The sequence below is a fragment of the Caenorhabditis remanei genome, chromosome II (assembly GCF_010183535.1).
Source record: "Caenorhabditis remanei strain PX506 chromosome II, whole genome shotgun sequence".
Classification (NCBI taxonomy): domain Eukaryota; kingdom Metazoa; phylum Nematoda; class Chromadorea; order Rhabditida; family Rhabditidae; genus Caenorhabditis; species Caenorhabditis remanei.
The window spans coordinates 9,677,253-9,787,280 of NC_071329.1; the positions used below are offsets into that span (position 1 = coordinate 9,677,253).

Below are 110,028 nucleotides of genomic sequence, written 5' to 3' on the forward strand. Positions count from 1 at the left end.
GACATCTTCGTGGGCTTTCAAAGTAGAATATTTCAACAACAGTTTGAACAATGCCGTCACAGTGTTGTCTCTGTCTTTTTTGTAGCTCATCCAGATCAGCAGTATGTCCATCATGAAGTGGCAGCGCCATGAACATTTCAATTAACATCTTTAAGGTGACGGTCGTAATTTCATAACTATCTTTTCCAATTTTCACTATGTTCTCTTGAACGTATTTGCGATAAGCTTCTTGTTGAGAATTCACGAGAACATCTTGGTAGAATTGCACCCAACTTTTTTCCAAAAATATTGTTTCAAGAAGAGGTAAACATTTTTCTCGGTGATTTGAAACCCAGACGCGTACCATGTGACGAACGAGTGAAAATGCTTTCTTCACAATAATCAGACGACATTCATCACCCCCTGTAAAAAAATAATGCTCAAAAAATTATTGGTAAGCGTTTTACATCTTTCTCCTTTAATAACTGCTCTGATCATTTCACTGGCTGTTTGCTTCACAGGATCAGTTTCATAGGCGCCGTCTCTGTACGGTTCAACTTCCTTTGAGATGAGACCTTCTGTTGCTACATGAATCCACTGCCAATTGCGAATGCTCTCGAAGAAAGGCATAAGTTCCGAATGTTTCCAATTATTGAGTGAAAGATTAACTCTTCGCATATATTCGGTGTAAGCGCTAAATTTAAAAATACGATCTTCAGTCGAAACATATCCACTTACTTCCTTATTTCACTTAATGATGTTATATCGGCATTGGCTGGACTGGTACGAATATTTATGTATGCTTGGGGCGTGACCTGCTGTTTAGTCAATGCGTAGTCCATAGGAGGATCCAATGGTCGAGGAGTTTGTCGGCTTTGTAACATTCTTTGGCAAGTCTTTTCCATTTCTTCACGCACTCGAAATTCGTTGTTGATCATTTTGACAATGGTGTTACGACCAGTGTACACACTTCTGATAATTTGCAGGATTCGTTCAAAAATTGAATGGCGATCTCCCGGAGAACATTTATTTATCGGTATGACATGAGGCTTTGTAAGAACATCGTCGATCAACATCTTGATAACATTCAAATCAAGAATAGCATTGGTCAGCTCGGTCGCATCCGTAACAGACGCTTGTATCAAACGAGTTGGAGCCACAATAGAACTCATGGCTTCAAGTGCGTAAAGCATCCGACCTGGTTCTGAGGGAGTCATATACTCTTCGCACATCTGTTTTATTTTCACAGTCAGAGAACGCTCAGTCAGAGAGGGTTCATCATCTTCGCCTGTCGTCTCCTTTAAACGCGGGAAACATTAATTGTTGATAATTGAAATGAAAACTTACGGTAGTGAGCTGCTTAAGAAGAGATGGCTGAGTTGGAAGAAGAAGTAACAATCTTCGCACAGATGCTCGGATATGCTTGTCGCCATTAGAAGCAAGTTCATGCAACAGATCATAGAAGTTACACTTCGAGATCACTGACATTGGAAGATAATCTTCTCTTAGTGCTTTTTTCTGATTATACTGTTGATTCTGTTGATCTGATCTTCGATTGGATGATTTCCTAAAACTAAATTACTTTGACTGAAACGAATATCATCAAAGTTGTCTTACTTTTGTTTCACCAAGATACGCAATTTTTCTGACAGGAAAATGGAATCTGTTTCGGATGCGAGTTTCACACTTTGCAGTGTCAGAAAATCATATCGAAGATTGGCCTCACCCATCGTAAGTTCATCTTCTCTTTTGTGAACGGTAAATTCAGTCATTCCTTCGTGGAACAAAAGTCGTTTCGCAAGGCGAACTTTGAACTCTCCGACAGTTGTGCTCGAATCGCAAACAAATGTTTTCCAGTAATTCAGACCACACTGGAAATACTGAAACACATTAGTCACGTTCTTTGGACAATGTTCAAACTTACGTCAATATCATCATCGTCGTTTTTGAGTTCGATATTGAAAGTAACTGGATGTCCCGAAATTGAGGATCCATGGCTCGGATTTTCTCGAATCATCTGGAAATAAATAACTCAATATTATACAAAGTTGGGAGTCCCTTACGTGATTCTTCTCGTTGCCCAGTTCAACGAACCGAGTCATGAAACGAACAAGTCTGTTCAAAGCTCGGGAAATCGTTTCAGTAAGCATACCATCAAGCGGAACATCATGTTGTGCAATCTCGTGATTATTCAGAGTCAACTCCGATGTATCGTACTTGATTTCTGTGTTCGGTTTACCACTTCTTTTGTACAGCTCACTGAAAATGATAACACGGTTGGGATATACAAGTTTATTGGAGTACCTCTTCAATTTTTCCACGTAGAAACTGAACACCGACAGAAAACTATACGTGTGATGACGAACAGATTCGGGCGACTCGACCAACACTAAATCTGCACGAAATTAATTGCTAAACATCACAACATTATGCTCACCTCTCTCACAAAATGTCTCCATGCACTTCTCAACAACGTCGTCATACTGATTGAAAAGAATGAGTTTCCATACAAACAGTTTGCAATCGTTATCTTTCTGTAAGTCAAGCCATGTTAAACAATCCTAATACAAAAGAAAAAAAACGAACGGCAACAATGAAAGCTTCAACCGGCCGTGTTTCTTCGTTACTCAAAATTGGCAGTTCTTCCCAATATTTGCAGAAACAACGAAGTCCAGTGATTTGCAGTGTGAACATATCCATTCCACATAAATGGGTTATAATTGCTCGAGATGTGTCTGGCCTCATAATTGTCATTTTGATTTCGAATAAGAACCCAAAAATTTCAGTTTTCTCTTGTGATGTTGAGTCGAAACATTGGATGAAAATGTTGAACAATCTATCCACGTATTCAACGTCTACAACAGATGCATCCATGTCATGAAGCCATTTCATAAGACGTAAAGCGTTTTGGAGAATGAATGAATAATCGGTACATCCATATATAACTGTAGACAGAATGTTGTCCGCATGATATCCTCCAAAAATATCACTAGTCGCTGTAAAAATTTAAATTATCGTTATTTTTAGGACTCATCTCCAAAACTCACATTCAAATACAGCATTCGATTGAGAATCTTGACTGACTTGTTGCAGGGAATCGAATTGTTCATGTGCAATATGACGAATGTATTCCAAACGGTTGAGAATGTGTTCCGCCAATTGCCGTTCTCGCAAATGACTTCTCAATTCGTTGATCCGAGTGACATTATCTTCTGAAAAATAAGATTAACGGAAACACTGATACCATTGAGTACCTGTCGAGAAAGACCTTTTCGGAGTGAACATCCGTCTCAACTTTTCAAACATTATGAACAGATATACAATGATAACCTCATTGAATCCATCATCCGAATGACAAGCATCCATAACGTTGTCCAAAAAGGCATCTCTTTCAGATTTGTCAAACATCATGTTTAACAAGTCACAATGTTTCTTCATTCCATGCTCGATTGCTTTGAAAGAATTACATCTCGGTGGACCACGTGCAATGTGAATCAACTCCCATATTATGTTACAGATTTTCAATTTACACTCATCATCTCGGTCTTTCTGGATAGCTATTGTATATGAGAAGTTGAAAATCGGCTCATATAAACGAGTTTCACGGCTGCGGAAGCTTTTCTTGAAGAGCTCGATAAGCCACTCAATTTGTTCGTTATTCACAGATTTCGAAATGAATTCCATAATTTTGTTGAAGTTCTCAACGCTGACACCCATCCTTCCTTTTCTCAGAGACCACACAAACTCTGTAAAATTCAAGATTCTTAGAAAACTATAAACGATGTACTTACTCATATCATCAAGTGTTAATTCAGGAGTCATATACTGCAGAATGGGTTGAATTCTTTCCACGTACACAACATGATCCATGTTTCCAGTCAATACAATCTGAAGCACCTTGTTCTCTTCTAGCCACTTTTTGAAGAATTCTTCGTTGACTTGAGACTTTGGGCGCGTGATCGTCATTCCTCCTGACCGGTGGAAGCGATCAGCAATGGTACCAAGTTCTTCGAGAGCATGCAATATGCTTTCCATCTGTGGGCATTTTATCCATTTCCGAAGATAATCAAGTCTAGCGGACTGTGTTGTCGTAGCTACATCAAGACCGAAACGATCACAGAGAAGGACAATCTCTTGGAGAAGATCGAGACCTTGTCTGCGTATGAGGGCATCTCGGATTTCTTTGTCGTTAACGATTCGGAAGCGATCAAGAGCTTTTGACACCCATGTTTCAAGTTTGCAGAGAAACAGATCGTTTCCTCGGTGCATCCAATTACTAAATATGTTGAGCGTCCTGAGAAGACACTGAAGATCTAATAGAGTGACATCGAAGAACTCTTCGTCCGGGTGGACATCGATCTTTTGATCAATCATTGGAATAAGAGCATCAACAAATACATCACAGAGATAAGCATAAATACGCTTGTATTCAAGTCTCTCAAGTCTTTCAATATCAATATGTTTTAGTGGAGGATATTCACGTTCTCTGGAATGTTATTCATATGATCTGAAATGGAGAAACACACACGCCACTTACAGTAGATCAATATATTGCACCCCTTGCACGAAAAACTTGTTGCGGTAGTTGAACATTTCGTCGATAGCTAAAACTGTTTTGACACTGTTTGGTGTTACTGTGAGACGGGCGCAAAGAAGTGGAGTAATGGCGAGGTAGAACTGCTCGATGGCGTGTGCTTCTGGTTCACCAATGTACGGAGGCTGCAATTCGAGGAGCTGGCGAAGCAATTCAAATCCTGGTCTCACGTCGCTGCAGTTTACATGGCGTCCGATGATGAAGGAGAGGAACTCGTCGACGAAGTTGAGGACATCTGGCATTTTTTCATGCTTCCCACAGCGGATGATATTTGTCGCTACCTTAAAGCTTCGGATATGAGATTATTAATGTTCAGTGAACATTGTCCACTAAAAGAACATGTAAATTCCTATCGCTAGATTCAAGAGCTTACAATTATTCTTCTATGTAGAGTGCCATTTTGATGGAAAATCACGTAGCGATGGTTGTTCTCGATTATTACGCGAATTCTTGCCATTGACTCTTCGTCCCAAACCGTCTTCATGTCTTCAGCAAGTTCTTCTTCGTCGCTTTCAACGAACTGACTGCGGAGCATATCGGTTATTGGATAGTTAGACTTTGGTTTTTCAGCCGATGACATTGGCTTCGAAACAGCGTCCAAACCAATAATTTCTCGAGTCAAGTACTGTACAGCTTTTTCTACCTCGTTATTCGACATTCTCAAAGCTGTATCAATTTCGTCCGAATTGAAGCTGAAAAACACACCTAGGCAGACTCAGACTACTGTAAACGTACCCCATTGATATCAGCATATCATGATTTTCCTGATATGTTTGTGAGACATCTGGAGGCGCTGCTTCACTTGTTGATTGAACCCACAGATCGATACCTTCCGTGCAAATTTTCTTAAAGAAATCATTTATTGTCAAAACAAAATTTCTTGACATTCGGTGTTTGCGGACCTAAGTTCCCGAGCTTAAAATAAGCCACGCCCTCCTTCCGTTGTCTCGGCTATGACATTAGTCGAACTCCCCGATCTTTTCTAAGTATATAGCCGAAATAACGGACAGAGGGCGTGGCTTATTTTAAGCTCGGGAACTTAGGTCCGCAAACACCAAATGTCAAGAAAGTTTGATTTGACAACACGAATCTCGAAATTGAAAAAAAATAAAAAATGTCGGGTTATTACTTGATGGATCATTGAATTAATATAATTTTTTCCTATACGTATCAGGATAAATAAACCGAATTGTCTCGATGAGAGCTATTAAGAATTAAAAGTCTCAGCCTGAAGTTCATCACAAAGGTTAGTTCCAGATAAATGGTTATGATATATACAAAATTTTACACGGCAGAGTTTACTTTAAGAAAACACAATGTGACCGAATACATTTTCAGATGTAAAACAGAAAATTCGGGAGTCCCAGTTATGACATCGGGTACAAATTGCCAAAAGAGATTAAATCTTGGTTCAATTCACAAAAGAGTATGCATTGGAATGCTTTCGCCTCGTTCATTCTCTTTCTCGCCTGTGGCAACTGCTCTTCTATGAAAAGAGCGCGTCTCTATGACAACCAACCTTAGCCGGATTATCTCCCCATTGCGATTGATTTGGTGTAGAAGGGCTTGCCGATCTCTTTCGCGGTCCTTCGTCCCCAGACTCGTTGTTCGAGACGTTGAGAGGAGCTGTATCACCATCAATAGGTGAACTAGCTGATTCACCGACAGGCATATCGAGATCTACAGATTCAGCTTCTGAAGCTAGAGGAGGAAATTAAACGAAATCATTATTATAATTTTAGTTACCTGGCGACATCGGACTGTGGGCAACGTCGCCCCTATCCGGTTCCAACCCGTCTTTATCCAGAATGATTGCAGCTTGGCGGCAACCAATATCACAATGGTGCCACTCTGTTCTACCTGGAACATCAAAATTCTTTCAAAAATAAGATATTGCGCAAAGAAAGGGAGCAGAGAAGACATTTTAGTGCCGCCAAAGTTAGCAGTTGCTCATTATTCTAGTGTGATTCGGCTTGTTTGCTTGTGGAATAAAAAAAAACTGCCGAAATGAAAGAATATTGGATTCAAAGGAAAGTGTGACAAAATTTATACCAAGGAAAAATTCAAGAAAAGGGAAAATATGAGAAACACGTGAGCATTTTATTTGTATCCTGTTGGCTTAATAATTATGGGTTACCCTTCCCTCTCATTAAAAGAATTCGATAGAACTCCTCTCCTAAGTAGTTATGAAAAAGGCTTTTCAATAAGTTTTGGGGGTTCAGTAGTCTCTATAACAGAAGCCGTTTCAAGAAATACCGCCTAATTTAAAATTTGAAGTCTTAAAATAATTTTTGAATCAGATTTTTTGACTGAAATAAAAACAAAATCCTCGAACTGATCCATCAGTTGAAGATCTCCATCGAACCTCTGTCATAAGTACACCCAGCAGCGGAACGTTTAAATGAGTTTGCGTTTCAAACGTTATGACTTCAAGTTCAGATGATTTTAACCATATATATTACAAAAATGAATTGTTTCGGGTGTTGTGAACAGAATTCACTTTTTAATTGATAAACCGATAAGGACCCGATTGGATGAAGCGGATGACAATCCCATTGGTCGACGTCGATAGAAACCAGCGAAAAATTTTTGGACGCAAACACCTTGACGCGCAACTGCACAGCTTTTTTTTGAATGTGCACAGGCATCGTCAGAGCTCTGCAGAGCACTTAATTCGAAGACTTGCTTACGAGAAAAAGATTAGCCTAATAAAATCCTTTGAGTTGTCATATTCAATGAGTTCGGAAAGGAAGAGTAATCTTCTTCCCATTATTTTTGTTTCCGTTGTTTCGAATTATTTCAGTAAACCTTTCGAATTCAAATAACATTAGCTTTTTTTTCATGTTTTTTAACTATTTTATCTATTTATTTTATCGATAAAATACTTTTTTTTCAATTTCAGAATGGTATCGTATTTTCCAGAAGAATGGGACGACGATATAAAAATGAACGGGCTAATGTCAGCGATAAAGGTAAAAATATTCTAAATATTGCAATGCAAAGAAAAAGTTTTAAAATTTCAGGAGAGAATGGTAAACAAAGTAGATTATGACAGAAAAATTAAATTCTGGACAAACATGATAAACGCAAGTTGCATTGGAGAAAAGAATGCAGTATTTGACCTGCTCACATTGAAACGAAGATTCAAACGGAAAGATAGAATCCCAGCTAGTCTGGCTGTTGTCCTGGAAAAAATGAAACGGTGAGAGAAAAATTTGGAGCTTCCCATATTTCATCGAATTTATTGCAGGGACGGAGATGTGATCACTGTTGGTGAGTGGCGTGATCGCCATTCTGGATGGGTTGGATGGGGGATCTCGAAAACGAAGTCCTGGATGTTCGGAGGGTCCTCCGATTCTGAAGAGCTTCTTCATTTACCAACTGTCAAAGAACTGGGGAAGAAGCTTATAGAAATTTACAACGAAGAGCTGCGTTCAGAGGTTGATTGCACAGGAGAAGTTGTAACTTATAAAGAAATGTTTGAACGTGCAAAGCATATTATCTCGACTGTGGAGACTTTCGACATCGTTTTAGAACATTTAACCGACGTTGGAGAATTGACTGTTGGCAACACAAAACATGGAGAAAAAATTCTAAAATTCAAAGATCACGGAAGTGAAGATCCTGTCAAGTTCACAGAAGCTGACGCCAGCGTTGTTGACATTCGCAAAGCCATGACAAAGCTTGATCGAGAAATTCAGCAACTTGAGCTCAAAGTCAAGAAATACGACGAACAATGTCGAGCCTGTTTGCGCTCAGGGGATAAAGGTAGAGCTCAAAATTTTCTACGACAGCGCAAACGTGCCGAGAAGGACGTTGCTGACAAGGATATGCAGTATCAGAAGCTTCTCACAATGTTACACCAAATTTCTGCCGCCAAAAACAACAAGGATGTTCTGAAAGCATACCAATCAGGAACCGCTGCTTTCAAAGCAACACTCGCTAGGCAAGGATTGTCCCCAGACAAAATACATGAGACAATGGACGACGTGGCCAATTCTATGGATGAGTACAGAGAAATTGAAGAAGCTATTTCGTCACCGTTCGCTGGCGCCAGCGGTCTCAACGATACTGAATTGGAACAGGAACTAGAAGACTTGCTAACTGATAGCAAAGTAAGATTTTTGAATGCAGTTTGGATGATCTAAAATATATTTTCAGAAAAACGATTCAATCCATCTGCCAGAGGCTCCGACAAATCGTTTCGGATTGTTCGACAGAGAAATCACGCCCGAGGAAGATCAGTTAGAGCAACGCCTTGCAAGACTAAGACAAGCAGTTTAAAATTCTATTGATCACATTCCGTTATCCTGAACTTTCAAAAAATAAATACTTTTGGTCAGACCTGAATGATTATACTTTCCACATGTCAGGATCCTTTTTTCTCAATCTTGTTTTTTGAGTTTTAAAATAATTTTCAGTGTCAGATTCCGTACAACTATAATCGTTGCAAAAATGAATCACTGTAGCTGTTCTCAATACAAATTTGTGAGAAGTTGAGCGAGAATCTATTAAAAAATAACTGATTTTTTTTTGAGAAACACTGACGTTTGGCGCTTCCTCGCGTGCCAGTCACCCGAGATAATTCATAAACATTTTGGAAAAGTATATTATCACAATGCTGCCGTCTCCAATGGAAAGGCGCCTTCAGAATTTCGACCGTGTCTCCAATTAATTCAGGGGTAAATAACTGTTTCTAATCATAATTCAGTTAGCGGTGTTCACTTGCTTGGCTTTCAAAGTATTAACAGTTTTTCAGAACAAGTTTATAACAAAATCAACAATTTTACTCGGACTCTTCAGTACGGAGACGAGCGTTTCCGTTCGTCAACTTGATGTTAAGTTGGGCTGCGCGCTCGACGATTCCTTTGCGGCTCTTGGCGGAGACTTTGTGTGCGATCTCTCCGATGTACTTGTAGGATTGCATGAGGAGCATGTCCAAGTCCTATAAAGATTATTACATTCTCGTAAATCCTTCAAATTTTATTACCTTGACGTTTTGGACAACAACCTTCTTGTATCCGTTTGGAAGCACGAAGCGGGTTCTTCTGTCAGATCCGAATCCGATGGTTGGCATAGCGCGCATACCACGGAAGCGTCTGCGGACACGGTTGTCAATTCCCTTTGGCTTGCGCCAGCTTGGGGCTACGCGACGGTATCTGAAAAATTCTGATTAATATTTGAAAAAGCAGAAATTATAATAGTTTACCTGTCGGACTCATGTCTCTTGAACTTGGTGAGCTTCTTCTTGACAACCTTGATGTTGGTTCCGGAAACGTGCACCATTTTACCCGAAAATAACAATGATTAGTTTAGAGTATGGAGAAGAAATCCGAGAAACACGGAGATGTGGAAAACACACATGAACCAAACTTTTCAGAATAAAAAACTTTTGCGGAAGTAAAAAATTGTCTATTCAGTGTATAGAGCTGATAGTTTGCCGACTCTAGTAATTTGATAGTGATAAACTACAAAACGGAAAAAAAATACGAGAATCTCATTGATATTTCGGGCTGTACAGGAAAAAAATGAGGAACAAATATCGTTTTTACTTATTCCACTGCATTTTGAAAAAAAATAAAGAAAAAACGGAAAAAACTCGAGTAAAAGCAAGAAAAACGCTTAAAATCCCAAAAAAGAAGGCTAAAACTGGTCAATTTCGCTGCCTAGACGGCTGTTGGCTGAGTATTCAACGTTTGTATGGTATGTTAGGGCACGATTGCCCACCCGGCCTAGTTTTTTCCTCGGTCGCGTTCATTGAGTCGTCGCTTCCTCTTCTCAATACTTCGTCTTTCTCATCTTCGTCGCGATCGTCGTCACTCGTGAAATTGAAGCTCGAAGCTCTTCAGAAACTCTTTGATTGCGAATGAAAACAATTACTATAACATTGTCGTGCAGAACATTTTTGATTACTAGAAGTCAATGAGTAATGTAAAAAACGTTTACGATATTTTCTTTTCCAGTGAAGAACTTCGAAATGCTATTATCGGAATAAAAAAGTTCCGACATTTTTTACCGACGCGCAAGAGTCGCGGTACTGGTAGATCAGAAACGCCCACTCATCATATATATTTCTTCTGCAAGATCAGGGCACGGTTTCATTGAATTCGCGGGTGAAGTTTTGTTTAAAAATACCACTTTTAAAATAAAATTTGACCCATTTCCTTTAAAATTTGATTTTTTTTTCCTCAAACTTCATGGTGGAAATGAAATTTTAACGGAAATAGGTCAAATTTTATTTAAAAAGTGGTATTTTTAAACAAAACTTCACCCGCGAATTCAATGAAACCGTGCCCTGATCTTGCAGAAGAAATATATATGATGAGTGGGCGTTTCTGATCTACCAGTACCGCGACTCTTGCGCGTCGGTAAAAAATGTCGGAACTTTTTTATTCCGATAATAATTATGGATGCTTTCTTTGAAGTCCAAAAAACCTTGTCAAACCAAGTTATTCAAATGGAGGAAATAAAACAATAATGAAAAATCGAATGATATTCTACAATCTTGGAAGTACGACAAAATGTTCTCATTCAATTCATATTTTCTGACAAATTTCTATACACTGTCAAAATCTGAAAAAGAATAATCGTAGAAATTTTTATAGAAACCCTATTTAGAAACAAGGCTTACAATTAGAGATGCCGGTTTATTGGAGAAAATACAGTAAAATTTGATGGGCGGCAATTTCATTAAAAATAGACTTCGCAGACTTCTAATTCAGAAATTCCTTGAGACTGCGATTGATATAATCCAAAAGCGTACTTTCTAACAGTTCGGTTCGTCATGTAATACTGCCTTGCCGGAAAACACGATCGCGGGGTTACTCTACTTACAGAAAGTTGTGATGTCCTTCGATCATCGAATTATAAGTTATTCTAGAAAACTAATTTTAAATTAGGAGCGATTAACTAGAACACGCTTGAAAGTAACGAGGTTTATGAAAATTACATTCTAAAAAAGAAATTCCAGAAAAGTTTCAATCTGAAGTTCAAGGGTTTTTAACGGCACAACTAAAGAAGCATATTCATATTGATGCTTTTGACAAATTTCGATAAAATTTTTGTAATTTATCGTTCGTAACGTCTCAGAAATTTAACTTTCTATTATTTAGAAATGTTTAAAAATTGATTGAATTGTTAGCTTCGATCACAATATGTCCTTTGTTGGTCGCCACTACAAATTTTGGAGAGGTTATGAGTACATTAAAGCGCTGAAAACTAACTAGCAACAGTGTACATCTATTTAGTGGTTTCTGTTTCTCCTGCTTTCCTCTTTCATATATTTAAATATGATGAGTTGACTGATTATTCTCAGTTACTGACATTAAAAGAACTTTTCCTCGGATCTTCACCGTAAGTTATGATCTTCTATCACTAAATGCCTTTTAAGTTAGCTGAAAATAGTCTGTAAAACGAGGAATTTTCAAAAATATTTATTTGATAAGACTTGAAAGGATAAAATAGTCAAATCGAGTGATCGAAATGACAGCATACCAAAGTTGAAGGCGAAATAACTTAGGATATTCACTGACGATCTCTTCCGAAAACAATAGAACGTCGTGAGGATCAAAAAAGGTGCAATAAGAGAGGAATTAGGGTGATGGACACCAGAAGAATAGGGAGTGGACAAACAATTTCTTTCACGAAACAGGTACATAAGATGTTCAACAATTTTAAAAGAGTTTTTAGGGAGTTACTTGATTTTGTGACAGGTTTGGGAAAAGAAGTGGGTCAACATCGAACAATTTAAGAGGTTGGGATAAATTTTGGTGAATTACTGAGGAGTTGAGATCTATCCCCAAAAATAAAATTTTAGAGATTTGAATTTAAAGAATTGTTGCGTTTGTGATGTGGGATTCGATATTCATGAAGACTCTTCTTCCCCACTCGTAAACACAGTTTAGTCGCTCTCTTCGCCTCCTTCAGCATCATCTCCGTCCTCGTCATCTCCAGATCCTTCTTCCTCTTCTCCGTCTCCACCGTCAGATCCCTCGCCTTCTCCTTCTGAAGACTCCTCGTCGTTCACTTCGTCTTCCTCATCGTCAGCGTCTTCGTCGTCTCCCTCCTCTTCTCCTTCCGCGTCTTCTACAAAACAACAATTCAAACTCTAAATATCGCGATAAGAGATTACGGAGTTTAACACTTTCTTAATCACTTCCTAAATTATGTTTTCTATTGAGTATTTCTATAGACTTATGTGTGCGTAATCTGGCGTATGCTCTGCCATTCCCACTAGAATCTCGTCACGTCGTCGGCGTAGCTGGTCTTCTATTTTTCTTATTCCTCTGTCTCGCATCACACAGCGCAAATCAATCCGCAGCTGCGGGAAGAGGCCGTCATTCGCAAAAGACGACGATGTCGCGTCGCAGCCAGCACTCACACAAAACGCACAGCCCATACAAATTTGCGAGTCAGCAGCAGCCAGCAGCCTCTCTTCCTTCTTCACAGAGCGCTCTCTTCTTCACTGATCGACCTCCTCTTGTTCATTCAAAAGACGCGCACACTTTCGCTCACTCGCTCACTGAGACGCACACACACACAACAGCCAGCCAGCCAGCCAGGCAGGCCAGCCAACCAACCAAGCACGGCTGTTATCTTGCTGCGTCGCGGTTGAAGCGATGCGTGCGCTCGACTCCTCGCCTCGTCGTCACTCCGAATGTCTCACGAACGCTATCTCGGCCGAGGTCGGTCGTCGGTTGACGGCCTCGCAGCACCTCCACCACCACCGTCAAACACATACACGCGTCTACTAACACACTATCGGAGGATGAGAAAGGATTGAACTGGATGGAATTGACGGATGAGTCTGCTCATTCCGAACTTCGTATTTGAACTCAGTCAAAGTTGGATCTGATTCTCACCTTTGACGACCTTCTCCTTTGGTTCCTCCTGTAAAAACATAAGATTGAAAAATTAAACTTCAAGGACAGCTGACGAAATACCGACAGCAATCTACTTGGCACGTTGCCAGGGTTGTCTCCGATCTTTATACTAACCTCGGTTTTTCCGTTTTCGATTTTGGCCTCCTTGGTTGGCACGACATCATCGTTCTCGTCTCCCTTGTCGAGGGCTCGTTTCTCTGTTTGTCTCTCTTCAACAGCCGACATTTTGATAGTTTTTGAGGTAGATACTCTGAAAAAAGCTAAATGTTACAGTTATTAAACAGTGCCAATGTAATTATAAAATATCAAAAGATGACGAGAACAGGATGAAAGAGAGGAGGGAGATAGATAGAGTGCATCATGTTGACTTGGCAGCGGGCCAAGAAGGGGAGAGATAGAGAGAGTGTCACAATTCGCCCGCTAAATTCAAACATGGGATTCTGGGCGAGATGCTACCATACCAGTTGTTTGTATTCAGTGAAACGACTTGAAGCCTATTCCCGACGCGATCATAGATCTTATAGGAGAGTCCGGTGACTTAGTGTATATCACAAGAGAGGATGAGATTTCAGACACTTTCGAAAAACACAGAGCTAACTATGTTACACATGAAGAGGGAAAAGTCTAGATAAACTTACTAGTCTACACTAAGAAACCTAGATCTCAGTAAGATCAAAAGATTGATTGAAATATGAAAACTAAGGTCCTCTTCTCAACTGCTGGCCTGGTGTAGAACTAAGCGAGAAGGGGTTGCCGAGCTCCCCATTTCGGCGCGCGTGGAGGCGGAGTCTCAGTGTGGCCGGCGATTACTCTGTGTGCCTGCCCACCCGGCGGCCGCCTCCTTTCTCTATGTCTCTTCTTCTTATATGCTCTCTTCTCAAAAAAGCGATGTTTACCGTACCCGTTGGTCAGATACAGATTCAAACACATCCTAGGGGTAATTAACGTAAACAAAAACGTTTCCACGGACTAGAGGTGCGGCGATACTGTTTGAAAGCAGAAAAAAATCAGACTTGGCACGGTGCCAAGAGAGCAGAGAAAAACTCTGGCCCACCCAATACACGCACACTCACACAACTGATGTTACTCGAGGCGGCAAAGAAGACGACCAGGCCACGACAGCACGCTTGGGGTGTGTGTGAGTGTATTTGTTAGTGAGTGTGCTAGTGAGTGACTTCAAAAATCGCTCACTGAAGAAATACTTCTCGATGAGCGCTTAAAGCCAGAAATGGAGAAGGAACATACTTACGAATGAGGTGGATTATGAACCAAATTCATAAAGAGACTTTTTGAGCAAGCATACGTTTATGCTTTTTGTGAACGATACGACTGAATCGCTAAATTGAAAAATAGGGATTTATGAGACTGTGTATGAGGAGTTATACGACAGTTTTCACAATTCCGAGGAATCGTATTAAAATATACACAATTCAGAAAATCTGTAATTGTCTCACTATCCTGTGGGGAGGCGGGACCGCCCACTGGCCCAAGGCCGATGCGCACTCGTTTAAATATTGGCTGCGTGCCAAATAGTGCGACTGTTCGTTGGTTGGACTGCGCGTTTTTGTGTTGTTCTGTTGTGTTTTCAATCTGGACATATAATGAAGACAGAACTGGATAATCGATTTAAAAAACGAAACTGCATTGATCGAACAGAAAACAAGAGAGCCAGAAACTAGCATCTAAACATAGAACTTGGACGGTTTATGATGAACATGTTAATTTGGAATTCAAAATAATATGTTGAGACCAATAACTCTTATTGGTGAACACTGAATTTTGGATGAGCCTTACTCAAAAATTCTAACTTTTACAGTGAAGATGTACCAGAAATAGCGGTGAAAAACAATATTGGAGTACACGGTCTCCCATACTGCGAAAAAGAACTGCAAGGAACGTGAAGGCGATTTTTTCACGTTTTAATTCAATTCTTTTATTTTTTGCACTGAAAATTCAGTTTTTTCAGGTTTTTAGACGGCACAATGGATGAAAAAAGGTCCCGTCCTACAGAATTGTAGAAAATAAAACTCTCTATCTTATGAGCCAGAAAACGTGAAATTTGGTCTGAAATTCACTTTTTCTATACAGAAAAACTGATTTTCAGAAAATTGAGATTTTCTGCCATTTCATCCAATATTTTTTTTCAAAAAAATTGTAACAGTTTTGGAGCATCCTCAAAAACATTATGTGCAATTTTTATTAGAAAGTGTTTTCTACCAAAAAAGTTATACTCAATTTTCTGAAAATCAGTTTTTCTGTATAGAAAAAGTGAATTTCAGACCAAATTTCACGTTTTCTGGCTCATAAGATAGAGAATTTTATTTTCTACAATTCTGTAGGACGGGACCTTTTTTCATCCATTGTGCCGTCTAAAAACCTGAAAAAACTGAATTTTCAGTGCAAAAAATAAAAGAATTGAATTAAAACGTGAAAAAATCGCCTTCACGTTCCTTGCAGTTCTTTTTCGCAGTATGGGAGACCGTGGAGTATTAATTAAATTAATAATTTTAAGTTTTCGAAAATTTATATTGGCGCAAACACTGTCACGGACTTTAGCACAATGCGCGTAAAATGTTATGTTAACGTTAACAGTAATGCTACAGTATATTTCCTTGAACCAATATTTATAACCAATTACCAAATAGGTGACAGAATCTCCCGTTTTCATCAGTTTCATCAGTTTGAGTAGAGTTTAAACGAATTAATTGAGTGAAGTTACAAAATATCTGACCTGCTTCTCCTATGAAATATCAAAATGCACAACTTAGACTACATGTTCTGTTCTTCGACAGCATGGTCACAACACTCCAAAATTATTCTGCTGGGTTTTTTTCTTCTATGACAATCAGGCCTCCTCAGAATTTTTGCTCTATTCACATTGTGTACAACAGTAATCCCCCGTCTGATCTGACGTCATCTGGCATTCTTTCTTCGCAACCTATTCGTCATACACCTGCTAATAAAAAATAGTTGCACCATCCACCCTCACCATTCTTTCTCAGCAATAGTGACGTATTTGCTCGCCAACTGCTGTATTCTCTTAGTGGGTGAGCAGATGCTTGTTTGATGACGGATTACGGTACGTATTAGCGATTCTTTATGAGAAGAAAAAAACGTTGAAAGAGAAGAACAACTAGTATAAAATTGTTTCTCAAAAATACATAAATCTACGCAAAAACGAATAAAATATGAAAAAATAAAAAAGAATGATGCGACTAGTAAACGGGTTGTGGAGAGAGACAGAGAAGATGGGGATGTTCTGAGAAATGGGTGAATTGAAAGCATTCGACTGAAAATACATAAAAGGCACGAAAAAAGGAAAGAATAGTTGAAGCACCGAAAGCAAATCACGAAGTGTGGTTGGAGCGGATTTCGGCGGTCCTGCACCGAAAGCTTGGGCAAAAGTACTCCGAAAAAAGGAGTATTTTGAAACAAGAGAAACATCGAAACAGTTAAAATGGAGACGGGAACCCGAGCTTATTTACAAACAGAGATGTAGGAGAAAATAGAAGTAAAATAAACTAATAGCACAATTAAAACACAAGTTGGCGACGACTAGCGACGAGAAATGTAGAGTGGCATATCATGAGACAAGTCAATATTGAAATGGAGATGGTCGCGCATTTGTGATGGATGAGGTACCGTGTATTCGTCGAACGAGATCTGGAAATTGAAACTATAAGAAGAAATATTAGATTTAGTTATAAAGTCTGGAAATGATCAATGATAAGTTCATGGAGATTGTCTTACTCGAAAATGATACTCTTAATGGAACGAATAATACAGAAGATGTTCTAGATTCCAAGAATAACTTTCTCCATGGCTTTTTTGATGATTTCCAAACTCTTTACATTCCACTCTCAAGCTTTTAATAAATCAATCTCAAGTTATCATTCAAAGTAAACCGTAAAACATTCGCATGCCAACAGTTTCCAACTGTCAACGTTCGTACCGACAAAAGGATTTTGTTTTGATAGAAAGAAAAAGAGAGACAAATAAAACGATACCCGATACGAGTTGGGAGAATATTTGGACGTATTCGATAGACGGGGTACGGAGGTTTGAATGGACGGCGGCTCGGAGTTGACAATCGGATCACGTGAATACCATGGTGCACTGATCGGAACATTTATCACATGTTGACTGGGATGACGTGAAGAAGAAGCGGAGAAAAGTTGCTCTCGAGCGGAGAGTGAAGAAGTCGGTGGAGATGAAGAGGACATGAAGGGATGCTGAATACGTACGTTAGGAAAAAAGGAACACTCGGGACATAGGGTTTCTGAAATGTTGTCTCTTGTCTTATTTAGTTTCATTCTTTCTCCAAAGCGTTCCATTTCATACGGAACACAAATCCTGCATATTAGACACTGACACCCAGTAAATAATAAGCACACACGCACACATAAGGACGTTGAACAGGTGCATTTAATGTTAGGACACGAAGGAAAATTATGGTAGAAAGAGGAAGAATGAGAACAGTAGCCACCCGCATTCTAGGTACCTTTATCCCGGGGATGATGCGACGGTTGGTACGTGGATCAGTAGTTCTTAGTATCTCCCTTCTAAATGAACATAAAGTGTTTTGAGTGGTGGTGAAGGATGATAAAGCATGTTCTACAAAGGTGGATGGACATTTCTTTCTCGTTTGTTCTATACGCCAACCCAACAATTGTATACATCTGTCCATCAACCTTTGAGTGGGTTTTCTGGGTGAAGAGGTAAGGAAAGAAGGTTTAGATGACGTGGTAATGGTCTACTGGTCATTTTTACTGAAATGACGTCATATGGTGCTATGACTCCTTGAAATACCTACCAACTGAGATATAAGGACATCTGAACCTTCTGGCCTTCCCCACAATAGATATTTACCTGCCACGGTTTCTTTCCTTTATCTTCATCGGCTTGTAATTGTTGTTTGAATCGACTGGCACGATCAGCAACTGTTCCCGTTGTTGGCTGTCCATATGGCGTTTTCTTCTTAACATCAGTAGTACCGATACTATCTCTTTTTTGAGATGGCGTTGCATTCGGGGATGGGGAGTGCTCAGTGGATGAGGAATTTGGTTTGGTAGAGGAAGTGCTAGTAGGTTTGTTAGTTGCTGTGGTTGTGGAAGTAGTGATGGGTGTGGGAACAGAAGGGGTTGTTGTCGTTGTCTTCAGTGACTTCTTTCGACCCTTTTCTTTCGCAACCGCCGCCGCGCCCTTTGCTTCGGCAGCGGTCACCGCGAAGCACGGTGGGCTCTTCTCTTTTTCCTTTGTTTTGTTCAATGCAGAAGATGTTGAAGTCACCTTTTTGCTCTTCGGTTCCTCTGTCTTCACTGGAGTCTTTTCTCGAACGGGAGTCGTTTCTTCGCGTGTCGGTGTTTTACTCTCACGCATCAAATATCCACGAGATAGAGGTGGTGAGTCGTCCGCTTTTGGAACGGCACCCCATTTCTCCTTTGCCTGAAAACAGAGGATGTTGAAAACTGGCTAGTCAACTAATTTTGTAAGCGTAGAGGAGTCGGTAGTGATCATGAAACGTATTTCAGAAGTTAGCTGGACATTAGAGTCACATCAAAGCTATGAGGTTGTCATGAAATTGTTACCAAAAAAACACTTACCTTCTCGAAATTTGGATTCGCTCCGATTCTCTTCTTTGGCGTTGAATCTGGGGAAACAGAGCCAGCTGAGAGGGATGATGGAGACGGAGCTGAGGCTGAAGACATGGATGAAATTGGAGACATTCCTCCAGATTGTTCCACAGCTGATGGACTTGTAGATCTGGAAAATGGAAATGTGAATGAAAATAGACCAGCCATGAAGAGATTGAAATCACAAAAATGAAAGAAAACTAGGTCGATTCGGGACGTTTTTTTAAGTGTTTTGTTCTCGAAATTTTCGAAAAACAGGATGGCTTAACAATTTTCCGACAATCTTCGAAATTCGAGAATGTTTCAGTCAAAGAGAAAAATCAAGTCAAAGAGAAAAATCAAAACAAATTAAAATCTTACCTCCAAGTATTAGTTCCTTTTGAATTATTAGTTGGTACTGTAGTTGTTGATGCATATCCATATGTTTTCTTTTGTGCAGGTGTTGGTGGTGTCTCTTGAATTTGTGGAGTTGTTGATGGTCTTCTGGCTCCCGTTGTACAGAAATCAGTCGTCACACTAATTGGTTCCGGTAGTTGTTTTGATTTCTTTTTCGCCGTTGTTGTTGTTTTTTTCTTTTCAAGAGATGGCGGCTTCTCAGTAGCCATACCACGAGCTGCTTTCGCTGCTTCTTGAGCTACCACTTCATCAACGAGCTAATATAATCATTATTTGGAAACGGAAAACAAAGAAACATCTGAATACCTGGTCAAAGTCCATATCATCTAATTCTAATCGTTCACACAATGGAATTGGCGATTGAGTTCTCGCCCTTTCCACTGTCGCTGGCCTCGTTAAATCCAACCAAGAGGAGCTTCGATCTCTCATTACAGATGATGCACGTTCTTCTTTTTCAATTGGTACATTTGCTGAAAAATCTAAATAACATCTGAAACAATAATATCAAAATCTTACATCTCGACGCAGACTTTAATCCATAATTGGTGTCAACGTGCCACTTTGATACAGGTTTTGGTTTTGGAGTATCGTTGTCATGATTGTTATTTACTTCTGAAGATGATGACATCATTGAACTTCTCAACGGACTTCTTCTGAATGCTGCTCGTGGCAGAGTTCCAGTTCCAATCTGTTCGCATTTCTCTGAAACAAGACCATAAAAATTCAGATGTTATTAAAGCCGGGATAGTTTTAAAAACTGAATGCTCACCAGCTGAATATCCCATATTTCCCATCAACGCAGCCATTTTCGATGCCACCGATCCTTTTTTGATTTCTTTTTCGATGTCTTCGGAGGTTACTTTCTGCTTTTCCGAATCGAAACCAAACTCAGGTGGTGGTGGGGGCGGAGCTCCTTTCTGTCTCATTACAATCGGCCGTCTTTGTCCAAGACGCTGTTCAGGTGAATCGTCTCGTGGTTCGGGAGTCCTAAATCGATTATCTTCTGAACCAAAACCGAGAGATGAATGCGGGCGTGCGGGGCTTCGTTCCGGTGCTATATATCTGCAAAGGAATTCAATAAATATTAGGTTGTCCCAAAAGTTTTCGAACATTGTTTTGTTATTTTGCTATAAGACAGAGAGCAAGAATTAAACCAAATAGTGCATGTTTTCCATTATATAAGACGTCGGGTGTATTGACAGTAACATTCATTTCTTCTGGCTGCCTCCTCTCAATGAACGCGGCACCAATCTTTGTCCCCGACCGACTTCAAATTCGTCATGTCATTTTATTTTTGTTTCTATCTAACTCCAAAATCACTGAGATTGAAGAACGTATGGTTGAAGTTTAAAATGATAATACCCCTCAACGGCAGACAATTAGCCGTTGGGTCCATCGTTTCAAAAATAATGATTTTTCTTTGGGCGAAGAAGCACGTTCTGGAAGACCAGTGGAGTTCGACATTGACAAGTTACGGGTGGTAGTGGAAAGTGACCCATTTCAATCCATTCGTGAACTGGGAACAGTAATGGGCTCTACTCACTCTGCGGTAGAAAGAGGACTGGGAGCTCTTGTCAAGTTAAAAAAATGGGAAGATGGATACCACACAAATTGTCTTACTTTGACCTTGAGAGCCAAGTGGACATGTCACTGCAACTTCTAACCCTCCATCTTAATTTCAACTGACTGAATCATTTGGTTACGTCGGACGAGAAACGGGTCTTATACGAAAACCACCACAGGAGAGCCCAGTGGGTTGATGCTGATAAACAGCCAGAGGATGTCGTCAAACAGGAGTTACACCCTAAGAAAATAGTGCTCTTCGTTTGGTGATCTGTTCATGGAGTGCTTTATTGGGAACTGCTTCCGGAGGGAAAAACTATCACCGCCGACTACTATTCTTCTCAATTACAAAAGGTGAAGTCCAAACTGAAAACCTCCCTTCTACACGGTCACAGAGTCCACTACCTCCGGGACAACGCAAGATCACACACCACAAAGACGATCAAGTCTCTCCTGGCTACATTCCACTAGACAGTCCTTGCTCACCCTCCGTACAGCCCAGACCTCGCTCCTTCGGATTACCATCTGTTCAGCGACATGCATCGATCCCTTGAAGGCCAGGACTTCAAAACAAAGTCAGAGGTCAAGAAATGGTTGAAGAAGTATTTTGACTCGAAGCAGCCCGAGTTTTGGCGGAAAGGTATTGAATCTCTACCTAGTAAATGGCAAACAGTCGTGGATAAAGGTGGTCACTATGTTTGATTTTTGTAATATACTGGCTTTGAATAAATTTGATTTCAATAATGTTCGAAAACTTATGGGACAACCTAATAGAAGATCAGGAAGACTGATCTGATTCTTTTTTCTTCAAATATTGTTATCTCCTACAATAACCATTTCATTCCACGGAAATTCGTGTGCATTTTCAAAAGAAAAAAACTTACGAAGAAGGCGCAGCCTCAACAATAGTCACACTCTTTTCTCTCATTTCTTCATCAACAATCAGTCCCGATTTATCATTTGTAACAGCTTTCTTCAATTTGAATCCTCCTTGAATTCCTTTTAAAAACTCTCCTCGATCCACAGTTCCTGGCGTTTTTCCTCCCAATTTAGATAATGCTGGGTTGACAGGAGTCTTTGGTCTTGGTGGTTGTGGAGCAACACCTAATCCAGATGGTGGTGGAGGTGGTGGAGGAGCTCCAAACATCGGAGGAGGTGGTGGAATTCCGCCCATCATAGGTGGTGGCGGGGGGATTCCTCCAGAAAACATTGGAGGTGGGGGTGGAATTCCACCTTCAAATGATGGAGGGATGAAACCATTTGGAATCGGAGGAGGGATGAAAGATGGTTTTGGAATCGCTTGTCCTGGTGGAAGAATCCCGGATGCAGGTGCCCTTTTCGTGACAGCAACCTCATTTTCATCCTCTCCTTCCGCATAAATAATCGGTTTTGATTTGTCGACTGTTTTGGTTGGCCGAAGTTTGAACCCCTTCTTGATTTCCTGAAAAATTATAATCATTGGCTATAAATCATGAAGAAGTATTGAAATTCGGGACACAGATGATCTATATTCTGTATAATCATAGGCAATTTTACTACTAAGCAATTTTTCATCCAGTAGAATTAACCAAAAAATTCAGAAATCAAGATAAAACTTCACCAGGAAACTTTTTTTCATCTTTCGTTTTTTTTAAAGGTTTATGAACTGTAGAATCTCTTATTACTGAATTCTTCATTAAAGGGCATCGTTTCTTTTCGAACTTTATTTCAAAACTTCCAAACAACTTACATCAAGAATGGGGTGTCCTGAAAACATGATTCTCTAATCGATTTCTTGGCTCGTCGGCTCCCGGCCAATCGATCGAAGCTCCTGGAAAAAGAGAAAAAATTATGATGGATCATGAAAGCAAAACAGAATTGATTTTCATTTTGAAACGAGAAAATATCGAGAGGAAAGTGGAGACCCAGATATTTCGAATATTACAACGTGAAGCTTCAAGAGAAAAACACATATCATGCTCAGCTAATTGGATAACCAGATTTCAGAAAATCGAGGGAAAACAGACAACTTATTTGGATGAATTACCACCCAATAAACCTGTTCATTTATGTCTTAACCTCATGTTTCCCTCTTCAATCGGGAGGTTGATAAGACCTTCGTTCGCTGATAATGAATCAAAGTTGATGGTGTAACATACATAGAAAAGCTTGCGTACACTTTGACTATCATATCATGATCAACGAAAAAAACTACTAGATGAAGCAAAAAGAAATGAAACAAACGAGTTGCGCAATGAAGGAATTTCTGTGATGCGAAGGAGGGGAGGAATGGAAGTTGATTGTGTCTGTTGTCACTGCTGGAATACAGAAGCATTCCACAATTGTTGATATCGAATCAGATAGTTTTCTAGGTCAGTTTGATTGAAACAAGATACCAGATAAAGATCTGACAAGAAGTGTTTGGAAAAAAACGTGTGGATGATATCGGAACGAAGACACAATAGGGGAGGGATGGACCGTTTAATCACTGGTCGGGGGTGTTTATTTCAGATTGATTGAGATTGATAATGTTTTCAAAATTATAAAAATTCGGGAATAGGAACATTCTGTTTGTCCGAGTTAAGCACAAATATCCAGATATGTTCCATCAGGAGTACTGTAGTAGGTTTTATATTGAAAAAGTAAATTGATAGCATATAACTAGGTTAAAAGATAATTTGTTATTTTGTTATTCGAATTTTTCAGATTCATGTGTCGTTATATTTATAAGTTTCAAAAAAACTAGTTTAGGAGATACATGACTGGCATCAGAAAACGTAAAGTGTCTGTGAAATATATCAACCTGAAGAAGTTTCAGGAAAGGTTAAATTCTGAAATGTTTAACTAAAGAACATGAAGCTTCATTCTTGTAACAGAAGTCTCTTTGTCTCCTTCCGTTTTGAGTGACTCAATTTGAGTGGGGCGGCCTTTTCATAAACGTTGCGAATGGTATTTATTCGTAAAAGGGCGAGAAAGAAAACGAAGTTTCTTGTAGCAAAAAGGTGTTGTATTCATATTATTATGTGTTTGCTTTAGTTCCTTCGGGAGGTTGAAATTAGGAATAAAATGTACACAATGTGTGAATGGAATTAGATCAAAAATGGAGTGTAGTTTAATAAAAGAATGGATATAATATCAAAAGTGATGAGCCTTTTCTTTCCCTCCTCAATTCGATAGATTTACTCACGGGAGCTGATCTTTTTCTTTTTCATCTTGTTGCTCTTCTTCTCTCTTCTTGAGCACTCATAGACACTCGTGGCGCCGAGTGAAAAGAGAAAAGAGAGTCAACGAATCAGAAAGAAGACGAGAACAGTGTAAAGTGAAAAATTGAAGAAACAGAAGAGAAAATCCAGAGAGGACCCCGGAAAGTTGTGACCGGAAAGGCAGGTCACAAAGAAGAAGAAATAACTATGATCGATCTGGTCATAAACGTTTCCCATTTCGGAGAAAAAGGGAATAGGAGGTGTCTAATGAAAAAAAGGACGGTGGAAAAGGGGAGTGCTTTGATAATTGGTATAGGCAACGGTCGGCTGGCAGTGGAGTGAAAGTGATATACCGCTGATTTATAGATTGGCTTTTGCCTCCTTTTCACAACTTCTACTTCTTCGACACATGTTTTTTGGAGAGAGAAATGTGAGAAAAAGAAAAAAAGAAGACCTAGATAGATTTAGATAGGATTCAATCAATTCTCGGCTACTCCGAAGAATTCGATGATTCCGGATGAATTAGATGAAATAAAAGTAATAAAGGTTATGAAGAAATCTCTACGAACTGTTCAGTTGTGATAAGTTTTCTCTTGTTTACGGAGTGACTATCGACTGTGTTCGTTGTATGTTTGTACCGCCCGTCAACTGGTAGATCCATGAGTTGAACCTAACCACACACAAATGATAGAGAGTGGAAAATCTAGATTTTGCATGACTGGAGCACCGATTTAGATACAAAAGAAAATAGTGGGTCAGAGTAAATATGAGTTTGATTGAAGACGAAAAAGTCGCATGTGTCTTTTAAGAATATAGATTTAGGAGTGAAGGTGGTCTGGGAGTTTAACTTATTTTGCACAATAGTTCGAAATGAACAATGATAGTATTATAGTGGTAAAATATGTTCTTAAAAGTGTTACATTTACAAATCGGTGATTTTTGATCAACCGGCTCTTTCTAGAAATAAAAACGAGTGTTTTTTCTCAAAGCAATTCCATTCTTCTATTTATTAAAACTTTCTGAAAACTTGCCACAAAAAGCAATCCAATAAAAATGATTATATCAGAACAGTTAACAAAAGGTTTTTCAGGAATTGAATGAAACAAAAAGAATTCCAAAAGAAGGTGTCAAACACTGTATTCTTTCCTTCCTTATTCTCCTTTTCTGACGTGAGAAAAGAGGAAAAGAAGAACAAAGTAATTTAAATGAAGTGTCTCCCGGAAGGAATCTATCCAAGTGGCACGACCCTTTTTCTCTCTTTCAGAGGCGGTGTTCGGAGAACAAACATGTACTCCTGTACGGGTGGTTGGGGTGGGTGAGTATACTGTTTGCCAGCTGAATTGAGACTCTCCACCCCATTTTCTCCAACAAAAACTAGACAAGTCAGTCATCAAATCGCTTCCTTTTTTTTCGTTGTTGCAGTTCGTTTCGGTAAATGATTTGTTTGAAATGTTTCTACTTGTTGCACCATCTGGCCGCATTACGAACAGCTTATGAAGAAAAATGTCAGGTTGAGAAAAAGGAAAAAAAGAAAAAAGGAAAAAAGGAATAGGAATTTAGAAATTTTTTCTACTACTTCGAATAACGATTATTCAGAAAAGTGCAGTGAATTTTCTCCTGGAATTTCTAATTTCCTACGAACCTAGAATGCTCGAATAGCTCAAAAACTGGTTGAACATGTACTACTGAATCCAATGAATTCACAAAGAAAGATTTAGAAATCATATGAATTTTGAATGCGTTCATTGTAGAAATGGCTTCACCAACAAAAGCTTTTCTGAATCCAAGTCTTTTAGTGTCGTAATTTGTATTTAAAATCGTAAATTTCCCGTTCCCAGTATACAACAGGTGGTGTTTGTCGCCCCGAAAAAGTCTATAATTTCTACTGTCCAGTCCTCCGGAAAAGTACAGAATGGGCAGTCTGTGTCTTCAGCTTCTTCCTTATTTCGACGTCTCCATTTGAATGGCAAATGAGAAAAAGGGAAGAGAATACAGTGCCTTTCCGAAGACACCACTCGACTGTATATGCGCGTTTGCATACATTGGGCGCTCACTCATTTCCTTCATTTCCTCACTAAATCTCTCTTATTATTAAAGAACATTGCGAAATTGGCTTCGCAGTCCTCCTCCTCCTTGCCTATGGTGTCCTTGTGGAGAGATGAAAAGCAGGTTGGAGGAATAGAAGTATGAAGAGGTACAGGAAGAAGAGGCAATAATTCCGAAGAAAGAAGAAGAAGGAAGAGTAATTACGGAATTCCGACGAGGTCGCCGACCTATGAATCCACCTGGCACGTGTCAAAGTTAGGTAATTGAGGAGGTAGATATGGCAATTAGAATGAAATCCAGGAGAAACATTTTAACAGAGCGGGAAAACAGTGTCAACAGTTTACCAAGTAAGGTACAGTAGGAAATGAGTTTCTATTTTTCAACGAACTTGTCAGAAGTGTGAGACAATGATTGGAGAAGAGACACAGATTCAAATTATTCAGGATTACATCGAGAAGAGCAAACAACTAGAATTGAGAGTGAGAAAGAGAACTAGAATACCAGAGGAGGCATTTTCAGAAACTGTATATCGAAATAGTTTCGAAAAAATCATGAATTGAAAAGAAAACAATGACCGCATCAGAAATAAACGGAAGACGCTTTTTGTTATCAGAATGGAAATTGACTCATTGAAATGTGGGCGGAGTTATTGTTATGTCATATTGAAAAGAAACAAAGAAATCAACGAAAAATGATGATGTAATGAATTGCTAAGAGAAAAGAGAGCTGGAGTATTTTCAGATAAAACTACAAGAGTTCGAAAAAACAGAAATTCAAACCGCATTTCTAAATTTAAGAATAACGAAAATTGAGAACATTCAAGAACTATTTCCAGGTGCATCGTAAAGCTGATCCTCTCTTTTCATCTTATCTACACCAGATGCTTTCATCTTTTCAATCGTATCCGAATGTCACATTCTTTTGATTCCACAATGTTTTTTCGTGTCTTTCTCACAGCTGTTTGATGGTTTAAAAGTTATCAGAAAGAGAGGAAAAGAATGGAAAAAAAACAAATAAGAAGAGGGAAAACTGAGTTGCCATATCAGTTCGATGGTGAAATATTCTAACATTTCTTTTTGCGAAGAGTTTCTTTTTTTGTGCACAAGAAAAAAACTCACCGTTTCTTTTCTCGACGTCTTGAGCAAACAAAATGGATCAGTAATGTATGAAAGAGGAGATTCGTTCAAAAAACACGAAGAGGAACGATCTGAAATAAGAAGTTACGTAATAGGAACACATGAACATGGAAAAGAGATAAATACGGGATTGTACAAGAAACATGATAATGATAGAAAGTAGAGAGGGCCTCCTCTTTCGAAGAAGACACCAAGTCGCCCCGTTATCAGCAGGCGACCCGCCAGCCGCGCCGGCAACATGTGTTCATGAAGGAGGGATCAAGAAGAAGGAGAGAAGAGGCACGGATTGAAAAGAAGAAAAAGAAAACAACATTATTAGATCATCACAATGAGTAGACGATTTACTGGAAGATCCCTCTGTAACCAACTGGTTGTGCCAGAGAAGAAAGAGCATGAAAGGGCACTTGAGTTGAAGAGAAGAGAAAGGATCACATTACTTCTCTTTACCGTAATCTTCTCTATTTCTCTTTTAAAGTGACCAGTCTCTGATTCAATGAAATGATCTATTTGGAAACAAAACCCTCAAAAAAGCGAACAGATTATCATAAATGTCGATGGGCGCCACCGACTCTTTTCGGAATTCGACCGGTTCCTCTGACTGCTTTCAATTGTTTTTACCGAAAATAGGGAACCAAATGAAAATATATACAAAAAAGAGAAGAAATATTACATGATGATGCTGAGTGAAAAGGGGGCGAAAAAATGATGAATCAGTCAACAGGTATGTATGAATGACACCTCGTCCTGGCCCGATATGTGTACGTATCAGGGTGAAAAAGAGTGTGGAAAAGGGGAGTGAAGTGACTCATTTTGACAGTATGTTGGGGGAATACCCAAGAAAAGATTAGGTCGCTATTTTCGAGAAATGAGAAAGTTTTAGAGCTTAAATAGGTTGGTCTTCTCGGGAGAAGGTGCAGTTGTGTTCCGTTTTTCAGTCGGTTCGCAAAACTGTTCATTTTCATCTCTTGGGCTGGAAACTGGGCAATTCATCTTGATTTCTCTGAACTACTCGGAAAATGCGAATTTTCTCAAATTTATAAGATATCTTAGTTACCGAGGTTATATACTAAAGATTGTTTTAGGTTTACCCTTCAGTATTGCTCAACTTACGAGTTAGACTGATAAGAACGTAGAACACAATTGTAACAACTGAGCCAAAAACGTTATACTTTATTTCGTATTTTCATTCCAGTTTTCCTAGAGGGAGTTCAAAACGAGCTGTGAAAAACTAGTCGTTTGAGATCTGCTCATTTTCGAAATAATAGTTTATGTTAATTCCAAACAGCCACAATACCAAGTTTTTGTAAACTTGTGTCTGATGACTTCAAGGGATTTTAAAACGAATTCCAGTAAATTCAATCAATTGAAATGCTAAAGTATCTGATTTCAACGTGATTTGACCTATTGTCAACATAGTGAAATGAACTAGAAATAGGATCAACTCAAAATGAAAACAGATAAATAGATGCGTGAGCTTGTCACAAAACCTCTCTCTCCCTATCAGAGACAACAATATCTTCCTCCGTCATCGGACTTCTCTTCTGAAATCAAAAACCAAAACGCCTGACCTGAACAGGTGTTCTAGAGAAATTTCATTGAAGAAGAAGATCCTCCCACACCTTTTCCACTGCTCAGCAATGATCACCACGCGTCTTTTTTCTTTTTCTTATCAAAAATGAAAGAAAAAAACAAAGGAAGAGATAGATAGTTGAAAAAATTTGAGGCAAAATGCAAAAAGTCATTTTTTCTGTTTCTCGAGGCGCAAATAACGCAACCGGTAATTGCGAAAAGGGGAGGGAGAAGAAAAAGAAGCATCTGAAGAAGCATATTTACATATGTACGGGATGAGAGATTCACTCCTCCGCACTGTTTACACCGCACTTTTTTAAAGAAGACATATTAATGATCTGACTTGTCAGAGGTGGTCAGTTTCAGACAAAATGATAAGCAACGCTTACTTCAATCTACAGAATATAATCAAGACTGGAAAGCATTCTTCTATAAAAAGCTCATCTCTGTTTCAGTGATCAGCCGAAAAAATAAATAATTTCTATTATATTTGAATAAATTCGTTGAAGATGATTAGATTGAATTCTCTTGATGGGTCAAAAGCAAACAAAAAAAATCTGAAATCGATTCGATGTTTTAAAGTTTTGTTATAAGAAAAGACAATAGATGAAGCATCATTTTTTGTTCGTCATCAGAACATGGAGAGGACGGAAACAGAAACAATCCGGGAATCAGAAACAAAACATTTTCAGAAAAATGAGAAAAAAAAACATTGAAAAAAGGAGAAGAAGGGAACAACTACAGTGAGAAGAGAAAATAGAAGAAGAATAAGAAAAAAAGAGCCGTGACCCAAATAGTTTTGCGGCCTTGCCTATTCTTCACCAGGAGGTATAATGTGAGGTTTCGAATTCAATTGAATATGAGGAAAGAAAAAAGATAAATGTGAGTTAAAAGGTAACTGTCGACGCGTCGTATGAACGAAAATTAGAGTGGAAAAAGAGAAATTAATCAAAATGGAAAGTAGAGTAGAGAAAGGTCAAAACCTGAAAAAAAGAAGAAGAATATGAAGATGAAGAAGCGGTTGCAAAAAGCTGTGAAGCTGGCGTACGTCGAATTCCGATGTGGACCGAGATAACCGGGCAGATGAATTTCGGAAGAGAGACATCACAATTCAGTTGTCGGAAATGAAAAAAGATGACTATCTGCACTTCAGGTATCATTGACAGGAAGGGAAACGTGTTGAAAAGCGACTAGACGTTTGTTTTTCTCAAACACTTTATCGCTTATTTTTTCGCATGATTTCTTACTAATAAGCGAATGAAATTTGAGGAAACAAATAGGAAATTAGAGAGGGGAATTTTAAGAAAGATTTTCTATTCGGTAGGCATTGGTATGTAGTAATCAAAAATAAGTTCAATCGAACAGATATCCGAAAATCCAAATTTTACATTCCAAAGAAATCTTCCAAGTTAAAAATCCGACCTGTCATCATGGCTCCCACTGTTTCAAAATGATCTATCTCAATTGTTCGAAACCAGATTCGTGTTGCAAAATGCTCTTTCGAAAAACTATTTTATTGTATCCTTTCTTCATAGTTTTTTCTGTGAATTCTGTGAACACGTATTGTGATCGAAACACATTTTATCCATCACAGAGACGTTTATTTTTAGAAATTTCTATTTGGAAGCATTTCAGATTGTTCAGTCTCAGTAACTACAATTTCTGCATCTACGTATCATGTCATCAACCGGAAACAAGAGAAATCAGCTGTTCTTCTGAAGATTTTCATAAAAACACGATGGAACCAGCCGAATGATCAATTCCTGCTCTTCCCTATCTTTTTTCTTTTTCTCTCCTCATTCTTTCCACACAACTCATCAAATAGTTCAGTTAATTCATCAAAAATAATCGGGAACGCAAACACAGAACACGGGGCGAAAAGAGGTCGAAGAGCAAGAAAAATGTACAACGAAACGGAAGAAAAATCGGAGGGAATGAATCTGAAAAATATGAAGAAGAAGAAGAGAAAAAAGGTGTTCCCTCTAAATGAGAACGTCCAATTAAGTGAAAACTATTGGCCAAATCTTCACTTTCATTCTGCCATACAGTTGACTTATTCTCAAGTTTTGAACAAGTGCATGACGACGGATTAGACGCAGTTTGGAATGACATGAGAAGAGCGGAAAAGGACGGCGACAAGTGTTCTTGTCGACTAGATTTACCCTTGATTTTTTTTCCATTTCATCACTGAAGACTACAACATTTTAATAACCGCGTCTCCTCCTGACGGTGCAAATATGTGGTCGTTTGAGTATGTCTGTTTGCTTGTTATTATTGAAGAATGAGGTGGCTCCTGGAGCATTTCTTTTGTAAATGCTCGCATGAGCACAGTTTATGGACGGTGGGAAAGCCGCAACCTCTGGATGAGAGTGAGGTACTTGACGAGACGGAGGGGCTTCCGCGTCGCTTGATTCAAGAAATTTCGAAAGGCAGATTTGCCGTGTTGAGAGGAGAAAAGTTTGATGAGAGGGAATAGGATGATTGAAGTGATAGGTAAAACAGAAAAGTAGACTGACCGATTGAAAGAAAAAGGGACTGAGGGTGATGAGGAGAGCGAAATATCCGGTTAGGAATAAGCAAAACTCAAGAAAATGTTAGATTTGGAAACATCGGTAACTGAGGAAACTTCAAGGTAATATGACAAAAAGAAACACGGTTTCTTGCGTCCGTAGCTATCACATCTCCAGAATCATTTTACGGTTTCAGAACTATTTTTCAAAAAAAGAAACACTCGATTTGTATTCGAAGTGCAGAACAGTTCTGAGAACAAATAATTATGTTGCAGGTATTTTCTGAGTTAGAATAACTGCGATGAATACTTTACGCCGTTTGAAAACTAAGCCAAAAGCTCGTGTCAAATGGTTTTAGGAAAAGGTTGCAACCAGTAACGTTCAAGACAAAAACTGGAACTGGAGATGACGCCGTTCATTCTCGATCTTTTTGCTGATTTGTATGAGATTGCTCGAAAGAGAATGTGATTAAAATCTGATGAAATAATATTACACACAATGTCTTGAATGTTTGGTTACAATTTCGCTCATAAAATAAGAAAAAACAAGATGAAAAGAATGAAAAAGAGTTTAAGGTACAGCATAATGTGGTGGGAAGGTGCATGGCGGAGAAGAAAGTCGGGGATAGTACAAATACTTCCAAACATGGCCCCGATTTGTTTGTCCATTGTCTTCGACCTTCTCCGTCCGTTCGATTCACTGAGCCACTTAGGTCACACTTGGCGGCAAATCTGCAAGTCTCGTAGATGAACACCTTTTGCGGCGTGACATGAAATCATTTTACACTTGTTTCAGGCATGTAAATGAACAGAGTCAAGGAAACTTGCGTTATGAGCAGTTCACAAAAAAGACATTGCTACATGATTCATCGTGTGAAGGATACAACTGTATCGGTCTGTACAGGATGTTTTTATTTCTTTACTTTTCAAATGACCTCTTCACATTACTGTAACTGGCTACGATATGATACTCAAAACTTCCAAGTGACCTTCTTTATGAGTTGGTCATTCTTACTGCTCTACCTACATAAATTGAATAATTCTTCCTGAAAAAACAAGAAAGACTGAACTTTTATGGAGAGGGTGCTCTTATATTGAAGAATTTTTCCTTGTGTCTACTTTCTGGTTCCTTATCGATTAAATACAAGACCTTCTCTGATCTTTGAAATATTTCTATAAATGTTTGGAATCAAACTTTCACCGACATGAAATCACTTAGTTTATCAACACGTTGATAGTCAGTGACATTAACAGATTGCACCGAAACTGTCCATGAAATATAGTGATATCATATATAAACTCCCCCATAAACCTTCCAAATTAGATGTTGGTTATTTGATCTTTTCAGATTCACTGATAATGATTCCGTTTATAAACTTTCCTAAAAAGTTTAAGAACAGATAGGAAGATGCGTTACCTTGTTGTGTTTTCGTTGGTGTTGGTGGCGTATGTTGCATCAGAGTCTTGTCAAGATACGAGACCAACTTGTCCATCATTGAAGAACTTTTGTAACGAAGGTGATGTCAAAAGGTTAGTTTAAACAGCACAGTTTGATATTCTCATTCTAATCAATGTTTTTTTTATTTTAGTAGTTGTCAAAAGACTTGTGGTGTCTGTGTGACTGATACTCCGTTTCAATGCGTGGACAAACTACAATTCTGTCCAAACTATTTCCAACAATGCCATGATGAGAACATTGCAGAGTAAGGGAAAACGTACCACTCCAGTTACAAAAGCTATGAATTTTCAGACAATGCCCCAAAACCTGCAACGTTTGTGGAACTACTACAAAGCCATTGTGATCAGTCCGATGGTTTAACTTCTGAATTGTCTTAAAATAAACGATTATTCCTCAAGAGTTAAATCCCTTCATTTTTCTGTTCCGGTTGATATTCGAATGTGATGGCATGCGTTGGACATCAGTAGTTTTCTTTATTTGCATAGAAGAAGTCAAGTATAAGGTTAGGTCAACTTTGCGGGACTTCCAATTGTTAGTTTATCATCAATCACATAATTAGGCACTAATCCCCACATTATTTGACATATTTTGGTTTGAAAATGTTTGGAAAAGTTGAATCTGAACAGGTTGAACAAAGCCAGCTGGGAGTTTCAGAACCAGTTGGGAATTTCAAAACCAGTTGAGAATTATCTTTCTTTAAAAGCTTTCTTCAGCTCGCGAGTCTTATAAAAATTCAGACCAATGCACTCAATTCAGTTGACTCTCTTCTCGATGGATCGGCTCAAACACTAAGAAGCACCTATTCGGAACCTTCTTTCTTTTTTCCTTTGTCTCCTTTTTTGGATAATCTCCATCTCGTTAGCGTGTTATCCTCTCTCGTTTCTTTAGATTGGACATGTCAATCGGCACGCTTTGATCTATCAGAACTCGCTACATATCCATGTAATTATTCATATATTTCTAATTATAACTATATACCAGAGAGCATGATTTATGCTTTTTCTTCTGCATTCGAGAAGAAAAGGTTTTATGATCTCCCTTTCTCTCCCTCTCTCTGCTTCTAATCCCTAGATGACCTTATTCCGCGAGAGAGAACAGAAAAAGACCACCAATGAAATGGTAATAATGCTCTCTCCCTATCTGCTAGTAGTGTCGTTTTTCTATCCGAAAAAACTTTGTTCATAGACAACCATTACATTCTCTCTTTTTTGTATCTCTTTTCATACTCACACCTGCAAACGGAAAGTGCGACGATTTGAAACTAGCAATTAGAGAAAGAGAGAAACAATGGATAATGAACTTATTGTGAGGAAGAGGGTGATCACTTGAGGTTTTGGAAATACAACAATTAGAAAAGAAGACGCATTGTTTCGATGTGTCGAGTTTTGTGATTGTGATGAGTCGAGTGGGTTCTGTAATTATAGATGTGGATTCATGCAACGTTGTTTGAGGTCAAGATGGTGAGAAGTCAATATAGACAATATTGGTTAACGGACACATCAAAAAAAAAAAGTCATTCTGGCACTGTCACCTTTGGCAACTATGACACTTTTGGATGAGACGAGGTTACGTTGCTCAGGAAATTGTGAGTCCCACGAAGTTTTTCATCTAGAAAATGACCAGTTTTCAGAAATGTCTCTTAACTTTATATAAATTAATTGCAGATAGGGAAGCTTCTTATATAAAAGGGGTGACCCTCCGGTCATTCAGATCTTACGGTAGTCTTCCCATGCACCTTGGCTGTCTCTAAAGTTGTTTTTTTTTTCAATGAGTAAATCGAAAACATTACGGAACCCCAATACACTAACGACCTTGCTGTTTTCTTCTAAAAACATTTTTTAATCCAAACATACCTCCCATTCTCGTGTCTGTGTCCCTCTTGGTCTCCTACTTAATCTCAACAATTCCCTCCGCTTTCCCGTTTCTCTCCCGTACATTTTCTACATTTCCCTATCAAAATTACACCCTTCGCTGAGCCCTCATTTCCTCTCCGGTAAATCCCGAAATCCGCATAGAGCAGTGGTCCCGTAATTAGTATTGTGTAACTCGTTTCTCTCTCCATGGGCCGTGTTTCTAATGTATGGTAGAGTAGCCAGGGGAGGGGACACCTTTTCCTGCTCAAAATCATACGGTCTCTGAAGCTCAGTGCCCACGTGTGTACATGCACATACAATACGGTCCACACCTGCTATTTGATTAATTTATGCGAGAGTGAGATTCCGAGAGAAAAATGGGAGGAAGGAGATGTAGCAAATGAACAGAAGAAGAAGAAGAAAAGGGAGGAGGTGAAATGATTTGAAAATTGCTCTACACTTATGTATTCAATAGACTTGTTTCTTATGTTCACAGATGGCACACAATGAATTTAGGAATCATTTATCTCTGCCGAATCTAAGCTCACTTTCCCTTCTTAGCCTGGCCGGATCTGATATCAGAATATGTATAATTGGATTATCATTAGAGCGTATATAGTGATCTGTTCTCAGCTTCCAGGTCATTTCTTAAGAATAACATGGTTTATAATCCCGTTCACATTACGATACAGCACAAATGATGCAACGTGGATTACATGTTACGGTATCAATTCGTGGTGATTCATTCGATTTCCACTTCACTTGACACCTGTAGAAGTACATGCATATCCAGAGCCCTCTTCAACTGTTTTTTGTCCACTATGCAATTCGTCAACGTCTTCATTCTCTCCTCTTTCTGAATACTATTCTCACTCGCCGCTGCTTGACTAATGAGCACGTTCGAGTGTGCCCTTTTGCGGGTGTCAATTAGAATTCGCAAAGACGCGGACTACCAAAAAACACGACCAGTCAACATGAAAAACGAAGCAAAAAAAAGAGAAAGAATAGGAAAGATTGACGAGTTGAGAGCCTTCTTTCGATTTGCATTTGATCGAACGTTCACTCCATTTCTCTCTTTTTTCCTCTTTCTTCCCCTACTGACCCACATTTTGGAGCACTTCTTTTTTGGGTGTAAATGGGGAAAATATGGATGAGGTCAAGTTGTTTAGAAGGGGTGTAAATGGAGACTATACAGTTTCTTGTCAATGCCGAAAAGAAGAAGACACACAAGGATTAGGTTACGAGAGTGATGCCGCCGATAAGTGCGAAGAGTTCTTCCTGGAAGCATAAATGGAAACAAACATATCTATTATTAATGTTTATTCAATAATATTTTACAAGAAAGGGAAATATGAGATCGAAATTAATTTGAATTAACTTAAAAACGAAAATGATTTCTGAAAATCTTTTGGGAAACGGTAAAGAGTTCGGTGGACCCGCGTATAGCTAAAAAATAAAAAGAAAGAATGACCAACTTTAGAAATTTTCTCCTTGAGAGTAGTAAGAGCTATGATCTCCAGAGTTAGAAGCAGTCGAAGATGCAGATGAAGAGCTCTCCTGACTGGAATAGTATTGTGAAGTTATTTCATATTTGAGAGAAGTCATTTGAGGTGCTGGATAGTATGGAGAGATGTAAGTTGGAGATGGTGTATGTGCCATCATCATTGGTTGTGGATAAATTGGAGATTGCTCAGGAGTTGGGAAATCAACAGCCATCGGCATCATTCCAAGTGTCTCCTGGAGTTGTTGAATGTAACGGGCGGCTTCTTTCAATGTTTCAACCTTTAAATAAGGAATAATTAATGATAAAAAATTACGTTTGCTGACTGAAGTTTTTTGACTTACTTTTGACATTTTTGCTTTTGTTCCTGGAGATTTTTGAATTCTCTTCTGGAGATCTTGGAATCCTTGGTTGACCTGAACAACAGGAAATAGATTGAAGTTGAAGAGAAGAATGAAGAACTTACCATGTCAACTCTTTTTCGTTCTCTCGCATTTCTTTTCTGCTTGTTCTTTATGTCATATTTGCTTGAAGACGGAATTTTGGTAAGAGAAGAAGACGTTGAGGAAGACGGTTCAGAAGTAGATGCAGTCATTCTGAGAATATACATTATTTTCAGAAGAAAAGTGCAGATAGAGGGCAAGATAATAGAATGATAAATTGAACTATTGAACGATGTGTAATGAAATAGAGTGATCCGTTACCCTAAAACGGGAAGACAATACGCAAACGCGCGCGCGGGAAAGTAGGCGTGGTCGAGAAGGACACAGCGACGGAGTAAGGGAAAGGGGGAGGGAACCACATGAGAAATAAGGAGGGTGGCATGGAATATGGGAATTTTGGGAAGAGGAAGAAAAGTTTTATTGGATATGTGATAATTGAAGAAAGTAGAAGGGAGATTAAAGACAAAACGGGCAATAAGCAAGTCTGAATGACTGATGAACTTCGATTATTGGGATTATTCAGACAGTAAAACATCTTTCAAATGGATAATCACAAGAACACTTGGGAACTCTCAATGCATCAGAAACAAGATTTACAGTTTTATTCGAATTCCTCTGAATTGTTGTTTCTTGTTTGCCCAGTTTCAATATTGTTCTCAAAACGGAATTCAATTTAATTGAAATATAAACATGATTGTAATCCATAAAATGCGACCTAATGAGATGAAATGGGTGGTAACCGTCGATCACAGTTTATGGTTATGAGCCTATTCGTCTCTCTTCTTATTTCGACATTCAAATGTGTTCAGCTATAAATAAAAGGGAAAAACACTCGAAAAACGAAAAGAATAGATGCTTGCGAGCTGTCAATTATACGCACTAATGATACTGTAATTGACTATACCTCTTTTCGTGTCGGCTCATGCTCACTTGAGCTCTTTTTAATGGTAACCGACAAACGGAAGGAAGGCAATGAGCGAGAAGCTGAATGAACAAAAAGAGAACAATCGAAAGAGTGCAAATTCCCATCTTTTATATATTCCTTTTATAGTACCGATTGAGGTTTTAACGACGAGAGTATAAACAAATAACACCCAAAAACAATGGTATAAGGTGTTAAAGGAAACGAGATGACACTGGGAAATGACCCACTGGCCTTGGTACCAGTTAGTATCTTCTTCTTTTTCGAATTGTGTGTTTTACGTATTTAAAAATTGATTATCTCTGACACCTCCTCCATCTTTTTGCGGCATCGGTGCCAATATCCCGCTGAGTTCGAATACTAATAGAAAGTATGTGGTATGGGGAGAATCAGACAATTCCGATATACTCAAACGACCTCTCTATCATTATTTGAAATTCAATTCAATTCAAAAACCTACCGGCGAAAAATTGAAAACCCCTTATTGTACCGTGGGAAACAAACGAAGACTAATTAACAATGAAGGTATCATCACATTGCTCTTGTTTGTGTTATTTCTTTTTGTAAAAAAACTGACAGAATACACAATAATGAGATCATTTGAGTAACATATCCTGAAAATGTGAGAATGGGAGAATGGGAACGGTTCACAAGAGGTCGATGGGAAGACAGAACCAATAACTGTCAGGCTACTATTCCCGCGGGAAAAAAATGGAGAATTTAATCGGTATGACGGACGGCCCATACTCCAAAGTATAATTTAAAGAAGAGTCAATTGGGTTCAAGAGTTTTATTTGAAACACGAAGAATGGCTGAATTGGTTGTCGGTACTTATGGGTTGTACTCAATTGGAAGATTCTTACGACGGACCATACCGTCTCCTTGGAACCATTCACGACGGAATTGCTTGGCGGCACCATCCGGGGTGTTGGTCCACTCGACGGTGATACGGTCGTTGTTTGTGTCCTTAAATAGAGAAGAGAGATCTCAGCTACAACTCGATATAAATAAATACCTCTTGTCCGAAAGCGAAGGCATCGCAGGAAACGGCAAGAAGGACAGCCTCCTTTGGGTCGAGGACTCCACATGGTGGATCAACTCCGAGACGCTTCATGTTGGTGGTCTTGATACCGTATCCGATACGACGAGCAGATGAGTTGATCACCTTGATGTGATAGGTGTGCTTGTCGTCGTACGGGGCATTGAAGACGATCTTGGCGTTGGGCTGGGTTTGGATGTCTCCTGGTGGGACTGATTGAGCCATTGCGATTTGATTGAGTGATACTCGATGGAGAGACGGGTGAAGCTTCCATCCTTTATACGGAATTCTTATCTCTGCTCCATATCTTTGTTCCAGATTCCTTGAAAGGTGAGAAGAGAGAAGGGTCACGGAGAAATCCTTTTTTTATAATTGAATGGGTCAATAAAAGGAAATCTTCAATCTGTTTTGGGAAAGTTCACGCAAATAACTGCGTTTAGAAATTATTTGCGTTATTCTAATCTCTTGTGATAGGGATTTCCAGAATAGAAACTATCGATCCATTTTTCCAACTAGTAGACAAATACCTGCGTCTCTCCAATTTTCATCAAAAAACTAGTTTATCAAAGATTTATTTTTATTATTACTTCAAACGAGAGTGATAACAACGTTGACGTGTCATGAGACATTTGATAAGATAACTTGATCAAATTTCATTTCAAATTGATTTATTTCAAACTCAAATTCCTACTGATAAACCCGTAATATATGTACACCAAAAAACGAAAAGTTAGAAGTCATTATCATTTCCATATCCTTGCAATGCTCTCAAAAGTTTCCAGTATCTGTAGATGATGACTGTGGCAAATCCACGTGCAACAAACCAAACGAGAAGAATCGAACCCATTATGATTCCAAATAATCTTGCATTCCATTCACTTCCCTTGTATTGAAGAATGTCATTAGTATATGCATACGGAACAACTGATAAACAGAAGAAACCGATTGCCAGAACAACATCCCAAAGGAAAGTGAGAGTCTGAAATTTGTAGAAATTGAAATTTAAAAAAAGTTCATTTTGTTGTCAAGAATCTGATATTGTAGTGAAACTAACCAGGAAAATCAGATGAGTTTGAAGGAATTTATGAGCCTCATTAACAACTCCATACCACAGAATAATCACTTGTGCTGTTAACATGATAAGGTTAACACCTGTGAAGACGACACTCCCTGAAAACATTATTTGGTGAAGAAAGAGAAAGTACAAAACTTGCATGCTTTCTGATGATGAACAATTGCAAAAAGAAGGAGAATACCGTAGTAAGCCCAGTAAAAAACTTCCATAACTCCAATTAGAATACACGCATTCTGAAAGCATTCTGAATATGAGAATCTTGGAATTATCAAATATATAATTAAGGACTTTTTCAAATAGTTCAATTCCTTTCTCACCTTGTAAGTAAGTTTTCCACAACAAACTTTCTTCTCTTCTTCATAATAAACATCCCTCATCGGAGTCATCTTATAGGTCATCGGTGCGTTGTTCATTCTGAAAAATGCTATGAGAACAATTTCAATTAGAAATAGGACATAATTCAAATGGAGAGAGAAAAAAGAAATAATTTTTTTTTGAAAATTTTTCAATGGAAGTTCAAGTAGCTTTACCGTAATCCTTTAAGTACATAATTACCAATTTTCACATTATTGTCTACTTTCTCAGCCTAGTTTCAGCACTTACCAATTTCATAATCTTAAACCTTTCGGAAATAATTGACTAGTATAATGGAGCAGTTGTATACTAAATGACCAATGAATACTGAACTCCCTCACTATATACTTGTTTTCTGTTTTCCTTATCACCAACAGGCTCATGATATCATTGTGAAAAGGTAAAGAGTTTTAGAGGAACATAATTTAAAAGTCGAGTATATATGACTCAAAACGAAGAAAAAACAAACAAAAGAGTGAGTCCGAAAGTGCAAAAAGCAAACAAATAATAGTTTCTCTCTCTCCGAGAAATTCAATTATTTCTCACTTTCTGATCCACTAATATTGTTTGGAAACCTTTTACTGTTGTAATATCATCAGATGTGTCTTCTGAAGGGTGAAAAATGATGGGTTGTTGAGAAGAAGAGAGAGATAAAAGGCATAGAAACAGGACAGTTCTATCAATGATTATTACTTCTTTGCGTCTCTTTTCTCTTCTTTTTAATTCTGAACTTCGAGCGAAGATCGGAAAAAAGAAGAAAAAGAAGAAGATGGTGATGTTGATGAAGACAAAGATTGTTTTTTTTATCGAGAGAATGAATTCATCTAGTTTTCAGAACAACTAGAATTGCTAATTGTTTCAAATATGTTTCGAATTAGAAATGGGTTGTTATCCATATGGATTCAATGAATTCTATGAGAGATTAAAAAAGAATTGAGAAGAGAAAAAAGGAGAGTTTTGAAGGTTTGAATACGTGTGAGCGAACTAGAGTATTCATTGAAAAAAGAAGGTCAGAATAAACAGAAAATAAGGAAAATATATTTTAAAACTAGATGGGACTGAAAAACCATTGAACTTTAAAGATCTTCATTCAATTTTTGACTTTTAATCTCAAAAACTACAGTAACTTCCTTTTCTAAATAATACTGTATCTCTCAGTTTTCCCAGAGTAAAATCTCCCCATTCCTGATTGAAAGAACAAATAAAAACTCACTTGGATTTCATTTTTCCTTCAAAAGTTCTCCAACGAAGACCAGTGATTAATCTGAAAATAATCGAAAAACAATTCAAGTCATAGAATATATCTTGTTTCTTCAAAAAAAGAAAGAAGTTCAACTCAAAAAAGTTGAGAGAATGTTGACAATTTTGGAGCAACAGAGACCCCCATTTGACTCGTTTTTCTCTAGAATTCCCACCAGACAAAACGTTGTTTATAGTCTGGTTCCAGCTGTTTCAATTCAATAGGAAATTAGTTGAAACAGAGAAAAAGAATCGCTTTCGAATCGGAAAAAGCGAAAAGCGTCGGATAAAAAGATTCTGGTGTTTGGATTTCATCAACACGACAATTATTACAACAAGTGGTTGTCAAACAGACAAAAAGTCGACGGAAACTCTTTCATTTCTCATCAAATGAATGCACATTTTGTTATCAGTTCTGAGGAGGTGGCAATATGTGAATACACATGGAAATGACTCAATTCTGAATCATTTCTCGCACATAACTCCTTTCTTGGTCGAACGGTGGAGACCACCAAGTTCCCTTCCTAATCTTTTATTCAAATTTGTTGTTCTTTTTTGAATAAAAAAAAGTTTCCATAGGCATGAGTAAGTGTATAATATTTTATGACAAATCTCTGTAATAAATAAATTAATTTTTCGGTGAAGAATGAACTCACAAAATGATATAAATCTATTAAGAAAAGCATTTACAGTATTGTTTTGGCTGGAAAAAGTGAAAAACTAATATAATGACAAAATGACTGGAAATGGGAAAAAGAAATGAGCAAGGGGGAAAGAATGGTCGCAGACTAGTAAAGAAAGTTATGCAAAATGTACAACATGAAAAAGATATTGACCAGATGGCCAGGAAAAATAAAGAAAATGACTATTGTGAGTTTTTGTTACGCATAAACTGAAGAATATCCTTTTTAGTGATTATTCCAAGTACTTTTCCGTTTTTGGTGACAAGTACGTGGCGAAGTCCAAGCTTTCTGAACATGTCAATGACAGTTTCCATCGGTGTCTGATCTGTTACTGTCATTGGAGCCTGTAATAAATCAGTGTTTGATGCATAAAGGTTAGAAAGAAATTTTTTAAAAACTCACCATATCTAAAATTTTACGAAGTCTTAATGGTGCTGGTGCTCCAGGCACTGAATCTGGTACTGCATCAGAGAAATAAGCAATTGAGTTTGTTACAACATATGGTTGAGTTTTACGAGCAGTGTGTAGAGCAAGAAGAATATCTCGTCTACAATGATTAAAATTAATGGAAATCATTTAGATGAAGCTATACCTGGTAATAAAACCAACAAGATGCATACTGTTATGTGACACGACGACTGGGAATCCATTAAAATCTGTTTGTCGGAGTAAACCTTCCAGATCTCCAAGTGTCATTCCACTTTCAGTAATCACACTCAGCTCATTTTTGAGCTCCCTCAAATCACTCATGGACAATTCATCAGCAACTTGACGATGGATTGAGGGACGCATAACTTGGCTGGCCACTGTGGAATAAGGATATTCTCCTTTTGAATCAAGGAATGGGTATCCGTTTAGTTCAATATGTGCTTCGTAGATTCCCTGAAAAATAAATTATTAGTTAAAAAAAAAAGGAAAATGGCAAACCATTTTTGAGATTCCGTCTCCAATCCATTTAGAGAACATTGTTGCAACCATAGTTGGCACAATGAATTCTAAACTTCCAGTTAATTCAAACATGATGACGACAAGAGATACGGTCATTCGTGTGACTCCTCCTAATACAGCAGCCGCACCAACCATTGCATACAGTCCGGGCATGACACAATCCTTACCAATCTGACAAGTAAAGTATTCAGAATGACCAGGTGTTGCTTGTACGGAACGAAAGATTTGGTCAACTGTGATTCCAAGAATCCGACCAGCAATGGCACCCATTCCGATAGAAGGTACGAATAAACCACATGGAACTTTGATACCGAAAGTGAAAATCGTAATAATGAACTTGAAAATAAGAGCCCAGAGAAGCTGTCCAAACGCAATGCTCAATGCCTTATTTTGATCACACAGTGAATCTTCATCAGTCTGATCTTCACATCGATCGAATAACTGCTGGATCATTGAGAGAGCCGATTTGCGAGTGAATGGATTGAAATAGGAAATTGCAGCAGTAATAAGAGTGATAATCATAACTTCGTAAATTGGGTTTCCACCGAGTGTTTTTGAATTCTTCCGGAAACGAGACCATCTGGAAGATAGGTGTGGAATTTTTTCAATGGATCGTTGAAAACTACCTGATGTTTGCAAAAATAAACAGACTACCGATAATTCCTCCGAAAAGTCCAAGAAGTGCGAATGGTACAAGCTCGATGAAAGTCCATTTCATCATGTAATCTACGTGGAATAGAGAAGTCTGAAAACAAATAAAAATTAAAGTTTTAGCTGACAAACTACTTACCTGGTTACTGCCGAAAGGATTTACAAATCTCAAAATGATTCCAGCGACAAGAGCACAGAAGAAAGACCTCCACATTGTCTTCAACGGAAAATAATATGATGCCTCTTCTAAACTGAACAGAACTCCTCCAATCGGTGCTCCGAAAGCAACACTAACTCCTGCGGCAGCAGAAGCAGAAAGAATTTCACGTTTCTTTGCTTCATTCAGTCCGTATTTGGGGAAAAGGTACGAAAATATGTTTCCAATACAGCAGGCAAGATGAACCATCGGACCTTCTTTTCCGAGTGATAACCCAGATGCTGAAGAAAGAATCAAGCCAACGGATTTGATGATGAATGTCCATTTTCCGAGATATCCCCTGATCACAAATCCAGATAGGATACATTTAATCTCGGGTATTCCAGAACCACAAGCATACGGCGCAAAGATTTTCACAAAAAGTACCGCAAGAGTTGACATTGCAACTGCCCATCCGATATAGAATATCCATTCGAGGAATAAAAATAGAAAACTGCTTGAATTATAGTAGTTGAGCATCCAAGGCCATTTTGTCCATGCTTTACATTCGTCGTCTTTATAAAATGTGTCGTTTGATGACCAACAACAATGTTCTCGATCTAACCAGAAACGATCTGCACAAACTCCTGTCTGTAAAAACGTATTCGGTTTTCTACGCAACTCTTATTTTCGAACCTTCAAATCGCTCATCCATCTCGCTCCAATATCAATAATTCCGGCAGTCGCTCCAGCAGCGAGACCAACAAATAAAACACATATCCAACCTGCACCGGCATCCCATCCTGACTGTAATAATCCCAACGGAAAATCTACTCTGAAATTATTACATAATAATTACAGTGCAATCAAATCAGTGCTCACTTTTTTTTCGAAATCATTTTATGTCGTAACCGATCTCGTGCCAAATCTCGTTGCCAGTCGATTGTATGAAAATCTCCATATTTACTTTAAAAATGAAACGATCAGAGTCTTCATGTCTGCTGAGCCTTACCTAAAAAATGGAGGAGCCAGTGCATCCGGTAGGTCTTCATCTGTTTTAAACCTGACATCATCTATGGCACCGAACGGGTTGAAGTCACTAGAAGAGCTGCCACCACCTGAAAGTTCTACTTTTGAAATCAATTTTTAAGAAAAAATGTATTCTCAAATACCTGTAGTCATATCAAGATGTATCGTAGCAGATGTTCCACTAGGCTCCAATTCAACTTCATCTGTAGATCCCAAGGTTGACGACCTTCCTGCTCGTTCCATTTTGGACTGCAAACGATTAAATTGCAGTGAGAAGAAAAAAGATCGATAGAGTGGAAGGGATGTTTTTTTGAAGAGAAATGCAACCGAGGAAAGAAGCATGGTAAACAGTATTTCGCAATACGAGCACAAAAACTCAACTTTTTCAATACGTTCATAGGAACGGAATGAAAGAAATATTTTAGAAACTTTCATTAAAAACTGTCACCTAGTGCGAAACATGGCATAACTACAATACCAAAGTTTTCTAATTTTGACGAAAATTCATGGCAAAAGATGTTATTCTAAATAGACTGGAACGAAAAAGAAATATATAGGTCGTTAAGAAGAATGTGAGAATGTAATCTTCAAAGAACGGGCAAAAGGAACGAATAAGAACATAAATGTTTGGTTTGGTGAGAGAGGGTTTTAGCAGATTAGAACTGGAACAAATTTTTCAGCACTAAAAAGATAATACTCTCTGTCCATATATGAAAAGCTGAATCCAGTACGATATCAGGTGATAATTTATCTGAATCCAGTCCAGCTTTGTTGGCCGGGCACGAGAAGTACGCTAGCACTCTTACTGGCACATTGGCGGATGCTCTGCGTATTTCTCGTGATTTTTTTTCATTTTCGTTAATATTCACCTTGTCATATTCACAAAAAACCAAATCAATATCTTTGAATTCGTTTAAAAAATTCGTTTTTTTTAAATAAAATTCTTCCTCCGAATTTCAGCGAAGATGGCAGGCCTCGAAAGTGCGCAGGCTCTATGTAAGCGCGTCGATGACATTTGCAAGAACGGAATGGGATCGAAGGACGAGTGCATCAAGCTACTGGACGATTTGGCTAAATTCCAGATGACCGTGGAAATAATTCAGGTAAATGACAAAAGTAGATTTACTAGTCATAATTTCGTTAACTTTGCAGCAAACGAGCATTGGAATTAAAGTCAACATGATGCGGAAAAAAGTTCCAGACGAGTCCCTTGCTAAAAGAACCAAGAATATTATAAAAGTAGATTTATTGCGAAGTTAAGACTTTAATTTGATTTATTATAGGAGTGGAAGAACATAGTTGATTCAAAGAGCAAGTCACAGGACGACAGTGATGCCCCAGCACCTAAAAAACAGAGAAAGGAAAGTGTTGAAGAGCCGAAGGTTGAAAAGAAGAAAATTGAAGCTCCATACAAAAGACAAGAATCAAATAATCGTCCAGAAATTGTTGCACAGTTCGCAAGTGCTTCATTCCCACCAAAGCATCTGGAGAATGACGAGACTCGTCTAAAATCGGCACAGCTTTTACTGTCTGCTCTTCGATTCGGAGAGATGCCCCAGGGAACTCTGGATCCAGAAGAATTGGCCGTTCAAATAGAGGAAAAGTTGTATTCGGTAAGTTATTAAGATAGGACGTATCCCATGTGTCATCTTTTTAGGTTCATCGTGACACGAACAAAAACTACTCAGCAGCCGTTCGTAGTCGTATTTTCAATCTTCGTGACAAGAAGAATCTTGCTCTTCGTGAGAATGTCCTAACTGGTGTTGTTCGCGCAGAGAAATTCGCGACAATGACAAGTGAAGAAATGGCATCACCAGAAATTCGCAACATGCGTGATAAGTTCACCAAGGAGGCAATTTTGGAGCATCAAATGAGTGTCCAACAAGGAACACCATCTGACATGTTCAAATGCGGAAAATGTGGAAAGAAGAACTGCACCTACACTCAACTTCAAACACGCTCATCTGACGAACCGATGACTACATTTGTCTTCTGTCTCGAGTGCGGAAACCGCTGGAAGTTCTGTTAATTATCGTGTTTCTTATAACTTATTATATTCATCACATATACCTTTCCCTAATTTACTCTTTGTCTGATACTCAGTTTTTTTTTCGTAAAAGGGCCCCGGAAAAGTTCGACTTGTGTAATATTATCTGTTAACTTATTGGTTTATTTTTCTACCCTTCCCCTTTATCATCCACTGTCTTGTGTCTCAAAGTGAAAACAGTTATTGCATATGAACGATTCGTTTAAAAATTGATATACAAATCAAAATAGCACAAGCCGGATAATTTAATATAATGCATCTTCTTAAATTTTGGTCGACATTTCAGGAAAGGTCCTTGATAACCATGATGACGTGGTCCTTGTCGGGAGCGATCATGATCTCGTTTTTCTTTGTCCGAAGCCTCAGAAATGTGAGATCATTGCTCGAATCGAGCTCACGAATCGACGTCTTTGTTTTCTCACACAGTTGTTGGAGAAAAGCTGTATGGGATTGTGTGGCGTCACTGTCGATTGTTGAATGAATAACTCGTCCTGAAACAATGAGTATGATTTATAATAGATTATCTTAAAACACGAACTGTTTAGGTCAAATTTGTGTTTTCTATTTTGAAACAAGTCGTTTCGAAAAGAAAGCGATTCAGTTCGGTATAGTATTGCTAACAATATAAAATCTCGATTTTTATAACTAACCAGCTGAATCGACGACAATGATTCCAACCACTCCTTTCTCGGATTGAAGACGACGAATGGTTTCCTCGAAGTCCGACATCTGAAAAATGAAAAAATGTGTGGAAGAATTCGAATTTTGTTGAAAAGGAAAGCGCTGAAAAGAGCACACAACCGAATTTCTCTATTTTCCACTTGAGGAGATATAAATTCAATTTCCTCTGGCCGGATGCTGAGAGACCAACAACGACAAGAAGATATTCGAAAGTTGTGGACAACTTTTGGTATAAAACAGAGTAAGATAAAGAAGAGAACGATATTTCTTTGAAAAATAGTCAACCAGAAAGTTAATGGACATGTATAAAAGTACAAAACATGAGAATGGGAGCGAGAGTTAGAGATCCTTTTACAGATGTTCTTAAGAAATCATATGAGGAATAGTGACCAGTTGGACAGAAAATTTATAAGAAAAGAATAAGAAGATAGTGAGCGGGATAGAAGATGTGACGACAGCATGGGCAAATCCTGATTCAATTACTGCCGCTTTGCCTTTTTGGAGGAAGAAGGTGCATATTTAGCTGCCAGCGCGTCGAGGAACGAATCTGATTTTTCTTCCCGTTCTTTTTGGCGACCTTTGATCAGAGCCATGAGGTCCGCGTCGCTCTGAAAAATGAAACATAAGCGGCTGAATGCGTGTTTGAAGTTTAGACATATTTATAGCAATATATGAATTGTGATCGAGTTTTCACAGACACATGGGTACTGATTACGTCAAAATTAACAAACCTGAGTAAGATTCTCGGCTTCTGTTGCTTCCTTCTCAGCTTTGCGCTTATATGCGATCATCTTTTTCTGAAACCAGGAGAATAGATTACGTTAAATTTTTTTCTTCACCTCGGTGGTGCTCGTTTCATATTTCTTCGTTGTTTCAATCTCGCCTGCTTCGATGAGTGAATCGAGAGCTTTCTTCAAGTCGTCTATAGTATCGTATCCAATCGCATACTCCTGGATTTTCGAAATATCGCCTTTGCACTTGTTATAGTGACCGATCAATTCGTCTTTTTGTTCTCTGGATCCTTGATACGTACTCATGAAATTGTCTATGTCCTCCTTCGTTACTTTTTTGAAAATTTTTCTCCAGGCTTTCAAGACGTCTTCGTTCATCTCTTCATCGTCGACAGAACCTGTTTCATCGTAAATTTTTCTTCTTTCATCGTGAGATAGGATCTGATAGGCCTTATTGAGCAATTGGAACTTTGCTGTGTATGTTTCCTTCTCATCTTCTCCGAGGTTCGATTTATCCGGATGCCAGCGCATCGATTGACGGTAGTAGCCTTTTTTAACTTAATTGCATAAGTTAACACTTCAGGCAAAATTGTTCAAATTACTTACGTTCTTTGCTGTCGCAATCTTTCTTGACTCCGAGAAGCTCATAAAGACATTCTGTCTCGAAATGTGTTTTACACTCCTCCAAGAACATGAAGAATGATGGATTGACTGATTTCAGCTGGAAAAATGATCGATTTTCAGTGAAACTGTTGCGAAACGGTGGGAATAAGCAGAGATATTTAGCACGAAATCGGAAAATGACATTTCGCTCCATTGTACGAAAAAAGAGGCGCGCCGTTCAAACGAGTGTGAGAATGATGGAAATGGGTTTACTTGAATCATAATTTGGAAGGAAAGGGAGCAATTATCTGTTACCATATATGAGAATTAGAAGTTGAGGATCACCAAGAGTAGTCGATGAACGATAGAAAACTTTAAATTCTTGAAAAATACGAAGTGCTTGAAAGCGAATGAGTTTATCTGATTTCCATGACAACGGCAACACATTTGGTTCGGAAAATTCGGAATGAAAATGTAAATATTGAATTATTGAATTGAATTTTTCATTCGACAGTACCTTTCTGTTCGGGACATCTCAACGATTTATCTTATGCGCCTTGAAAGTACTGTATCACCATCATGATTCATGAACATTTTCGATGTAAATTTCGCAACCCAAGTTAGAATTTCAACATTTAAAAAACTTGAAGTGACACACCTAAAGTGCATAGAAGTCACAAAACGAGCAGACTATATTGTAGCCTATGTGATGCCTGTTTGCGGGAAGCAAAAAGAGGAAAAACGAGGGCGAGGCCGTCCGTTTTCCTAGCAAGACCATTATTCTACGTACATTCTCCTCTCTAGCTATCTTGCCGTCTCCTTTTCTCTTTCTATCTCATCGGCGTTTCTTTCCTTGAGCTCTTGTGGAGCACTCCCATTTCTGGCGCCTACTTTTCTTCCAATGATTTCTTTATCTTTCTAGAATCGGTGTTGTGTTGTGCTCGTGAATCCCTCTCTTCTGAAATGTTCATCGAAGCCGTTGCCGGTCTTGCTTCGGCTTTCGTTGTAACTTATATCGGGTTAGTTTTCTGTTTTGACAGCTTATGTTATTTCGAAAGAAGGTTCCACTGGTTTTGGTATGGGCGTTTCATATGACATGCATCTAAGTTGTGAATCACACTCTTCACAATTCTGTGAGCGTACTCTCCACTGTGTTATTCTCTTTTTATTTCAGAATGACGTTAGTGGCTCCATCAGAAATAACCGATAAAGAAGCTGAAGATATTACGACAAATAAAGGTGCGATATCCTTTGATGAGAAGATTTTCTGATTTTTAATTTTTGTAGAAGAATCGAAGAAAACAGGCAACGAAGCAGCTATCAAGAATCTCGTTCCTGAATCGAAAACTCTTGTGGTTCTTTTTGGATGGGCTGGATGCAGAGACAGATATCTTTCAAAATATGCGCAATATTATCAGGATGCAGGGTAAGATCTATTCTCATATTCATTATGGTAACTGCAAAAGTTCCATAGGAAAAGTCAGATCCGCTACTGAAGATTCTATGTCTGCAATTTAGAATACATATTTTAAAATGTTACCTCAAAACTTGAATTAGAACTTGAATTATGTATATTGGGCAAGTTCATTGAAAACTTATAGAGTTAAACTTGTTTTTCAGAATTTCAACAGTTCGTTTCACTGCCCCTATCGCCAAAATCAGAAGTTTCTCGTCTTACCGCCCATTTGCTCGATGTTTCCACCGAATACTCAACGAGATTCTCGAAGAGAAATCCGACATCACCACAATTTATTTCCATGTTTTCTCAATGAATGGATGTTCTTTGCTTGCCGCTTACTGGGATCAACTCAATGAACTCGAAAATGGAAAAGATATTCAATCGAAAGCAAGAGGACTCATATTTGATAGTTGCCCTGCCTTCACAACTCCATCCCAGAGTGCTCACGCAATCTCATTTGCCACGTTGCCACCAAGTCACTATCATGGAGCTTTGAGAGGTTCTTACCGAGCAGTACTCTACACATTTTTCTCGTTCCACAGAGGAGTTCTTTGGTTGAGATCATTTTTAGACAAGGATATTTATGAAAAGCATTATGCATACTTCAAAATGATTACTTTCGAAAATTTGCCAACCAAACAACTTTATATTTATGGACCAGCAGACTTGGTAGGTTAAACTTTCGTGATAATCTATTCGCATAATTTAAATTTCAGGTTTGTTCCGAAGAATCAATTGAAGATTACGCCAAACTAATGGAGCAGCGTGGAATATCAATCTCGAAGCTCCGCCTCCTCGATTCTCTTCATTGTCAACACCTTCGATCTCATCCAGTGACTTACACTCAAGAATGTCTAGACTTTGTAAAATCCGGGCATTTACCAGCCAACCGGAGTCGTGTGCCCCTCGAAAATACTGAAGGAATCGAACAAAATGACGTTCCAGAGGAGCTTGCCTATTAAATTGAGTTTAATCATTTTCATTGCTCTAATAATACAATTTTAAACTCATTAGATCGCATAATAACTTAGTTATTGACCGGTTCTTTCATCTCCTTTCCCTGCTTGAACTCTATGTTTTAATTAAAATGATCCCGTATTTTTGTTTACGATGAGCTTTAAAAGTTTCTATATACTGTTTGTTAGTTAAAATAAAATAGTTTTTTTTTAGTCCCTTTTCAGAAAATTCTTTTAAAAAGCAACAGAACATTGGCTGTAAATATTATCTCGAAGAGAGATCATTCGTATGCAGATGCACTTTTGTTTTCTTTTTCGATGCTTTTCAAATTATTTTATTTTGAGCTACGTTTTGCTCCCCACTGTTCCATAATTTGTTCTCAAAATCACCTGAAAAAGAATGGGTGGGCAAAAGAAGAAGAAGAATAGAAACCAAATTGATTCCGATGTGATGTCATTTCCACTAATCTGTCTTTTTTTCTATTTCTCTCCCCAGTTTTTGGTGCGATTTTCGAATTGCTGACTGACGGAGAATTTCGTTCCGATGTGATTTCGATGACCGTTGAAAAGTGAGGAGCAGACAATCAAGGAATTATAGATAGTATTGATAAATGAGAGAGAAAAAGAACAAATATGGAGGGAGAGAAAACAAGAAATTATCAATGATGAGTGATACTACTGTAGTGATTGATACTGAAAGAGAAACGAGAGTGGAAAAGAGACAACAGTTTGTATCAGTTGGATGGAAGGATAGTTAATGGTTAGGAAAAAATAAAACGATGACAATTTCATTTGTGATCAACGGAAAATGTCATATTTTGGAAATTACTAATGAAAAACTGAAAAACAATGATTGATAATCCTGGAAAAGGTTATTCGTTCGGAATGACTAGAGTGAAAGCTTATCAGCCTGTCACATAAACTGTTGAAACATTATCAGATCTTTTCAAGATGCTTTATTTGCAGCTTTCAGAAAGAAATATACTACAGTACCTATGGTTGGAAAAACTTCAATAAAGTTCTGTAAACGAAAATTGACCGAGTTTCGGGGTCACCCCTTTCTTAAAACTTTAAACGTTTCAGAGAAATATAAACCAATTTCCTTTTAGGTGATGTGAGTGAGAGAAGAAAATAAGTGTTTTCGAAAGAAGGTCCGTGCCTCTAATGAGGACTTTTTTCCAGGATCTACACGGAAAACAAGCCAGGAGGGCCAACTAGAATTAGTCTACGTCTCTTTCTGGTTAAGTGGGTGGAAAGACAAATACAAAAGTCAGAGAGGGAGAGCGAGTGAGAGCAAAAGAGAGGACGGAAGCACACATTATTTACGGTAACTATTTCCACGAACTTTATCTTTGTCTCTTTCTCTCTCTGTTAACCTTTCGAAATGTCATCGGGAAAGAAAAGAAATATAAAGAGAAAATGAGAGAGATATCCTCTGGATTCTCTCCATTTTCAATGTTTTCTTTTGACGTTCGTTTGTCTTTCTGCGTCTCCAGAAGATGCCATGGATCACTAGATTCTGAAAAAGAGAAGTAGGAGGAGAAGAGACAGAAATATAGAACAACATGAGAGAAAGAGAAAAAGAGAAAGAGTGAGTGTGCGTGTGACTCATTCTCGGCCCGCCAACAACTAACCCCCCATCGTCGTCGTCAACCCGATTCGTCATCAACTTCTCCTTCTTCATCTTTATCGTTTTCCTTCATTTTCTTCTATTTATCAACTCGAAAAACAATAATCAGAAACCATGGAAGACGACGAACCTCCATCTACATCCTCAACGTCTTCCGAGTCTCCAGAAGTCATTCTGAAAGCGCCAACATCGACAGCAAGGAGACGAAAAACTACCAGACGGGGTGAGATTGTTTGTTTTGATACAAAAAGAAAACGTGTTTTGATTCTTGCAATCGAGAAGCCAAACAGTCCATGTTTCTTCTCTTCCAAGACTTCCGGGTGGCATCTTGGTGTTCGTGTACATGAATATACAAAAACCCAAAAAGAGACAGAGAAATGTAAACGAACAGTATAATCTACTCTTTTCTGATGCTCCGCCCATTTATGAAAGTTCTCTAAATACAACATTATGATCATAAAAACTACGGAACAAGTGAGAAAACGAAACAGAGAGACACAGAAACAAAGAGAAAACTATCGCAAAATGACACGTGATTTCCGATTCTATCGCTACTGTAGACCACAGCTTTTCCCTTTTTCCATTTTCCCGTTCTGTCTCTGCGTCTCTTCGTCTCCTATGGTCTCTCACCGCTCTGCTACAGTTAAGAAAGAACGAATGTTCGTCGTTTAGGAATGGTTAAAACCGAGACTGTTTGCTTTGAAGTATTAAATCAGATAACGACTCCTCCCAGTTCTCACCTGAAATCTCATTTCTCAAAAGTACCTCCAATAAATCAAAATGTCGTCCTCCTTCTTCTCCTTCCTCCCATTTTCCACTTTCCCATCGTCCGTGGCTCCGCCAATATTTCATTTCTTCTCCGCGAACTCATTGTGCCGAAACACCGGAGTTTTATATGTCAAACAATTCAATGAGTTTCTGACCTACAATGAAAACTTGTAGTCTAGTTGAAGATCAATCTGGAACCACTGTAGTTTGCTTTGTTTTCTTGTTTTTCGTATTGACATGATTTAGAAAAATAAGGTATACGATATACAAAAAGTTGGCTTAAAATCTTTGTTTTTCTAATTACTTCAAATGAAAGAAACCTACAGTATACCATTCTAAAATTTCCATGTTCTTCTTGAACTTCCTCTCCTCCTAACTCCTTCCTCTTTTCTAAACTACATTCGGTTTTCTATCACCAGGGAATGAGTCATTCCTGTGGTTTCGTCAGTGTTTTGACACTCTAAACTCCTCCTTCTTTGCTATGATTTCTGTTTCAAAATCATTTCGTAAATGAGACTTTTTCGAATGATCATTCTTGCGAAACCATCGCATGCATGTGAATATTTTTTTGTTGCACTGATCTGAAACTGAGCTGTGACGTATTTCAGCTCTATCATAACTCAAATCTTCCACTTTCCCTCCTTCTATTTCTCATCTTTTTCTACATCTCTGTTTTTCTTTTCCTTCAGTTTTTCCTTTTCACCCGAACGAAGACGACATCTGAAAATCTCAATCTTTTCCCGTTCACTCAGCGGTTTTCACTCTTTTTCTCACACCATAAACAAGTATTAGGAACAGAACGAAGCATACGTACAGAAAACTAGAATCTCATTTTACCAGTTATTCAGAACTTTTCATACTGATTTTTCTTGTACTTCGAGAATCGAAAATCATTTCATTCTGAAAATTAAACACCTTTATTCTTCATTATTGCCTCACTTTAACAAGTGCTCCTAATCAAATCTCAATGACACAATTTTCCAAGAAAATAATCTGTTTTTTCTATTTTTCTATAGGCTCTTTTCAATAAATCTTGATGTTTTGATGAATCCGAAACATATTTCATTCAGTGAACAAAGAAAATCTCTTCTTTATTTCTCGTCAGTGACACATCATCAATAAATTTTATTGGTAACTTTTTTGATGAAAACAAGTACGTCTTCTGATATGTTTTCATCCGTTTTAAATAATAGTTTTGAAAAAAAAGAAAACAAATAATCTGGAACAACTATAATTTCGAAAATTGATACAAAGATACAGTCAATTATAGCCAGATTGGGAGCAAGAGTAGAGGTAGAAAGATGAAAAAATATGGTTGGACATGTTTTGTGAATGTTCGATGTGTGACATAAACAAACAAAACCTTTGAATATTTTAGAGTGTAGGATAACTTTTTGACTTTTGAATTCACGAGTGAAGGAATATCAATCTGAATGTTGATTACTCATCAATCGCTTTTCTTAAACTGAAATTTCTAGAAAAACGGCATTTTTCAAGCTGAAAATTCCACGGTGGCCCATGATGCCCACATCTTTTTCCAGCAATTCCTCGTGACCCTCTTCACCAATTCATGGCACCTTTTCAAAAACCGAAAAAAATTCAAGCAAAGTGGGAATTTGTATTGTCAACATACACAATATATTCTACATTTTTCCTCAATTGTTGTGCTTCCAGTTCTCATCCGAAATGTGGTGATGGAATGAGTCAGACTCGCTTATCACCCGCAAAAAAGGTTCTCCATCCATCTCATTCTTTCTCTCATCGTTTCGTTTTCCATTTTCTTCTTCTTCTCTATTTATTTTGTGAATCGATGATGAATAATTCGTTTGATATGAATGTGACACACACCAACTCGCCATGTAAGGTTCACATGAAACTGCTCAATTTCCCATCTTAATCTGTCTAAAACACAGTTGTCTCTTGGACGAAAAATATCCTAAGAATATATACCCCACCATTTCAATCCAATGAATTTTCAGATCGAAGACAGGATATGGAGGTGGAGGACGGGGAAAAAGAGAGCTCATCACAGTATTGTAAAGGATTTTTCGGTGAGTCTTTCAATTATAAAAATTTAAAAAACTGGGTACTGAATATAAAATTGAGAGTAATCTGTACTGATCAAATATTCAAATCAAAGTAAAAATGTCAACAATACTTCGATATGACTGATAAATATGATTCCATCACTAAATGGAAGTGATCTCTCTCATAGAAAATGCCACGATTAGAATGAAGAAAAAAAAGTTTCTGAGCCTACGTCATGCTGATGAATCTGAAAACTTGAATATAGATCTCAATTAAGTCAGTGGTACAGGATTCTTGCGATGATCTGAATTTTATTTTAAAAGCTAGTTAAGGTATAGAAAATAAAATCAATGGCTGAGATGGCGGACAGTAGACATTCAAAATTTTTCATTAATTTTCATACAGTTTTTTTACCTTAAGAACAGTGTTTTATTTAAAAAAAAAGGAACAGATCTCAAAGCTTTCAGCCGGACCTTCGAATCTTCCATTGTATTTTAGTATTCCGGAATCTGAACTTCAGACTTCGGCATTTTTCAATTTTCTTAAAGTTCTTTTCTGATAAGAGTTTTGTGACCGTCTGTGTTTCCTTGTCGGCAAATAATTTGATGACTTCAGAAATCATTATCTAATAACAAGCAAGAGGATCGTTATGCCTTTCAAACAGTATCTTGATTCAAAGGTATTGAATAAATTAGACATACTATTGGAAAAAAAACTTGAGTTTGAAAATAGTGCTGCGAATGCGCCAAATGCGGCCAGATCTCCAAAAATAATTGTTCGCCACCGTTTGACTCAGATAATAGTGTGTTTCTTTAAATACCCGAGACTGAAAATAGTTGGTAAAAGAGAAAATCTCGTTCAAAATTCCATTACTATAATGTAATTCTGACATTCTTTACGTAAACATGCATACACATTGTTTGCACCAACAAGATATTTGATTTTCAGTCTTCTGCTATAACTGAACCTATTCCACTGCTAATAATTTTATAGTGCTTCACCCATTTCTCGTGACTTTTCATTGGGAGCATTCAGCTGATCCCATCCGCATCTATTCCTCCTCTAACCACCGTTTCGCTTTGTAGTTTCTTCGAATTTTGAATGAAACCGGAAGTGACGTTTGAGTTCTTTTTCATTAATTATTGCGAAAGGGTTCTTATCGAAACAAATAAACTCCATCTGAAAATGTAATCTTCATTGATAAAATGTCACTTTCAAATTATTTTTATTCTTCTCCATTCTAGTAACACCTCAGCACTTCCAGCAATTCCATCAAAAACTATTAGGTCAATTTGTCTGTATTAAAACTAGAAGTTGATTGAAAAAAAGAGAAAAAGAAAATGTGTTTGTTAGCGGAAAAGGGGAACTGAATATATCATAACAAAAGTACGTTCTAGTAATTAGGCAGCCTAAAGTGCATTGAGTGGGAGAACGAAACAAATGGGCGGAGCCAAGAGAAAGAGAAGGAGTAGTGAAAAAAAATGGGCGAAAACAAGACGAAGTAGAAGAGGGAGAAGAAGAGAGAAGGGTCCGCCCATTCTGAGCAGTGAGCTGCTTCGGTGAGCTGAGAGCCGCTGTCCACTACTTGCTCATTGAGCATATTCACAAGAAATCTGAAACTGGCCACTACTTGAATTGACCTCATCTATAGGACTCAGTCAATAAGACATGCTGTTGAATAACTTCTCCGATCAATGGATTTTTGGTAAGAACTGCTGATGTGCTTGAGAACACGTAACTCTAAATGATTCAAAAGTTTTGTAGTTTTGAAAGAAGTCTGAAAGTTAGAGGTGAGACCGAATTTGTTTTCCAGTTGAAAGGTATCTTAGCGTTTTCTCAAATTGAAATGGTTTTTGATTTTCTTCCAATAAACCCAATTCACTTGAAAGTATAAGTTTTATCCAACATTCAATTCCTTAGTTAATTTCTATAATTAACGGTCACTATTTTCCACATTTTCAAGAATCACAAGATGATATTTATTCGAATTCTCAATAATTGAGTATTGTTTGTCACGTATTATCTCAAAGTATAACTTCTCCCACGAGCTATTTCAACTTAATTTATTCTCTATTTCACTCTGCCATCATCATTTGAACCGGAAGCCGTCCTAGCTAATATGAAGAGAAAAAACGAGTCAAAGGAACAAGAAAAGATCAGACAGATCATTACAAATCTGTTCGTTTTTCTTATTCCGGGTTACCACTTCTTTTTATTATCTCATCAGTTTTTCTATTTCCTGTCATAATAACCGTATAGATGGAAACAACTTCCGCAATAATAGTATCAACAGTCTAGCTTTATCAGAATTCATGTTTCGTGCCTGTTTTCACTCCTGTTAATTGGTTGGGGAGATTGTTTTGAGCCATTGCCAAAGCGGGGGTGCCGGGTAGTTGAGAGGAACGGAGCAGTAGCTAATAATATAGTTAGGAGGGGATTCGGAGAACAACAAATGATTGTGATGATGTCGCCTGGGGACAGGAGGCTAGACAGAAGGCGTCGTCGTCGCTGAAAAACATACATCTGGAGGGTCTATATAGTTGTTCGTTGAGAATCTGAAAATAAGTTTTGTGACGTGGCAACAGTGCAGAGATATCTAAACGAATATACTTATGTAGTTTCAACATGATTCCACATGACCAAATCTGATATTATTCCAAAGATCTTGACGACATTTTTTAAAAGGATTAGATGACATGCAGTGGGTGGAAAATGGGTGAAAATTGGTAAAGATTTCCGTGAGAAAATGAAAATTTAAAATTTTTGAAATGACGTAGAATCTGAAAAGAATGAACTTTGGAGTTGATCTGAAGCGAAAGAAACCTCTAATAACAAGGAAGTGCAATAATCTTAACTAGGTCACCGCGCACAGGAATCAGACTACAAAGCACACTTTTAAGAAACCTTTTTTTGGAGAAACATCAAGTCTCATATCATTAAATAACTCAAAAAAGAAATAGGGCAGACCAGGTGATTTCTGAAAAACACGTAGATACTCTTCAAATTTCACGAAATCTGAAAATACTTGTTATGCTCATTTTCAAAATTTCGATTCACAAGAGAACGAATTCAGTTTTCTTTTGTACTTTTCTTCTGTTGAAGAGTGCAAAATCTGAACGAGAACATATTCGAAAACAACAAAATATGATTTTTCAGATGCACTGCGTGTTGTTCAATCTTCAAATAAATTCGAATTCAATGGAGTCACCTCTCCCGTTCTCCCAAACAACCTCTCTACAACTGCCTTCAGTCCAATCACTCCAGCAACTGCAAGGTATTTTCAGAACATTTCTTAAAATGGACACATGCACTTCAACACTTTATTCTAGTTCAATTCCCTCTTTTTTCATCATCAACTAAGAGATTAGCCAGTGGAAAGTGCCACAGATTCCTAATTTAGTTCATCCTCTTTTTATTCTTTTCTCTTTTTTTTCTCCGTAATTTCATGCATTAATACGGAGGAAAATAATCCGGAGAGGGGACGAGATGCCAGAAGTGGATAATCCTAGTCATACGATCCAGATGACACCCACATCGTCACCAGAAAAAGACATTTTCAGAGACTTTTGGATTGAGAAAAGTCTTCATGGGCACTGGGGAAATTGATTCCAATTAAAAAAAATTTACCGAGTTGAAACTTTTTTTATTTTACTTTTATTTTACGGAGAATTTAAAAACTTGACATCTAAAATGAAACCTTTCGAATGAGCTCATTTTTTTCGTTCGAACATTGATTTAAAACATCATTTTAATGAAACCTGAAATTTCTTTTCAATACACACGTTTCATTAATTTTTTCTATGAAAGCATCCAATTTATGAGGGGCCAGGCGGAACATTACCTATTTTCAGCTGGAAAAAACAATAAACATTTTTCGTGATTTCAGCGACATGCATACTATTGTAATGTCAATTCTTGGTACTCCAATCACGGGTGCTCCAGCAATTCAGCCACTTTCTTCACCAACACTTCTTCCATTGGTGACAAGTGGAGATCTTCAAATGGAGTAAGTGGTAGAGAGAAGCGGAATGAAAATATGAATTCACATCTAATGAGGAAGTAGAAAAAAGGAAAAGAGAGAGAAAGTAGAATGAGTGAGATCAGTGAGCAAAGTAGCACTCCCCAAATGTTTTGACATGTTTTTCAAGGAATTGTGGGAGGATGTGATGCATGGGTGAATGATGACGTACATTTTAAGAAAAGGGACGAGGTAAATAAGAAATAATGAAGACACATTATGGAAATCAGAATATTAAAAAAGGGAATGATCTTTTGTGATCTCTTCTTTTCTCACCTGACCTCCGAAAAAAGGTTCTCACACTTTAAACAAATCGGAGAGAAGGCACCAAAACAGGAAATACGTACTCACGTGCAATTGCTCTTGCCAAAAGACGTCACTAAAAAATGAAATAAATAATAAAAAAGATGGAGAGAGGGATTCAGTGATCATATGGAGTAACCACTGGAAATTATCAGACGTTTCTCAAAAAAGTTGGGGGAGAAATTCAAAGAAATTTTAAAAATATTTTGGTGAGAGTTATCAGAAATTCGTTTTAGCTGGAATTCTTTTAAAACCCGTATTTTCGGATTTTAGAAAACATATGAAAATAAAAATATCAGTCCAGCCTAAGTTGGATCAAGGTTCCATCGAAAACTTATCCGCTTTTGCTGTAAGAATTTTACGAAAATTTGAGACAGAAAATTACGACGTCATCAATTTAGTTTTTTCGGTATTTAGGAACAATTTTCAAATTTATCCCCAGTTTTTTATTGAAGAGAACAATATTGATGTTGATTTTGTTCAACTTGAACAAACCGCGAAGAACATTTTGCTCTAACTCGTGAAATGTTACTTGATTTTTCCCACAGTAGATTTTGGGTTTAGTCTGAAAAAGTGACTATTGTGCCTCTCGGTAAACCATTTGAAGACCAAATCAGCACATACATATGAATTGAAAATCATAAATAAATAAACATACTGAGTAAATATTCCCGCATAATAGGTTTTTTTTCTGGGCGATAGAATGAAAGACACGAACAAAAATACAACAATTCAGAAACGGCGGGAAAACTAGTCTCCTTTCAAAAATGAAAATCGCCGCTCTCCCAAACATTCAAACTACAACACGTATATGTTTTGAAAACAAACCGTCCGAATATCTTTTGTATACACATTTTCTCTTTACTCTTCACACTTTTCTTCCAGTGACCTGTCTATGAAGCTTCTCGCTTCTTCTGCTATTCCCGGACCTCCAATTGTGTCATCTTCCAACTCACCAGACTCATCCACAACTGCAGTCAATACTTCTCAAATTACGACTCTTCCGCCACTTCTAAACAATTTCGTTTCGTCTACCACTGCTTCTACTTCACGTCCAGACAAACTCAATTTGACTGTAAGTTTTTGTTTTCCTCTGAAAACATTTGACCACATTTTTAGTGCTCAAAACTACAAGTAGTTCGATAACGAGAAATAACTAATTTTTCCGTTTTTGGTAGTATCGGAAGAATAAAGAAGATTTTCACAACCCCGTATATTGCACAGTATGAAGTTTTCATTTTTTCTTGGAAACTTTTAGTATGAAACTAAAGGGAAATAACTTTCCCTTTTCAAATCGAAAATGTTTTGATTTCAGCCTCCACAGTCCGAGATGTCAATCGCCAATTATAGCGACGATTCAGACGGAGGATTTGATTCGAGAAGTGTTTCGAGAGCCGGCGGATCGAACAGAGATGGGTTAGTTCTTATAAGAGTTCCAACCTTTGGGTTGTCTCTCTGGCTCCTTGAGCTCACACAATTAGGCACGGCGAGTCCGTTTTGCAGAAGAACAGAAACAGAAAAAACTGAAGAAAAAGAGAAAGACTAGTTCTTCTTCTTCTTCATTTTTCTTCTTTTTCTTCTCCTTTTTTTATAGAAAAACGACTTCTCATTCGGTTTCTTCGTTCACAATATTCAAAATTTTTATGTGCAAAATAGTGAAGAAGGGTCTCCGGGATTCATTCATAATTCATATCTTCCTGCTCGTTTTTCAGTCTAAGGGCATTCTTGCTGCTAACCATCTCCACATGTTCTCTCATTCTATTCTTTATTTTTGAATATGTGAAAACCCTTTCACGGTGTTCCCTATTTGTCCAGATTTCTATACATCAGCGTCGAAACGCGGCTCTAAACGTTATTTTCTATAATGGTGTCTTGGAATTTATTCTAAATTCAAGAAACTGAAGTATTGGAACTCATCAGTTAGGAAGCTGTTTCTTAATTTTGTACCAGACAGTACATTTTTCCCGAATTGCAGAAATGGGAAGAGAGATCAGACAAATAAGTTAAACAAAATTAAAATACTACGAAACATTTTACAAGAAAATTCTTTGGAGACGAATTTTATAAAAACCGTCCCTAGACAATACTCTTCAAGTTGAATCATTTTCCATTTAAATGCGGCACTTGAGTACATCTATCTCTCTTATCAGATATTCAATTCTTTCACTTTTCCATGTCCTTTGCAGATTAAACCTCTTACTGGTCAATAAGTCATGACTTAAAATCTACATAATCTCTACTGTAAAAACTAGTTTGTAAATTCAAATTGTAACTTTTTCTCTTCTCAATTGACATTCCACCTACTCATTTATCTCTTTAAAATCGTTCGGAAATCAATTGCAGTTATCACCTGTCTCGACTTTTTAGTGCCAATTTATTTTCATCTCATTTGATTCTTTCCTTTTCCCTGCAAAGTGTCTACCTCTTTTTTCCATAAACAGAGACCACCTAGAACAGATTCTACAAAATTTTGATGATGAGTCAATCATGAAAACTAGACCAAATACTGCAAATGAAATAACAAGAATCATGACTCATGACAGTTTTCGTTTCTAAATGTTCCGTGATGAACCTGAATTGTGAAGAATGTAATGAATGAGTCAGAAAGAATTAAACAGACGGATACCATATTGTGACCACATGGATTGACGGACAGGTTGATATATTACCTTGATGGTTCTGAGGAAAACATTTGAAGAATCTCTAGATGAGTATCTTAGAAAAAAGGGCATGTTGGTGTTCTTTTCTTAGAAATTTAATTTAATTATTCACTGACTTCATTAGTATTAGGTTGATAAAACACGACAAATCCGGAAAGAAACAGGATAGAAAATTTTCTTGGGAGTTCTAAAAATAGCTGATAACCTTGTTAGAAATTTCAAAAGATGTTCATTGCAATGGTCCTATTTCAGAACTGTACACTACAGTTCCGTAATTCAAATCTTCTGGAAAAAACAAAGTTTTCGAAAACTCTATTTGAATACTTCAGCACATGTTTCTCTCAGAATTTAATCCTCATTTTCCTCAAAAATTGAGAAAACAGGAAATCAAGAACATTGTTATGTTCGTCAAATTTGTGCATAAACCATCAAAACATGAATACAATTTCTCAAATAAAAAACTCATCAAAAACTATTTCTATACATTCCTTTCGATACTATCATCATCTCAACTTTTGAGTGTCTCGTCTCGTGTTCAACTCGGACTGTAGTATACAATAGGAATATGTGTATATGCGTATTGTATGTGTGCACGTACTTTTTTCTTTTCTTATTCTTTACCTCGCCCATTTTTTCCCATTTTTTCTTCAATATCGATAAATTTCTGTTGTTCAAACAGGGAGTGTCTCCTTTCCGTTTTCGATCTTTTGGCTCACATTCCAACTTGCCACAAAACTCGAAAGAAATCGTATTCTGTCTGTCTGAACCCTTTCTTTCCCCGAAACAAAGATGTCACTTGAAAAGAATTCGATTCCAATGTTTTTGATATTTATTTCTTTTCCGTTGCTCAGAAAGAAGCACAATTTCTCTTTTGTTGTTCATTCTTACTATTCAATTTTTGTTTTCCTTCCCATACAATTTTTCGTTTTCACAATTTTCTTATCAAAATGTGACGAATTTTTCGGATAAGAAACATAAAGTAGAACAATTGAATTCTAATGAGTCATTTCATTTCATTTTCAATTGAGCAGAAGAAGAAGAAGCGAGAATCATGCCTAGAATACCAAGAATGTTGAAAAGAAATAAAAAGAAATGAAAAAATAAAAAAGGAATATTGCTGACCTCAAGCAGGTGTCTTGCACATGTTCTTTCGAGACAGACGATGGATATCGGCGTCTGTCAGAAAACTGTGTTTCTATTTCACAGACTTAAGCTGATGTCTCGTGTCTTTTCAATTCATTTCGGACATTCCAATCCGCTCTGAGAAACACAGATTTTGAAATTTGACAAACAGTTTCCCACCAATTTACATGTTTTTCTCAGGTTTAATCTATAGAAAAGGAGTACTATTTTTGATGAGAGGTTGACATACAACTCCAAAGCATTTTCATACTAAACCTTCAATTTTTCTATCCAATGTAGAATTCAGAGTGGTATTTTTGAGTACCAGAATGAAGCAATAGTACATTCCTTTCAAAAAATTTCATTGTGATTTCTGACACTAATAAAATACAAAAATGAAAAGACCATTATATTCTCTAAGCCTAAATTGACCAGATCAGAATGCGATTTCTTGTATATTTTTGTAGCTTTGATCAATGAATCAACAAAGTTTTTCTCTGTCTTTTACGCGTCCTTGGAAGCTAACCAGACAGAAAAAACCTTGAATTCTGTGTTGTTTCTTTTCCTTGTATCCATTCTGTCTGTGTTCCGCCATTTTCCCACGTTTTCTCAACACAAGTTGTGTGATCTTCAACTGATCTTTTTTCACTTTTCTCCACCCGAATCACATCACCCACAAATCATAAAAGTGAGGTATATTGATGGGGGTTGTCCTCTATTTTTTCATCTTCTCACACAAATGACTCATCGTCTCTCGGCCCAAGTGCGAACGTACAAACATACGTAAAGACCAGCACTAGCCAGATAGGAGACAAACAGTCAGACCAAAACCAGCAAAAAGATGCCGGTGACTCATTTACAGCTTCTCCCCACCTTCTCTATTTCTCTGCGTCTTTTTCTCGTTCACACTGTCGTTCCGTGGGGAAACCACGCCCACTGACCGCCCTTTTCTTTTGCCATCTCCTCCCCTTTTTATTCGTTTTCTATTCCTGACGGTACACCATCTACACATCAGAACATCATCAGAAGACGTTAGGATACTGCAATTACAAGAATTAGGCAACGATGCACAGCAACTGGAGTCATCACAATGCATACGATGAACCATCCGTCTCCTCATCTGGCTCCTCTTCCTCTTCTGTAGCAGCTAATCTGAGTTCTAGTTATAATTCTGATTCAAGGAATTGCATGGGAGGAGGAGGAGGAAATGGTCAGTATGGTGGAGGACTTGGTGGTTATGGGGACTATTCCCCTCATATGGAACCAATTAATATGTAAGTTACTGCAAAATACCTGTCCTTTCTTGTCTGAAAATCTTTGAAACCCTGAACGGGTCCTGGTTAATGAGAATTCTAAACATATCTACTCTCAAAGTTTTTTCTTGTTCGAAACAGTTACTTTTAACAATTGCTGTTGCTGCTATTTCTGATCTACCTATATTTCCTTTTCCACCAATGAGATGCTTACAGTACATTTTTTCATTACCTTTTCAGTTTTTATCTGGTACAAAAATGATGTAGTTTACAGTCGTGTTGAAAATAGATTAATTTTGATATTTTCAGCCAAAATCTGCTTTGAATATTGGGGACAGTTCATAGGTCTAAAAACTATCTGAATTAATCTTTAGTTCTAATTAACTTTTCTTGTCTGATCCACTAGTTTACGTGTATCATCTAGTTGCTTTGACTGTGAATTTCAATAGATTTCTAAACTTTTCCGCAAAACCTCTCTCCATTAAATAATCACGTCATTCGTATCACTATCATTCATATTTTCCTCCCCAGAAACAATCCATATTTTTGTACCTGCGTCTCTCCATCTCCTATGATCTCTCACTCTTCCTCTTCTATCAGAATCTTATCAGTGTCTCATCTACATACTTACACACCCATTTTCCATCTTTTCTTGACAAAACGAACAACAGTTTTCGTTTCAACATACAAAAACGGCTTGGAAGAAAAATGGGTGACAAGGGGGATTCCCGATGAAAACCTGTTCGTTTCGCAATTATTTCGAAAGAAATCGAAAGATTTACGGAAAAAGGAAAAGTTCTAGAAGAAGAAGATAGAGAAAAGAAAAAGAAGATACAGAAGGGAATGGACTATGAACTTTTCGGGATTCTCTCAGACGAATATCTATTAGATCATATCAACAGACAGTGATGTTGCAAAACAAGAATTCAAATCAGAAACTAGAAACTTCAGTCTAACATCTTCTTTTTCTTCTTATTCTTCTTCTGACCTATTTGAACTTTTGCACATATATTCACAAGAAAGTTGTAGACATAGTTAATCCATTCTAATTTTCTCTTTTCTTTTTTCTTCCTTTTCTTCTGCTATTTCTGTTAGTTCGTGCAAATCAAGCTAAATTTCTCCTTCATTTTTTGTATTTTTCTTTTGGATGAACGTTGGTTTTTTTCACTTTCTATGCCGAAAACTTGGAAAAAGGAAGTAGACATTGAACAATTTCGGGTTAGAAGTGATTTTTGATAAATGGGGTCTTGAAAAGGGTTTTTTTGAGAGAAGGAAGCAAAAAAGATGAAAAAGAAAAGAACAGTTTTCGGTCTAGGCAACCCTAAAATTTCTGTTTGAAATCGATTTTTGGAAGGTAAGTTATATTACACAAGAACTGTAATAGTAAGTGTACTGTTACCGTACCAAGTTCATATTTTCTTTTAATCGGTTAATATAACCTTTAGTTTCTGTTTAACAGTAATTGTGTAATAACACTTTATTGACAGAAATACGGTACCTGAGAGAGAAAATTAGGTTGTTCTATCGGTTTTTCTTTTCTTTTTTCATCCAATAACTTTTAAAGACAGCAATTAAACTACTTTGACTTCTGTTTTTGCTTTGAAATTCTTCATTCATTCCGCTTTAAAATTAGTTTGTCAGATTTCAGCTTTTCGTGTAACATTTAAAACAATTAATTAATCTGCAACTTATGGCTCAGTTGAGGTCCAGAGTTTGTATCATGGAAAACACTCGATTCTCTGCTTGAATCTTAGCTATGTTCCACCTAAATTCAAAAAATCGTCATGACATCACTTATTACTATCGAGAATTCAAATTCTGTGTGGCACCCGCCGACACCATTTCTGAATCACCAAACGAGAGAGCATACTGATTCGGAGAGACTCAGATTCTTCTTGTTCGCTCCTCCCAACTTGTCCTTTAACCCTCCTGTTCTGCTCATTCAAACACTTTTCGACAGTCGGAGAAGTACGATGATGTCCTATCAGCCGTGGATGACTTCTCTTATGAATTCGAATGTTCCGTCTCCATTTCCAATGAACAGTCCGTATCCTAACGGATTTCCAACCCCGTTGATCTTCTCCCCTAACACGACGTTCAATTTTTGTATTTCTGATAATTCTAACTATACTTCGGACACCTCAACTTCCACTATATCCACTCCAAAGTCATCTCCAAACGTTCCCGAACCGAAGACTCCATTCTTCGATTTCTCGAACTGCGAACTGTATGTTATGTTTTATTTCTTTATTTCCTATCTTCTCTTTTTCTTTTTCATTATTTTAGCCCACCCAGCGGAGGCTATAAAGATTTAATGAGGGAGTTTTACCTTTTGAAAGTAAGAAATCATTCTCCCGCAAACCTCTCAGGGTCGTTTGCCCTTTTCTTGTACTTATTCTGCAGAAAACGGAGGTAAAACAACTAGAACTTTCGATTAGTCAAAAGAGAAATCTAAGCTCAATAGTGATCTCTGTCAAGAAGTGAATAACCTTTCGTTTTTTTCTCAGACACTGACGTGAAAGAAGTTACTCATTCCCCTAAATCAGATCATTTGTCTTGTCTATCCATCTGAAAAATGAGGCCATTTGACGCTCAGTTTCATATGAAAGTATCAAATTTATACAGTTGTTTTGTCTGTTTACATATAATTGTACGTATCGAGCTGCTTTGAATCAACAAAATATTTGTTAATCCGTCTAAACCCTCTTCTCATCTTCTCAATACCTTCTCTTCCTCTTTCTATTAGCCGACGAAATCTGTGTGACTCAGAACACACATAGACATATACAAGTGTACTTCTCGGAAATCTCTATGTAAGGATTAGTTTTTCTTTATGAATCACCGGAAGGTTCCATGGCAACTGCAGCCGTTTTGGAGGGGCGGAGCTTTGTGCGAGCTCAAGCTCCTCCCACTTTTTTGGCTTGTTTTGCGAGTCGGCGAGCATTTAGAAAGAGAAAAAGAAGAATAAGAAGAGATTCTTCATCTCTCTTATTTCCACATTTGCCACATTTATTTCTTATTCCTAATTTAAGAATGAGCTGGGATGCAGAGAGTATGGGTATGACACCCGAGGAGCATTTGGAATGGTAATATACAGAGAAAAAGAAAATATTGCATTTTGAGTATTCTTTTATTAATTTGTTCTAATTTCAGGATGTCAATGGACGATCAAGAAAAGAAGAAATTGGAGAGAAAGAGAGCTCGTAACAGGCAAGCAGCCAGCAAATGCCGTCAAAAGAAAATGGATCGCATCAAAGAATTGGAGGATCAGGTGGGTGTTTTTGTCTTTTTTGGTTGTTTTCTAGAAAGCGAACGCTGCTTTTTCTTCTCCTATTTTCGGAAATAAATTAAGTTAGGCAAGCAAAAAAAACGAAAGAAAAATAACAACATGTTTTGCAGGTTTTGTGCGAGAAACACCGTGGACAACGTCTGGATGCAGAGCTCGTTGAATTGAACAGAGCTCTCGAAAACTTCCGTCGAATGGTCGATCGCCACTCAACAAATGGATGCGCAAATAACTCAGTCCGTGCTTAAATTCCCTGTCCGACTGCCTACTTTTCTCTTCGTTTTCTTCCCATCCCGATTATCATTTCACTACTGGCAATTACTTGAAACAACTAGTGCAATTAGTGTTAATAGAATCCCCGTTTCCCACTTTTTCTCTTCTTCTCAACATTCCCTTCTCAGGGTAGATTTCTTCTTCTTTTGTAATATCTTTATTGAGTGTTCACTCCTTCTCTGATAAGATACGGTATTCAAAATTCAAAAATTCTTAAAAATTCAAAAAACTAAAAATTGTGATCATCAAAAGTCTTTTTTCTTTCTCTCTGTCCCCGTTTTTTATTTTTATTTCTCTTGTTTTTTTCTCACGAATAAAGCAATACATTTTCTCATTTCTCAATTTTCGGGCAATGCATTTTATCCAAAAACTCTTCGTTTCTTCAAGTACGAAGCTTTCATCGGTATGTTTCTATACACGATCCGAGTAAAATGATGACTCGATCAATAAATGATGACTTCATCTCATGGAAACGTAGTCATTATGATTTATCAGACCTTTTAATAAGCTAAAAACCGAAAATGTGGGCTGCCGTGTGAAAGGGAAGATATTTCTCGAAAAAGGAACTACATAACATCTGATTCATCTCAAAATTACAATAACCAAAACAGAAAAAAAATAAAATAAAAAAGAGAAAGGAGAGGAACGGGTGTGTTTTGCTTCTTGTGCGAATCACTCTTTCCTTGTTTTTCTTCTTTTTCTTTCAGCACGAAGATATATAAGATTTTTAGTTTTCAGGAACTCGGTGATGTAGCAACAGCATCTCTTCCGAGTCCATTGGAAACTTCAACAGCGGTTTGTACAACTCCAAATCAGGCTAGAAGAGTTCTGAAAACTATTGATGGGTTAGTTTTTTGAAGGTTAGAGACTTAAAAAAACAGGTTGACGTCAAAAATCAAATATAAAACAAGAATGACGCGGTATTCTTCATTTTGTGAAGTTTTGTGTATTCTGATATGACCGATTGTCATGGACACCTCTTTTTTATTTATTCGCAGATTCGAGTGTGCTTCCGAATGTATCTATTCTACCTCAAGAACCATTACTTCTTTGCCACCTTTTAAAATTTTCGTAACCAATCCAGAACGTGATTGGGAAGAAATATCAGACAGTTGAACATGTTTTTGTTGATTTCTCTCATGTGTTGCTTGATGATTGCTTCTTGATTTATTATAATGATCACTGCCAAGTACCAATCGATCAAATCATTCATTCAGAAAGTTTTCCAATCCACTTGGGCTTGTTGTACCAGTGTTTTACAATCTAAATTAGAACTTCTGAAACGAATCAGTTCTGATAAGAGTAGTTTTAATTCATACTGATTATGGTTTGGGAGCATTTGGTAGATTTAGATTAGAAAAATCATAAGTCAGTAAACTAATTCTATAATGACAAACATTGAGAAAATCACCAAACTTTTTTCAGCCAACTGCTGGTTCTTTGTGCTGACGATGTCAAATATCTTTCGGTTATCGAAAATATGTTTGTCAACTTAAAATTGTCAAATGGAGAAGCTCCTGAAGAGGTTTAATACATCGCATATCTACTCTAATATGTAAAAAATGTTCAGCAATTCGTGCACATTCCAATTTCGATTCAGTCTGAAACCATGTACAAAATAATTGATTGGAGTCGTGCGGCAAAGAAAACCGACGAGTCGAAATTAGATTTCTGTCAGTTTTTCCCAAATATAAATATCAAGGAAGCCATTCAAATCCTCGAGGTATCAATGATTTTTACAATTTCAAACAAATGTAAAAATATTAATTTCAGGCCAGTTTATTCCTTGGACTCATCAAGCTCGAGAAATGTGCTGCAAAGTGGATTGCATCCAAGTTAGAAGGGAAGAGCACATCTGAAATGGCTCAGATTCTGGAAGTTCCGAAGGTTGGATTGAATGAAGAAAGCCAGGAACAATTAAATCAATTCAAGTTTGTCACTCCTCCATACCTCGACTGAAACTATTTTTTGGAATGTATCCCAGAAATAAATCATTTTCGAAATCTTTAATTTGAATTATCTAACCCGTTCAATCCAGACCATTTGTAAAAGCATAGTAAGCAGAAATGCAGAGAAAAACATTTGGCGAACATGGAGAAAAAGTGAAAAAAAGAGGAAAATGGCAAATATGGGTAATTGAATTGGCACCGGATACAATGGATCATATGAAAACAAAAAAGAAAAAACAAAATCAATTTGAACCAATTTTGTGCCACATGCAGACAGGTAATCCGTGTTGACGGACCATTTGAATCCAATGGGCGTTTCCAGTTCCATCGACGAGACGACCGATTACACAGTGACCGATCTTCTGAAGTCCTCCTTCATTGTCATGGTCGTAGAGCTGAAATGAATAAAGTTTTAGCTATAGAAGAGAAGATGACCATCTCACTTCTATCACAATATGAGACCTGTCCAACTTGGTTGGGGGTACATGGAAAAGAAATGATTCGGAGAAAGAAGCATCAGATGGATTGTCGTTGGAAGATGTGGATGCAGACGAGGAAGATGGTTTTGAACCACTAATACAGAAAAATAGTTAGGAATCAGTAAAAAACATGATTTAGAACTTACTCAACAGAAGATTTGTGAACCAAAGATGGATTCACAGTTGTCTGTTTCTGTTCCACAAGTCTCCTTCCTTCGAATAACATGATTCTTGCAAATGGAGAGTTATTATATGGAAGAGCTCGCGCCTTTTTCACAGTCGTTGTCACAAATTGAACTGTTGGAGCATATGTTAGAATAGTGAGAAGTTCACATGCTTCTCCTCCACAACTGACTGCTTTGTTGGCTGCTGCATACAGAGCGTTCAGATTCATTGCTTCTGGAGATGTTCGACATAGTTTCTCTTGCAATGTTTCTTCTTCTGTCTGAAAATATATATGGATTTTCAAAAAATGTTCATTTTATTACTCACAGCCAAAACTCTATCCTCAAAATCACATTCAAATGCTGTTCTTGCTCCTTGATCGTCATTCGCCAGGAACTTTGTCCACGCATCCTTGTGACATGCAACCTTCTCATCTCTCAATTCTCCATGTCGATCTCCCCATTCTCGGTGTTCATGTCTTCCAGCTCTTCCGTATTTTGTACCATTCGGACGCGGATCTCTGTGTACTCTATTGGCTCGAGCACCTGGAGCAGGTTGATGTTTTCCCGCTTTTAGCATATTCTTAGGAGCCCATCCCATTGATGGATCCGTTCCGGCTTGAGAAGCAGGCTGGAAGTATTTTAAGTTACGAATAAGAAAAATGTTGAGATCAAAAAACTAACAACTTTATGAAGATGAACTGCTTTATGTGGAATGTTCATGAACGATTGATACTCAAAAAAGTGTTTTGCAATGAAGTTCATCCCCTGAAAAAGTTAAAATGAATGCAATGCAAACAACATATTTATAAAATAATCCTGGAAATCTATTTCTTTCTGAGTCGGTCGATGGAAGTGGAATGTTTTCGAGTTTCTGCGAGTGGAACCAATCCGCCCATCTCATTTTAGAATTCATTGTGTTTCCTGTCGTCTCTTTTCTTCAGATGAAGAAGACAAGAGGAACAAGAAATAAACGATTCCGAGTACTTAGTACTTTGATGATCATCATTCAAACATTTTCTTTAATTGTTAATTTGAAAAGAATTATTTTGTTTCTTAGTGACCGTATTTCGTTATTTTAATGTAACCTTAACTCGATTCTTGCTTCATTTACATGGCGGCAGTCAGCATCAGAACTTCTGCTCCTCGGATATGAACTTCGAGAGTACTGTACTTTCGGAGATCTCTTCTCTCTCCACCAAAATGGAGCGGGAGGAACCGATGGGGTTATTGTAGTTGGACCCGTCGTTGCAACGTCGTCAGGCATTTTCAGTTAATTCGTCACTAAAAGTTCTTTCTTGAAGAACGAAAAGAATAGTTTAAAACGAAAAACAATGAGGTTCGTTGGTTGTGTTGAGTTGGAGGGTAATTGAATGAAAGGGCAAAAGTCGGAAAACGGAAAACGGAAAGCAAAACAAAAAGTGAAAGAGCTCGCTTTCTTCGAGGCTACTAGCAGGAGCTAAACGACAGAAATTGCGGTAATTGGATTCGAAATTGAATGAAAAAGACAAGAAGAAAAACGAAGAAAAGCGGGCGGTCGCTAGGATATTTTTGATGGATTTATGGGCTCAATTCCGGAGTCTTTTAATAATAGAGTGCCCTTTTTGAGAAGGAGTTTTGGAACTAAAAAATGAAATCTCAGGAAAAGGCTGATCATAAATCAAGAATGAAAAAGAGAAGCGGAACCCATTTCTTTGAAGAACTTGACACTGGAAAAACCAAAAATCGGAAGAATAGAGTTACCGTACAGTGACATGAAAACCTCGATCAAACTTTTCCATGCAGAAAATCTAAGCAGACCTAATGGAAAAATGCCCAAAAAATATTGGGAGTGAGGCCAACGGAAGTATTCTGTCATTCCACGCTGTTTTCAGAAGAGTAGGTGTCAGGAAAAGCTTTCAATTAGAATAGAAGACGTCTCGTCGTATAAGAAAAAAGACATAGGAAAATGCACAAGACGTGTCTGAAGTTTCAGTGCGCGAGTCGCTCAACCGTCGGTTAACACGAAAATATGACACTTTCGGGAGCATGGAAAAAGATGGAAAATAGGCTCCCGAGATCCTAATTGGTTTCAAAATTCCGACGGGGTTTTTTCTTCTTCTCTCTTTGTATAGAAATGTAAACGGCTCGAAGATCCATCTTTCCAACAATGGTACACTGATTGAATAGGTCGGCAATTTGTAGGCGGTGCTAAGGGAAAAGAGAAGAAGAAGAAGATTCTCAGTTTTCTATTTTGAATGAGTAAAAAAGATAGAAAGTGTCAATGGATTGGCTCAATAATTTGGTTAATTTGGTTGCTTCAAATCTTATTTTGTATACAAATCGAGTCCTCGAAAGTAAAGAAAACAAAAGAAGCTACTTTCGTCGCATTGCATTTTCAAAAGTATAAAAAAACGAGTTTGCTAGGAAAGTTGCCAAAAAACAGAGAGGTTCTAATCTCTTTTCTTCTTGGAAATTGATGACTTTTACTCAACAGACAGAGCAAAGAATAATGAGTTTCTTGAAACTAAATTGTATACTTTGGTACAGAAAATCAGCGGAATTTCTGATTTTAGGTAGAATTAGTTTGGGTACCTGCATAAATTAGATCAGAGAATTAGTACAATTCAATCAAAAGGACACCTGCTTGAACTACTGTCAGAATACGAAGTTTTACTCATTGAATTAAACTAGTTATGGGAAAATTGTGTATGCGAAACGTGTCTTGACTCGAAATAAGGCAGTGGAAAAATGGTTGAATTATCTGAATTCTACAGAAAATTTGAGAATTTTTGTTGATCGAAAGTTCAGAAATTATCTGAATGAATCTGAATATGTGGCGGAACTTCTTCAAAGAATGAATAATTGCTGGAGACTGTTTGAAGCAAGTTTTCAAGTATAAATTTATCTTATGAATCTTCAAAAAAAATAAGTTGAGCTTGAATCTCGTTTTCGAAATCTAGTTTGAATCGAAAACTTCTTCAAACTGAGTTTGAAATAAATCTTAGTAGTTTTCCGGAATTCTCAGAATTCAACATAAATCTACGGGGCTTTTATACGAGAACTGATGGCTCCTACAAAAAGAGAAAAAATGAGCTTTTTGTAGAATCTCAGGGGAGATTCCATCATCATGACTAGATCATTGCGTAACGGAAAAGGAAACCGAAAAGGAAAAAAAAACGAGGAAAATGTTGAGAAGACGCATCATGAATACCCTCAAAAAGAAGCTAAAATAGGGAAGAGAAGGAGGTTAGAAGGGGGTCAAATCCAATTTGCATCCTTCTATTTCTTCTTTTTCTTCATTCCGACACCTTTTGTTTTTTTTGAGAATATAGAAAAGAAAAGAGAAAATCAATGTGTATCATAAGCTTCCAGGATACCTTCTGTTTTCTCTCATACAAAGGAAGGAACACTTCTTGCTTTTTTACTCGAAAACATTCTATTCCATAATAAAAAGAAACAGAAAAAGGTTGCCTTTGCTTCTGAAGATTGTTTCTGACTTACTTCTTCCGTTATATTGACACTGGCGTCTCGACAATGCTCCAAATACTCGGAAATCTCTTGTTCAACGTTCAAAAGTGTCAAATCAGTCTGGACTGAAGTTGCAGTATTTGATGAACTGAAACAATACAATTGCAATAAAAGGGAGAAAAATGGAACTAGTTGCAGAGTGAAACATATGAAAAGATGAGAGTCGAGAGGGAATTAAAAGACACAATGGCTTTGTAGTTTTCGAAAGAGTTCTAGGATTACTTTAAAGAACATTCAGCCTTTTTATTAGGAAATAGCAGAAAGCACACTAGCTTACGACCAAAAAATAAAAGATTCCTGGTTTGATGAGTTCGGTTTTTGAATTTTTCGAAACATATAAAGTCAATCCTCTATGCTTAGAAAGAGTATGAAAAGACGATTGACCGGTACACTCGTCAGCTTTGCCACTTTCTTCATTTTGAGAAAATATGGAAATAAATCTTATGAATATAAACTAGAAAAAGGAGTCTTTTCCCTATTTCAGCGCAGTCTCTATACTTGATTGATAACTTAATTAAAACGCTCTTACTCACCTCGGAGCAGGTTCGTCAAACTCGTCGTCAATAGTTCCGTTCAGTGAGAAGTCGGCAGAATCGGAGTCGTCAAAGTTGAGCTCTGAAACTTTTTTGTTTCGAATAAAAAGACAGCGTAGACGACGCCAAAATGGATGTCATAAAACAGAATTTTCGAGTGAAATTTGATACAAAAGCACCAATTCTTCGTTTAGGTTTGAAACGTTTTCGAGAGCTCTCCGATCCCCGACGACAGCCATCATCGATATGTTTGCTCGGTGCGAAAAAAGAAATGTTCGAAGAGCAAACGGTGGAAATGTATTAGATGGAGTTGATCTAATGAGATTTTGGAGAACGTAAAGTCAGTTAAAGAACGAAAAAAGTAGTTGTGGAAGAGATCAGGTCATTCTCATTTATGAGTCTCGAGGGGAAAATTGTTCTTTCTGGAAGAAGAAGAAGAAGAAAAATGGGATAGAAGGAGATAAAAAGAACACTTGTTCTCACTTATCTTAACATCGTTTTAACTAAAAGAGCTACGAAACTACAACAAAATGTACACTTTTATGAGAGAAAGACAAAGGAAAAAAGGAAAATAGAAAAGTGTTTTCTGTTACTAGGGACAACTGAAAATTCCTTGGATTCTCTTTTAGAAAATGTTTCGAAACTGGTTTTATTGTTAGATCTTTGCAAAAAGACTATGATTCTACAGACAATTTTAAGAAGTTTCGTTTAAAAACTTTCGAAAAATTTTGTATCAACTCTAATGATATTTTCCTACTACTAGAAAATTTTCTACAGTTCTAGACTATTTTTTTACTACATCTTTTTTCTGTAACATCTGAGTTGTTCGTAAATGCCTATCACCAACAATATACCCTGTATATGCGACTCTTCGAATCTCCGCCATGGATTCCCGCTCTGAATTTTATGCCTACTGTAATGCTGACCGAAACATTATAAGAAATCCCTTCTAAATCACGTGTTTCGGTTTCGTTTTCTTGAAATCTATACAATTTTTATTCTGCTTGAGGCAATTTGTACTCTCAATGAAACTAATATTCTTGCTAAATACGATGTTTGGAGCTCAAAATAATTCACGAAATTCACGTTTTCACTCGGATTGCTCTGATCACAAACCTGTTGTGGATAAGAAGTGATCTAGGATAACTGATGAAATATTGTCATCGAAATCAGCCAAATCTTCCGTTTGACCCGTTCTGAAATATGCTTTTTTTGCTTTTTCAACTTCGCAATGTCTATTCAAACCTTCTCGACGTCGTTGAAATCCTACTGACATCATCACAAACTTCATCGATATGACTCCTGAAAAACACAAAATTGGAAATTGGATTCAAATCAGGGAGAAAGATTTAAAAACATTGTGGGAAAGTGAGAGAGTGATAGAGAAAAAGAAACAGAGAAAAAGAAACAGAGAGATAGATTTGAAAAGAAATAAAAACTAGGGAAACACCGGGCAACATTCCATTCATATCTTCATCATTTTACAGAAATTATAGAAATTATTCACCGAAAAATACACAAAGAAATCATTTTCAATCTTCAGAATTTCAGTCTGGTTGCATGCATCTTTTCAAGTTTTATTTGCTTTTCAATTTTAAAAAAATCTAAGATTGATATCCATTTTTGTAGAAATATCTGAAAAACATCTTTCGACATTCAATATTTACACTTTATTCATCTTAAAATCGAGTCATTAATTAGCGGAATCTTTAATTTTGATTAATTTTTATATTTTTTATTCTTATTCAGAGACACCAGTTGGGTTTTTTCTTGCAAATCGGGTCAAATTCAACGGGGAAAAAGTAGAGAAATTCAGTTAGAATAATAATTACATAGTCACAAAAATACTGGTAAGACAATGAACGAATGGATGTTGCCCGAGATAGAAATTGGGAAAATACATGAGAGAAAAATGAGATCAAATTTGAGAAAAGAAGAGGATGGGAGATGATGATACTGCTCTTACATGGCGACTTGTTGACGACGTTGCTCGATAAATTTGCGGTTAAGACGACGTTCCACAAGACAATCAGCAGCTGAAAATATACAAAACTAGAACAAATTACTACGATTATCTTCTTTATTGATACCTGAAATTGGAGAACATGGTCTTTTGACTCGTTCGAAATGATCTTCTTCTGATTCTGTGTCCACGGCAATCGGACATTTCTTCTTTCCAGAAGACATCGACGGTTTAAATGAATGATTGAGTCCCAATGATGTGATATCTGGACATGAACCTGTAATATACAAATGAATGAAGTGATCAATGGATGTGATCCACTCACTAGTGCGATGTCTTCTGATATCAGAACGTTTGCTGCTCAAAATCGGAGCATCAATCTCTTCTTCTTCTTCCTCTTCTTCGCATTCACAGTCATTCTCAAGATGTTCTTCGATTACCATTGCCTCCATTTTCTCCTCCAAATGTCCCTGACTTCCACGTCCTGAATCATTAGTGGTCGAAGGAGATTTACGAGAACGACCTGAAAATGGGAAAGTGTCCTTTGTAGAAAAAGGGAAAAATGATATGTGTCCAGTAACTATCCCTTACCATTGATCAAATCACAGCTCTGTGAATATTCTCCGTTGTTGTACACTTTGCCCGAGGCGCCCGAATCCTTCTTTTTCCCGAATATCCTGCAAATAAACTTGTCATTTTTTCTATTTCATTTCCGTCTTTTCTTTTGTTTCGCACGCCATCTGGGACCCTCAGTCGCCGTCTAAGAAAAGATGCGGTGGCACCAAAAATCGTGTGCGCCGCTCTTAAAACATTTATTTTTTCGGGTTTTCGTGGCTCCTTTCCCCGTTTTTCAATTTATTCGCATTTCCTATCTTCTCCTCCCCATGGGACCTCTTCGTCATAGTTCGTGGCACAGGCAATCCATACGTAAGACGAAGGACACATTGGTGTCTTGGGAGAATGAAAAAAAGGAAAGAGGAAGAAAAAATTAGAAGGTACGGTACCCTTTCAGACTATGTCAATATGTCTATCTTCTTGTTTTTTCAGATTTCTCTTTCTCTTTCTCTCTCACACAAAACAATGGTATTCTATTTCAGATAATGAGCGAGGGAGGCGATGGAGGTATCCAATTTCTCTTACTTGTTTTTGATTTGAGATGCCATTGTCGCCTTTTTAGATGGTGTCACTGGAGGAGATGTCTTTTGAGTTGGAGAGCACGTGTCTGGAATATAACCATTTTCATATCGTTGGCTCACAACCAAAATGAAATAATTTTTTCTTTTCATAAATTTCTATGGGAAACAAAGAAAACGGAACGAGCGACTCTAGGTCTGGGAGACTATGAATAATTGAGTTTTGGAAAAAAGGAACAAAAACATGAGATTATTTTGTATCTTGTTACTCATAACTCAGAAACCCTAACTCAATTCGAGTTCCGCACAATTGGACCTCAAGTTCAAAGGTTCTGCAGAGGGAAATGGAAGAATGTTACTTCCTATTCTACTTCCTGAAATTGGCCATTCTTTGATCTAACATACCTCGATTGGTACTCTCACTGTCAGTTCTCTGACGATGCATATCAAATCCACTATCAGCCAATGCTCGATTCTGTTGTCTCAGCGTTTGCAGAAGGCTCATCCGTCGGCGACGTGGAGCATAGCACGTGTACGCACTGGCGTCATCACTCATATCCGCTGAAACAAAGTATCCATAAAAGTTCCTTGTTTATTTGTGTTTTCTGTTTTCTTTGCTTAGTGTTTCTAGAGGACCGATGTCCTTCTTTTCGTGTCAGACTTCTTCTCCATCAGCAATTACTCTCTTCTTATTTCCCTCCCACACAACTTCCCTTTTATGTTCTTAAACAGACAAAAAGAGGAAAGAAGCAATGAAGAGCGAGAACAAAAAAGCCGCTGCGGCACAAGAGCACCCGAAAAAAAGCAATCAGTGCTCTTTTTTTGAACACACGGACAGAAACGACCAATAAGCATCTGCTCTCCTATCCCTTCATTCATCATTTTCTCATGACACCCAAAAGTTTCGTCCCTGGACAATCGGTGATGTTTATGTCAACAGTCATGGCATCTCATCATGCCACGTCACTTACCACTTGTTCCTCTTCTGGCAAGACGTTCACGAATCGGGACATGGGGAACCATTGGAGAGCAGAATGGCTCTGAAAATATAACAGTTTGAATGAGGAATGATAGCTCAGAAATCGCGCGTTCCTAGTTTGCACTCAAGCGATTGTCTCGCGAGTAGATTGTATTCAAGTGTATGATATCAGTACCGTTTTCAGCAGTAATAGATTTCCTCGGAATCAAGAAACTTCCGCGTGGTCCACCAGCTCCTTGACCAACTCCAGTTGCACCAACTGCACCAGTTGCAACTGGTGGTTGTAATGAGTTTCTTTTCTGTTTGTGTCTTCCAGAATCATCGACAAGTAGCCGAAACATAATGTAGTCGTTCATCATTGTCGTGTTTCCAGACAACATCTCGTTTTTGAGTCAGTCTGTGTTCACAAAATGATGTTCGTCTTGAGATAAAAAGAGATTGGAGCAAAGAGAAAAGAGTACTAAAGAGAAAGAGATGAGTGTGTGTAGTACTGCAATATTGGCAACAAACTGTGCTGCTGGCGTTGAATTGGATTCGAATGTTGACAGACAAAAAGGAAAAGAAAACTCAAAGAATGACGAGAAAAGATAAGACAGAAGCGGGAGAACTTTTGAGAGGTGCCTTTCGAAGAAAGTGGGCGGAGTCACGAAGATGGGCGGACCCCGTTTTTCTATTCTATTTTTGCATGAAAATTGTGTCTGGCTCCCCTTTCTTCCAACGTTTTCATGGTATTCATTGGAACTTGTTAATAGACAAAAACGACACATTCAATAGTCGGTCAGAATGTAATTTTATTTGGTTTTTGAGCAAAACGATTAGATAAATGACGTGTAGTTCTTGAAGTTCTTTTCAAAGTTCGAAATTGCAAATCATCAAAAGCTCAATTTTCTCAAACGTCGAAAATCGGAAAGTGCATACTGGAGAGCCGAAAGGTTTCTCTGAATCTTGAGAATCAGAATCGTTGGAAGTAAAAGTAGAAATAGATCCTGGTGGGTGGGCTTAAGTGGTTCCATTTCTAAACAGGAAAGAGTAGGTTGAACTTGAACTCTTGAACAGTCGAAAACTTGCAATTATTCATACTCAAACTTTAAACTGACGTTTCGAACGACGTCATCTGGTAGGTACTTCAAGAGAAAAAGGAATAAGTTATCGAGAAAAATTATTCTGCAAAGAAGACGTTGTTCTTCTCAAAATGATGGATGTTTAGGGGAAGAAAACTCTTTAATTTAGAAGGAAAAAACCAGGAAGAAACTGGAAGTTTGTATTTTCTAAAACTGAGTTTGTCGTCCCTTCTGAATACCACCCATCCATTCGTCTGATTGGTTTTTTTCAGAATGTTGGCTGGTCATCCGACTCAACCAACCGGAACGTTCTATGCACATGATAAACGTATAGGTTATTCAGCTTCTCGGTTTTCGGTGACCCACTAAAAAAGGGAAGATGATTCTGTATAGTCTGGGCTCTCAGAAGTCCTCAATAAAACATTCTTTGAACTTGAAAAAAAGAGACGACAAGAAGCTGTCGCCTTCCGACCGCGTGCCACTTTCCAAGCTTTCTTCTCTTCTGAATTTCTAACTATGGAAGAAGAATCTCGGCACCAGAAGCAAGAACAAAAAGGGAAAAGAGAAAAAGCTCTTTTGTTTGAACTATGTTTTGGAAGAAGTGGTGGATTCATCAGAAGGAGAAAGAAAGGACGACGTGCAAAAAAGGAAACGGCTGGAAAGATGAAGAAGAAAAAGAAGATAATGATGATGGTGAAGATGATGGAATTATAAAGAGCAAGCAATTACATAGAAATTCTCTTTGTTTCTTCTTTTCGTCCACCCAAGAACTTTTTACTCCAGCTATTTTTAGCCCGTTTCTTCTTCTCTAATAAGCGTCTTTCTCAAGGGATTCTTCAACATGAACCATGATAAATCTGTTGTCGAAAACTGACATTTTGACGATTTGTGGTCGAGAGTTGTATGGATGAGATGAGGGCGACATAGAAACTTGACACCAATAACTAGAGAGAAAAGTTATGTTTTCGACAAGGTCATCCTAGTGAAAATATAGAAAGATCGGTGATCAAGTATGATTCATGTGGGGTGGAGGAGTTAGAAGAGAGAAGATTGTATATCCAGAAACATTTCTTTCTGGATCCCATGAAAACGATTACTTTGGTATAGAGAGAAGTAGAAACTTGAGCTATGGTCGTCCACCTATGCTCATTCTCTTTTCTTTCTCAACTCGATTCGGTTTGTATGGAAAAATAATGATGTCGTGTCCGGAAGCAAGTGGAGAAAAAAGAAAAGAGGAGAACACTTGAAAAATAATTAGAGCTCGAAGCTTCTTCTGTAGTAGTAGTATGAAAATGATTCTTGGTTTTCTTTTCGTACGGAATTTCTATTGAATTTTGATTTGTGAATCTAAGGGACCAAGAATTTCGAAAATTGGTCAGTGTCAAGTCAAAAAGTTAGGCAATGTTTCCAATTGAATTGAATGCAATAATGGGCGGAATTGGTCAGCGGAAAAGCTTCGGGGAGCAGGACCGAGAGCTCCAAGAGCCTGCACCAAAACATTTCGGAAGGAGGGAGAGGAAGGCGGAGAGAGCTCACTATTTTCTAGAAAGTGGGCGGAGTCTCTTCGAAAAGAAATGAACAGTGTAGTAAGAGAATATGAGAAGAAGAAGAGAAGAAGAAAAGTGCATATGAAAAATAATATCTGTTTTTCCCGGGTTTTCTATGTTCCCAATGACAAATCGACGTTTTCGAAAATGCATGTTCCGAGTAAAAACGAGTTGTTCGGTTCGAATTCAACGAAAATCCATTGTTTTTTCTCATTTCGGTTGTCTGTTCGTCTTCTCTTTCTTTATGAAAAAAAAAAACGAAAAGACAAAGAAACATACGGGAAAAACATTGAGAAATCTTTCTTTAAAAACAAGAAATCGGAGGAGTTTAATGGGTTTGAACATTTAAAAAATTGGCTTTCTATGCACTTTTTGTTGATTGTTATCACGGGATCTGAGTACGAAAAAACTACAAAATAAGAGTGGGAATAAGAGAAGTATGGATCCGAAATAACTGCGTTTCTAGGTAAATCAAGAGGAAATTCACCTGAGAAATAAATACACAGTCCACCTGGAATAGAGACTGAATCTGAAATACATATGTTTCAAAATGAGTCAGAAGGCTCAACGTCATGTAATAGTAAAAATGTAAATTCATGAATTTGAAGAAGGAATCTGGAGTGCTCCAAAAGCTTGATCTTTAGAATTTTCTGCTAGCTCCTTCTTTATTCAAGAACACTAGAAGTTTTGTATTGAGATCACATGATGATAGACAACTCCAAAAATGTTTCTCTTCTTCACCATAAGACTCTCCCCTCTATTCATATAATCTTCTCAAAAGCTTTCATCTTCAAAACCGACCATCGACCGTCTTCAAAACTACGTGAATGTTGTCTCGTAAGAATTTTCAGCAATAAAATAAGAAATTTTGAGAATGTGAAGAAGATGTGCAGATGAAGAAGACACGAGTAGTTTAGAAAAAAAAGAAGAAGAAGAAGGGCCAATCGAATCGAAAAACCAATCAAAACGCAAAAAGACCCTTTCCGTCGTCGGAAACCTAGTTTCCACCGCCTTCTTCTTCCTCTTATTTTTCAATATGATGATGATTCAGAACAGAAGAAATAGAAGATGCTCCCCCACATCTCCTCCCGCATGAATCTTCTAGAAAAACAAGAAATGAAATTGGGCTAACTAACCAACTTGTTTCTTGCTTCGGGACCTCATTTCATTCATTTGCATTCACTAAAAACTTCGTTGTTTACTCCCAAATGAGGACGAAGAAGAAGCTATACAGAAGAGAAAACGGGACTTTTTTCTTTGCATAATGAAACGAAAAGGGCGACCCGAAGAGCTAACCAAGAGCAAAAAAGGAGCGAGAAATGGTTGAAAAGAGAGAAAAAAGTTCGGAGGGAAAAAATTTATGGTCCTTTTGAGAATGATCCATTCTTTATTTTTTTTATGGGAACACAAGGGATTTGGAAATGGAAATATGGACCGACCGAAAGAAAACAAATTGGTTTCTTCTTAGACAGAAGATTGCACGTGATGGATGTGTTATGGGGTCAGAAGTTCAGTAGAGAGGGATTACTGTAAATGATGATCACGTCATCAATAGAATTCAGACGAAAATGGAGAAAGGGGTTGACTGATTCATCTGATTAAACATCTCGAAAACCCGGAACTTAGATCTGCAAGATTGAGGAAGGAAGTGTGAAATTGGAAAAGGTTAAACTTTATGTCTGAGTCCTTTGTCTTCGAATTCCGTCGTTTTTTTTGAAAATTGCGCCAATTTAGGTCCGCACGTCTTCTAAAAGTCCTTCTGAATTCTCGCTGAATTCTTTCTGACGTCGGTGACGAGTTGTCGACGACGTCTTCAATTTTGATTGACGTTGTCAATAGAAGTTCCTGAATATCCAGGAAGCATAGGGTCCCAGAGCAAAAAATAGTCACGTTCCGAGAAAATGTTTTAACGATTGAGAGAAACGACGAACCAAAAACCATTTCTACACGAATCAAAACCCAGACGATATATCTATTTCCCACGAACAAGTGGTCGCGGGAGTAGCTGACAACTTGAGCAAGATCAACAAAATCATGAGCACGATACGGTAGTGAGAATCATTTCAAAAGAGAGAGAGTGGGAAGAACGGAAACAAATATTTGAGAGAAACGAGATAAGTGATGTGATATGCCCTACGGAACAAAAGAAAACCAATAATACATTTATTTCGGGAGGGACCTAACTGACAGGTTCAAAGTATCATTTCATTTTGATCTCACTCTATGGACCTGATCTGTGTTGCTCATTTTTAAAAATACACTCTCGATTTCTTGATCTTCGTTCGGAAAACTTTGAAAAAGCAGTTTGATCATGAGATCTTATTTCATCGAGAAACTAAGAAGTTTCTAGAAAAGAGAGGTGCCTCGAGGTTTTGTTCTATTTTTGTAAGTAATTCTTGATTTGAAATCTAAATTTTGTATTCTAAGAATGTGTTTTGTAGCGGAAGACTGGGTTTTGCAAAGGACAGGTGATAAATCCGATTGAGTCAATACGTTGCAAAAAATCACGGAACAAGCAATTCTGTCTAGATTGCCGACCTATTTGACCTCTGCACTTCGATTTAGATGCATTTTGATCAATGGTCTTTTCGGAACTTTTTCATTTTCTTGTAGTCATTTCTCAACTCCTCACCGTTCCTTTTAACTCATGACGTGATTTAAACTAAAAATCTCCGTCTATCTACGCAAAATGGTGATCACCAAAAATCGTAACACAAAAGAAGCGGAAGCAGCTCAACAATTCCAATCAGCTGATTTTTCGGTGTGCTCAAACTGAAGTATCTCCACGTTCTCTCTTCATTTCTCTTATTATTCCACTTCTTATATTCCCAGAGAACCTTAAAATTATTGAAAACAATCTCGCTTTTTCGTTCTTCTATCTCTCTAATTAAACTTTGTTATTCTAGAAAATTCTAGAAATTCCAAAAAAATATTTTGACTGAAGAGGAAGATGGGTATGGAAAGAAGCTATTCATCTTTGCATTGAAATTTTAAAATTGTTGTTTTCCATGTTAACCTACTGTCTTAATACTAATTAACAATTAACAACTGCAAAACTGAAAATTTGTTTCCACACTAAAGATTGATCTGTAGTACGAGGAAGTGAAGAGTGAACCAGAGGGCTTATAATGAGGCAAAAGAACAAAACAGAAGCAACATATGCAAAATAAATGTTTTCTCTGCATAATTGTTGTGCTCTCCGAGAAAAAGGAAGATTCTTTCACTTTAGTCAGCTCACAAAAAAGGTCAGGGTCGTCTCTTTTTTGGATGGAAATTCGAGATTTTCTGTCATCGGATTACTTTATTCTTGATTCAGAGACGTCCAAATTACACGCAGTTCACATCTTTTTTCATTTCATCAAAATCAAATTTCCGTCTTGGATGCCATCTTCAGAGAAAACTGCTCTAAAGATGGAAGATTTCAATTTCATTGGACTCTCTCTTCAGAAAAATATTTATTTGCTCCTCCAAAATCTACAGTAATCCATTCATTTGACCAACTAATTTCGCAAGGAAAAAATGTCTCGTGAATTGGCTCAATTTGTCATCAACTAATGAGCGTCCACATCTAAACTGTTATGACGGGAAAAGGGGAAACTTATTGGATGCTTCTTCATTAAAGGGGACTACTATTTATTTAGAAAGAAAGAAAAAAGGAAGAAATGAGTCAGAAGTTCCAGAAAGAAAAATGAAAAAGAATGGAGTAGTACAATGTATTTTGGTGTTCGTACTTTTCTGATTTGCATAGAATATGACGAGATGAGATTTTCTAGTCTGAATCAACTCAGCTGGTTCAAAATAGAAGACGACTGCTTTTTGAGGAAAAACGAATTTCAGATGAGATGGAGTTTCAGAAAAAAACTACTTCTGAAACGATTGAAGTTTCTCAGAACCTATAGTTTTCCGAATTGCAGGAATACCATAATCTCATTTGCACCCTGTCTGAAATAGCGTCTTCATCTTCATTCTTTTGAACGCTATTCTACGTGACAAAATCATCATAAGTCGAAATTCTGTGTTTTCTTTTCTTGGAATAGAGACCACCCACTCTCACATAATCAACACTCCAATTCATTCTTCATTTGAAGTTTTCAAAAACATGTTCCGCCAAAAAACGACAGGGAGATAGATCAAAACATAAAATAAAAATGCATGTGAATAGTTCATTAGATGATAATGATGAAAGAGTAGTACTTCTCTTTGAGCCAGATAAATGTATTTTTGGAGCAGCAAATACATTTCCGTCCGAGAGAGAAATAGAGAAAATGGAAGAAGGCAATCGACTAATAACCGGATAAACGAATCTTGACATACGGAGGAACACCAAAAAAAACTAGTGGCTATTTCACGTTTTGTTTGTTGTTTTTTCTGGATCAATATGTTTATAAACAAATAATCACTAGGAAACAATATTATGTAGGCGGAGCCAAAATGCGTACTTTCCTATAATCGGTTAACTCTAGGGAATGTGGTTTAGAGCAGATAATCATGATTAAAAGTTGGATATTGAGCAAGTGTCAAGAGATGATTGGAAATCGTTTGCAGAAGAATTCAGAAATAAAAATAATCAAAAGGGAATTAGAAATCGCTACTTTCAATTTGCACGTTTTGTCAGATTCTCGACACTCACACCTGTTTCAGAGAAAAGAAATAAGAAGTGACAACTGAAATGAAAAAGAGAAGGGAGAAGGCTAACGACCGTGGAAGAGAAAAGGGACGCTCCAGTGATAATCGTGATGAGATGCTTGATTACGACACTAGTCACACTTTCAGATTACTCACGAGAAAAGTGTTTAGGTTGAATTATTTTGGAAATTTCTTTAGGACTTCCTTCTAGAATGAGCTTTCATAAAAGAAAGTTATATACCATTAACTGTATTATAACGGCATGCCGTTGTATTTTTCAACTGCCTCTCAGAGAAATTTTGTGATTTCAGAAACTCATTAAAGTCAAACGAAAAAATCATTTTTAGGCGGTCTATTTGTTGATCTAAAAGTTACTATGCACGATGCTTCTAATCAAAACCAAGAAAAACATTGAGATAATCATATTCGGGAATTCTGAGTGTAGATAGGGTGCCGTTTTAATACAGTTTTTACGGTACTTTTTTCTAAGTATCGATGGTGAACGATCATAATACTTCAAAAATAAAAAATGATTGTTAATCTCTAGGAATATCAAAGAAAACACTTACGATTATACTAATTGTGTTGGGAAGAAATTCGGAAAAATCAGAATAAGAACACTCATGATGCTACTTGGAATCCAATTCAGACCAAAACTGCGACATGTTTCCCAAATTTTTAAAAGGTTCACTTTGCAGAGATGTTTTTTGAAAACCAACACTTTCACCAAGTTTCTGTATATATTTTATTTTCCTTTTTTGTTTTTTTTTGTCTGGAAACTTTTTAAAAACTCATATGCGTAGTATCTTGCGCGCAAAAATAACTGTATGTATAAATCATACATTTGAAAACTAACCGAAACGTTTCTTCCGACTTGTTTCTCCTTTCCACATAACAATTGGCTGAGGATTTCTTGTCCGTGAACCAGTTGATCCAGTACCATTGATTTGTCCCATTGAAGATGTACCAGCAGTCATACCATTATGATGATGATGATGTAAATGATTTGGAAGATGATGGTTAGATGAAGAAGAGTTGGTAGTTGTCGTCGTCGTTGACGATGAAGTAGCCGTCACCGCGAATCGATCCACGTGGTAGAATGGTTTTCCAGCAAGCCCAAAATGAGCATGATGAGCATGATGGTGCGGATGATGCGGATGGTGACGGCCGTCACCGATATGAGTTCCCAGAAGCAGTGGATCCGGTTTTTCTGTGTCGCCCCACATTTGTTCATCCGCGGAGCATTGTGACGAGCACCACGGACTTGTTGGAAATGTGGTTGCTAGAATGAAACAATGGATGAATGAGGGGTTGAGAACGGTTTGAGAACGGGAAAATGAAAGAAATGGGGGGGGGGGATAATAATGATAATATACGGTTAGTTTCAGAGATAGGAGATGTAATCAAGCATCATGAGGTTTCTTCAGACTACGAGAAGTCTCAATGGGTCTGAACGGTCGGAACTACTATTACACATACATCCAAAACTGGAAACGTTGGAATTATTTGAAAGAGAAATTGATAGAGAACGTAGCACAGAAACATCTCAACGATCTTCAGATTTCAATCATAAATTTGACATCATCTTTAAGAAAGATTCCTCCGTTTCCCAAGGGAAGATACGTCTAGGAACCCACATCAGTGAAGGAAAAAAGGGGCAAATAAAATATAAAAAAGTACACGAAAAAGATATCCATGTGACCCCTTTTTCTTCGTCTATATGTACAAGTAGATTATGGAAGAAAGGCTCAAAAACATGTCACAAATAGTTATGTGAAGAAGAATTTTGATGAGAAATAAGAAGAAGAAAATGAAATTGGGAGATAGTAAAAAGAAAAGACATTGAGAGAGGACAATGTCCGAAATTAATTGAAATTTGGGTTAGAAAAAGAGTTTCATGATCTCAATGAAAAGGAAAAGAAATAAGAACAAGATATAATGATGATGAGAAATTTTTGATGAGGATCCGAAAACATTGTCTCTCCTTTTTTTTCTTTTGTTCTACAATTGGAGGGTACGCCAGAGAAAAGAAAAGTATTCAGTGAATTATTGGGTCAATCAGTGGAGAGTCATGTGGATATAAGAAGAGATGAGAGCGCCTATTACTCAATGTCCCAACGAAGCTATTTTCCGATCCTGGATTGTAGAAAACGCAAAGAAGGAGAAGATTTGAGGAAAGGAAAAACCTAAAGACGTCATGGAAAAAAAGAAATAAATTTAGTATATTTTACAGATGACTTGAAATTTAAACGGAAGCTTGTCAAGATTTATGAGTTACCGGATGTGTATTGGTACGGTAGGAAATAGAAGTTATTCGAGAGGAAATATTCAGAGGAAAATGACATAATAAATAGGAGTGAGCAATAGAGAAGAGTTCACTCTGTACAATGTTTATAACAAGTCTGATAGACATAGATAGAGTTCAGATTATCACAGGACCGATACAACCGCAATGTAGAGAGAAAAGATAGTGATATAAGAAAGCCAGAATTTGGAAATTTTTAATTTGAAACTCCAAAATCAAAGTTTTCTAATATTTCTTGGGGCACCAGCGAAAATCAAGAAAACATGAATTCCTAAAAGATTCTGGGAAATTTTGGCGGTTCCATCAGATATATCATATTTTATTCGAAAAGGTAATAATTCTGTGCTCCTTTCAATTTATATTTCTTAGCAAACATCCAGCATTGTAACCCAACACCATTGATAAAATAAATACGTGAACTTTATTCGAATATCAAAAGCACGGAATTGGCAGCCTTGCCAACTCTGTGAAAAACAAAGGAATTAAAGGAAAAATATAAAAAACACGTGAACTACACAGGGAAGAAAAGGATTTCCAGAATCGGCAAAGTTGCCGATCTTGTTATTAAAAATGTTATTAAAAATGTTACGCGAAACAGGAAAAACTCATAGTTGTTATTTTACTGGAATTCCCCACAAGAAATATCATCATTTGCTCTGATTGCAACTTTTTCTGTTCAAAAATATTGAATTTCACAGGGATAATCCAATATTTGCGAAAAGCAAATTTTCCTGTGAAAAGTCACAGAAATTTTAAAGTTTTCCGTATTTTGTTATGCGAAATTAAAAATTTCCAAATTCTGGCTTTCTTATATGGTTCGAAAGTGAACAGTATGTCTACAACTGAAAAATATGTTTCCAAGCCATAGAATTAGAAATTAGTGGATAACATCGTGACTGAGTTAATTTTGGAAAACTCGATTATTTTGTTTCAGATCAACTAGAGTTTGAAAAAGATCTTCTCAATTTTAGATTTTGTGTAAGCTTTTGAAATCTAGATTAGTTCAGCAACAACAATTGAGAAAAGTCAAGAAGATTTGAACTAGAACAAGAAGGATGTAGTCGTCCCCTCGTATATATCCACTTACTCTATGATGAATGCAAATAGACGGATCTATGGAAAACACAAGATTTCTTGAGGAGAACAAAGTGATCATGAAACAAAAACCGAAAATTGTCGACCTAGTGCTGCTCTGAAGGATCCATTATCATCACTTCCCGCCTTGTCCGGAAGAAAAAAGAAAGTTGGACACCAGAAATAGTTATATTCTATCTTTTTCTTCTTCCTTCCAAGAATAGAGAAAAGTTTTGACCGAAAACCGCTCCAGAATGTTTCAAAATCAGGGGAGAAGAAGCAAAAAGAAAAGAAAAAAGATACCCGTGCGAGACAAAACAACTTCCGGAGATGGAAAAGGAGTGCACCTGTGCGAGAAATAATTGGCGTCCTGAGACTCCTCAAATTTCTACTTCTAGTCTCTGTCTTCTTCTTTTTCTTATTTCTACTTCTCTTTTCTGGACCTTTCATGTTTTGTGACGTCCTATTCTTTCGAATTTTTCATTTGGTGTGTTGTTCGTGGTCACACACAATTTCTTGACAAATGAAACAAAAAATGGGATAGAGTTGAAGACAAAGAAGTGTCGACCGACCGATGGCTCCAGTCGATCAGCAATTTTCGACGTAAAACTCTTCAGAATCTTGGAAGGTATGAAAAGTGGGCGGAGTCAGGAAAAAAGGAGGCAAGTTTCCTTCTTTCTTTTTCCAGCAAAAAAAGATTTTTGCGTGTCGATGAAAGATTCAAGCACACTCGGTATATATTCACACCTGCGACAGATTTTAAAGTTTTTCGGAGAAAAAAGGTTATAGGAAACGGATAGATTCTACATCTGGACGAAAGAAAAACTCAAGTGTAAATGGGTTATAAAATAAAGAGAAAATAAAAATAAACAATCAAAATGATGACGAAAGTGAGAGAAGAGATGATCGATTTTTGATGGTCTACACGAGTTGGATCACTTGAAAATTCTAACGTTTCGAGAATTGATAGAAGGGATAAGACACCCAGTCCAGATTCAGAAAACGTATTCGAATTCTGAGATTGTAGCTCTATTTGACCTGGATTACATTTCGTCCAAAAAAAAGAGAAATCTCGAGAAAATAAACCAAATAAGAGATGTTTGGCTTCGACGACTCCAGAATAAGATCTACAGCTCTTTTACAAATCGACGCCATCTGTCTCTGTCATCACTATTCTGAATCTTTTAATTCTATTCATTTGACATACTATTTCTCCTGTCAATGGTCGATTACCTTGTCTTTCACTTTGACTAATGACCACGGGAAAAAGAAGGAAAAGGGCAAATGTTGTGAGTCAATTAGTGAAATGGCTCAAGAAATGTTCGTTTTCCAAGAAACTAGGTCACTTGGATACTTTTTTACGGTGAGAAGAGGAGAATGAATACGGGTTAAAAGCACTGAATTTCCAGAGAGAATGAGAGAATGAGAAACAACTTTTGTGACGTTTTCAGACTTAAGAAAATTAGTGAAGAAATAGAGAAAAGAGAACGAATAAGTCGAAGAAGAAAAAAAGAAAATGGAGAAAACAAGAGTATCTCTTGATTGAAAATTAACTGCAGAAAATACTAACGGAGCAGGAAATACAATTCAGGAGTAGAAGAAGAAGAAGATGGAGAAGATGAAGAAGACGAAGATGCGAAAAAAGAAAAGTCAGAAGACGTTAAAATTACATAGAGAAATCTGAAAAAAGAAGAAGAAATCTGAGGATAAAATTCAGAAGACAAGAAGAAAAACGTTAGGAAAGTCATCTGAAAAGGGAAAGAAATGAAAGATGATCGCATTGTGAACGAAGACAGAAAAGAAGACGACAGGATTCTTTATGCATAATTCGATGTGTTGTTTTTAGTAAGAAGTTTTGAGAGAATAAAGAATAAAAAGAAATATATGTGGACACTAAAAGAATGGGAAGATATTCTGATGAGTATGAAGAGAAATAACTTTGGAAGAGTTCATTCGAAGAGTTTTGTACTTTTTTTACCGAAAAAAAACACGAATAACAAAAAGAGGAAGAAGAAAGAAGAAGTGAATTCAGAAACGTCTATAAACAAAACAAGTTGGTTGAAGTGAAAAAAGAAACAAGAGAGAAAAAAGGAGGAATGGGTCCGAACACTAATCCTACCGGCCAAAGATTCTCTCATATCAAAAACGTTTACTTTCATTTCTTCTCCTTTTCCAGACCATTTTCTCTTCTTTTTTCTTCCAGGCGGTTACGAGACATTTTTGTGTGACGTAGAGAAAGAGTGACAATAAATTACAAGAACGGATGGACGCATTGCCAAAAACGCCGTGTTTTCTTTTTTTGCCTTTTGGCGGTAAGTTCCTGTGGGAATTCGGTAAAATTTTGTGGATGACAAGAGAAACGAATTGGTATGGAAGAGACGAATGAGTGATACAGTTATTTGGATAGATCATGAGATGCTGAAAGATTACTGGAAATGGAGTTGATTGGAACAAATGGCATAGTTGACCCAAGAAAAATATGAGAAAACAGTTGTGTACAGTAGTACTACAAAGAATTCAATTAACGAAATTTTCCCAATATTTGTAATCGATTGCGAGAGTTGTGTTAATGATTTGCTGAAGTAACAAATCTATCAAAATGACTAGAGAGTCTAAACTTTCAAGAAAATGAATTTGAAAACTTATGACTTTTTTGTTGAAAGAAGGAGTAAAACAATGAAAAAAGTTCATCGGACTAACCACTTTTGAGGTTCGAAATGCCCGAAACTGGACATGTGAAAGTTGAAAAATCTCTGATCAAGAATAGTTTCAAACCGGAAACATTTCCAGTTAACGAGCAAAGCACAAACTCTTTTTTGCCTCGGGACCAAAAGCTCATATTCAGAAAATCTCAAGTTTGAAACATTTTTGAGACCGGGGGCCAAAGAAAAGAGAGGGATATGGGTGAATATGGACTGGTGAGTAAGTGAAAATAAATGAGATGCAAGACTTTCAATCTCAAGGGAATCAGAATTTATGGTGAAGCAAAATGGGAAGAAGGAGAAGAAGAATATTACACGAAATTCAATTTCTGAAATTCACAAATACAATAATGAGGAAGTGAGAAGTTCCAGAATTTATGTGGATTCTATAGAGAGAAAAAAGAGAGTAAAAATGGAAAAATAGGAAGAAAGAAACAGTGATCCTCATCAATTTTTCATAAATTCATCTAGAATGTATGAGACGGTTTGATGACAAGTTTTTTTTTCTCACTTTCTCTTTCTGGTGGTGATAAAAGCCGTTCGTTGAAAACGAGTGAGTGGGAAGAGGAGAATGGATTCATTGAACTTGAGAAAAGTAAAAGAAAAGTGGAAAGGGAAAAGAACGATTTGAACGATGAAGAATATTGCACTCTGAGAAGAAGCCTGAAGCAATCTCGAGATTTGAAACTGGATCGAAAACGGGTAATTATAGGGTTCCAATAGAGAGAAAAATATGGAATTTGAGTGGCTTTGGAACACTATTACAAGGGAAACTTTGGAGAAAGAGGATAAATATGGGGAGGTAAACGGAGGAAAATCAGATTATACTTCGAAAATTTTCCTGGAAATCTCGTAAAATATTGGCAAGTTGTCGGTAGGAAAGTTCAAGTCAACAAGAATGAAAAATCTAATTTTGAGAAGAAATATAGGTATTGCAAGATTCTGACGAACAACAGGTTGTGACATAACATAATAACTGTAGGTCGGAAGTGCATACGGATAAAAGAAGAAAGATATCTGGAGAAATAAGATAAAATGTTTATCAGGTTCCGATAGAATGCAGTAACAAGAGCGAAATACAACTGCAACAAGCAGGTATTACTGGTTTCTACGTGGTTTTTTCAACTGTATTTTGAAAATCTTTGGCATTTCCTTGAAGTCATTAGGTATACCTCAAAGTATAACAGCGTCATGGAAACAAAAAAGTCGAAAAAACAAAAGAACAGGTGACCGAAACTCATCAAAAAGAGAACTCCAATATCCAAAAGAATTTCCTTCCGGTTTTTAGATATCTGTGTCAGCAAGAAGAAAAAACAAGTTTGATGTTTGACGACGACAAGTCTCGGACCTTTTTGGGACACCAATGAATGGAAAAGAGAAACAAAAACAAAAGAGATTCTTGAGATTTAAGATAAGCGATCTAATGGAAATCAAGTAATAATGTAAACGAATTGGTGTGGGTCAAAATGGGTTTGGAAGAGAATGAAAAAAGTTTTTTTGACTGAAAAGAAACCAGAGAAGTGAAAGGAAAAGAGGAAGACCCAAGCTCACTCTCACACACCGATGGACCGGAAAAAGAGGAGAAAGTGGTTGAAATGGGTCCCCGGGGACTGTAGAAAAAATAGAAGACATTTGAAGGAGTTGCAGAGAAATCAGGATGAAAATGGGAAGGAACGAGAAAAAAATAAGATGGATTAGGTGGAGAAATAGGGAAAGAGACTACTGTATTGAGAGTCATTCGTGATGGTTCATTTGGAAATTCATGAGTTTTATAGTCATAAAATTGTCATCTGACTCTCTCTTCGGAACAACCAATTTGGATCTTTTTGGACTCTATGTCTCAAGTACCCGTTTTTCTTTTCTCAATTCAAAAGTTCAGCAGTTTATGACAAATAGGCTCTCAACTCTTTGACTCCTCAAAAATGCAAAAATAAATTCAGAATCAATCTGTATGCACTCTGAAAGTGACGCGGCACATTACTGGTTTCGTAACTGAAAAAAATAAAAAAGATCCATTCGACCAGTTTTTGATGAATGACCAGAGGTGAACTTGTTCGAAAATCGGAGTCCCAGAGGAATATAAATTTGAAAAAAGGAGGGTGGACAGCAGAAAAAAAGTATATAGCAAATTGTGCACTATATCTTTTCAGAAAAGAAAAATCAGCTGGTACAATGAATAAAAATGAGTCAGAAAATGGAGAAATTCAACCTCTTGGACCTCTCAAAAAAAGAAAAAGTGCGTGCGGAAAATCTCAATTTATCTTAATATTTTTTTCTCGCGCACTAGAAAAAGGGTTCCGTAAACTTTTTCATTGAATAGACAGGGCTTTTTCCTTTTCTCTTTTTGATGCAAAAAATGAAAGAGAGAGAAAACTTGCGCAACACTTAATATAAGGAAGCACAAAGAACATCTGAGTGGTTTTGACCCTCCTTTTTTCTTCTTTTGACTGAAGATTTTAAGAGAATTGAAAGAGAAAAAGGGGAAATGAAGAGAAAATGTTACGGACCATTAGATGAGAACAATGAATAAAAACAGAGGGATGATGACAGAAAATATTATTTTTAAAAGATATGAAATCATTCGAAGAGGGAACATAAATGGAATAGTATTAGTAGTGAAGGGAGGAGTACTGTAGAATTGGATATTCCTGAAAGATAGAATATTTTTTTGAAATATCGAGGACAAAAACATCAGAAAATAAAAAAGAGTTCGAGAAGGGTTATTACATGAATAGTGTGAATTAAAAAAATTAGAAATTCGGTTGAAAAAATTAGAAATTCGAAATTTGGGGTACAGCACCATGATGTATCGGAATTGAAAGTAACTGGAAGTGTTAAATAAAATCAAAAAGAAATCTTTGTCTGAGTATTCTAGGAAAAACGTAGAAGGAGTACTGTATACTTCTTGTAGATTTCTCTAGGTATTTTCAGGCTGAACATTTCCGAGGGGAATATCTCTCATTTTGCAACATGCTTCAGAAACCAGAGTAGATCCGGAATGTAAGATCAAAGACTCGAATTGAAATTTGATCTACATCTGATATATCGAAGGACAACTTAATTACTTGGTAACTTTGTTAACTCCAAAACTTGTGACACCTGTCAACTCAATTCTTACTATTCCTACCGTTTACCAATTCTAAGTACGTACTTCCTAACTCAATTGGTTTCTCTCTCTCTCTTTCTTTTATGGTGATCTCATTATTTTTTGCACGAATTTTCTTTTTTAATAATTGGACAAAGTATTCTGTAAAAGGAGACGAATCGTGTTCTATATACGATGAAAAAAGGAAAGAGGAAAACAAAAACTTAAGAAAATGGAAATTATTGGTCCTGAGGATGGTGACGGCTTCTCCGACCCCTGGCCGGATAAGACGACGTCGGGAAGTAAGGGAAAAACGACGGCGACATTTAACTAAACAACACGTGTTTGTCATCAGATGAAGGAGTTGAAAAATGGAGAATAGTATGAAGAAATTGGAAACGCAGAGATAAGGATAGAGCTGAAGAAGAAGAAGAAGGACGATGCATTGGCGAATGAATGGGGACAGAAGCAGCCTGATTTTTTAGAAGAAAAGACGAAGAAGAGGAGTGGAATGAGGGTCCCGTCTGACTCATTATTGTCGTTTTTTCATCTAATTGAATGTTCTAGAGAGAACTCAATTACTTTTTAAATTGCACTTTCTCATTTTATAAACGATCCATTGTTCAATTTGGAACAGTGTCCAGGGAAGCATTTGAACATGTTTCTCGAATTTCAGTCAAGGAATTTCACAATATTTCGAAACATTATTGGGCATTTTCAGCTCGGAGATAAGTACCTTTTTAGGAATAAGTCGACTCCCATCTATTCGCGGGCATATAATTGTTAGCAACCAAATTTTGGTCAAATTGGAACGAGAGAATGGATACGAACAGAAACATTTTGGACTCGGCACTAAATGGGAAACGACGGGTCAGTTCTCGGAATGGGTTTACGGAATGAGACAAGAAAGATCATGATGAGGACAGACAGAAGGGACCGAAATTGGATTTTGGACGGGGAAAAAGAAACATTTTAGACAACAGAGAAAGAAACAAAAGAAGTTGAAAGTTTGGGTGGTCAGGGTGGTCAAGAGACGAGGGATAACTTGATTTCGATCGGATTGGTTGAAACTTTGAGTTTTTGAACTCAGGCGAGGGATACCGTCTCAGATACTTTCAAAGGTATATAAATGTTTTTAATTGTTGTAATTAGTCAATTAGATATAGCAGTAACTACAAAACAGTTATTCAGTTTGCCTGGTTTTTGAACCTGAGAATTCTGTATGTCAGTTCTATGCTACTTCACAGAAGAAGACTCAGACCAAACTCCAACCCATTTTCTATTCTTCTTCTTATCACCGTGTCATGTGGACCTCTTTTTCTTTCTTCTTTCTTCTCATTTTGCACAAAAATGCTCAATGACCCTTAAGGATCTGCAATTCTCTAGTGCTTCATGGAGCGGCTCTAAATTTTTTAGCAACTCGGAATATTTGTTGGTCTAAAATCAAAACTAATGATTGGAAACGGATGAAAAAGTGGATAGAAGAATTGAAAGAAGCACCAATAAATTGGATAAAAGATTGGAGGAGAAGGCAGCTGGTTGCACCATAAAACACACCTTATTGCTCTGGGAGCGAATGTGATTGAAACGGGAAAAGAAGAACAAGAAAAATGGTGATTAACATTGATTGTAATCACTAAAAAGAAGCAGAAAATTGATAAAGATGATGGGTTACAGGTGCGTTTCTAAAACCCTAGATTTTCGGAAAATTACACTTAAAAAACGGGGTCAGTTACGGAACCCGAATCGTAAGTGGGTGTTCAAATTAGTCAGAAACTTGACCAGCTTCATTTCAAAAAGGAAATACTCGTGATCTCTGTGTTACAGATCCACAACACGAATTTTTTGTGAAAGAATATGTCAGAAAATAGATCAAAACTGTCTTATCTAATATATTGGAATTCTACTTCTCAAAACATGATTTCCGTTCGAGAATCTGCTAACGAATGGTCAGAGATAATGATAGATATAAATGGATGCGCACGTAAAGAGAGAAGGGGTAAAAGTCGTGCCGGTCCTTCTTCCACTGTCATGTCTTTATGAATAATTCAGTATCGACAACGAGACTCTTCTCCTTTTCTTCTTCTTCTTCTTTCCAAGTTCTCGAGTGGGAGGATGGGAAAGGTCCTGTTGATGACGGTGGACAATTTTGACTTACTTAAACAGAGAGGGATAGAGATTCGTTCGGTGCAAAGATTTCATCAAAACGGTTCCATCAGAAAGGAATGGTAGATTGCTAAGGAGTTTTAGCTAATCAGAAGCTTATCAATCAAAATATGAAATTTCAAAAAGTAATGTTAGTACAAGGACCAAACCAATTGTCAATATAATAGTGTCCGAAAGATGCAAGTAGTATTAAATGCTCAAGTATTGGCATAATATGTGGGAGGCAGCTATCGGATACCTTTTTGGCTTGAACCTTCTGGCTCACTTGAGTAAACAAATCGCCCCTTTTCTACTATTTTCTAGGTCCATTGTCTAGGTTGGAATGTTGCGACTCTATTTTCATTCTGTAACCTCAAAAATGACACCTAGAAAATGCGTTTTGTCTCGTTTGACTTTTTCGAGAACGTTGAGCTATTCATGGTCAAAATCCTTGACTCGAACCGGATTTTAGTGACGTTGATCTCCTATTTTAGCAGAGAAAAACATAGACAAAAGAAGAGAAAAGGTGAGAGTTTAGTTCCTTTGAAAGAAAGGAAGGCATTTTTGAAAAATGGAAAAAAACGGAAGGGCAAAGTTCGAGAGCCGAGGGACAATCTAGAAATGGATATTATATGGAGACTTTCAAAAAAGGGTATGTTTGTATAAAAGAAGATGAAACGAAGAAAAAAAGAAAATGAGTTCTAAACACTTGGAAAAGGTTTCAAATGAATCTAGAGACATCTAGAGAGTTAGAGAAAGAGCAATCAAAAAAACAAAGAACAGTTCTCTTTCTCTCTCTCCCCTTCGGATTGTTCACTTTGTCTACAGTTTACGTGAGAGTTGCTATTACGTGTTTGTGCTCCGAGAGAGCCCGCGAAGAGCACAAAAGAGCAAAGATACGTAGGCGGGATGAGTCAAGAGGAGAGAGAAATACAGGTAGGATATTCTATTTGCAGCTATCTCTCTTGTTAATTGCACACTTGTTCAGTGGGAAGTGAGTCGTTATGTTCGAAAATGGATATGATGAAGAAGATTATGAAAAGAAATGGGATGGAGTTGTTGGCACTGCGTAGAGCTCTCGAAAAAAAACGACGAGGGATAGAAAAAAGGGGCATTTAGATAGAAAACACTTGAAATTCAATTGGATCGGGGGCAAAAGCAAAGGAGAAGTTGAAGGAATAGAAGAAGAAGAGTCTTCAGGATAAGCTGAAGGGTGCTCGAACACCTACGGACTCTTTTGTTCTTCCTTTATGATGAAGACACGATAGAATTCTTGGCCAAAGTTTTCATTATTTGGAGACAACGTGGAAATAAGAAATAGTTTTTTAAAAGGAAACATAAAAGAGAAACAAGAACAACATAGAAGAAGAAGAAGTAAGAAGTGAAAAGAAAATAATGAAAATTAGAATAATGATGATGTCATCTGAAGGGACCAAATACGTGTGGTGGAAGAAGTTGTAAGAGGTGTTTCGGTGATTCACAGTTACCTTGATTCAAAAAATATGAAAAAGAAGGTGAGGGGTGTCTGGTATCCAACAATTTTCAAAAAAATCTGATGAAATAAAATCCATCATTTAACAGATTCAGGAACCTACTAACACTGCAGACTTTCTATAACTGTTCTTCACTGAAATCGGAAAGAATATGCGGGAAAAATAGAGACGCAGAGAAAAAATAAACTATTTAGGAAGATAGGGTAAACCTTGTTCCATTTGTAAATAAAATAGGCTCAAATCCAGCACCAGAGCACATTTCTTGTTCCGCCTCTTTTCTAAATATTTTCTTTTCATGTCATAGCATTTTGAAACTCAATTACTTTCTCTCCTACTCAATTTGGAAACTTTTTTCAATGAACCAATCTCACAACCTCTTTTTTCTTTAAAGTGCCTAGTTTAACTTTTCTCAAAAAAGCAAAACGGAAGTGTATTCTCAAAACTTCCGGTTTCTATAAAATGAAGAAAAATGTTGAGTTTCATGTAGATAGGACCTAGGAAATTGAAGGAAATATGAACTGAATTCATTTGAAAAATGAAAAGTTCGGAAGAGAAAAAAAATGGAAAGTGAGAAGAGTAATTAGAGAAAAAGGAGTCATTTAAAGATGAAAAGAGAAAAAGTAAAAGAAAAAACAGAGGAATTAGTAGAAGTGAAACGAGGAAGTTGGAGGTCAAGAAAAAGAAGGAAAACGATAATTTGGTCATAGTTTGTCTGCTCCCTTTTATGTAAATTCTCTCAAAAAAATAGAAGATTTCGATGGTGGGAGGAATCTTATAAAGGTGCATTCCTCCGTCTAAAGTTCAGTTCAAAGTTTTAGAGTTAAAAGGAAAAAAGGCTGTTGTCAATAGAAATATTTTGCCTTAATTGAATCAGGATTAGTTGTAAACAACACACTTTTTATTCCAGACAAATAACTGAAAGTGCTTGGTAATTTATCACTTTATGTCCACGGAAAACGACTCAATAAATATTCAGAGGTCTAGGGAAAAAGTGCAGTTCACACTGTTTTCTGCTTGGGTTTAGATTGTTTAAAGAGAAATAGTGCGAAATTCTGTGTGAAAGTTCCGAAATTTCGTCAGTTGAAAACTACTGCTTCACAGAAAAAAAGAAACAAATTGATGTTCCTTGCAAGGGTTTAGACGGGAAACGCCTTTTTTTAGTTTTTCGTTTACCATGCTTAGTTTCGAAAAAACAAAAATAATGTTGCCAGGAAACGAGAGTGTCTTTTCTGATTTATTGGGTGAAGTGTCACTTTCACTAAGGGCTTGACAAAATAAAAAAATTTGGGAATCAATATGAAAAAAAGGGAAAAAACTTCTTGGAGCTCTCGCCTTCGGCACACAATTATTTGGAGTCAGTGGTGTAATTAAAAGTTTCGAGAACTCTTAAGTGAAAAAGAAGGGAAAAAGATTCGAACTGACATCATCAATCAAACAAAAGTTCCTGATAATCAGTGATTTCTTATTCCAATTTTTTTAATAAAATTGAAATTCACAGTTGAGTGAATATCATTCGAAAGATCATTTCATAGACTTCCCTTTTTCTTGTCTTGCTTTACCAATTATATTCAGAAATGACATGGTTAGTAATAGGGGAACACCAAAGAAATTATTAAAAATATGGAGAGAAGCTGAGAAGTTTGAGAGCCAAAAGTGGGAGAAAATGGAAAGAAAATGAAGAAAAACAAGGATGTCGAAAACTTGGAAGAACCAATTTTTAAGCAAGATAACATATCTATTTGTATTTTATTCCGAATACATTAACTCGATGGAATATACTGAAAAAGATTGAAGAAGAAGAAGAAGAAGAAGACAAGGAAAAGTGTGGAATGAAATAAACACTGATTTATGGCTCGGAGGGCAATCGTGCGCGAGACATCAACACAGGTCAACTCTATCTCGTAACAGCTGACAACAACTGAGTGGACACGTCGTCTGATGGATCGAAAAGTGGACATTTATCATTTCGGAACGAGAGTTGAAGTAGAATGCTACTCTGATGATTGGGTTGTGACGTCATTGTTTTGGAACAATGAAACAAAATGAGATGGGAACAGAAAACATCGGAAGTCTAGGAGTCAGCAGCAGAAATATTTAAATTAAATAGTTTCTGGTTATTTTCCATAGTTTTTTGTAGAGAGCAGCACTTCTAGAATTATCTGCTCACTTGATTTCAACATGATACAGACAACACAATTCTTGGAGATATGAATGAAACATCCAGAATCAAACAGAAAATCCGTCGATATCAATTGAATTTAGTTTACACATTATGCTGCAACACAACCACAAATCACTTGAAATGTGACAAATTTCACGGGGAACGGATCCCGATCCTCTTGTTCTCTTTGATATCATAAGACCATCCGAACAAGAGTTTTTTGAAATTCATGTATTCTCTAAAAGTCCAATTTGAAGAGAGAAAAGGAAACATCGTTCTGACCAAAACAACAAGGAATGCGGTTGTTTGTTGTATGTATTCTCGGAAAGAAACGGAGGGTCGTTCATATTTTATGGGAATTCATGAAATGACCAAGTCACTGCTTCTGAAAGCAAAAAATATTGCTTTTTCGAGTTTTTTGATTTGTGGGATTCCGGAAAAATGTTCGAACGTTCCATTTTCCATGTTTTCCTGATTTGTCATTTTGTTAAGAACAAAAGAAAACAAATACTGGAAATCATAATTAATTTATTCGAAACTTGGAAATGAGTCTAACGAGTCGAGATCACTTTTTTCCAGAATAAAAAAACTAAATCTAGGCGGGTCCAAACTTTTAATGAAATATGATTCCCATTTTCAGGAGAATCAGCAAAGGAACTGAAAGATAATTATTGGATGTTAATAAAAAGGAAGTTCAAGATCATAAAAATCTTTTTAGAAACATGGAAACCTCTAACAAAATGAGGGAACGAAGAGGCAAATCGTAGTTTCTAAAAATGAATTGTTACAGTTTTGAGAGCGAAAGAGACTTCTAATTCCTATTAATCTCTTCGCCCAACTTTTTCTCCATTTCTTCTTCTAATTTCTTGTGTCGTTCTCTCTTTTCTTCTCAAAATTCTAAACAAACATACGGACCCTTCTTCGGTTTTTTAAAAGAAAAACTCGAGTGGATAGCACGCGAAAAGGCGCGAATCGTTCTTTTTATGCCATGTTTCGAGATTTCGGAGAAATAGAGAAGAGATATCAAATTGCTTTTCCTTTTGTCAGATACTCTTTTCTCGATGTTTCGAAATGATGAAAAGTTGGAAAGGAAGAAGAAGAAAGAGGATGTGATTTAGAATTAAAGTAATCAAAGAGCATCCAAATTTGTACAGTTGAAAACGAGGCATGCGAAGGCAAAGTTTCAGAGTCTATGTTTTAAAAAGCTGGAAGCAAGATAATTACATTTCGAAGACCAAAAATCCTAATCTTCGAAGGGGCGAACACTTCAAAGTGAATTACGAAAAAACATGGATAATAAAAATCTTGAAACAAAAAAATTGACGTCGAAAAACGTAATAAAAACAAAAGGTTTTTAAAAATGCGCAATCAAAGTTTCGAAAAAATAAACTCACGAGCTGAAGACCCATGCCATGAATATTTGGGAATGATATCGACGGAAACTGCTGATATTGTACTCATTTTGTGATTGACCATCGACATACTGCTCGCTTTTCGATTATTTGTCAGAACTTCACGATTTTGATACTGCAAAAACAATTAATTGCAGTTAATATCAGAGAGATTTTTGAGTTATCAACAGTCGAAATAAACAAAAAACACGATTCAATCCAATTTTCGAATTAATCCGATTTCATATTCTTCTAGATAATTCAGTTTGAAAAATAGCAAAAAATACAGGTGTCCAATTTTATGTTTTAAAACCAGAAAAATAAATCTGTGTTCTGGTAAAAAAGCGTATGTGTATCGTATGAAACTGAATTTTTTGCACGACATGAAAACCAAATGGAAAAGTGAAAACTAGGTTCTTTCTGACCCTACAAGCATGTTCATCAGACTTCTATTCAAAAAAGAAAACCCGATTTTCCTGTTGAAAAAAATGTGATTTTAAGTCACGAGGATCTTTGTGTTTTGTTGGGTAGATCAAAATATTAGAAAGAAAAGGGTTGGGCTAGAATGAATTAGGACCACAAGTATTACTTCGGACAAATACCATTTGAGTTCAACTTAAAGTTTAATGAATAATTTTAGCGAAATGCTATAAATTTTTAAAATTTAAAAACTACAGGTACTTGCACTTCAAAATAAGAAAACTTTTTGTCACGAAACTGTTGTTTTACTGTCAAATGTGTTTTATTTGTTATGGCCTCTTGTACTTTCTTCATTATTCAGCGACTATTTAGATGATCGATACACCTGATATTGATCTCAATCTCAAATAAATAATTTGAGCAAAAGTTAGTATCTTCCTATTATTCAATGTATCAGCTTTCGAAGTTTTTACTTTATTTAGTATTAGTCATAAAAAGAGTCTAATATTGTCTACGCTTTTCTGGAAATATTCATTGTCTGACAGACGGGAAACTCACCATTGAAAGAGTATCTTTTCTCATTGGTTGACTGAATGCAGATGCTTTTCTTCCACCACCTGCAACGTGTGAATGTGACTTTTCTTGTAGGAATCCATCTAGAAGACCTCCGAATGCCATTTCCTGTAAATTGGGCCAAATAGAATATTCCTCGGGATTTCAGACGATTCTCGAATACCAATGAGATTGAGAGAACGTTGAACGGAATGAAAACAAAAGAAAACAAGAAAGAGAAGTTGAGAATACTAGGAGACTATGAAAGTGGTTGGGGAAATTAGGCGAAAACATATTTTATGAGTGAAAAGAATACTCGGACGGACTTCTTTTCGAGCGCTCACTTCTCTAAATCACCGAGTTATGGTTACACGTCACCACTTCTTCTTCTTCTTCTTTTTATTCTTTTCGTTGACGACGACGACAACTAGAGAAGACGATTTGATTTATTTCATTTTGCTCGTTTGTTTAGTATTTTGATGGCTGAGAAATGAAAAAAGAAAATGAGAGGAAATGAGTGATTGAACGTTTTCACACTTTTCCAGCTGTTGTTCTTAGATAAAATCAAATTAATAACTTTATAGATTTCGAATGGGTTTTTGAGAATTTATGAATAACACATGTATAGCTTGTTGGTGTTTAGAACTAGGAAGGTTTCAACAAAGAAATTATGAAAACTTGAAAAGGAGCGTCTCATGACATAGTACAGTAACATACAATACTTGAACATGAAGATAACAGTGGTTTGAGAACACGCCAGACACGACGAGATTACAAAATTTTGATGCCAAAAAGCGAATCTCATTTTCATAAATACTTTAAAAATAAACTCCTGTTTCTAATTTTACACAATTAAGATCTCCGCCTACGAATGATTACTCCTTGTTCATCTCAAATGACGTAGATCAAATGATTGAACACTTGCAACTAGTCTAGACCAATGATTATAAGATTTAAATTATTTTGAATAAAATTCGTACAAACGTAGTAGATATAGCTTTATTCGTAATATTTGCGTCAAGTTTGCTATCGTTACTCGTAGCTTAGTGACCGAAATGTCTGGAGTTGAAGGACCACCAGAATTGAAAAAAGAGATACAAAAAGAGATATCTAACTGAATGCATTTTGTTTTGAAAGATCTGGAGATCATACAAAGAATCAATGAACAATTTTCACCTGGAAACCTGAGTTTCGAAACCTCCGAACTGATGGTTGGTGTGACAGAACACTTATTTTTGAATCAAAATGGAAAAGTTTGGCTGAAGACTTGTAAATCTAGAAGTGCGAATGCGAATGAACACGAAAAACAAGAAGTGTGAATTTGAAAAACTATCATGTCTAGAGAAAAGAAGAATGTAAAAAAAAGGCTAAAAGTCATGTTATCGGATGACTGAAAACCCAATACCTCGTCGTTTCTTTTCAGATCACACCGAAGAAAACAAGACGAAATTTGATCAGAGAGTCATTGCTAATACAGAAAAGAACATACGAAGGAGGCAGGTGTTTAAAAAGTGGGAGGAGTAAGATTTGCACGAAGCTCTCACTCCTGATGACATGTTTTTGTTGGTCTCACTTCTCAAGGGATGACCGACAGGGAGCATTTGGGAGCCAAGGGGCATTTGAGAACAGCTGATGAAGGAAGTAGTGGACACACTCTACGAACACAAGAGTACTAGTCGAATGGGTGGGATAGGAAAAAAGATATGGAGCTCACTTCAGAATAATAGAAAATGTTTTTTTGGAATTTATAGCATATAACTTTCATCTTTTGTTAGTGGTCTATGACTTCGTAGGCGGAGAATTGATGAATAATCTGTAGTTGTAATAATGTTTCAGAATTTTCAGATGGATCATCTGAAATTCTGGAAAGATGAAAGAACAGGAAGTATTCCACCAGCAGACTAACTTCTTTTTTCATTTTTGGTTTTCACCCAAACAATCTCGAACTCAATTTCAGCTTCTGAGCTCGTTAGCGACCCTTTTCTTTGTCAAAACATGCATTCAGAGAGTTTTGGAAAAATGACACATTCTTCGGAGTGTCACGTGGTTTAACTGGTCTGCAAACCTAATTTTCAACAACAAAAAACAATAATTCAGAAACAGTTTCGGTCTGAATATTTTTTGATCGCAGTGGGCAAAAAAGTATACTAATTTGAAAAATTAACATTTTCAGACTGCGCCACAAAATTTTAGACATTATCGAGTATGTACAGCACTGGCCATAAAGAATACGACACTTGCAGTGTTTAGTTGACAATTTTCAACTGAAAACTGCAAGTGCCGTATTCTTTATGGTCAGTACTGTAGCTGCATAATAAATAGCAGACGCTAGCAGAAAAATCCCATCAATTCGTTTTTTGATAAACAATTTCCAGATTCTATATATAGAAGTCTATTCTTATTTAATTCCTAAACGAAAAAAGTCTGGCACAATTAATTCAATTAATCACACTCGGCAACCTATACAACTGGGAAGTAAACTACTGATGACGAAAACGTCAAGGAACTAAAAAAGGTCTTACAGATGACATGAATACTCAAAAATTCTCATCACGAAATCAGAAGCATCCAAAAAAAGATGCAGGTCAGTCAACAAAAGATTCCGCCCAAAAACGGAGTTTAGGTAAGATCAAAAATCCAAAAGTGGCAAAAAGAGGAAACTGTTTATTTTATTAGTAACATGGAGGGTAGGAAAAGAAACATTTCGAATTAATCCAACTGTCTTTCCTGTTTTCATTTCTGTAGCCATTTTCCATTTGGAATGTGGGTGGGATCTCTTTCATTTTTTTCATTTTGCCGGTTTGCTCTGACATCATTTTTTGGGTTGAAATTGGAAGAAAACCAGGGATAAAATGACACGGAAATGGATGAGATATAAGAGGAATTTCATTCTACAGACTGACATTTCGAATGAGATATTGGACTATGGTAGATGGGGGTAGACAAGATATTGGAAGATTAGAAAAACTGTGACATTTGGACAGAATTCTTTGATGGAATGTGGTACATTGAAATATTTAATGAGACAATGAACCCCCGTGTTGGATTAATTTTCCAGAAGGATGTCTTCTGGATGAAAAGGTCAAGTGACCCTTTTTTGCAGTGGGGTTGGGTCATTTGAAAGCATAGAAGCTCCAACAAAAAGGGTCTTCCTCTCTTCTTTTTCTTCAGAAGGACGACTTAAATTCCATAAATTTTAAATTCGATCGAACACGTCTCATCACTGAAGAGAAAAAGACAAGAGAAACGGGTATGATGGGCGCAAAACGATGGATTGCATATCTATTGGTTCCTGGTTTGGTTATGGTCAAAGAGCTGCAGAAAACTATTTTTCCGAGTTAGGAGGGCGGTTCTGACTCTTCAAAAACTGAAATGTAATTGATAACTAAAGACAGTCATTTGAATATATTTCACAATAGAACAATGATTCAACAAATTAGTGGTTTTCGAATAAAAGTTGCAAAACTGATTTACGAAATCGTCGAAAAAACGATTTGATGTGTATTTCGTTAAATCATTGTGATTAAAAATGCGCCATCTTTGGTCAGAGACCAACAACTTCCGAGAACTCTCTTCTCTTGGGACAAGACGGGTTAATTTTTGTGAACTAGTAGTCAAAGAACAATGGAAGACATATTAAGTTACTATTTTGGGGCAATTGGACCAAAGAAACGTAATCGATAGTAAAGGAAGGAGAGAGGAAGTTGATGGGGGAGAAAGAACAGGCTGAAATTTCTTTTTTCGGAACATGAAACTGAAAACATTCCACAAGAAAAATTCTACAAGACTGAGATGACTTGATGGAAGCTTCTAAAATATGTTATGTCTGAAAAAAATAATCAAAACTCGATAATGCCTACTGTGGATCGAAAAGACAAAAAGCTGAAGTCGAGTGCAAAAAGCTCTTCAAACATACTCAGACCATTGTAACCTAGAAACAGTGTTTCACGGTGAAACATTTGACTCTTTACGAGTTTTAGAAAACGGTGATTTTGAATTCTGATTCAAATACATAGGTTCCAAAAATTGACAGAGGAAGAAAAATGACGCGAATAAAGAAAAGTTCAAAAGTAAAAAAAGAGAAAATAAATGCAAATCTGAGTCGCTTTATTTCTTTCCCTCCCACTCATACCTATTTACACGTCGTGTTTACCTATATCTTATCCTAAACAAAAACAACAAAATGGGATTTGGAAAAAGGCGAATGTTCCAGGTTTCATGGGGTCAAAAATAAAAATAAATGTATTCCAAAGGAAGAAGAACAAGAGGAGGCGGAGAGACACAATGATCAATTTTTTATTCTTGTTTGAGTTTTTAATATAATCCGAGTAGGGAAATATGGTTCGAAGATTTCATTCGGAAACACAAATTTCAAGAAGGTATAATTATCAGATGTTATGAAAAACTGTTAAAGTGTTTCATCAGTACAAGAACAACTGTTGAAAGTGTGTTGACCCCAAAAAAGAATGTTTATATGAAGTCATCCCGTGTGCCATCATCCCAGAGGTCCAGAGTTCACCGAAAAAAGAAACAAAAAGAGAGCCGAAGCGGGGAAAAACAACAGTATGAAGTGATGATCATTTTGGGATTTATCACATTTCAACACGTTCTACATTCTTCTTCTTCTCCCTTTTCTCAACTTGTTCCAACTCATTCTTTGCTCTTTTCTCTGGAGATTTCGTGTCGATTATCTTCGTTTTTCAAGTGTATTTTTTTCTTTGGTAGGCGGTGCTTATTCTGTTTCTTCTTTTTCTCTTTCTCATTCAACAATTCTTCATTTCATCTTTCTCTCTTTCACTTGTTTCATCACGGTTTACGAGCCATCATTCACCCATTAAAGGAATTGTGGAGCAGATTGCGGGATGACCCACATTTTGATGGTTTTCCTCTATCGAAATGGGTCCGAAAGAGAGAGAAACAAATAAAAAAGGGAGAGAAAAGGGCAAAGGAAGGAAACAAAAATGGAGATGGAAAAGGATGTGGGGGTGGACATACGGATATCGGTAGTCTAATGGAAACAAAAAAATAAGCTAGGGGAACATTTGGATTTTAAGTAGTACATGCAACGTTTAACTCATTCTTGAGAAAACATTTTCCAATGGAGTGGAACAGAAATCGGGTATACGATCATGCCCAATTCTTTGAAAAGAAGAAAAGTATAGGTTGGTGAATTTGGTTTACAGAAATGTGTGAGAACTATTATTCTAAAATGAGCATTCACTTTTTTTACGACCGACTTTTGGTAATGGTTTGAAAATTCATCGAAAATCGCAGAGATAGATCGAGAATATTCAATTTATGACAAGATCTAACTTGTCTGGATCTGATCTTCACTAAGCACATACTCAAATTTCTTAGGATGCCGTCACCTCCTTTCTTCTCCTATTTCTGAATTTATAATTAGATGTTGACGAGTTCTTCATAGCTAATTTTGTAAATTAGTTCAATTGTTTGGGAAACAAACAAGCTCAAAAACACGTACACTCTGATTCGGGACCTCTCTAACTCTCTCTTTTACAATATATTTGAGAGAAATTGGAATGGAGCATAAAACCAACTTATAGATGACGCTAATTTGATGAGTAAACTGAAAAAACTAAGAAAAAATTGAGAAGAAATGAATGAAAAAAGAATATAAAGGTAATATCCATGAAACTTCTTGAAATATCACATGAATCCAGTGAAACATTGAATGAGTTGAGTTGTTGGAGATGGGGGAAAACATGAATATTCAAACATTCAGTGATTCGAAAAGGGAGAGCAGGTACATCCAAAGAGATAAAATGAATGCTCTTTGAGTTCCTTATGGAAACATTTTGTTGAGTTGAACTCTTCCGTGTCTGCGAGTCACGTTCGCAACATTTCTCTGCAAATTTCTACTGCTATCGAATATTGGTCAATCAAGAATACGCTTCAGAATATGAACAGAAGAGAATCCAAATACTTTTGAATTCTCCCAACAGGATCTAATTTGAAAACTCGTTTTGAAAAGTGAACTCAAATTGCTCTGAAAGTTGGGAGTGGTAATAAAACAAAGAAAAAGAGTAGTACTCGAAGTATTTCCTTATTGGGAACTTCCTGCTTTGAATCGAAAACTGAATAAGGTTTTTAGCAAAA

The 110,028-nt window shown here is 37.1% G+C and overlaps 20 protein-coding genes across 20 annotated transcripts; 9 read left to right on the forward strand and 11 right to left on the reverse strand.

Moving 5' to 3' along the window:
- Nucleotides 1-7,476: 7,476 nt before the first annotated feature.
- Nucleotides 7,477-8,857, forward strand: GCK72_005654 (uncharacterized protein; the record flags this gene model as incomplete). The annotated part of the gene is made up of 4 exons (XM_003117250.2): nt 7,477-7,545; nt 7,597-7,775; nt 7,824-8,688; nt 8,735-8,857. The coding sequence occupies 4 exons, from the start codon at nt 7,477-7,479 to the stop codon at nt 8,855-8,857; spliced, it is 1,236 nt and encodes a 411-aa protein (XP_003117298.2).
- Nucleotides 8,858-9,359: 502 nt separating this feature from the next.
- On the reverse strand, nt 9,360-9,859 carry GCK72_005655 (uncharacterized protein; the record flags this gene model as incomplete). Its single annotated transcript, XM_003117480.2, has 3 exons — nt 9,360-9,518; nt 9,564-9,732; nt 9,783-9,859. 3 exons carry the CDS (start codon nt 9,857-9,859, stop codon nt 9,360-9,362), a joined length of 405 nt encoding a protein of 134 aa, XP_003117528.1.
- Nucleotides 9,860-12,473: 2,614 nt separating this feature from the next.
- GCK72_005656 (uncharacterized protein) lies at nt 12,474-14,733 on the reverse strand (the record flags this gene model as incomplete). Its single annotated transcript, XM_053725273.1, has 4 exons — nt 12,474-12,658; nt 13,435-13,462; nt 13,516-13,705; nt 14,705-14,733. 4 exons carry the CDS (start codon nt 14,731-14,733, stop codon nt 12,474-12,476), a joined length of 432 nt encoding a protein of 143 aa, XP_053589467.1.
- A 2,277-nt stretch (nt 14,734-17,010) lies between these two features.
- On the reverse strand, nt 17,011-17,678 carry GCK72_005657 (uncharacterized protein; the record flags this gene model as incomplete). The annotated part of the gene is made up of 2 exons (XM_053725274.1): nt 17,011-17,118; nt 17,463-17,678. The coding sequence occupies 2 exons, from the start codon at nt 17,676-17,678 to the stop codon at nt 17,011-17,013; spliced, it is 324 nt and encodes a 107-aa protein (XP_053589468.1).
- Nucleotides 17,679-17,993: 315 nt separating this feature from the next.
- On the reverse strand, nt 17,994-22,803 carry GCK72_005658 (uncharacterized protein; the record flags this gene model as incomplete). Its single annotated transcript, XM_053725275.1, has 9 exons — nt 17,994-18,017; nt 18,325-18,900; nt 19,059-19,218; nt 19,449-19,741; nt 19,791-19,954; nt 20,001-20,186; nt 20,254-20,546; nt 21,932-22,488; nt 22,777-22,803. The coding sequence occupies 9 exons, from the start codon at nt 22,801-22,803 to the stop codon at nt 17,994-17,996; spliced, it is 2,280 nt and encodes a 759-aa protein (XP_053589469.1).
- A 10,094-nt stretch (nt 22,804-32,897) lies between these two features.
- GCK72_005659 (uncharacterized protein) lies at nt 32,898-33,291 on the forward strand (the record flags this gene model as incomplete). The annotated part of the gene is made up of 3 exons (XM_003117140.2): nt 32,898-33,019; nt 33,079-33,192; nt 33,240-33,291. 3 exons carry the CDS (start codon nt 32,898-32,900, stop codon nt 33,289-33,291), a joined length of 288 nt encoding a protein of 95 aa, XP_003117188.2.
- Nucleotides 33,292-36,277: 2,986 nt separating this feature from the next.
- On the reverse strand, nt 36,278-36,897 carry GCK72_005660 (uncharacterized protein; the record flags this gene model as incomplete). Its single annotated transcript, XM_003117003.2, has 3 exons — nt 36,278-36,583; nt 36,647-36,718; nt 36,769-36,897. 3 exons carry the CDS (start codon nt 36,895-36,897, stop codon nt 36,278-36,280), a joined length of 507 nt encoding a protein of 168 aa, XP_003117051.2.
- Nucleotides 36,898-38,498: 1,601 nt separating this feature from the next.
- Nucleotides 38,499-38,931, reverse strand: GCK72_005661 (uncharacterized protein; the record flags this gene model as incomplete). Its single annotated transcript, XM_003116968.2, has 2 exons — nt 38,499-38,633; nt 38,683-38,931. 2 exons carry the CDS (start codon nt 38,929-38,931, stop codon nt 38,499-38,501), a joined length of 384 nt encoding a protein of 127 aa, XP_003117016.1.
- A 505-nt stretch (nt 38,932-39,436) lies between these two features.
- Nucleotides 39,437-40,194, reverse strand: GCK72_005662 (uncharacterized protein; the record flags this gene model as incomplete). The annotated part of the gene is made up of 4 exons (XM_003116748.1): nt 39,437-39,685; nt 39,761-39,876; nt 39,921-40,014; nt 40,099-40,194. The coding sequence occupies 4 exons, from the start codon at nt 40,192-40,194 to the stop codon at nt 39,437-39,439; spliced, it is 555 nt and encodes a 184-aa protein (XP_003116796.1).
- Nucleotides 40,195-42,239: 2,045 nt separating this feature from the next.
- GCK72_005663 (uncharacterized protein) lies at nt 42,240-45,064 on the reverse strand (the record flags this gene model as incomplete). The annotated part of the gene is made up of 10 exons (XM_053725276.1): nt 42,240-42,401; nt 42,460-42,604; nt 42,650-42,939; nt 42,985-43,585; nt 43,632-43,750; nt 43,796-44,443; nt 44,489-44,627; nt 44,675-44,758; nt 44,805-44,910; nt 44,965-45,064. 10 exons carry the CDS (start codon nt 45,062-45,064, stop codon nt 42,240-42,242), a joined length of 2,394 nt encoding a protein of 797 aa, XP_053589470.1.
- A 722-nt stretch (nt 45,065-45,786) lies between these two features.
- Nucleotides 45,787-46,850, forward strand: GCK72_005664 (uncharacterized protein; the record flags this gene model as incomplete). Its single annotated transcript, XM_003117229.2, has 4 exons — nt 45,787-45,924; nt 45,974-46,060; nt 46,105-46,434; nt 46,479-46,850. 4 exons carry the CDS (start codon nt 45,787-45,789, stop codon nt 46,848-46,850), a joined length of 927 nt encoding a protein of 308 aa, XP_003117277.1.
- Nucleotides 46,851-47,150: 300 nt separating this feature from the next.
- Nucleotides 47,151-47,597, reverse strand: GCK72_005665 (uncharacterized protein; the record flags this gene model as incomplete). Its single annotated transcript, XM_003117361.2, has 2 exons — nt 47,151-47,359; nt 47,519-47,597. 2 exons carry the CDS (start codon nt 47,595-47,597, stop codon nt 47,151-47,153), a joined length of 288 nt encoding a protein of 95 aa, XP_003117409.2.
- Nucleotides 47,598-48,028: 431 nt separating this feature from the next.
- GCK72_005666 (uncharacterized protein) lies at nt 48,029-48,974 on the reverse strand (the record flags this gene model as incomplete). The annotated part of the gene is made up of 4 exons (XM_003117232.2): nt 48,029-48,157; nt 48,281-48,346; nt 48,389-48,837; nt 48,887-48,974. The coding sequence occupies 4 exons, from the start codon at nt 48,972-48,974 to the stop codon at nt 48,029-48,031; spliced, it is 732 nt and encodes a 243-aa protein (XP_003117280.2).
- Nucleotides 48,975-49,846: 872 nt separating this feature from the next.
- GCK72_005667 (uncharacterized protein) lies at nt 49,847-51,304 on the forward strand (the record flags this gene model as incomplete). The annotated part of the gene is made up of 5 exons (XM_003117286.2): nt 49,847-49,902; nt 50,058-50,122; nt 50,171-50,309; nt 50,504-51,011; nt 51,059-51,304. The coding sequence occupies 5 exons, from the start codon at nt 49,847-49,849 to the stop codon at nt 51,302-51,304; spliced, it is 1,014 nt and encodes a 337-aa protein (XP_003117334.2).
- A 1,738-nt stretch (nt 51,305-53,042) lies between these two features.
- GCK72_005668 (uncharacterized protein) lies at nt 53,043-53,324 on the forward strand (the record flags this gene model as incomplete). Its single annotated transcript, XM_053725277.1, has 1 exon — nt 53,043-53,324. One exon carries the CDS (start codon nt 53,043-53,045, stop codon nt 53,322-53,324), a length of 282 nt encoding a protein of 93 aa, XP_053589471.1.
- A 2,185-nt stretch (nt 53,325-55,509) lies between these two features.
- On the forward strand, nt 55,510-61,820 carry GCK72_005669 (uncharacterized protein; the record flags this gene model as incomplete). Its single annotated transcript, XM_053725278.1, has 7 exons — nt 55,510-55,555; nt 55,676-55,747; nt 58,881-58,998; nt 59,611-59,730; nt 60,931-61,120; nt 61,361-61,461; nt 61,640-61,820. The coding sequence occupies 7 exons, from the start codon at nt 55,510-55,512 to the stop codon at nt 61,818-61,820; spliced, it is 828 nt and encodes a 275-aa protein (XP_053589472.1).
- A 3,072-nt stretch (nt 61,821-64,892) lies between these two features.
- Nucleotides 64,893-65,105, forward strand: GCK72_005670 (uncharacterized protein; the record flags this gene model as incomplete). The annotated part of the gene is made up of 1 exon (XM_053725279.1): nt 64,893-65,105. The coding sequence occupies one exon, from the start codon at nt 64,893-64,895 to the stop codon at nt 65,103-65,105; it is 213 nt and encodes a 70-aa protein (XP_053589473.1).
- A 1,759-nt stretch (nt 65,106-66,864) lies between these two features.
- On the forward strand, nt 66,865-68,614 carry GCK72_005671 (uncharacterized protein; the record flags this gene model as incomplete). Its single annotated transcript, XM_053725280.1, has 4 exons — nt 66,865-67,307; nt 68,113-68,166; nt 68,234-68,351; nt 68,480-68,614. The coding sequence occupies 4 exons, from the start codon at nt 66,865-66,867 to the stop codon at nt 68,612-68,614; spliced, it is 750 nt and encodes a 249-aa protein (XP_053589474.1).
- A 377-nt stretch (nt 68,615-68,991) lies between these two features.
- Nucleotides 68,992-70,598, forward strand: GCK72_005672 (uncharacterized protein; the record flags this gene model as incomplete). Its single annotated transcript, XM_053725281.1, has 5 exons — nt 68,992-69,042; nt 69,378-69,484; nt 70,065-70,164; nt 70,210-70,362; nt 70,413-70,598. 5 exons carry the CDS (start codon nt 68,992-68,994, stop codon nt 70,596-70,598), a joined length of 597 nt encoding a protein of 198 aa, XP_053589475.1.
- A 16,836-nt stretch (nt 70,599-87,434) lies between these two features.
- Nucleotides 87,435-87,809, reverse strand: GCK72_005673 (uncharacterized protein; the record flags this gene model as incomplete). Its single annotated transcript, XM_003116905.2, has 1 exon — nt 87,435-87,809. The coding sequence occupies one exon, from the start codon at nt 87,807-87,809 to the stop codon at nt 87,435-87,437; it is 375 nt and encodes a 124-aa protein (XP_003116953.2).
- Nucleotides 87,810-110,028: the final 22,219 nt, after the last annotated feature.